The sequence below is a fragment of the Tinamus guttatus genome, unplaced genomic scaffold, assembly GCF_059628265.1.
Source record: "Tinamus guttatus ecotype Peru unplaced genomic scaffold, ASM5962826v1 Tinamus_guttatus_pri_ptg000503l, whole genome shotgun sequence".
NCBI classification, from domain to species: Eukaryota; Metazoa; Chordata; class Aves; order Tinamiformes; family Tinamidae; genus Tinamus; species Tinamus guttatus.
The window spans coordinates 5,649,768-5,753,769 of NW_028289037.1; the positions used below are offsets into that span (position 1 = coordinate 5,649,768).

The following is a 104,002-nucleotide window of genomic DNA, read 5'->3' on the forward strand; positions in this document are numbered from 1 at the left end:
AAAACAGGAAAAGCAGGCGGGCATTCAGGGTGGTGAATGAGGACGCAGGGGACTTCCCGCAGGTTAACGGCGTTTCCACAGCCCGAGGCGGCGGGGGGCGCGGTGTCCCCGCGTGCGGCCCTGACACCGCGCCCCCCGCCGCCGCTCCGCCCACAGCGACCAGCCCGGTCCTATAGCCCCCCGGATCGGTTCGGTTCGGTTCGGTTCGGTTCCGTTCGGTTCGGTTCGGTTCGGTTCGGTTCGGTTCGGACTTCCCCCCTCCTCCCACCATGCCGCGAGCGCCGCGGTCGCCTAGGACGCGGCCTCTAAAATGGCGGCCGCTGCGCGGGGCGGCGGCGCGCAGGTGAGCGGGATAGGGGGCTGCGCGCTGCCCCCGGCTGGCCGGGAAGGGGCGCGAGGCGCCTCGCCGGGAGCCTGGGGAGTGGAAAAACGTGGGAGAGGGTGATCTGGGCGATGCTAGGTGATCCGGTACAGGCTACACCTTTTGTTAGGCGGCACTGATTGGTATCTGCAATTCTTCTTTTGCCAGGAACTTGCCGCTTTTACAAATGGCAGCACGTGCAGTGGTGATCTGAAAATCCCATCTGTGTCTCCATGTTTTGAAGTTAATATACAAGCACAGTTTTATGGTGCTTATTTAGTTATTTATTAAAGTCATGTGCGTTAAGTTTAAGATAAGTGGTTTTCCCAGTTGATCCTTGGGATGGCTATCATGGGAGAGAAGCTGGTCCCTACCGTCAGCATATGTTGCTTTTTTCCCTTCATATCTTACAAACCATGATTCTCACATGTAAAGAAAAGTGGAATAAGTCTAACACAAATGCTGTAGTTTTTTCATCAAAATAGAAGTTATTAGTTTGGTATCTCTGTCTTAGATCATACTTTGCTTGAAAGGTGCTGTGATGAATATAATGATTTTGACACGTGTGTAAATTTAACTGTGTGTTGATTGTGCATGTTCAATTACAATGTAATGAATATGTGACTGCAGTATATTATGCTGACAAATATACCATATGCTGTCAGGCAATAGAAAACCAACTGAAGATCTGTGGCTTTAAGAGGAATGTGGATGTCTTAGTATTGTATCTGGCTGGACAGTAAGTAAAATGTGTTTCTCCATTTGACCTTTACTAAAAACAGAGCATTCAGTAGATAGTAACCTCTTTTAGTGCTGTGTGTAGTCTCTGGACATCATTCATATGTTAAAATCATTCTTACATCTGGCAGGTCATATTTATACCTAGGTCAATACCTGTTGTGCAAGAGGAAATCGTGAAGATGTGCTGACATATATATCCAAGCTGTACTCACAGTTAAGTGTTTAACTGCCTCAGCTTTGGGTATGGAGCCCTCCTCTAGCAGCCCAGGATGGCTTGAGGGTCCGCAAGCGAGGAGCTGTTTCGCATGAACCTCCACTGCAGAGCATGGAGACGTCCGGCATCGCGGGCTGATCCCTGCCTGTTCTGGCTGGCTCGGAAAGAGCAGCAGGAAGGCAAACAAAAAGACACAGGACCTGCCCAGTCTGAGAAATGCCACATTTCTGATCGCCCAGAGGATGTCTCTTACTACGCTTCTGCAACGGGGGGTAAAGGCTCAAGGATGGGCAGGAGGGCAGGGCGGCGTGAGGTGGATACCGGTGCGAGAGCCCCGCTGGGGCCCGCAGTGCCGCTCCAAGCTCATCTCTGCGAGCGGGAAGTGGCTGGAGATCCAGGGCAGGCGAGAAGGAGAGGACGGGAAGAGGCCATGCTAGCTGTGGGAAGGCACGAGCCTTTCCTTCTTGGGCCTGTGGGGGATCTAGGTTAACAAACAGCGGTGCATTGCAGGATGAGCCTGCCGAGAGGCTACCTTGGAAGGATGGATACATGACAGGGCATACTTCAAAGCTGTTTAAAAGCATACTTTGAATTTCTGGCCAGGGCATAATTCCAAGTGTTGCATTCCTGTCTGCAAGCTCACAACTGCACCTAAGGTTTGTACTGCTGATACCATATGTACAGAGCAAAAGTAATTTAGTAGTTTTAGTTCAGGGACAAGATTTTCAAGGACCTATGTCCTGTGAATGCAAATAAAAGTGCTAGGATTTCATTGTCTGGCTTGTTTCTCATGAGAATTAAGTGGTCTTTTAAAATCTAAATGTACCCATTGATTACTCTAAATTTTCCATCACATTTCCTGATTTACACTAAAAAATATATTTGCTGCTTTGTAGAAAGAAAATACAAAACACATAGTTACTGGCCAATTGTCGATACATGTATTTTAAAAAGAAGAAAACATAGAGAAAATTTAAGGAAAAAATTTAATGAAAAATATTATTTAAACAATATAATAAAATGATTGTAATGCATTACAATCTGCCTCTGCAAAAGAAGCAGAGCTACATATGCAGTCTTAATAGGCACATTTTCCTTCACTGATTTTGGATTTTTTTTTTTTTTTTGGTATGGAATAAAAAGATCTGATCATATGGCAGATAATAGAAGTGATCTATCTTCCCAAGAAATTGCTTTGAGAAAGGTATGGAAGTTGGCTTCTTTGATGATTGGAGAGAACTGAATTCCTTTTATTCTATACCAATTTATATAAACCTTGAACCTCAGCCAATCTCAGTCTCAGAGCATGCCTCCTCACTGTTGATTTGACATAATTTTCTGTTGGCTAAATGAATTAAAAGACGAAAAATTAAGTCAGTTGAAAGAGTTAGAATGAAATTATGTTTTTAAACTATTGCTCTTAAAGGGACATAACAAATTTTGGTGTCCAGAAGTATTTTTTTTCCATCCTAGGGAAACTGATTAACTTAGCAGTAGGTAGGAAAAGTGCTGGAGGCCAAGAAGGATCAGTTTATACGAGACACACAATGCCTGGAAGGCATAGAGAAATGGACGGGCTCTTTTAAAATGACAGGGGAATTAATCTCTACCTGAGGCAAATTAAATGTCATAACACTGGAGGAGGAGGAGGGGAGGGGAGAAAAAAAAAAAAACGAAAACAAAAAACAGATCAAGGCTAGGAGACAGTAAAGGTAAGAATATCACTGGAGAGAGCATAAAGACAATTTAAATATAATCCTGTGAACTAAGAATAAAATAGCAATGACAAAAAATACAAGGGAAATTAGGCTTTGCAGTCTGAAAAATTGTATACAGGTAAAACTGTACAAAAGAAATGGATAATGGTCAGCAAGAGCAATGCCCTGTCAACATTTGTGTCCTTATCTTTACTAACTTGAGTAATATATTTCTTGCTACTTGTGACAATAAGAGTAAGCACATAAATACATACTTGCAGGGGTAGTTTTTAGGGATTATTTGAGGAAAGCAAGTAACTGATTCAGCAAAGAAGCAGCACTGGATAATCTGTTTTCTAGAAATACAGAATGAGACTACAGCACGTAGCCTTTTGCTGTTTGCTCTCAATAGTTTTCAAATGCAATGTGAGAAGAGGTGTCCACCCTCACCTGTCTTATGTCCAGAGGGTGTCTGGAAAGAATAACATGGGAAACTGGAGACAAGGCTTCCCAGCTGGAACACACACAGGTGAGATTAGGCTGATGATGTGACATTAATACTTACTGATCTTATTAATTCCTTCTGCAACACTAGCCTAGTCCTGCATAGGTTCAAAGCTGCAAGAAAAGTTTTACTACGTAGATTAAAAAAACCATAATTTAAAACTAATCTTTAGTTATTCTGGAGAAAACCAAGAACATTTGTTTAAAGCAATGAAAAGCTAGGAAGAACATGAGTGAAAATTTCTCAGAGCTCATATTCTCATGTTTTTAATTTATAAGACACTTGCAAGTGCAGTTTCAAGTCTTAGATGCACAGTTAGACAAACAGAAAACCTTACATGCACACTGGGATGTGCAGCTGCATTTAAACCAGAACTGCTGAGTGAGGAGGAGTGTGCACTAAACTCACGTGAGGACAGGAGAGAGGGTGAAAGAAGCTGCATGTCTTCTAGTAGGTCCTGTGCCACTGGGGCTGGGGAAGCTGCACTGGACTTTCAAAAACAATCTTCCCTTTAGACTTGTGTCCCCTGAAATGTAAAATTTTCCTTCATGTGTTCTGGGCAGTTTTCCTACAAACTGAAAAGTAAATGGGACTCATCTGGAAAAATAATGGCTGTTTCAAAATTTAAAAAAAAAAATGTATAAATGAGTCTGTTCCCATTTCTTTACAACCTGTTACGCTGTCAAGTGTTCAGAATGTTTGCACTCCCTGCCATCTTGTTCCATGTGTCTTTTTCTGCTATAATTTCTATATATTTTGTTTGCTTTTTAGTGTTTTATAATGTTATTTATCAAAAATTAAACTGTTTACCAGGTAATCACCTGCAACATTAAACAATTTGTTAATTCTTTTCTTCCACCAGAGGTCTAAGAACTATTCCGAGTCTGGCACGGTTTCATAGGTTAAGGTACCTGTGGATTAATAACAATAAGGTAATAAGACATACATTTAAAAAGCAGAGCAATGCATAAATACTCACCGATTAAACACTTCATATTTTTGCTAAGATAAAATATTGCATAACTTCCAAATTAATGGATTATTCCTAATTTCTGAGAACTATATACCATTAACTGATATAAACATGACAGTTCTGAATAAACATAGTTTTTCATTATATATTATAGAATATAAAATGATTTTTTCCTTTAGATTCAGAGCACATTTATAAATTCATGAATTTAAGAAACTGAGGTTTTTATACTCATGTTTTAGCAATAGAAAGGAAAATTGAGTACATTTGGAACTAGGCTGTTTGGAGAAATTCTCTGGTACTATAACGTGAGCTCTAGGGTCGCAGTTTGCAGCAGAGCTCACTGGAGCCCATCGCTGTGGTGGGCAGCTCGTGGAGCAGCCCGAGGGGTGATGTGACCCTCAGGTGTCCTTGTCACGGTGTCTAGTCTTGCTGATGCTTCAGGAAGAGAGCTGACTGTAAGCAATGAGCGGCCGCTTCATTTTGCCCTTTGGGAGGTACAGGGGTTGTTTCACTGCAGGCGGGTGGCCAAGGCCCCCTTGGAGCTCCTGCGCCCAGGAGTGACCTGTAACTCTGCCATGGTGGCTCCTCCCTGTGCACAGCAGCTTGCCCTGCAATGCTGGGGTTGAGCAATTGGCTCTAGAATTACCTGATTTAGGAATCTCCACAATACGCAGCCAAACACTATTTTTTTCCCTTATTAAATCCAAATCTTCACCATTAAGTACTGATAATTTTTTAAAAAAATGATGGAACACAGCAATCTCTACCCTGCTCTTAAATATCTCAATGTACAATAATTTGCATGACTTTCAAGTTCTTAGAACACCAGAAGTACTTCCTCAGATGAATATGTAGTTCTGTGAGCGGCAGCAGCAAAATTGCATTCCATATTTTAGGAGTGTATGAGTATCTGCTGCTTCAGGCTAGCATTAACTACATAGCATCTTATGTTGACTTTATTGAAAGACCTGTGGTTATCCAACTGTTCTCAAAGACAAAAATATGGATACATAAAAGGCTGCACTAAAACCACACATACAAGGCTTCCCCTGTTACTTATTAAGGAATTGAAGAGTAAGAAATGGTCTGATGATCAAGCAGAGCTGACCTTGCTGATCAGTAAAAGATAAACAAGTATGATTTTTGCATCTCACTAAGCAGTAACAAACAAAAACTATAATGGTCAGCTTGGTATCCCATTGCATAGACTTTACTTTGCATCCAAGTCAAGACAAGGTGAGAACCGAGCTCCTCAAAGTGAGAAGATAACTCTTGATTAGGAATCTGCCATACAACAAATTTTGTGATAATTATCATTTATTTCATCTTTTGAGGAAGTTTAGAGCAAATACATCCTCTCCAGTTCTGCTGGTGCAGAAATATTTTTTGAAATTTCTTGGATGTACTGCAAGCATATTCTTTGGAAATATTCTTAAAACAATATAGGGAGAACAAGGGTGTTCACGCAAAGAGAGTATGGTGAATGTGAATAGAACTAAAAATTCAAAGGCCAATAATAACAGTGAAATCTGTTTCCCAAAGCAAATGTAAAATTTGTAGTTTAAAAGATTATATAAGGCTATTTTACATGTGTTTGGCATGAGTAATTAGTATTTATAATGAAGTTTCAGCTCTGAAAGAGATGAAGAGGCATTTAGGATTAAGGCATTTAAGATATGCCTTATACCAAAAGACTCTTTCACCATAATACAAAAATCTAGCTATAATGAGATGCTTTTAAGGAGGCCATGCTTACTGTTGAAGTTAAGTCTAGATGACATATATTCTCATTTCAGATCCAAGATTTGAGTTTCTTGGTCAAAAACCATTGCTTGACAGAACTCTACCTCAATAATAATGAGATCACAGATATATCAGGTACCAACTTCCCCTTTTTGTTGAGCAAAGACCTATATGTTCTTTCTGATGTATGTGACCTAATGGTTGACAATTCCTCCCATGTATGCATAAAATACACATCAATTATTTTTTTAGAGATTTGATTAGCTCCGGTATACTTCAGGGCCAATTAGGGGATATTTATTGTCCTGGTCTAAGGGAATGAAATATAATTTCACTTGCCAATTACATATTATTATATAGTTATTATTTATTTATTTTGATCTGTATCAAGTATAGTCAACGTATCAGACACAAACACTTTCTACATCTTTAGCAGGCTGTGAGCTTTGCGTGAGTTTAGTTTTACTTCTGTTAAAACAACTGAAAAAATAAGATTTGGAAGTATTATGTGAATTTAACATCAATTGTAAAACAAAAAAAATTTGATCTAACACTACCATATTTCATATTCATAATAAATATGCAAAGCTTATCTCACATATGATTATTTGTATCTCCCTTGCTGACCAGGTACTTTTTGAGAGGCATGGATGTTTACATGGTGAAAAACTGGTAGCAGTGCTGACAGACACAATGTAAAAATAAAAGAACAGTAAATTAATAAATTGTCCCATTTGTAATATAATCATAAATATTCTGCAGTTTTTCCATGATATATTTGTATACGTCAGAAGTATTCTGCAAAGTTAACTCAAGATTTTTCTTCAAAAATTCCATCTTTGTCTTATACATCTACTTCAGTTTTGCGTGCTCTTGTGAAATGGCAGCAGCAGAACAGTGAGTGAATTTGTGAATGGAGAGGCCATAGCTTATTAAAATATGTGTGTATTTTAAACATTTTAAATGGTAGTATTTTACCTTTCTCTGTCCCTGTAAAATACTGGGATGGAGAAATGGTGCTGATGATTAGTTTCTGCAAGATTTTGGGGAAAGTTAATGATTGAAAGCAAGAAATACCCAGGTTAAAGAGACAATGAAGAAAGATCTAAAATATGGGATACAGAAGGGCAGGTATCATTGGTAGAAGAATGTGGATGAGAAGAGCTGAATAGAAACAGTGTAGACTTGATGTGGAGGGAGGAGATCACGATGTAATGTGCATCTGTCACAACAGTGTGGAGGAGTAACTTTAATGTGTTATTAATTATTTGAAATTGAGCTATTTCCTAAGGTACATAGTAATGTTGGTGAGGAGAAAAAGGTAAGGGGAGTAGACCAAAAATTATCGTGATATACTGAGGAATGAATGAAGGAAGAGGAACAAAGGAAAGAAGAGGAATGGAGAAAGGAGAAAAGGGTGATTTCTTGAGGTGAGGGAGACGGGGACAAATGGAAGGAACTGAAATTGAGAACATGAAGTTTGTGTTCAAATGATGTAAATAGAAGAGGTAAAAGGGCTGCTGAAATCTGATACATAAAACATCTTTTTAGTAATCTCATGTTATAGAAAAGGCAAGCATAGGGAGATAGCTAGGATATCCAATTCGACATGCAGCATTATAAAACATCATCTAATCAAGGCAAACAGATACGGTCAGAATAATTTTTTTTTTTTTTTTTTATTTCAGGTGCTCTGAAACACTTGTGTGCCTTACAGATTCTGTTGCTTCACAACAACCAGTTAAAACACCTGGGCAAGACAGTGGAGGAATTAAAAGGAATGAGAAGCTTGCAGACCCTAAGTAATACAATCCTTTAGTCTGGAGAACTGAGTAATAGTTTCCGAGTGTGTCTTATCAGGATGTTTTTGACTGTTTCACCATCATTTGTCTTTGAACCTAATGACCAGATTCACCCAAATTGGACAGAAGAAAGAGATCTCTAAGATAGGCAAACCCTGCAGAGAGTGCCCCCACTGAGCAACAAACCTGCCCAAAGAGCTCCACTGTTGCTGGGGTCTGGCTGCTGCCAGGCCCAGGTGCTGGTTCCGCAGCTCGGGGCAGTGGCGGCCATTTCGTGCTCCGAGTCGCTGAGGAGACAGTGAGGGCAGGCAGGTGGCAGCGGGGTGAAGGGAGCCGAGGCTGTAACTGCTCCTGGGACTGCGAGACCTGCGGTTACACGTTCATGGGAGCCAAATTCCTGCCCGCATTAATTCTGTTGCTCACAGATCTTATTTTCTGCCCCTTTTTTTGGCATACTTTATGGATTTCCACAGTACAAGAATGTATATGCTTTTAATATTAAATATTAACTGTTAGCATAATTTTTGATATACTGGGTGGAAGTGAAAGTAGAATAGGCTCTGAAATTTCAAATTAAGTTGTACAAGACAGTGCTGGCGCCATGAAGTTACCCTGTGAGAAGTAGCCTCCAGGGAAGTATGCTTATATGCTATTAACTTACTGAAAGTGAAAGTACAAGCAATCTTTTTCCATGGTTCCTAGAAAAATGTCGTCATCCATCATGACAGACTCTCAGAACCTTGAGAAAACAGGAAACTAATTTTATGTCTTAGTAACATAATTAATGGAGGTGACCATCATAGAACCATAACTTGTGCATTCAAAAAAATGAATGTCTCATGGCAGGAAAGGAAAATGTGGCTTGAAAAGTATATTTTTAATTGAACATAAAACTAGGCCAAAAATTCAAAAACAAATAAAGTATTTGGGAAGACAATATGCCAGGCAAGTTATTCTAAGTCTTTTCTTTTTTTCATTATGTGCAAGGTTTAAAAATTGGCTATTTAAGAATGCAGTTGTTTGAAGCGATTAGGGTAAGTCTGGACAGACATCCTATGTATGAATAGTGCTGTCACTTGAATTTAATGTTACAGCTTTGCCAATTAACAGGGAGCTTCAACAAGCACAGGCAGTTTGTTGTGCTTGTTGCAACTCTCTGTGGGAAATAAAGAGAAACAGAAAATAGTTTCAAAAGTGCTGCTGAGTTATTATGTATGACAATCACAAAGACATAGTGAAAATGGTGCCTATTGGACTGGCATTCTCCGTGGAAAAGTTAGCATCCAAGAGAACTATGAAAGAGAATTTACATAGAACATGCTAATCCATGTGGTCTAAAAAAAATCTTTAGGGATATGGCAGTAAATGCAAATCGGTGAAAGAAACATAATATTGTGCTTTACAGCACAATTTCTTGCTAACAGTCATGAAAAAAATGGCAATCTGTTTGTTTCAAAGAAAGTTCTTGATAAGGAGGTTTCAGTTTTTCCCTTTGGGAAATCAAGATTTTTGTCACATACTCTGAAAATTACTTCTGCTGATTTGCTCTCCATAACTGATAATACCGTGCTGCTGGGCCTTGGAAATCTCTTCTTCTTCTTTGGTGTGTTTCTACAATCGTTCCTTTCTGCCCTGCATGGGATAGGCACACTATTTCCTACATCCTGAACTAAGAAAACTGACAGAAGTGGAAGAAGAAAGCATTTTACCTCATTTGTAGAAGTAAAATTAAATGACTTTTTCTAGAAAGTAGATAATAGAGCCAGGGATTGATCCCAGATGTTTTGTAAAATAAGACCCTCTTGTTCCATAAAGTAGTTGAACTTATTTTCAGAACCACAAGTAAAAAAACAAACAAACAACAAAAGTCTAAAAACTACAAATCAGAGTGCTGCTGTGGAGGGGTGTGTTGCAGGTAATACCCACACTCAGAAGTACTTGGTAGTGACTTCTGCGCCTTGGAAAAATCTCTCTTGCATCCTCATTCCGTAGTAGTGCCGCTTGAGACGCCCACCTGAGCTGCTTTGAGACTTCTTTATGAAACATTTATCTCTCTGGAATGCGAGTGTGTGTTTTCCTGGCTCAAAAACAGCCCTATTGGTTAGAGAACTAATATTTCAGATTAACCCACTCTAGAAAAAAAAAAAAAAAAAAAAGAAGTATTGCTGTCTCATTGGAAAAAAACGAAACTTTCTTTTACTGCCACCTTGTGGGTGTCTTAATATTTCTAAATATAGTGGCCTTTTGGAAAATTCATTGAAGGAATTAAGAGATTCTGTTAAAATCCCTTCTGAATACATGTGCATTTTTTTGCACAGAAAGTGCCCATTCTGGATTTATTGCACTCTCAAAATAACTAGTCAGTAGCATCAAAGAACTGAGCCTTCTCTGATAGTTATCCTTATCTTGGAGAACAGGGAATGGCGTCTTGTAGTTTTCTAATCTGTGTAGATTATCTCCAGATCTTTTCATCTTTCAGTATCTCTTCAAAATCAGAGCCCTTATTTGCTTCTGTGATGCCATCCTTCTCCCTTTCCCTCCTTAATTGCTAAAATTATATGGAACAAAGAATTTGTTGCCTAGAGCATGTGTTAGTCACAGCCTCTCTTTGCAGAAAGAAAAGCAGATCACCTTAGATCCTAATAGAAATTGTCCAAATTATTAAATTATGCAGATATTCTTTCTGCAAACTCTAATTACAAGTAGTAGCCTCCTGATTCTTTTTACTTTACTGTACAAGAAGATTTATATAAGGAGAGAAATAGATTTATGATTCAATTAATTTAGAAAAAAATAGATGTACCTTGTCAATCTGTACCCAGAGCCAGGAACGGGCCAGTGTTTGTTTCAATCAGCCTCTGATATCATTTGCATGAACCAAACTGACCTGGCATTTAATCTGGGCAAACATTACACATTTCCTGGCAAAGAAATAGATAGGACTCACACTTCTCTCTGCTGCAAAAAAATTGGTTATTCAGATAATGTGAATTTGATATAAGCATTTCAGCCAAACTGCTAACAGGCTTCTGGAAGGCAGCACCTCAAGTCCCTCTGGAAGTTAGTAGGACTTGAGTTCAAGGAACCTTAGGCCTTTTCTGTACTTTTTTTTACTGTAACCTTCAGTTAGATAAATTTCTGGGGTCTTCAAACTCATAATTTGTCAAAATCTCAGATAACCATGCATTTAGCTTTATCTTTTGGCTAATTTAGCTTCATGTTGTGTCTACAGGATTAAAACTTTCTATCATCAGCTCTGATAAAGCCTTAGATGTCCAAAACCTCATCTGGTTTTACTGTGTTTTCCCCTACAAATTTTATGTTGTGTCTTTAAGCCATCACATCTAAAATACTGCTATTATTCCAAATAGGCATCACCTACCCATGCCAGCAGGTTGAGGGAGGTGATCCTGCCCCTCTGCTCAGCTCTGGTGAGGCTGCACCTGGAGTATTGGGTGCAGTTCTGGGCTCCTTGGTACAAGAGAGATGAGGAGCTTCTAGAGACGGTCTAGCGTAGAGTGACAAAGATAATTAAGGGACTGGAGCATCTATCATATGAGGAGAGACTGAGCGAGTTGTTAGGCCAGTTTAGCCTAGAGAAGGTTGAGAGGGGATCTGATCACACAAATACCCGAGAGGAGAATGTGAAGAGGACGGGCCAACTCTTCTCGGTGATGGCCAGTGATAGGGGTAATGGGTACAAGGTGAAACACAGGAAGTTCCACATCCATGTGAGGAAGAACTTCTTTCCTGTGAGGGTGGTCTGGGGAGCCTTGGCACAGGCTGCCCAGAGAGGTTGTGGAGTCTCCTTCTCTTCAGGAGACCTTCAAAACCCGCCTGGATGCCACCCTGTGCTCCAGGTGTCCCTGCTTGAGTGGGAGGTTGGTCTAGATGATCCCTAGAGGTCCCTTCCGACCTCAACTGTGATTCTGTGATACGTAAGGAAATCGAAGGCAAACACTTCATGGTTTTGTCTGTGTATTAAATATAAAAGCAACTTCAAAATTCAGAGTGTAAGATGGCACTTTTATTTAAGTCTTGCTTGTGGTATTTTACAAATTCTGAAATAAGCCAATTCTTGCAGTCCATGTTTAGCTGAGAAATGTTGCATATGTAAAGACACTGCTTTCTTTGCTTATATAAAAACAATTTGAACATTTTGTACGAAATCTTTCCCTACTTGTGATCTTTGATTTTTCAGTCTTGCTAATACAGCTTTTTATTACTAAACTTTGCAGACATATTCCACAACCCTCTGGCACAGGACCCAAGCTACCGCCTGTATGTGATATACTTCCTTCCTTCAGTGCAGCTCCTGGACAGGAAACGTAAGGATTGCCTTCCTCTTTTCACAAAGTGTTGACAGTTACTTACAATTGTAAATAGTTTCGAAAAATAGGTGACTTCTAATCCTGTCCTTTTGTTTGCTGATGTAGCAAATAACCTAATGAACTGATACACTTTTTTTTTTGCAATATTTGTCACGTAGGTGGAGTTTCTATGGAATAGGCAGACCCTTTTGCTTTCTCTATTTTTCTATTTAAATTGTGTGTCTTATACTTTGTCAATATAGTTTTAGGTAGAAGGGATTAAAGCCTGTGCTTAAAAACATGTTCCTACAATTTTGCATTCAAATTGGTTTATTCACATGCAGAAACCTGTTTACTTAGACCTGTTTACTTTACTTATACAGACAATATGCTTGGATGCTTAAATTGTATGTGTTTTGTACAATTTAAATAAGTATATCCACATCCCTGATAATGTCCATGCTGATCAAGTTGTGAAGTATAAAACTTCATAAATCATTAGCAAATTTTTCACAACTTCTCCACTGTAAAAAAAAAAAAAAAAAGAAAAAAAGAAAAAATCATTTTTGGAACAGCCAGGTGATGAATCAGCCTATCAATAAACATGCCCCAGCAGAGCCTGAGCATCAGCGTTGGTGATTTTGCCTTTGCTGCTTGGAGGTGGCCTGAGTGCTGCTGGGGGGCCCTGGTAGAGGTGCAGAGGTTGTTATCCCAGCTGGGCCTCATGGGAAAGGAGGGAGGAGAAACAAAGTCCTGCTGGGAAGTGGCCCCGGGCCCCGGCCGGTCAGGGCCAGGACGCGGGACAGCCCCGTGGGCCGGGAGCCGGTGCTGGCAGGGAATGGTGTGACTGTCCGGGCTGCTGTTACACCCTGGCTTAGCGCTTGGCTCTGATTGCTTCCGTAGGGATCATTTTTGTCTAGGGAGAGCTAAAAAAAAGAGAGCTGTGGGGGAAGAAAAAAGACAAAAGAACACTTGTTGCATTTAGAGATCTAGACATATTTCTATAAAACTTCCCAGACTATACAGTTGTATTAAGTTCTGGATGAAGACTCTAATTTGTATTACGGCATTAATTTGTATGAAGCTGTAGTCTTGACTGATTTCCTGAGCTATTTCTAACATGCTCCCTCCTTCTAACTCTCTCTAACGTCGCAGAACTTCTTCCCCGTGTGCAGCGCGTTGCCCCCGCGCGGTCCTGGCCGTCTGCTCCATGCAGGACATGAGCTTGCGCTTCTGCGCCCTCCAGCCAGGACTTCTTGCTGGTCCCCTTGATACCATGATTTAAGAAAACCCTGAATTCAAAATGCTACTGTCAAAGTTATTTGTTCTAACCCTTACCTGGCTTTTAGTTCATGTCTGCAGTACTAGATGAGTATGCAGGTCACATTAGTAACATTAGAATCTCTGATTTGACTTAGTCTCAAACATTGCTTAAAGTTATTTTTGAACGCAAGTGCAAAAAAAGGAAAATAGAAATTTTTTTATTGTAGTCCTACAGTTTTCACTGTAATTAAGCAATGGGAATTGAATTGACCTGAACTAAATTTACTGTGCCCACAGAAACATAGGTGCCTTTGCTCCATTCAGTAACAGATCTCCTTGAAGGGAGTGAAGAGGCTTGGTGTGTATCTTCTTCCTTTAAAACTTCTGATCCTACTGCAGCCAGAAGAAAAGGTTTTTTTATTGGACAAAACTTCATTCTTAAACCATAGGAGAGATTGCTCCATGTGTCTGTTTGGGGTGGAAACAGTGTGAAATTATGCCGATTTATCCCAATATTGTTATAAAACTGAACAACAACAACAACAAAAAAGGTGAATCACCTTCTCCAGGCACACGTTTATTAAGTTGGTGGAAAAACCAAAACGTTGATATCCCTTTTGACAGCAGTTCTTTTAACAGCAGTTACACCAAGAGAGAGGGAGTCGGCGCTGCACGTGCACAGCCACGAGCGATCCCGCGTGGAGCAGGCGCTGGCGTTCGGGAGGCGCCTCCGCACCCCGCTGGCCGCGGCCGCCGCGCGGCACCGGGGCGCCCGCCCGGCCGCGGCACCGGCCCTGCCCGCAGGTACCGGCAACCCGAGGAATAACGACCTGCATTCACCTGCTAAAATAACACACTAGGAACTCAACAAAACTCTTCACATTTACAGTAGGGGCAGCGGCTACAGCCCGCGAATGAATCCTTCTTCCTAAGAAGTGTATTAGGGCAGCTAAGCTCTAGTCATGCCCTGTAGCTACAGAGTTGTTTCTAGAGAGAACTAAACAGAATTCTTTATTTTGTAATATATGGAATGCTTTTTTGTTTAAATAAAAGTATTTCAGCAAAATTTGGAAAAGAGCCTGGTTCAGACAGATCTGCATCATAGGATTTTGGTGCCCTCTAGTGCTTTTCTAAACTCATCTCCTGAAAATAAAAAGATTTTCTTCTAAATAGTGTTGTAAATTTGTATATCTTGCCTAGTTTTATCAACAGATGCTTTTTCATGCCTTCCAAGCTGAAGAATATTTTTAATAAAGTCTCATAGCAGCATATTGCTTTCAGGTTTCTTAAAACAACAGCTTTTATAGAGTTCTTAAACCTTTCACGTCTGCAACACTGCATAGTCTTGACACAAGAAAGCAGGTGGACACCATCTATAAACTTGTGTTTATAGTACAGAAAAACCCTTATAGTCTCACCCAATCTCATCTGCTTCGTTGATTTTTTGAAAGTTTTGTGGAAGTTGTGCATAGCATGACTGAAAGGGTAGCATTTTTAAACAGGCAGTGTGGATGGAGTTTGGATATCTTAATAAAGTGTCTGAGAATACTTTTCAAAATACGTTTTGCATAAGTCCTAGGAAGAGTGTATTTAACAGTTTTGAAAAGGCTGATATAATTATAGCATGCTTTATATAATTTTTTTTCTTGATAAATGTCAAAATACACATACAGTTTACATTCATGCATACAGGAATGCTAAAAGCATCTTTTTTCTGTGAAAAAAGTGAACAATGGAAATAGAAATACTTGTCTAGAGAAAATAAATACATGAACAGTGACAAGAAAACTTTCATAATTGGTGCAATAACCTTTTCAAAAATCTTTGTTTCCACAGTAATTTAATAAAAAATAATCCTGTACCTTTCAAATCATCTACTAATTTTATCTTCATTTGAAAAAGTTAGTATCATGATCCTAAGTCTTAGCTAATCAAAAAGTTGTATGGACATTAATGTCTTAATTTGAACTTTATTACAGGTTGTGAATTTGGAGATCACACAAATAAGTAAGTGGGTTTTGGTTGCTTTTGCTTCTGGTTGTATAAAATGCTCTTTCTTCATTTCTCTCATTATTAATGTAAATACTGATGAGTAGAAAAAGGAAGTTTTTTCTAGTAGAAGTAGGAGAGTGATAGAATAATTGTTCTATATTGTGGCAGAGGCAACTTTTTCCTCGCTCTACAGAAGTACAGAGTCCCCCTGAAAATTGCACTGACTTGTAGAATGAAACTTTGCTGTGCATAGATGTTACTTTTATTCTACTACATTTTAGAATCATAAATACAAAACTTGGTTAGCTCTGTCTGGATTGAGGCACAATAAGGGTTGCATTTTAGATCAACACAACGTTTTCAGATGCTAGTTTTGTAAGACATACTTAAAAACTTAAGATCTCTGGCTTATTTTTATTTTTTTTGTGTGTGTGTGTATATATATATATATATATATCAAGATTTCTGAAAGACTTCAAGGATATATTAAAGCCTACATAGGATGATTTCTTTAACAATCTGATTTTGGTACAGCTCTTGGCAGTGGGGCACATCCATGCTGAGTTCTAGCTTACCCGCAGCGGGACTCGCTCTTCTCACTGGTGCCCAGGGGAGCAGCTTCTTCCCCATCCTTTCCGCGGGCGCTCGGGCCGCGCAAGGCAGCCGAGCGCGGGACAGGGCGCCAGGCCGGGCGGGCAGCGTTCCCGGGGTAAACGCGCACGTGGTTGGTGCTGGGTGCGCTGGCGTGCTGCGTGTTCACGGCCCTGCGTGCAGCAAGCTCTTGTGGGCGCAGCTCGCAGTGCTGCGTCCGAGCTGCAGCGCGTCAGGCCCGCCCGGACCCGCAAACAGCGGCGCAGCGGGAGGCACCAGCCGGGCGGGCGCTCCCGGCCAAGGGCGCTCTGCACGGGGACGCCCGGCGCGCCGCGCGGGGACAAGCGGGATAGTTACCTTCCCAGCCCAGGACATGGCGAACGTTCCTATGATAACCATGACACGTCTCATTGCGACACATTTACAGAAGCACGTAATCATTTCACTACATTAATAATTTTGTGAAAATAAGCAATGAAAGGTTTGCTAATGTGCCGTCTTTGTACAAAACAACGTTTTTAAGTGCAGTAAATTTTAAATGGTGTATGACATGGTTAAGGATTGTTTTTCCTTATAGTGATTCTGAGTTTTTCTGATTTTGTTCTTCCTTAAACTAGGTAAAAGTGAAACAAAGGAAAACTTAAAAAAAAAAAAAAAAAAAAAGGAAAAATAGTTCATGACCTCTAGCTCCACTTTCTACACTGAATACTTGTAGTAAATCAGCTGCACAGCAGCCTGGACATACTCGGTTAATTTACATTCGCCTTGTTTATTTTTGCAGAGTCCCATTTGAGAACCCCGCGGATGCTGTGTTTCTAAGGGCAATGACAAGATCTATAATGGAATTTTCCTCTGTTGACTGGAATAAAGTATCTACCTGCCAAGAAAGACGGCTTGAAAACAAAGCAGAAGAGCCCTATGAGATACTCACAGTCAAATTTAGATAAGGGTTTTTCTTCCTCAAGAAAAAAAAATTCCTCCCTCTGAAATGGCCAGAAACCTGTTATATTAGTTAATATCTATGTAATAGATGCCAGCTTTAGCACACACATAATTAAATTAACGTCCAGGAGAAAAAAAAAAAAAAAAAAAAAGGTGTAGCATTCCTTCCATCTTCTGATAGGCAATACACAGAGTCAAGAAATTAAGAAAACAGAAGATAAGTAGTGGCAACTATTTTAATAGAGTTGCTTGAAACATAATTCTTCCAATATTCTTATCACAAATTAGTAAAGCAGAACTGCAGGTTAATTTACAAGAAATGAAGGATAAACAGTGATATAGACAGACCTCGGGTGGGTGTCCCGCAGCCTCCTCGTCTCGAGGCTGAACAAACCCATCCCACCAAGCTCCGATCATCCCGGTGTCCCTGTCTCCCCGAACGCCCCTGCCGTTCCGGCTCTCCCTCGGATGGGGCTGACCGAAGCGGATGCCGCTCGCTGCCCCCAGGGCCCTGCCAGCCCAGCCGGCCGTGCTGCCGCCTCCCGCCCACAGCGCTGCGTCCTCCTTACTACTCACGCTTCACCTTTTGGATGCTCCAGTCCTCCTTTCTGATTTCCACTTCCCTGATTTTCTTGCTCAAACTTCCATGCATTTTGTAAATCTCCTTAAATCATTCATATCTCTGTGGTTTTATAGATCAAATCAACACTTTGCTTTTGATTAGGTTTCAAGAATCTTTCATTTCTCCAACTGATTCAGTCTACAGGAAGCTGGACCAAACTAAGCTTCACCCAACACTTTTTATGAAGTTTCTCTCTGACCATCAGAGCCCAGTAAACCCCGGCACCCCCTGCTTTGTCTGAAGCTTTTCAGCTCCGCCAGCTGCCCGTGCTCGTGGTGGGAGGCTGTGGAGCAGCAGTTCCACAGCAGCCGCCTCACAGCGCCCCGTTCTGCACGTGCGCAGGTTTCTCACGTGGTCGTGGACACGGCAGAGGCTCTAGTCAAGAGTGGTGTCTAAAAGCAGACAGAGTTTAGGCGGAGGCAAAAAGTAATGCCATTTCTGAGTAAAGTCTATTGATTTCAAAATTTTAGATCAAATTAGAAGCAGAAAGTTTTTGGCCTGGAACATTTTTCTGCCCCCATGTTCTGTGCATTAAAAAAGAAGTGAAGAATTGTTTCAAAAATTTCTGCCTAGAGAACACTAAAATGCAACATCTCATCATCAATAACAGCAGTTATTTAACAACTAATTACACTCTTTTTTTCTTGAATATAGATTTTGGAAAAAATAATGACATTTACAGGAGTCACCGAGCGAGCAGTGGCGCAGGTTGCCCAGAGCAGTTGTGGCGTCTCCTTCTCTGGAGCTACTCACATCCTGCCGTGACCATCCTGTGCCACGTGCGCTAGGTGCCGTTTGTGCAGCGGGGCTGGACTAGAGGATCTCCCGAGGTCCCTTCCAGCCTTCACCATCCTGGGTAATTCTGTGTGAATACTATTTGCTATTTATATACCAAAAAGTACTAAAGCTACAAAGGTCATTAAAACTTCTACCAAGGATTAATTTCCTTTGGTCAGATGAACAAAAACCTTGAAAATCCAACTGTGTCAGAAATCTAAAATGATTTGAACGTGCAGTGTTCAGTTCATTAGACATTACATTCAAGTGATTTAGAAGCTTCTGTATGTCCTTAATTGGCTCAAATTTCCTGAAGTCAAGAAAACAGTAGAAGAAATAGTAATCAATATTAAAAACCAAAATAAAACCAACAAACAAACAAAACCCCACAGTCTGAAAGTGAATGAAGGAGCAAGAGCTGCAGTGAAGCAGGCTGGAGATTCACAGCTGCTCTGTTCTTGTATGTAGCCAGACAGCTGGGCAGGTAGAAGTCCGACCTGCAGGTTTCCTAGAAAGTAAAGCTGGGGGACAGAGGAATTAAGAAAGCCTTGGGAATGACCCCCTTGCCTTGGAGCTGCAGGACAGCAGGCCTGGCCAGGCACTGCACAACCGCCTGCTTCGCTGCCACTTAGAAATACTTGATGGGGGAAGCAATAAGCCACATGTGAAGCTTCCCCTGCAAGTAACCTGTAGCACGACACCCTCCCTCCAGTCATTATCCCAAGTTTATCCCAACTTACCAACCACGACCTTCCAAGAGAAGCCTAAGGGGAGGAATTTATGCTGACTCCCTCCTTAAGGCGCAGGCCCCCATCTCCTGCTCCCGGGCAGCTCCAGCCCCTGCCTGCCAGGCAGCTGCGCTCGCACACGGGTCACAAGGCAGGACCCACGAGGACGGCCCGGGAGATGTGACAGATGGAACAAACGGAACTGCCACGCGGCTTCCTTATTTTGAAAACCTTCCCTTTATTCTTCACATTTTATTCTTCAAATCTTTGAAAATGAAAATGTGTTTATGAATTATACAAAAAGTAGATTTCCTGCTCAGGAGCATTTAAGTATCCTCTCTTACAATTTTCAGAATATTAAAAACTTTCAAGATATTAAATAGTAAAAAAAAACATAGCATTTTTTCCTCTGTATGGGGGGTAGTTCAGATTCCTCTATGTTAAAAGATATTTCCATGTTCTAAACAGCAGTTATTACCTCTGAATTAAATAACCTCAAATTCTGCCATCCATATTCAGAATAAAATACATTCTTGTACTTCAGCTTGTGATATTCCCATTGATTTTGTGAGAGGCAATAATAAATCTGAGTGAAAACATAATTAAGGAATGCTGTTTTCAAGATGCAGTATTTAGTTGAAAGCCTGAATAAAATCAAACACATGAATTCTGCCACTCAATTCACTGGAACCAGGTTCAGTCCGTTCGTACAATATTATACATCTATATGCGCTCACCACATAATTCTTGTACAACATCACTGTATTCTCTAAGACATCTTTACCTGAAAGCTGAAATTTAGAAGCCATCATTCTTCAGTCTGTCAAAATATTTAAAAATCCTTCAGGTCTTCTGTTCATTGGCCTTTGACAAACTTGGAATATTTTTGAGCAAGACATTCCCTTGAAAGATATATTTCACAGTCAACATGAGAGATCTGAAACAGCAGGATCATTAATAAAATTGCCACAAAATAGACACTATTGCTATGCATGGACCAGTCAAAACTATTTACAGCAAAGTCACGAAAGGTTTTGAGAATTCAGATGAGTACCTTCAAAAACTTAATCACTACTGAATTCTTTCAAATGAAGCTTCACAGGTTGGTGCAAAAGCAGCTTTACAGGTGGCTTCCCAAGACTTTCAACTGCATTTCTGTGCACTTGCAGAAGAAAACCCTTTAAATTACTATGAAAATAGATTTTAGTTTTTGAAAACAAGATTAACCTAAATTAATTGTTTCATTTTTACGAAGTGGATGATTGACCACAGACCTCAGAGATTACTATGCTTAGTGTTGGAGTAAATGCAGATGATTCTATACCACTCTAGTTTTTATCAAATAATAAATAGCTACTTTGACAGTCTACAACAGAACTTGAAGAATCTGTAGACAGTTTAGCTAGTATTTCACCTCAGGATAAACAGACACATGCTGTCTTTCACTGGGAGCCTTGCATACGCCATGCTGTGGGAAGACAGATGTGGGCAGCATTAAATATTTTGTATGATGCTTGAGGTACAAGGACTTAGCCAGAGCAGCCGGTCTCTTCCTATCCTGCTCTACTCCTCGGAATCTTGCATTTTCTGAAGGGCAATGTCAGCTAAGCCAGTCTCACTTTCCAACAGACTGTCAGGACGTGGGGCTTGTGCCTCTGACTCTTTGGTAAGCTCCGTTTCTTCCCTTCTGTCATCAGCATGATTTGGATCCGCTTCTTTGGTAACACCTGGGCCAGGATCTGGCTGTTCTTCACCCGTGGAACTAACCTCTGCTAGTTGCATTTCATCTAAACAAAAGAAAAATCCTACCATCAGTAAACACTGAATTCATGTGCAAGAAAAACATTTTTATTTTTAGGGAAAAATAAAAACTAGGAAACTATCAACTTCAAGAGTAATTAACTTAACCATGCTTCACCAAAAACACCTCAGCCACTAGAGTTCTGGACAAGAGTTCATTTTGGTTTCTTACTCCTGTGATAGCCAGTGCACAGCTGAAAGCCTGGCCGCCAGTAAGGAGCCAGAGAACTGCCAAAGCCAAAGGCCCCTCGGAGTGAGGAGCTACCACAGCCTGTGCACAGGCTTTGCCATAAACTTCCTTCCCACTCCTGCTTGTGCACTGGATACTCTTAAGACCTGGGTTTTTGTAGAGGGTATGAGCTTGTAAAGCAAAACTACCCAGCACTGGTGAGGCCCCACCTCCAACACTGGGTTCAGGTTTGGGCCCCTCACTACAGAAGGACACGGAGGTGCTGGAGCGAGCCCAGAGAAGGGCAGCGAAGCTGGTGAAGGGGCTGGAGCTCAGACCTTGTGAGGAGCGGCTGAGGGAGCTGGGTTATCTAGTCTGGAGAACAGGATGCTCAGGGGAGACCTTATCGCTCTCCACAACTACCTGAAAGGAGGTTGTAGTGAGGTGGGGGTCGGTCTTTTCTCCAGAATAACTGCCAATAGGACAAGAAAAAGTGGCCTCAACTTGTGCCAGGGGAGGTCCATGTCAGACATTAGGAAGAATTTCTACACGGAGAGAGTGGTGAAGCCTTGGAACAGGCTGCCCAAGGAAGTGGTGGAGCCACCGTCCCGGGCAGTGTTCAAGAAAACATGTAGAGGGGCACTTAGGGCCATGGTTTAGCAGGCAGGGTGTTGAAAGGTTTGCAGTTGGACTTGATGATCTTAAAGGTCTTTTCCAACCGTAATGATTCTGTGACTCTCTGATTCTACGACAAGGTGACCTGAAACTAGGAGGACTTCACTGTCCTGCCAGCAATACATAATCTGGTAACGCCTAACACGCGTGCACTACGTGCCTGAAAAAAGTTAATGCAGATTAACGCTTAGATGGTGTAGTATTAACTTCATAACAGTGCTCATTACCCTTTTACACTTTTGCAATCCTTAAAACAAAGGAAGAAGAATCCTAAGCAAAAAAGGCTTTTCCCCTCAAATGTTCGTATCATCACAGGAACATTGTATCAGAGAAGGCTAAGAGAAGGGCATATGGTGTTTCTTCTGCCACAATGCATTATTTGCTTATCAAAGGGAGGAAAACATCAGCAACACAGAAAAGAGCAGTTCCTTCTTTGCACTCACAATACACACGAAAGTTCATTTTATACAGCATATATATATATATATATGTATATATATACACTGTGTATATATATACACTGTGTATATATATACACACACACACAGTATACCTATGGCATATATAGGAGAACTAAAGTTTAACCTTTCTCACTGGAAGCAGTGGGCTGCTTTCTTATTCTCAAATTGTCCTACCTCTTTGAACACAAAGTAGAGGAGCATGAAACTTCCATGTTATGTTCAGATCTGGATTTTGAACAGTTGCAGTGTAATTCTTATAGCTCTGTTGTAGACAACTGAATAACTAGCATTAAAAACAAGTTTGGAGGAAGGACACATGGTCTGCAAATTGAAAGACTACAATTCCAGCACATGCAGGTATGTCGCTATCTTACAACAAAGCCCTTAGCATCACTTGTTAAGAGATTTCAAGACTGGTTTCCATTGCTCATGTCATACAGTTAGTGCAGCATTAGTTTCAGCAAGCAAACTGTAGGTCCTAACCTTTCTTTTGCTTTTTCTCTTGCTTCCTTTTTTCTTTGGCAGCTTCTAGTTCTTGTTTCTCATGAATTTCCTTCAGTGTCTTACAGACTTTTTTGTGGGTAAACCAGTGTATTTTCTGGCAGTCTTGGTCGCAGTACATCACCTGAAAGTTACAGCAGTTTATATATTAAATTATACATGGTAATATTTTTAGAGTACTCAGTTAAATTCCTCTATATATACTACTTCTACTATATACTCTATATATACTACTTCTACTAAAAATACTATAGTATTTTTAAGCAATGTGTAGTGTCATATGGAATGATTCCAAGCCATACATAATTCTAATAGTTTATTTTGCAACTGTCAACATACAAAAATGTTATTCTTCCTCCAGCTTTAAACATACAATCCTGAAAACCCAAATATTCTTGCTTTTGGAGTTGGGAGGTACCGCTCTCAGGAGGCACATATGCCGATACAGACATACACATCATTCCTTTACCCTATATCCTACTCTGTAAAGAGCCACACACAAAATCCTCAGCAATCCAGGGGCACTATTTTTTGCAATTCTATTGCAACAATTTATGGACTCTTACCATTTTACACACTGAACATCTCTTGTCTGCTCCTTTTTCCCCACAGGTTGTACAGAATTCAGCATCCACAAAACCCACTTGGCCAGTAATTGCTTGTGTAAGAACAGAGAAAGCAGTAGGGTCAGAACCCTGAAAGAAAAGATAAGAAGTGGTCAACGAGAACAAATGAATTCTGTAGAACAGAGGACATCCCACAATAATACAGTAAGTTTTGGACTTAAAAAAAAAATCCCTATCATCAGTAGCGAGGGCAGAAGAACAGCTTCCCAGTGACCATTTGTAGTCTCACTGAGGAAGCTGCAGCAGCAAGAATATAAATGACAGAAATTCAACTAAGATTCAGAACTTAACATTTAATTAGAAAGCTAACCCTGTAAAATGGGGTCAAGTTTGAAGGCGAGTAGCTCCCAGCACTTGAAGGGACACTGGTGCCCAGAGGAGCTGCTGCAGCCCTCGCACTGCCCGCACCGCAGTGCTGCTGCTGCCCAACACAGAGCAGGGCAGGGACAGTAAAGAAGACGGGGCTCTTGAGTAAGTACCAAATCAGCAGTTATCCAAGAAGTACATTATAAAAAACCAAATATAACCCTTATGCAACGGAATGGATATTGTTCGTTTCCAAAAGGATTTGGGGCAAACGTCTGGCTAATAGAGATGACCCTCCCTAAGTGGCTGCATACAAACTATATTAATTACAAGCAGTTCTAAATAACAATTAGTTTCATGCAGGATACAGACTGAAATTTTAACATAGCAAATGCGTATAATAGAAAATATCTGTCTAATTCCCATATATTCAAGCAACTGCTATCTTCCCTCAGAGATTCTTTTGAAGACAAGCAAGATGCTTTAAAGTGTCAATGTTCCCTGCTAATGCTGCTGCCTTTGGAGCCTGGATTCCTTTATACCTCAGTGGAGACAGGCTCTGCTTTTAGTGCTCTGGCCCATCACCTCTGAAGATGGACCAGCTCTACAGGAGGGCTGAACTTCTGGCTTAGTGACCCAAGTTACGCATTTAAAGTTAGTCACGTCAGAACAATGAGAGGAAGTTCAGACACTTTAAAAATAAATTTTGTACCTACTGAAGTTCACTAATACAATACTAAATTAATACTGCTCATTGCCCTCCTCCTTTCCACGTGAAATAACTCCAGAATCATCTTCCATGTACATCTCAGGAGGTACCACATCTGTTGTTTAGTAGCACTGCACACAGAATATCCCGCAGCTTATGTTGCTGTATCGTGGTTTAAGTGCCCCTTCGATGCACCTTTTGGGTGAGTTCATGACCTATACTTTCTTCAGCGCTTTTTTTAACACTGTCATCAGCTTGTAAATAACACACAGTAGGTTTTTGCACATTAGTCTCAGTGCTGGCACCTAGAAAAACATTTTCCTTGGCACTGACATACTAGTAGGCTCAGCATACTCAGGTACTGCAGACAAGCAGTCAGAACTTGAAATCCTCAAAATAATTTGCTGATATTCTTCCCATACAGTACAAACAGTAATATTTAGTGCATTTTAGTGGTAAGCATAAATAAATAATTCTTATGTGTAATATTGTAAACATGGTAGGAAAAAAAAAGTCATTTTGCTGCAGCCCTGAGTAGATCCTTAACCTGTTAGACCACCGTGAGACATGCAGGATCATAACTACTACTACTACTAAGCTGAGATGCTCTGACTGAGCTCAAGCAACTGAACACACCGAAGGGCAAAAGTTTCCATGCAATTAAAAACGACAGCACTGCCTCCTTGCCGGTTGTGTATCCTGGACAGTCAAACCCCATGCAACGAAACATATTACTTAGAAGAGAGAAGGAGAAAAGGCTGTAAGCTCTTGTCAGGAAAAAAACAACCAAAAAAAAACAACAGGAAGGAAAGTGTTTACTCTATAGGAAGCCCTAATGCAGTAAGATGACTCAAGTTTTCACATAGTGTTTATTTTTCCGGCCTAGACAAACAGTAGGGATTGCTGTTGTAGGCATTAAGCCTCAAGACATTTTAGTTCACTGGAGCCATTTAAGACAGAGGCTATTTTTAATTTACTAAGCACACTGCAAATACGTCACAGAAATTGTTCAATTCCCCCAACGTTAGTATATATAGCATCTAGCTCCAGAGACTAGGAAGAAATTTTCTGTTTTTTAAAGCAGAAAAATAGTAATGAATCTTACCAAGAATAAAGTAATTAAAAGCACTCTAGCAGGAATGTGCTAGCAAAAAAGCATTGGGAAAGATAAAGCTAGATTTTCTACTTGTAATTTTGAGTTCCTAATTTAGACACATGTTGTGTTGTATACTGCATTATCTTGCCTCTCCCACTAGAACAGGAAGCATCACAGAACATTCCAATATTACCAACTTTCCATGCACTCTGAAAACAACAGCTGTATTAAGCCTAGGAAATGCCTTGATTTTAGTGCACCTTGGGAAGAAAAAGTGCACAATGAGTTTCATCTATGTCTGAAGCTACAAATTTGTGAAACTGAATTTGAAAGAAAAGCTGACTAGACCTCCTGCAGTAGGACCAAAAAAAGCTCTGATAAGGAAAGAAACTACTCCAGTTTTCTTCAACGGCTAAGGTATCCAACAATTCATTTTTTTGGGCACAGAAAAAAATATAGTAGATGCTCAATGTTTTATAAAGGACAAAAGTATTACTACAAATATAATAAAACAAGTATTTGCTTGACAAGGGCAGCTTACTAGTTCAACAGGAGCAATACTTCTCACGAGCTGCTGGAGCAACGTGGCCTCACAGTAAGGGAACTTCCGAATGCTTTCCCGGATAAGCTTCTCTTGATAGACAGGAAAACCATCTTTCTCTCTCCCTTTCAAGAGGCTGTTTTTTTTAAAACCAAAGTCAAATAAGAGATCATATGATAAATATTCAGAAACAAGTACACAGCAGGTAGAGCTAAGTTTTTAGAGAAGAATTATCATTCAAAATGATTTCTGCAACTTTGAACACAAAAGAGTCTTCAAAGTGCAAATTAAATTATTTGCATGCCACCTGGAGAAAAATAATCATTTATAGCTGGACTACTATCAGCAATATCAGACTGAAGTAGAAAGTAAAAGTGCTTACGTTTTAAAAAAAGGGCACTGTAAAAATAAACATTGAAAAGAATGCACAACAGCACTTTAAAATACAAATTCTAGTTTACTTATTTTTCATAACATAGTACAGTCCTGATGTCACTATATTTAATTGTTTGGCTCCTACTTTTTTATTTGGATCACTGATGAGCTCTTCGATTTCAGTAGGTGAAAGTTGTTTGACTTCATAATTTACTTTCAATATCACCAAGAAATCCACAGAGGCCTAGAGGGGCCCTAGGCACGAGGTCCTTCTGGAAGCTGGGCCACTTAATTCAATATTTAAGATTAGGCAACTTGTTTTGCAACTCTGAGTAGGTTCTGCAGATCTGTCTGAATGATTTAAGAGCCCAAGTCTCATTTAAACCAGTGGGATTTGCAGTTCTCAGTTGCTTAAATGGTTTTGAAAAAAAAAAAAATCTCACCTTTTATGACTGCTGGAGAGTAAGGTGACAAGAGAAATGTTTCCAGATGATCCACACTGGACATTTAGAAACTCGTTTTTTGCTCATTTCCCCATTTTCTTTACCACACAGAGCTCTCTGCTGCTTTGTTGTGTATACATGATTTCCAAGCTCTAACAGTTTCAGAAGAGCTGAAACTTTAGGAATATTTCCTTTGTGCTTCAGGAATGGTCAGCACCACTTCAGAGAAACTAGGGCTCACTCCCACCCTGAACTCATTATAATTGGGATTATTTCAAAATTTACTTGGTACCGTCTTTATTCAAGACAATGCAGTTAAACTTGTACCGTTTTAGTTAGTATGAGTGGACACATTACTATTACTACAGTCATCTGGTATCTGTAAGGCTGGTCCATACCCTCAGAATCCCCTGTAGCAGAAATACAGACCTTTTGATAAAGCCATCTAGTTTGTCTTCTCGCTCTTTTAAGAACGTAATACATTTCTGGAAGATGCAACTGATGTAGTGCATTTTCATAGCCAGCACTTCATTCATATCTCTCTGCTTCATACATTTCTCACATATCAGATCCAGTACCCTGTAACATTTCTGCAGTGCTTCTACTTCTGCCAACAGAGGGTTCTCTTTTACCAGCAACACAATCTACAAGAAAGATTGAAGAAAATGTAAGCCAATTAGGAATTAGTATTTTCAAACTCACGCAGTAGCATAAAGCTTCCATCGCCCTTTGTAGCTAATTTCAGTGGGGTTTCTAATATTCCTCCATCTCCTCCTTATGCTGTCTTCCCCTTCTTTTGTTGGTGTTATTTTCTAACTATTTAGTTAGAAATTCTGCCATTCACAGCTTCCATACAAGAAACATTCAGTAGGTTCATACTAAAAAATAAAATAAAAAAAATACAGTTGCCTGTTGAATTAACCATTTTACAAGAAACAGTTGTAGAAACTACCATACCTTTTCCCAAACTCTCTTTTATTCCAAACACCTAAAATAAGCTGGACTTGCACAATTTAAGCAACTTCACAGAACTGGTTAAGCTCACATAAATTTGGCGTCTCTTGGGGAGACTACTCAAACCCTGCATGGACCATTTTGGGAGGTACTTGTATACTCTGCTCCCTAAATTAGCTGCCACTGCAGATGCATCCATGTTTGTATGTGCAACACACACCTTGCTCAGCCACTGCTGCAAAATGCTGACTTTGAGTGGCAAACCCAAGGAACCTGTTTTTGAATTTAGATGCATTCATTTCTCTGAGCTACACCAGGGGAGCAAACCCTGAGAGGCAGATTATTTTCAGCAAACATGCTGGGAAGCAAAAACAAAGATCCCTTGCACATAGCTTCAGAAACAGCAGCAGATGTTACTACGGTGAACGAGTGATTAAGGTAGAAAGACGCATGCTGAGGCAAGTACTGAGAGAACAATGAGATTTTGTTGAGACAGGAAATTATTTTTGTTTCCACTTCAAGTGAGGCAAAAAAAAAGCAGCCAAAAAATAGCTTCTTGTCTTCTTTCTTTCTTTCTTTCTTTCCTTCTTTCTTTCTTTCTTTAAATTCGAAAATACAAATCTCATGGCTTAAAGGTGTTAGCTAAAGATTCTGGCTTATTGCACCATGCTAAGCATGTCACAAGGATGTGCACAAGCATGAAAACTAAAATAGCTTCATTTTGAATCATGTTTAAATGATGGGCCAGATTCTGTAATTCCTTCTCATTTCCAGAAGCACATGAATAATGCCTTTGATCTCAACAGGACTTTCTGAGGAGCTGCATGCTTTTGGCAAAAAGAAACTGCTCCCATGCTAGCAAACATACAATTTACATATTACTCTACCTTAACAGGGTGCATGTTAGTAGTAGTGATTATTTTATGTAGAGGCCCAGCTAACTTTACTGGCAGCTTTGGTTCTTTATCCAGGCCTTGTGGTTTAGTATAGTAGTCTAGTCTTTCACGTGGAAAGAAGTTGTTGATGACCGTGACACAGTCATGTTGACCTAAAAGCACACAAGACAAAAAAAAAAAAAAAAAAAAAAAAAAAAAACCACCAGTAAGAACAAAACCATAGCTAGAAACCAAAATGAAACATAATATCCGACAGGGATAATGGTTGCCCACAGAGTTGCTAAGTGTAAGATGCTTTCCACCTCTAGCTGTAACTCTTGCCATATGTTCTAAAATTATAACCTGACATCCAGCAGGAAATGACTTCATGAAATTTCATTTTGAGAACCACACCCCCATCACCAACCCTTTTTTTTTTTCCCCCTGATAAGAGTCGAAAGAATAGGTATTTACTCAAAGTTCTTTAATATATTCAGAATTAAGCTGTATGGAAAATCAGTATTTTGATTCTCATACACAACTACGCTAGTAGTATCATGTTAGTGTTGAGAATTTCTCAAGAGAAGTTCTCCCAACTTTGTCCCTTCAAAGATTAATGACATTTTCACTGGGATTTCAGACCTGAAACAGACAGTGTATTTAATTTGAAGTGGGAGAAATTATAAGAACAGAACATGCCCAAAATTTACCCCCAAAAAAGAGTAATGATCAAAGTAACAAGATGAGAGAAGTTACACCCCCTTCTTGTTTTCTACATCTGACAAAATGATGGATTATCTGGCTAAAGGGAAAGTAAAATTTAGCTTCTCTAGTTCAAGGCCACATTCTTTAAACTGATTGATTTATCTTGGCACTGACCCCATTAATCAGGAGAAGAAGACAGAGCCAACCAAATTCCAGCATTTAAAATAATCCACCATTTCAGAAGAGACTGTTCTAAGCTAATAGAGCACAGTGTAAGACAAATGACAAGGGAATAAGTATCCTCACTTCCCACACACAGATGAATTCCTAGTCATTGGACAGATAACAAAAAAGAGGAGGAATAGATTCCAATATTCAGACTTTTACAGACTTATGCCTGAAGATATTGATTCTGTCTTGGTAACATAATCTTATTTAAACAAGAATTCTGCAATATCCTACTCAAGATACCACTCCGCATGCAGTATGAAAGTCAGCATCGCATGCAGAAACATCCCCCAAATCCACAAATTTGATTAATAAGGCTGTGCTTTTCAATGTATTTAGTTCCTAGCTGGGTTTGCAGCTTGAATCTCAAGTTAGAAATGTTGTATTTGTCTTTTTTAAAAGAACAGCGTGAGATGATGGAATTGAAATGGCACTATCTCACTGTTTAAGAAAGCAAATATATGGCAAGGTAGACTTTGGATCCAGAACTTATAACGTGTTTTGACATATCTGTTATCTCACAGATAACAGATCTTAAATCCAGCATTCATAAGCACTCAAGAAGCCTGCACAACAGACTTCCTTAGACATATTTAAACAATACAAGAAGGCTGGATTGAAAAGAGAAAAGGTGTCCTTGTTTATGTTTGTTGGCCATCTGAACAGTATGAGTTGATTCATGAAAAAGATTCCTCTTTTTCTGGAAACACATCTTTGCTGGAAAAATAAAAAGTATATTTGGTTTTGTTGGGAATGTTATTCCAGGAATCTGTCAAAGTAGTAAGGGAAGTAAAAAAAAGGTTTAAAACAAACAACACATCTGTGCTATCCAGGGTCACACAGCACATTTGAGCAAGCAATACATCTTGTAAAAACCTTGTTCTAGTCAAATTTAGCTGAGTAGGGACTGACGTATCTCGCACGGGGCTGGGAGAGCTCTCCCTGCGGGCGGAAGGGCAGGGGGTGACTCACTGCTCATGCGCAGCCAGGCAGAGGCAAAGCTCCCAGGCCGCTTCCTGACTCCGGGCGCTGTGCTCATTCCTTCCTAGTTCATTCCTTGCTACGGAGGAAGCTCCGAACAGGCACTTTGTGTCTACCAGTGCACTCCAGGCACCAGTGAGGCTACCAGATTGCTCTTACTGGTTAAGGAAGAGAATATGGAAATAAAATACAATTTGACAGTGTTATTGGATGAGATATGGAAAAGAGCTCAACTTCTGTATCATTTCAGAACTGGTCATGAAATAATGTCTTTCCAGTAAGCAGGCACCAGAATCCAACATTTCACATTCATTAGAAATTTAGGAAGTGATAAGAGACTTCCACCTTACCCACAAAAGCCGCCATCTGAGCTGCTGTCCTTCCCACAGAGTTGACAACATCAGTTTCTGCTCCAGCCTCTAACATCATCCAGGTGATTTCTTTGTTTCCTGAATTCAGATGAAGATGTGGGGAGACAAGAAAGAAAACACAATAAAACTTTATTTTGTTGAAAAACAAGCAGAAAACTTATTAAAAAAAAAACATAGAACAACACTGACAAAAAGAAACATTCTCAATGTCCCTACTTTAGCAACAATTAAAAAAAAAGACACAATGCTGCCTCCTTAACTTTGATGGTTCAAGAGGAACAAACCAAAGGGAAAAAAAATCATTCAGGATCAAACTGCCCTCTGTAATACACACCGAACTGTATATTACAGAATATTGAAACTTCCCCCTTATGGGAGCTGCATGTATATAACTATAGCAGAACTTGGTCCCCTTGGATAGCAGCAGAGAAGCAAATTGTGCTAATCTAGGTTGACAGTTCAGCTACAACATCTGCTATTCTAAGAAGAAAAACAAATTCAGTACTATTATGTAGCAGGAGCATAGAGAAGAGAACAGATTGTTCTTTTCTCCCCAGCGGGAACTGGGCGTTCAGACTGGGCTAAGTACCAAATAAAACGAAGCTAAAATTTGATGGGAAGATTAAATGACTTAATTGGTGCCCTTCAGAGGCTAATAAGGACATTTGTCACCAATCGTGCTAGTTCTATATTCAAAAGTATTCTTACTTCACCAGTTTTTGTGCATATGTTATCTAAAGGGAGGTGAATATAAACCAAGAAGTGGGTGGTGGATGGAAATTATCGTTTCCCATTTAAAAACAAAAGCTTCAGTAGTGTTCACATCCCACTTGTACTCACAGACAACACATCTTAAAGCCAATATGCAGAAGCATTCACACCCAAAATAGCAGGTCAGAATCTCAGCTGGTAGAAAATGGTAAAACTGCAGCAATTTCGGTGAAGCTCCAGCTTAACAACTTGTAGAAGTTTGTTCCCATCTATTGCGGCAGCTCAAATACCACTCAGAGCCACAGAATGCTGACATTGCCCAAAAGTCATTGCAGAAAAGCAAGGGGTTGAACTGAGCCAGTTAAAGTTCATGTGCACACACAGGCCTTTCTTTTTTAATGATAGTTATCAAAGAAAGCAGAATTTAACATTCTACCTGTTAAGAAATCCTAAGCAAACTTCCTCAGAACCTCTTTTCTCTGGGAAAGACAAAAGTGGACTAATAAAGATATTTAAAACAAGCTAGTATTCTCAAAACTAATATATCCCAAATTCTTTCTTTTTCCAGAAAGGATAGTGTTTTTAGGGAATGCCATTTCTTCACTGAGGAAATACTGTTCCTTTTAGCACAGAAAAATAACAGCACCAGGGCAGCTGCAACTATCCATCTAAGCCCCAAGTTCCATAGGATATATACAACTATAAAAAGTCTCATTAAAAAAAAAAGGAGCAGAATAAGAGAGGGAAAATTAATGTAAGGAAACACGTTTTTAAAACTTGCTAAATAATTTTATAAAAGCTACAATATAGTTTCAGAAATAATGTAAGAGAGGATTGAATCAGTAAACCACAAATATTACTAAGAGCTATTGATGTAAAGCGTTAAAAAGGCACTACAGTAAAGTATATTTTTTCAACAGAACTTACCTGTACATTGCACAAGGAAAGCATCACCAGGGACTGCATTTTCAGATCTGTGACTAATCAGGTCAGGAAAAGTATGGATAGACTGTGTGCCTCAAACAGCCAAAGCCAAACCTTATTGGAGAAAAAAGACCCCAACCCTCAGCAGCAGCTACCCTCTTCTACTGTCCTGACACTTCTACGGGCCTGGTCGTATTAACATGATTCAAAGCCTGAATGATACAGGAGCGTCAATACTTTCCTTTTGGTTATTAACTTTTAGCAAGCTGTCCGCATCGACATAACAAAACCCAGCAACCTAATTTTAGTGAAACGTTACCCGAAAGTCCGGCAAACATGAGGGCAGTGTATCCATGCTCGTGTTCATTGCAGTTCACGTCAGCTCCGTGCCGCAAGAGCAACTTGCACATGTCTCCCTTCCCTTTGTACGCCGCGTGCATGAGAGGGGTCATGCCATGCTGAGCAGAGAAAGAGCAAGGAACAAGGGTTGAGACGAGCGTTAGTTACACTTCTCCATCTTCGTACCACAGATAGTTTTCATTTGTACACACAGCACCCAATTTTAGCAGCCAACATCTTACATGACATGTAGGTTTTGGAGCAAATAAGCTCACAAAATCTTGATGAATAAATGTGGCTTCTAATGTATAGGAGACTGAGTCACTGCTTTCTAAATACACTGTGCTATTTATTTGAAGCAGACCAGCTTTGAATAAATCAAAAACATTTATCTTCAATCAATCAATGCTCTTTTCTAAAAGATATCCATGTTGAAGTAATGATTCTGATAAAGAACTTTGTTTTAAAGTTCCTAAGTTATTATTTTTCCAATATATTATATTGTATGAAACAAGAAAAATAGGAATGGAGGGCTCTTGCTTTTTTTCTCCACTGTAAGGATCTGCAGTTTCTGAAAACCCTCTTGTTCATTTTCAGCTGTGATTCCTGGTGTTGTGCCGATGACGTTACATCAGTACAAATGCTCTTCTGAGGCTGCACTGCTCTATCTAGACCTCAAAGCTACCCAGCCTCGACCCTGGCCTTTCCATGGAGCACCGAGGCACCGTGCGCTGGACTCGGCGCCATGTGTGAACGCAGACCTAGGCAAACCCTCGAGGAACTGTTCAGAGCGAGGGTGACTTGTTAACAGCTCCTTTCTCTCTCTCAAAGGCCAGGGAGAAGCACATTTCTCCTTTAGAAATTTGCACAACGTTCCGTTTTTAGAACTCGATACACTTTTTCCAGCACGCTGTTTATTTTCATTGAACATCAAGCCAGGATTTGTGTCAACAGCCAAGATACAGCGATTGCCTAGTAACGTTCCCCATTCAAATCAAAACGGCAATTTCTTCCCTTGTTTTGCAGGTTAAGGCCATGTGCAAACACTCTCTCACATCATTACTACACTGCAGGATATATATGGTGATATGATCTCCTGAAATAACTGTCAGATTGAGCCTTGGTACATCTTTTGTTTCCAACTATGATAGAACGAAACTAAAACATATTAGTATAATTTTCAAAAAAATCCTTTAAAGATGAGGGAAGACAGTGAAGTTGAAATTAGGATAACCTCATTGAAGTACTACTGTTCTATTATTCCCCACCCTAAATGGAAACATTAAAAAATAATTTTTGGCACAGTATATATAGGTAGCCTGAAATATTTTGGTATAATGCAGTATGTACTGCCATTAAAGAAAGATAAAACCTAAACAAAGCAGTTTGCAAACATGAAACAAATTTGTAATTGGCTTTGCCAGGTTTTATTTGCAGTTCTACAAAGGAAAGTAAACATATTATATCCTAGAAACCAATCTTTCCAGGACAACCCCAGTTTGGAGCAATAATATAGGTTCTCTTTAGCAGCACAGAGAAGTACTGCTGTAACACACTAAGAACACAGTGAGGTTTTGATCAGAGAATGAACATTAAGGACACAGTGACCTTAGGTGTGATTATACCCTGCATGCCTGCTGTTTTCCTTAAAAATCTGACAGAAGATTATATGACAAGGGAAGGATATTCTCTTCTGTCCTCCCTCTTTCCAGGAAGCTTCTAAGAAAGTCTGATTAAATCTGGAAAGTGTGAAGCTATAATGTTGATCATAAAACCCATCAAGCAGAAAGCATGTGGACGGATGTTAGAAAATTGGATTTAAAGCTGTTCTAATATCAACCCTTCATATTCACAGCAAAGAAACAGAGGGAAGAGAGTGGGGCTGTTTACCAGCATGCCTGGAGAAGCCAAAGACGTTTTGCACCCTGTATTACGTTTCAGTGCCAAATCATTGCACACATTCTCCCCTGGTTGAGTACAGAGAAAGGTCCAGGCACAGTGTGGGTTCTGACACATGACATTTGGGTCATCCACCAAAAGAACATACTTAACAGATTAAGTTGGCAGAGGGTTTATTAAGCATACAGATGAAACAAATTGCTTTATTCTTCCAGTATGGAACCTAGGACAAAGAATTAGTTTTCCAGCAGGAACCATATAACATTCTTTTGCCCAAAAATCACCTTCCCTACAATAAAAATGAATCTTTCCTAGTTTCCTGTTTTCTTCAAAGGAACATTACATGGGCTATACTGACCACTATTAACATTTCCCATCTTCTGCAAGGCCACAGCCATTCCCTACAAGTCTGATGGCCCATTGGGAACAGCTGTGGTGCCCCTGGGATTGCCAGGCACCTCCCTTGGCTGGGTTTTTTTTTTTTTTTTTTTGCTAATCAATCAGCAAGGACCTGCTGGCACAGAGCTCTGCCCAGGGCCAGCCTGGCTCTACCACCCACCAGCTGCCTGTCGCTGATGCTGAGAACACACCAGCAACCACTGAACAGAGCCATTTCACGAGGTGAGGGATGAGCTGACCTTACACTGCCGGCGCAGGAGCAAACTGAAGAACAAATTGGGCAGGTTTGGGGGCTGACTCAGCTCACAAAGAGGGAAAAGAGCAAGGGTTTGCACTCAGGGGGCCCAGGGCTTCAGGCCCAGGATGGGGGAAAGAATAACACCAAACAGCACATCTCCTTACAGCACCAGGGGAGTATTATACCCAGGGACGCTTCCTCAGGAGGAATAAAAACAAGTTCTTACAGGCAGCGGGCTGGAAAAACAACCTGTTGCCTTCCTCCACAGTGTTAAACAACAATGTTTCTCGAGAGTCTTTGACTGGAGGAATGGGGGTAAGGGAAAGGGAACCAAAAGTTGGCAAACCAACCAAACACATACACAGATTATATGTTGCTGTATGCCAGCAACTGGGCCTACGTTTGGTAGAAAAGCTGATTATGTGACCAGCAGTTAAACATGCGCAATGACTGTGAGAATATACACAATACATATGTATGCGTATACATATTTAAGTTAATATTGCATATGTAATTATAAATCTGTGCCTATATGTATATTTACCTAAAAGCCATTGCATTGTGCACAACATCGCAAGGTGGTAAACCAGCATCACCCAGGAAAACCTAGGGAACTGAACACGATTCCCCGCGTCCTGGAGAACAGCCCCCTCTCACTCCATGCTTCTTGCTGGTCGCCCACGTGCAGCTGGGCAGGCGGTGGGGCCCGCGGGCTGGGTCGCACTGCAGAGGTTCCCTCAGCAGCGCCCAGCTCTGCCCTCACCCCGCGGGCAGGCAGGGGAGCTACTAGCTAGGGGCTAAGGGGGCCGTGGTGGAGGAGATACTGGTAAGTAGGAGCAGGAGAGAAAAAAAACCAAAAACCCTTAGCTGAATAACTGCTACAGACACTGACACTGCTAAGACATCTGCCATTCGCAGATTACTTTGCAATGAGGAACCCAAGCCCACATAACATGGAAGAAGTGCCTTGCTTTCTTCCTCAGATTCTGGCAACTGCTCCAGTTCCATTCATTCAAGGAATTATAAGATAGATGCACAGACTGGCAGTGTGGCTTTTCTTTGAGACAGTACTTGGGAAGTTACCAAAAGGGATACAATAACGCAGAAAATAGCAGATGCCACAAGGAATCACAGAGGGGTCACTATGCGAGGAACATCTTCAAATTCACCTCTCCTTAAATAAGCGAGCATTATTTGAAATTAGACCACCTCATTAGATGAAGCCTAATTCAGCTAGATGTTATTTGGAAGTTGATTATAAAAAATGTCGCTAACTGACGTATAACAGAAATGCTACTGAACACTGCTAGTCTAGAAACGCAGAACTTCATTCTTCATCACATAAAAGCCTTTAGAAATTTCAGCCTTAAAGTTCCTGAATAAGATCACCTCTACCTCTCTTTAACAGTTAGATTTGGAAGGGATATCTATGAATAAATTTATCTATTCATAAGTATGAACTAATTATAATCTGAACTGCTGTTCAGTGCATGCTGATATGTCTATTTTAATTATAGTCCTCCTTTATAGTCTTCCTGCTGAGCTGATGATTCACATATGTATCACATCAGATTTCTCCATAATATTTCTATTTATATGCAGTGATGAAAAGTTAAATTCTACATCCACCAGAGACCTGAATTGAGACCTGAAGGAGATTTTTAACAGCTGTTGAATTTTCTCCAGCTAGTGTATTTTGAAATACTAGGTAAATAACGTCAAGAAGACAGAACTCTGTCTCCTCAGTAAAGGTCAAGGCTGCGGGCATTTCCTGCTAACAGAAAGTTTATCCTGGAACAACAAGGTAGACTGAGTGCAAAATCCTCCACTGGAGACAATCAGTATGAATACAATTACACAGACCTCACACACTAATAAGCAGGTTGTTGCAGTAACTTCCAGAAATTATTCAGTTCTGTAACCAGCACATAAAAGCAGGTTGTTTCCAAAAGGATTATTTTATATTATAGAAATGAAAAGCTGAATGAGCAAGCTAGAAGGAAACTGTGAAGTTGAAAACACCAAATGATGGTTCTGTACATAATAAGGTTATAAAGTACCTTGAAATATTTTAAGTATAAACAAATAAGAACCCTTTTCAGATCAAGCCTCTCTGCTTGATCCACTGAAGTGAATTGTCAAGAAAACACAGGACTGTGGTACTATAGTGCCTCTGGGCAACATTAACTAGCAGCACAACCGGAGGAAACTTCCATGGTAGAAACCCAATGTGCTTCCTCCAGACCACGTTTTGGTAATAAACAAAGATCTTAGTCACGTCCTGCATATGGATGGAGTTAAAGTCTACAAACTGCCAACTTTAAGTCACAACAATATTTACAAGCGCTGTACTCTCAGGAGGAAGAAAGTTCCAGAACACTTTCTTCCACAGTACATTTCTAAACTAACAATCTTCCCAACTACTGCTGACTCTCAACACTTTTTAATCTAGCAGAAAGGGGGCGTAAGCCTGCACAGCTAGACAAAAATCAACCTAATCATTAATGGGACATCTCTTCATGTATTTAGGTATGTTCAATCTGGAGACACAGCATGGAAGAGCCTGCTTCTTGCATGCTGCAGATTCTCCAGCATGTGCAATTATTAAAATGTGACTCATGATTACCACAAATAGAAGGGGCAGGCCACAAAATAAGCAAAATTACATTTAAAACATCTCGTATTGAAAAAAGTCTTTGAGAATGAAGGAGGAAAAAAAATATATCCTAGTTCTCACATCAGTCAAACTCTGATATCAATACCTAAGCATTTCACTATCAGAATTCTGTTTCCTCATTTCTTAACATTAACAAAAATGTGCCATAGTAGCAATATAAATAACAATGTGAATTCCAGGACAAACAGCTAAGGCAAAGAAAGAAAATAAGACTCGATGTATTCAACGTAGGCTCTGGTTGTGTCTAACTTGGATAACAGATGAAACTAGTGTTTAATTGAGGTCTCTATATTGTGTGCATATAACAAAATAGCATATTCGAGGAAAATTAGATTATAACAAAGAAAGTTTAAAAGATGTCATGTGATGATCTGTAGATTAGGAATCCTAAATAAATCTGAATCTTATCCTGTCACATGTAATCACCAAGCACCAGTCTTGGGGGTAAAAAAAAAAAAAATGAGACTGTAAGAAGTTCTTTGTGTAAATTGTTTAAACCTTATGTGCTTTGGATATATTTACTCAGACATGAACATTAGGCCAGTATAGTTATTCTTTAGCCTGACACGTCACTCAGTTACGGTTTCTATTAATAAAGCATATCCTATCAGTAGTAATCTTACCTGATGCACTAATACTGCACAGGATTCCCACTACCCTAGTCCAGCTTTTAAACAAAATAGATGCTTTTAAAGCTCAAATAACAACACGCTCAAAAGCATACTTGCAATGAAAGTTGCATTCCTAAAGATTATAGTAAGGGTTTGATTAGTTTGTCCAAAGTTTGCTGAGATTTATGTGCAAGAAATTGTTCTTAAATAAAATTAGGTATTTAAAACAGATACACAGTAAGGCAAGGAGGAGGAGGAAAAAAAAAAAAGAAAAAAAAAATCTAATGCTATCCCAGGCAGGCATATGCCAGTAGATTGAGGGAGGTGATTATATCCCCCCGATTAGCACTTGCGAGACGGCCAGTCTCACCTTCCAGTACTAGAAGGAAATAAGCTGCAGTGAGTTCAACAGAGGACAACCCAGACACACAGGAGCTCCTGCACTGGGGGCTGTGGCACTTGCCCAAAGAAATTTTTTTTTTTTGGGGGGGGGGGGGGGGGAGAAAGATAGGCTTAGCCTGGGGAAGGAGCAGCTTTAAGGGACAGAAAGCAGATGGGCAGTGCCTATGGAGAGGTTATCAAGAAGATGGAGGCAAGACAGTTACTTGTGGCAGAAGGACAAGAGGACACTGGGCATAAATCAAAAGACAGGTTCAGCCTGGACATGGGCGAAACCTTTTACACCACGAGCACAATAAGGCAGTGGAACAGGTTACCCAGAGGTTGTGCAGTCACCATCCTTGGAGATTTACAGGACCTAAAGGCTTGAAGATACGAGCACCCTGGTCTGACCTCATTGACAACCCTGTTTAGAACAGGAGGTTCCTCTAGAGGCCTCTTGAGGTCCCTTTTAGCCCGAATGTCTTGGGGTTCACAAGTATTGATAAATTTGGGGAAAACAAACAAACAAACACACACATATTAAAATGAAGTATTTAATGACACACAGACACATGCAACTGGACACTTAACTTGATAAATTACCTACTGATCTCAAATGTGCTGGGCTGTTACAGTATTTGCACAGCATATTAATGTTTCATTCTTTTAGAAAACACTATAATAAGAAAAACATAATGAAACAGATATCCCACACTATCCAACATCTCACATCCCCTTTATCCAAGAAATTACTTCCACCTGCAGGTAACACTTAAGGTATAAGTCTTCTACACCTGCTTTTAGATAAGAAAATGTTTACCATTAAACGTTTACCATTTCTGACCTAGCTGCTCTCTATGCTTACTGTGCTGCAGAGGCTTTGGCTGACACGCTACAAGTGTGGGACAGATGAATAACTGGGACACATATTCCTTTTCCCTTCTGCTACAGTTCAGGCCCTGCAGTTCAGTGCAGGCAACAGGAAGCAAGGAGGGAGCCTTCCCACATACCCTGCTGCAGTGTTCCTTTTCTGTACCCATCAGAAAGTTCATGCAGGGCCTTTAGAGACAACACAAACTCTGTAATACATTCAGTAATGTTGATCCTTATTTTTTCTTAAAAAATAAGAACTCTTCAAAGGCTTATTACTCAGCTGCAGGCTGGAAAGTTCTTCAGAAGAATTCTGATTTCCTACAGTCTCTATAGCAACATAATTTAATAACAAGAAGCCCTTCAGACCTAGTATTTTCCATGCTAAATTCACCACTGTACTTGCACAGTTTTGTCATACCTCATCCAAGCAATTGACACGGACATTCTTGCTGCCCAGTAGCCTTCCAGCCTCTTCAGTGTTCCCTTTAATTGATGGAAGGAAGAAAAAAAAAAAAAAGAGAGAGAAGAAGAAAAAAAAAAGAAAAGAAAGAAAGAAAGAGAATGGAAAAAAAAATCAAGAGAAAAATTAGTCAATTAAAACCAAAACCTTTCTAGGTAAACCACTGGTTGTAATTACCAATAAATCGATCCCATCTAAGTAAGAAGCTTAGGAGAGTGTTCTGTTCTAGGAGCTAAAAGCCAAAAATTCGTAACAAGAAACAGTAGCTGATAGCATGCATTAAGAGCAAACATTCATTTCTCTGACATACACACACAAGGATAGAATACCAATGTCCCTCCATAAACTCCATCAGAATGTGAGACTCATGAACTTAAAAATACTAAATATTTTAACACGTCTATACTTTAGAGAAGTTTATGTCCAAAGAGCTATATAAATGCCTGCAAGAGGAAGTTATCACACATTAAAGACTTCTGGGCTGAATGAAACCTTTTATCATTTACTCCCCTTTGTTTTCCTGCTTACATATAAAACAGGCAACATTCCACCAGCCAGGCAAAAACACAGCTCCACAGGAGGGGAACATAAAGACTGGGACTGATACAGCTGGTCACCAGCACTTCTGAAAACTACCCAATCCATAAGGATGCTCCAGTCTTTGAGAGCTCTGCAGTGACACAAATAGGCCATATTTTTTTTAAAAAAAAAAGGGGGGGGGGGGAACCTTCTAGGCAAGCCACAGATGTAAGGATTTGGCACAAAGACCACTCTAGTTAGTGCAAAAGCCTTTGATACAACTTCTCTTTCCTTCTTTCCTTCAGACCTAACACACAGAAATAAAAGCACACTGCAAGAGTGTGCTTCATGTGGGGAATTTTCTTTAGTCTGTCACCAGGAAACATAGACTTCTGATCCTCAAGTCAGCCGTAGCCAAGCTCAGTTCAGATGGAGTTCGGAATATAGCTGCTTACAGAGTGCCACGAAATACGTGTTAAACACAGCTGACGAGGCAGTACGGCAGAAAGCCCGAGAGGCACAGGCACCACGACCGGGTGAAACTGCACCTCCCGCACGAGACGCGAAACAGAAGAGCAGGAAAGGTAAAAGCTGCACAACGCTCCGCACAGGCCCAAGCTCCGCTTACGTAAAGACAACCCGGCTCGCAAGGACACCCAGGCCCGCCACACATGCAAGAAAATAAAGCCCAAGGAGATGGATTATCCTGACACCCGCGCGGGGCGGCGCCGCGGCCGCGCTCCGCCGCCAACGCCAACGGCCGCGCTCCGCCGCCAACGGCCGACTGGCTGCGCGGCCCGCGGCGGCCCCGCGGCGCGCTCACCTTGCGCGATCACGGCCAGCAAGTCCCTCTCCTCGGCGCTCAGGTCGCCCCGCCTGGGAGGCGCCATGGCTGCCCCGTGCCGCCCGGCGGGCCGCGCTCCGCGCCGCAGCCCCAGGCCGCTCGGCCCGCCCTGCCCGGCATGGCCGCTTCCTCCCGCCGCTCCGCCCCGCCGCCGGCCCCGACCATTCGCCCTGCAGCGTAGGGGGATCCGCGTCTGCCCCTTCCCTCTGCCGCCCCTGCAGCTCGGCGCCGTCGCGCAGACGGAGTCTGAACTCTCTCGAGCTTCCCTAGAAATTTAAGCGCCCGGTATTGCTAAAGTCTCCGCTCCGCTTTGCTGCTTTCGTGGCGCTCTTCCCGCTGGGCGTCCCCCCAGGGGTGCCGCGAGTGGTGCGCGCGGGCGGAGGGGGCGGCCGCGGCGGCGCCCCAGTGTCAATGTGTCCGTCCTTCAGCCCTCCATTGTGTGAAGCAGCTGCTGCCGCCGCCGACGCCGCGACCGCCGCCCGCCCGGACAGCGCAACCACCCGACAGGTGCGGCCGGCCGCGGCTCCCGGGGGCCCGGCGCCTTCCAGCGGCGGCGGGTGCGGGCGGCGGGGAGGCGGCCGCGGCGCTGGGCGCTCTCCGGAGCCGCGCGGTGCGCTGCGAGGGCGGCCGTTAGGAGAGCCGTTAGAGCCGTTGGCTGCGCCCCGACACATCCCCCTGCCCGGCCAGGCCACGCCGGTAGCGGGTGCTGCGGGCGGGACTGCAGCTGGTGCCGGTGCCTCGGACACGCCGGGAAGTCTCCCGGGGCGGCGCGGGGGAAGACGGTTCTTGCCTGCCGTATTTTTTTTTCCTCATGTGACGCCGTTTTTATGCTTTTCTCAACAGGAGAAAAGCTGTTTATTCCACTAAAGTGGCTCCGTGAAGGTTTAGTAGTGTCGTGACATCCTATATCCACGGGGAAGCGGGGTTTGATCAATGGGGAAGGGAAGCGGCGTGTGCGGGGGCTTTAAAGCCGCGTCTTTTGTTAGCACCTTTCTAAAATTAAACCGCCAAAATGATCTTTGTGGCAGGTCCAACTTTCCGCTCCTCCAGCTGGAGCCTGGCGGGTCCTGCGGGTCTGCGGCGAGAAACGAGACTCTGAGCCCTTAGTGTGTCCCTAATTTCTGAGGGAGGGTGTTTGTGAGAGAGAGGGGAAAGCAGAACCCAGCACATGGTGGCGGCATTTTTTTTTTCTCTCGTCCTTCTCGTTCTGATATCACTTTTGCACCATTAGAAAAGACACCTAACTACTTATTTCTCTGTAATTCCTCGCTGAAAGCGTAACCTTATCAGCAAACTGTTTTTTCTTCACCTGGTGTTTCATCTCATAGTTATTTATTGAAAAGTATTTCTTAAATATGAATCTCCTATATTTTTTCTATATTTGATTTTAACACTTGGTTCAACAATCAGTTGAATTCTGAGTTTTGTAAAAAATAGGAAGTACATAAATGTATGCTTCTTTGAATCAACAAGTATAACTAAGAGGGAATTCTATGAGACTTGTGCTGAAATTGAGACTTCAGGTTATCACAATTTCCCTTGACTTTTCTTTGTGGCATCCCCAAAGTGCATTAAAAATGTAGCGCTCTCAAGACAGAGAAATCCTTTCTGTACCTTAGTCCAGAAAGAAATTCCTGTATTTTGTGAGCAGAAGTCAGTTTCAGGAGCTACCGTGATGCCTTGCATAAAGGTTTAAGTGGCTTGTTGTTGGTTGACTGTGGGTTGTGGCTTTTACCTGTTGAGAACAATTTTTTTGTTGTTATGGTTTGCTGATGATCTATCAGCATTAGGTTAAAAAAAAAGATGAAAAAAGCCTAGAAACTTCTTCTCATACTCGAACATAACCTGCCATGACCTGTACATAAGTGTAGGCATATTGCATTTCTTTGTATATATTTTTCTGTGAGAGTCGTAAGTGCTCTCGTTGCACCCTTGTTCACAGAGTAACCAGGCAAACAACATTGTTTTTGGTCACACTGGAGCTAGTTGGTGAATAAGGCTACAGCAGCACTCTGCAAGATTAATAAAATATTTTAATGCTATTATAAAATATTTCTTGTGTTTACCTATATGTTTACCTGTATGTGTTTACCTGTATGCACTGTTGTCCTGTATGTGGGCGTTTCACAATCTTTTGCTTATTCTTGTGAAATCCTTATGAAGTACTGAAATTCTGTTGTTTCCATCTTATGTGTTAGATTTGAAGCAGGGAGGCAGTAAATGCTTTTCCAGGAATATGTAGGAACTCTGTGTCAGAGCAGAGAACTGGAATCTGAACAATGTAGCTTCTAAACATTGTCTTAGCTCTTACAGTACTTTCTTTTATTCACTCTCTCTGTTTTTTACATGTATTTAAGTTGTGTGTATTGCTGTAGATAATTAATAATTTAAGTTTGAGGTCTTGCAGAGGAAGAAGGAAATGTTAGCTTTGCCGCACCTCAGTGTAGTTTAGATTTCAAAAGGTAAGTATTGCATATAGGGAGTTTCCTATTTCATCCTCAAGCTTATTTATGCATGTGATAGATCTTATTTATGAAGCTGGTACAAGTGGCAGCATTTTTCCCCTCCATTTAGCTGGTCCTAATGTGTAGGATTCTGGCAGTGAGAACGCATAATGGCTCTGGTATTCAAAATAATTATGAACACGATGCATTTTGCAGCTGTGGAGAGCAATATCCTTGCAAATATTATTTCACTGAATATTAGTAACACTTACATTCATCGTGCCGTGAGCGAAAGAGAAAGTGTTGGTGTTACACCTTGAAGACCACAAAGCTCTCAGTCTCTGGTTGTGGAAGAGAGGGAAGGGAAAGGCTGAATGAGTTTCAGTGGTTTCAAGCTGTCCCCTTCCCATTACAGTTAAGTGGCTCATGTTTGTGTCTCGGAGGCTTGCTTGGATTACAGCAGTGTACTGTGTAGCTCTGCCAACAGAACATGGGTCAGGGTTCCTATAACCTGTCCATGTGCCAGGGCTTCACACAGTCAGAAACTGTGTCTGACCCTGTATGCGTAGCCTAGAGAAGAATATAAGAGCAGGTCACACAAGAAGTGATATGTCTTGAGTTATTCTTCCTGCTTCCAGTGGCCAATCACTTTCTGAACCAAGAGCAGTATCCTGGAATTTACCTTTGCATTTGACAGCATGAAAGGGTGTTTTTTTTGTTTGTTTTTTAACTTGAGTATGCTTTGCATCTGTAGCTTCCTGTGGTTTTAAGTTCCACAGCTGTGTGAAGAACTGTCTCCTTTTTTTTATTATTATTATTTTTTTTTAACTTCTAACTTTGTGGTTTCATTTAATTCTTTCTGGTTCCTGTTTTTGAAGACAATGAAAACCTGTTCCCTGTTCACCTTTGATGTGCAGTTCATGGCATGATAGAGAAATGTAATCCGCCCTTTGTTTCTTTGCCAGACTGAAGTCTTAAATCCATTTTGTCCTTCCTATATAAAAACAATTCAATACAGCTCTCAAGTACATTTCTGTTATATGGTTCTCTTCTGCAGAACATGGGCTGTGGAAAATAGCCCATGAAGTGGAGCTGAACCTTTCAGACAGAACCTCTCTTGGTTTTAGCTCTCCAGACCTAATAGCCATATCCTGGTGTGGCGGGGGGGGAAAGAAGGGAAGCATCTAATATGATTGTTCATTTGGATCAATCCAAGTTCAGACAAATTCAAGGCTTTTTTTATTGATAGAAAGATCTTTGTATGCTTCCTGATTTTTCTTTTTATTATCTGTGGATAGATGGTTATTTTAGTTGACTGGCATCACTTTAAATCATGACTTTCTTTAAGAATTTTTATTTTACTGTATTTTTAAGATTTCATTTTTATTTGGATCTCAGTACAGCTGCTGGGTCTGTGATATGATCTGTCAATGTTGCTAAGTCTTGTTTTGGATTACTAAAATACCTCAAAGGAGTAACTGAAGATAGCTAGGGGCAGAATTGCCTGTTACATGTTTGAACACATTTGGAGAAATTAAGCTGATCAGTTGTGTTGCCCAGTTGGAAATACACCCTAGTAGTGTGAAAAAGCCAGTTTAGGACCTGAAGATTCACATACAGTGTTACCCTCTTGTGAGGGTTTATGAGTGTGATTTAGGAAGAATGGTGCTGGTTTGTTACTGGGCCCGTGCTGCTTGTGTGGATCTAGCCTCTGTGAATGTTTTTGCACCTAGGATATGGCACTGCCAGCTCAGCAGCCATCTATACAGAAAACTGCTATGGGTGCATTTGTATTGGCTGTGTGGTACACTTTTGAGGAAATGCTTTTACTTTTGGGCATAGCTTTAACTCCTAATTGTGTGAGGGTGATCCTCACACAGCCTTCCCACAGGTAGGTGAGGTTTTATTGTGCAAAGACTCAATTTTGAGGCATTTGGATATTATGATTTACTGTGTTTTCATTCCTCTTGTTCAAATGTAAGAATTCTTACATGTATGAAGAAACTTTCATCTATCACTATCTCACTGCTCGAGCCTACAAATAGAAATAATCCTGTATATCAGTCATACACAATGAACTACCCCTGTGAACCGCCATGGTTGTCCATTGAACTGGACTTGGTTACTAGTACTATTTCTTTTTCCACATCACCAGTCACTGATTATATACCACTTCTCCCCTCAGCTGTAGCAATTCATCATAGTCAACATTTTTGTTAATTTAAAGTAACTAGAATACTCAAGGATCATTAAGAGGTAACATTGTTATGTGAGAGGAAAATTGACAAATGGAAAAATCTACTGCTTCTCCATAGAGAGAGAAAATGTGGAGTGCAGTAATGTCCTGCAGAGCCTGAAAACCCTTTTGAGTATGGTGCAACATACTTGTTAAATGTAATTGCTGATTATGTAAGAAACCACAAAAGTAAAAATAAAAAGCCCATCCAAATAAAGAGAAAGTCCATCGGAAAGAGAAGAGTCCACTGACCTTGGTAAGTACAGGCTATGGCAGTCATGGTAGCACACCTCAAAATCCTCTCATTTACTGTAACATTGAGAGCAGAATGAAACACTTGAGTTTCAGGGTAAAAATATTCATTGACTTTAAGTGTTTTTACTAGCGTTGGTGTTTTATGAGGTATTGTGTTACCAAGCAAGCATGACGAAGGGAAATCACATTTATGATGTACTGCTCTTAAAGGACAGTCTGACTTGGCCCACCACTTTGCAGTAATGTTGGATAGCTGCAAGTGTTTGTTCACAGGAATCAGGTTGTGAGAAGGGGCTTTTTGGTGTGCCCTTGGCAAGGGCAAAGCGATTCTGAGGTGAGCTAAGCAGGCCCAGGTCAACAGAGAAGCAGGAGCCAGGATGTTTGTTGATACACGTGGTAACAGTGTCTTCCTGTTGCTCAGTGTTGTTCCCACTCTGCCTTCAGTTGTGCTTTTATCAGCAAGCATGTTTTAATATAGTACAAAAGAAATCCCTGAAGTGCTCCATAGAATGACTAATTAATCTTTTATTGACTTGTGTATTTTTCAAGTAAATTCCTAGAAGGCAGGAAAATATTGCCAGAAAGTAGATCAATAGCAATTCTTACCAAAGTAGAGACTTCATCTATAAGTACTTGTTTGTTTCTATGCTTCATAGAGCATTTGAAATTAGAAGTGTGGTTTAGCAGAAATGTTCACCTAAATCTTTGCAAGACTTGTAAAATTTATTGAGTACGTCATATGTAGATGTGTTTTGCGGTCCTCTTTAAGCCATGCTTTGTTGCACCGAATTCTGTCAGCTGTGGGAGTTTAGAGTAGGGACTGTTTGCAGTTACTGCAGATTCCTAATGGCAAACAAAGGTGGTTGTCTTCAACCTGCCTGTAAGAAGGAAGGATTATCCCTGGTGAGAATTAGGATTGAGAATAGGCAGGTCATGCAAGGAAAATGCGAGAGACAGTCTGGGACAGAAGGGTCAGCCAAGGAAACAGGAAGTGTCTCCTGGGTGTCTTGAATGGCGCCGAGTTACACCCTTGTCCCCCTCCTTCAACTGCTGCAGACAGACCAGCCACGCAGGGCTGGGGTTGTACTGCTTTGTAACAACCACTGCTTGCATCCATTTTTACTCATGCAGAAAAGAAGGTTTAAACAGTTCAACAGTTTGCAACATGCAAGTGTAAGTCATCCTTTCTTGCCAAGTTTTATTTTCATGAATAAAATACTGTACTTTTCTAGAAATGTTTTTGGATAGAAAAGTCATTCAGCCCAGTCAATTTATACATAAATCTTTTTTTTTATATACATATATATACAATAAGACACAGGGTGTGAGATCTTAGCAACGTGTTTCCAAGCATTAGCAGATAGAAAGCTCCTCCCTTGTTTTGAGAACAGTTTCATACCTCAAAGGAGAGCTAAAAAATTAGATAAACAAGGCTTGAATTTTCATCTACACAGCAGTGTCTCGTGCCTGCTTTGTGATCATGGAGCACCAATAAGGCACACTCATAACCTGCACATCCTTTTTTGCCTCTGAGGCAGCAATAGTGAATACTCGCGTCCACTCCTTCCTGAAGCCAAACATTTGCAGACATTTCAGGGATGGCCTGTTCCATGCTGGGGTTAGTTTAATAGCTTAATGTCTCCCCCCCACCCCTCACACACACAATAGTTTTTGTTTCTTGCATGTGGGAAGATCCAATTCTTTCCAATTTCCCTTTGTCTTGCACTGTCAGTTTAAGCAGTTGTTGACAAGAGCTCCTTTGATCACATTTTTTTTTCTGTTTGACCTGGTACGAAGCGATATTTATGGTATGAGGAGACAAGACAATTTTTTTTTAAAGCTAAGAGAGATCAAAAAGTGTTTGTGAAAGAGGACATTGTGTCCCTAGTGTAGACCAGGATGTTAGTCAATTTATTCTTTTCAATGTCTTTGTTACATATATAAACATATTATATTTTTATATAAATTTATATTTAATAAATATAAAATTATATATATAAATATAAAATACTCAGTTCCTGTTATGACTAGGTTGGTAGTTTATTGAATAACTAGCTTAATCTTTACTGTTCTCAGCAAAGGTTTGTAGCAACATATAGTGTGAATTATCAACCCTCTTTTTTCTCTTCAGAAAAGTGAAATAGCCTTACAGTGCTGTCAAGAACAGAAGGGAAAAGCTATTCGGAACTCCCCAATTTGAAATCATGTTGTATATCTATTTTATTTTAGGTTCTTACAATATTTTTAGCACTTAGTGGTGCTGCCACCTTGGCATTTTACCCTCCATTAGCAAAGAGCACGTGCCAGCCTTCTCGTTTCCCAGCCCTGCAGAGCGTATCGAGCCGGGCAGAGCTGCGCGCAAGACGGGAAGCGGATGCGCCGGCGCTGGGTTGCGTGGGCTGGAACAGTCAGCTCAATGACTATGAGGGTTTGACTGAACACCGCTGCGTTTTAGGGTTGTAGCTTCTGTTCCCGTCTCTAAATTAGAAACAATGTATCTTTTTCCTGTACTAGGATAGATACGATAACTGATAGAAGTTCTAGTATTTGACTTTTGAAAAGCTTCTGTTTCTTCCAAGAACACAGGAGATGTAGCTGAGATGTAGCACTGAAAGGTGTATGTCCCTTTTCCACTTAAGGTTAATATTCTTCCATAAGAGCTGTTGCTAGAAGCCTACGTTCAAGAGTCCTGGGTTAAGAGAGATATCTTTCTGAAATGTCAAAGAAACCTTTTCTTGTATTTTCTCAATTAAGGGGGAAAAGATCTTGGGTTAGCTGTCTCATTAATAAACTTTTTAATTTCTTAATATTGTATTTTCTTTTAGGAAATGAAAATTGTAAAAATCAAAGGTAGCTTTTATTTGAGTTCTTACTCTCTTTGTATGTGTGTGTGTGTGTATATATATATGTATTTACACATACATGCTGTGGAAACTTTATTATGTTATCTACAGAAACTAGTGAACTTTTTATTGCATGAACAATGATGCTGTAAATAATAAAGTGTGTTTCTTGATGAATAGTGTCAAATATCATTGCATTAAACTGACACTACTCAGGCCAAACAACTGCAAACCAGGTGTATGCCTTTTCTGTTAAAGGAAGCAAGGCTTGCTAGCAAAGTGGTGCTCTGTGCCTACTTCAAAAGATATTAAAACCGCTTTAGTCACTGTGCTGCCGGAGTTAGAAATGAGTAACTCTTGCACTAACTCTTGCCTCGGGGCGCTGGGCTGGATGAGGGGGGGTTCTTGTGGTTTCACGCTGGGCCTATTCTGTGAACACGGTTGTGGGAAACTGGATTTTGAAACTTCTCCGTGAACAATGAGGACTGCGCAAATGATTTAGGAAAGATAAACAGTGAAGTCTGCTGGATTAGCTATAGAATTGAATAGCATCCCCTTAGTGATTGTGCTGTTGTCAGTTTTGACTGTATAATTAGAGTCTTACTCTGCCTGAAGTGTTTTTATCTGTCACTGAAGCAGAATGTAAATTTATCGTTGTGAATTTCTCTGTAACGTTGTAGAAACTGTTGGGGAGGCTGGAGATCAAACATAAGGTATGTTTGGTCTAGTTCAATTTTTTTAAAAGTGTGTAAAGCTGAAGCTGTTCACCAAAGACTCCTTTAAGACTCCTTTATGTGCCCTAAAGTGGGCACATAAAATATTTCTGATAAACTGCTTTCTGGAAATGCCTTTCTATGACACGTGAGAGTCAAGGATCACAAGGTCTGATTTGCACATCTCTTGTCAGTCACTGTTAAAGCTGGATGAAAATAGGTCAGTCTTTGGGTCTGCAAGTTGTCTGTTCAGATTAAAAAAAAAAAAAAAAGTAGATATGTAGTTTTGGCTTACCTGATTGTGTGCTAAACTGATCAACAGTGAAATAGGCAGTGGTCTAGTGTCAATTAAACTGCCAGGTTTTGCACCAAACTGAGTTGACCTGCAGCTCTTCTGGCTTCACCGTTTCAGGGTAGACACAGCTGTAGTACAAATGTTAGTGCCCTGAAGTGGAAGTTTCTGTCTCTGTGGTTGAGAGGGGTAAGATACTACACATGTGCTCCTGACTGCCTCAGCAGGAAGCGATGGGCTCAACTGAAGTAGTCTTCTCAGCTTGGCAGTTTGAACATAGGGTGTAGCTGCATACTGTCAGTTAAGGCAGTGTAAAGGTTAGCTGTGCTCAGTGGCTTTGTATTTTTTTGCCTTTCTTTGCACTGGTACAGGTCCTTATCCGAGCTGCTCCTCGGTTAGCTCGGGAAGCTAAGGAGTGCCCATGGAGCGAGCAGGTAGATGATCTGGGAGTATGGCAGCACTGGAGTGGAACTGCATGGCTGGCAGTGAATGCCCTTTTCCTCAGTGATGACCTTGGTTTCAGGGTGTTTTGGCATGGTACTTGTGTGATGCCATCTTTAGTATAGCAGGATTGATCTACAGAGTTGGATTTGGTAGAGCAGGACTAAATGATTTGTTTCTTTCCAACATAATGAATGGCCTCTGCTTGGGAAGTCAACACGTGGTCAGAGCCCTCAACCTCCTGTGTGTTGTCATGATTTATAATGGATGTCGCAGCCACTGCTTCACAGGACTGGAGACCTCTGTAAGGGCAGACATGACAATTGATTAGCTGACACCAAATTTATTGATAAGCAGCATTGATGATCCCAAGCTCCACTGGAAGATGGCAGCAAGTGTCTCCTTGCTTAAAGGGACTTTAATATGGTTCATCTCCACAGCCTCTCTCTAGAGGATTTCTTGGGCCTTGTAATACTGAATTTCTGCTATAGCTTTTGCTCTCGCTTGGCCACCACTTCTCGTCTCCATGTCCTCCCAGAGCCTGTTATTTTGGTAGCTCTAATTACTGGCTATCCACAGAGTGAAAACAAACCATTTAGCTGCTGTAGAAAAGGTTGGTCATCCTCCTGTCCTTCCGCCTGCTCTGACTACCTCCCTCCCACAGCTGCAGACCTGGCTCCCAAGGCAAGGATGGGTCCCTCACATTGAGGGGATAATACAGAAAGTTCAAGTAATCCAGGCCTGCTGCAGGAAAAAACCCATCAGTTTTGAATTGTCTGGTGTGTCTGGGACTTAGCTCTTGTGTGGTGGCTTGTAACTTTGATGGGACCAATTTCAACACCCAAATCATCCTTTGTGCTCCATAATGGTAGTACAATCAGGAGGTAGAGGGAATCCAGGTGTCCTAAATTATGTGTATATGTATCTCAATCTGTAACTTCTACCAGCTTGGTATAATGTTGTTGCGTTGTTAGCACATGACACTTGGTGAAACTAGACACAAATTAGTGAAGGAATAGCCTAATTACTCTGGCTTCCAACGCTATTGCTTTATATTGCTGCTGTCTTTGACTTCATTGTGTGAAAATATGAATGCTGAAATTCCAGCCATCTGTAAATAAAAGTGCATTTTTGAGAACTGAATTTTTATCTGATGTTAATTATGATCACAATTGTTAATAAATGCATATTTTTGAGGAGCGAAGGAATCGAGATGCACGTACAGCGAAACAGAGGTGCAAGCCAAAATTATGCTCACCCTCCTTTTACCTTTTTATCCTTTGTCCCCATTGTTTCTTCCTCTTACTTGTGATATGTTGCAAGAATTTGCAGCCTATGTGTTTACTCGTAGGCTGTGAATTCTTTGGCAAAGTGTGAAGAACATTTAAAGAGCCCTGCGTGTTGTGGGGGCCTGGGAGGGGAAGGTGGGTGTGGGTTACCATCACGGTTTTAGGTTCTGGGTTTTATGCATTTATCTTTTCAGACAAGTGTTGCATTTGATTCGATTTGTGTCCACACACAACTTGAAATAAGATTAAGAAAAGGTAGCTGAGCTGCTGAAATGTAGCAAAGATGTGGTGTTTTGAGCACTTCTGTGTCTGCCGTTGAATGATATCAAAAGAGAGACTTGGCCACACGTGATAATTTAGCACTCGAGGCAGTAGGGCTGTGTGTGCATGTTTGTGTTACAGCACGGACAGGAACATAGCTGAGTCATTAGGATATTTTCATTATACATTTTCTTTTTTCTCCTTGGTTTTGAAGAAAACCAAACTTGTGTCATTAATCCTCTTTGCTTTAACTCCTGGGAGTGAAGGCCCTCTGGAAAAATATATCTGAAATGCGGGCAGGATGTGTAACTATGACTGTATGTGCTGTACTTTCCTCTCTATTTTAGAAGGCTAGGTGTACGCATTAGTTTGGTTTTTTCTTAAGCCATCTATTTTTCACTTTTAAATCTTTACCTGGAATTGTAGCACTGTCCGACATCAGTTGTGAGAATTCTGATGTCACAAATCCTGACACCGAGGGCTTCGTATAAGAACACACAGTAGAAAGGGAGTAACTGGAATAGAGCAGCTGCCTTTATGTAAGTACTCAATATTAAAAGTGTAGTGAAATACAGGGGATACAGTCATGGAAATCACAATAGTGTACACTGACTAGCTCACTGGTAGCACGGAGAAAGTCTCTCACACTATTGATGTGGTTAAGTTATTTTCGTAACTAAGGAGACTAGGTTTAATGTTTTCCCTCATCCTAGAAAATACCCGAACAAAAAAAAAATCTTCTTACAAAAATGATGATATAATATGCTGACCTGTGACAGATCTCTTGTTATGCTGATCTTTTCTGACTGCTTTTCCTTCCTGAATTGCCACACAACTCTGTTCTTGTCATACTACTCAAGTGGAATACACTGGCACAGATGATTAATGCTCATCCTGGGACATGTGGCTTCGAGAGCTGGCCTTGGAGCGCAGAGAAAGAGTCACTTGGAATCCATGATGCCTACGAGTTATCTGACCCAGAGCTAGGTGGGACAAATTGGCCTTGGGTGCAGAAGCTACTCTCTGAAAGTGCCTTGAAGTAGATGGGTAGGGTGGCTTTTTTTTTTTTTTTTTTTTTTTTTTTTTAAAGGTGGGAGGGAAGAGTCGGATGGGAGAGCTGCATTTTTTTTTTTCCCAATCGCTTGCCCTGGTTCCTGAAGTATTCAGTTTAAGTGATTATATAACCTTGTATTTAATAGCCCTTGACAGACTTTTCTTCCATGAATTCGTCCAAGGGCTTGTTTGGCTTCCATGCAGAGGTGTAGCTATTTCTGAACTAAGGCAGGGAGCCCGGGTTCCCTGTTAGGTGCCCCGGGGTGGGTAGGTAGCAAGTGCTGAGCCCCTGCTTGCTCTGGGCTGCCTCGCTCCTCCGGCCAAGGAGAGGTGCCCGGGGAGCAGCCTGTGCCCGCACCGCGTGGCTGGCGTTGTGCAGGCGCACGTCCCCCGGTCGGCGAGTTCTGTAGCATTATTACAGCTCGGGCTGAGAGGTTGTCACTGCCTAGACGACGCCCCAAAACTACTGCAGTCTGTCAAAATACGTAGCCAGCCGTGAGAAAGGGGCAGCAGCCACAGGAAACCTGAGACCGCTGTTGTGACAGACGGGTACAGGTCACTTGGACTCTCTTCTGTCCAAGTGAATACTGCTAACAGCATAATCAGCATTAGCTGATATGTTTTGAATAGCTGGCGTTGTGCAAAGCATTCCACACAACTCCTGCTTGCTCTTTTCACCACCCCTAACACGGTGAACTGCTTCCCCGTGCGCGTGTGCTCAGGAAGCAGCTGGGGGATTCTGACCTAAACCTGCCCTCCTGCTTGTGGTGGCTGGTGTTTATTACAGCTGACACCTTCCCCACGTGCAAACCTAAGAGGTGCTGTCCCTCCTCCAGTTACTGTCTTTAGCTCATGAAGAAAAAAAACCAAAATCTGTTAGTAACCGGAAGGGATTGTTTTTTGGAAAACCTGCACTTTGCTTGTGTAATTTTGAAGACAACTTATAGGTTGCCAAATACAGCACTGCTGTGTCTTGGAGATACTGGTGATCTGCAGTGCTTTTGCCACTGCTCAGAGCTTTAAGGTAGCAAGAAAAATGGAATTGTCCCTCTTCAGATTTTATGGCTGTGATATATGAATTGCATGAGTAGAACTGACATCATAAAAAATAAATCTTTAAGTGTACTTATACAGTACAAAAGAGAAAAAGGGAGGACTGAAGCCGAAGAGTGATACTGTACATGAGAGATCCACTCTTCCCATTCTAGCCAGCAGCCTTGCAGATTCCACTGTGGTTACAATTAGTAGAGAAAATGGGAGAAAAAGGATGAGCATCCTGGCTCCTGAAGGCCTGCTATCAGGCATTCCAGACTTTATCAGCCACATCCCCAGGTTGCTACTGAGGATGGGAGGTTGTGGTCAAAGATCCAGGTCAGCACTAAATGGAAAGCTCACCCTGCTTCTCTGTTAGGTGATTACTGAGGTGCTCTAATGTTGTATTGTGTCTAACAAACTTCATTGCTAGGAATGAAGCTGATCTGGTAATTCTTTTTCTTCCTACTGCTTCGATTTTTTTTTTGTTTGTTTGTTCCTCACACAACTGAGGGGGGAAAAAAACCCCTTTCAAGTAATTTTGGTAAAGGAATTCTTACCAGTGTATTATGAAAACTCTCTAGTACCGCCCCCTCTGCTATACATTATTTAGTGAAGAACTGAACTAAGTTGTGACAGTACCTTTATATTCATGCTTTCCAGAATTTCAGCTAAAATGTTATTCCTTTAACTTGGTCATTTTTTACAGTGGTTGCTGAGATGTTTGCATTTTTGGCATACATTGTACAGTTCATGTCCCTCTGAATTAAAGAATCCTGGTTTAATACCTGCACAGTCTTCAGCAAGCGGTGTCTTGCATAAGAAGAAACACCTTGGCAATTAAGTTGGGAGAAATACTATTTTCTACTTGTTTTCTAAGTTAACCTGGTCCTGATCTCTGCCAATCTTTTTTATCCTGTTCTTTTTCTAAGAGGTTTTGTTTCTGGCAAGACATGCAAGCTTTGAGTTGGATGCCTAGCCATTACCTTAAAATTATTATTAATTGCGTATGAAGCAATGTGCAGCACGGTGTCTGTATCTTGAGGTACCTCAGCTGGGAGCAAAGCGGGGTTGAGAGAAGAACGGGCAGGTGAGAAGCTCCCAGTGATACACTGCCCTGAAAAACTGTCTCATTCCTCCTCATGGTTGCTAAAAGAATTCTCAGTACTAGAAGTCAACTTTGGGTGTCAACCTGTGTGCTTGACTTGATTTTTCTGACCTGTATTTCACTTGTTAACGACAAAGATTTTTCGTCTCTGTTTTGCCTCTGCATATTTGATATTGTCACTGAATATTAGACATAGAAGTTCACTAACTGGTGATTCAGTTTGCAGTCATCCTGCCTTTGTCTGGGGCAGGCTTCTTGACTGGACGCTGTCGTTCAGGAGAGCATCTTCAGAAACTCTTTGGCAGTGACCGCAGAAATGTCCTGCTCTCCTGCAATAAGCCCACTCGCACGGATCTTGTTTGGGCATTACCTGATGGTAGTGATTTCTTGACTGTTTCTCAAGAAACACAGGCAATGTTAGGCAATGTGATTTACAGCACAAGTTATAATGAGCCTAATGAGTTATAATGAGTATAATGAGTCTGTTTTCTCACTTATGTCTAGTTCTAAATTGGATAAATAATCACAGATTACTTGGAAATCTCGAATAGATAATCTTGCATGAGTGAAATGTTTGGGGGGTTTTTATTTGCTTAGTGTGTGGTAAATTCCCTTCTATTCTGGCATTTGCTCCCTGCTGGTTGAGTGTTTGCTACAGTATGAAACAAATTCCAGTTGTTTCATCCCTCTTTTCTCTATCCCACCAGCCGTGTTAGTAAATGACAAGTGCTTTTATTGCAGCACACACATGTACTGGTTAGTGCGCAAAGCACTATCCTGAGATTAGAGAGAAAAAAAAAATGCCTTCGGAGCTTCTGGAAAATTCTCTGGGGAAAGGGCTGGTATTCAGGGCTGGTCAAAACCTGCTACCACACTATCTTCAGATGCTCTTAAACATGATATCCAGGGTAACTGAAGCTCCCTTCCAAATATGAAATTAAAGGTCGGTATCAAGTTGCTTCATGTACTGTAATGTCACAAACAAAATTAATCCATAAGAGAAGATGTGTTTTTTCAGCAGTAAAGAGAGGAATTAAGAGTAATATTTAATTGCATGTAAATGTTGAAATGCAAGCTTTATTATATTTAATCTATATACAGTGATGTAACTATTTAATCCCTAAACATTACTATCGAGATCATTTATGGAATATAAATTTGTAGGAGGGAACTTTACCCTGGTGAAAACCCAAATCTTATTTTAATGGATCTCTGTGGTGGGTGAGGCCTTTGGCATAAAGGTGTCACCAGCATTGTTGCTCTAGTGGCTTCTGGACAAAGCAGCAAGATAAACCTTGTGGCTTCCATGGTTAAAATTACAGCCCCTTAGATTATTGGTCTATCTTTGAAAGAACAGTATTTTAGGGATAGAGGGCAAGAGTAGGAAAGTGGTGAGGAGATGGTTTAAGTTGGGCTGTATAAAGAAAATTGGACTTGTTTCATGGCAGCTCAACCTGAAGTGAAGGTTTTTGGCCACCCAGCTGTCCTTAGTCGCTCTGAAGTCTGGTGTTATCCCGAGGAAAAGGAGATGGAGGGCAGGATGGGATGTTTTTTTCACTGCTGCTCCTCTCCCTTATTTAACACTCAAAATGCTCAGAAACAGCAAAAGCGCAAAGCTTTTTATTTGCCCCCTTTTTTTTTTTTTTTCAATAGTATGAAAGTAACCCTAGAAGGCCGCCAGGAGTATCAGTGCCACTCTTCACAATACTGGCCAGCAGACACGGCGGCTCACAAGGGTAAATAAAGAACTTTTCCTTCCCAGAGACAGAGTGTGGGAAATGCCAGCAGCCAAGGTGAGCTTCCCAGCACGGGGAACGCGTGAGGCCTCGAGCTGGGCTATAGCAGGAAACGTTCCATGTCTCTGGCTGTTGCCAGTGCTCCGAGGTGGCCGTAACGGCCGTGCGGGTTGCCTAACAGATGTCTCTTGCTGTTGCTCTGCTCTCATCGTGCTAATCTGTTGTGAAATTGCTTGTGGAAAAAGAGGAGAAGAGAATTGCACTGACAGAACATCGTAGTGGAAAGTGGGAAGCTTTTCAAGAATCTGGCAAGAACCTGTGGCTACCTCATATCTGCTCCCCCCGGCATCCCCTGGACGTGCTTTGTTCTTCTGCACTGAAAATGATATACGAGTTTTCCACATACAGATTTCGTTTGCTCATAATCTAGATGTCTGCTGCCTTCCCGGACAACCTCGGCAGCTGCTCCCTGATGTTGACATATTTCCTTCCTGGTAAACTTGTAAGGGCAGCTCTTCTCTGTGTCATGGGCCTCCTGCAGGCGGCTTTTAATATAAGCCCTTGGAGTGTCACTTTTTTTTTTTAAAGTCTGAAACTGAAATGATGAGAGGATAAAAACACCCAGGAACAACTATGATTGGAAAGGACCCAGTAAAACTTTTTAATGCCCTGGATATTGCAGTTCTGGAGAAAGAAAGATTGGCCTTGACGCATATTTTTCATAGAAAATCTCACTATCTCTATTTCAATTTCATTTGGTGTCCGCCTTATATCACCTTATATAATGTGTGCTGATGCCTTTTAGGCTGTTGGAGCAAAAGAAGGAAGGTGGAAGTTGTTTTTGCCAGCGCGTGTGCTTTGCGGTGCCCTCTTGGTGCTGGTCTCTGTCAGCTCCTCAGCGCGGTGCCCGGCAAACGTGGCCGGCACGAGGCACCGCAACCCAGCGCAGAGCCAGAGCTTCCGCTTTGGGCCACTGCGGGCGTTTTTGTTGTTAAAATGCCCAATTTACATAGAGGCATAAAAGCTCAGTGGTGAGTTTTATTAAATAGCTCTTTTTTTTTTTTTTTTTTTTTTTTTTTTGATTTCTGGCATTGGTTTCCCTCTTTTTTGCAACTAGGGCAGCAAAGTTTTGCTGCTGTGGGGCAGCAGTTCCTGAATTCATTGTTAACGTCCTGATGTCTGGAGAATCACAGACGATTCAGAGATTTTTGTTCAAATAAATATGGTCAAGTCATAATAAAAATGATTTGCATATAGGTTTACAGTATTTATTTCAATTTGAGCCTTGTGTTTCCAAGAACAAACACTTTCAGTATTTCAGCTTGGCAGAAACATCAGCCTTATCGAAGATTTAAATAATTTAGGAATTAGCATTATGGGAATTTCTCTCTGGTATGGGGGGGAAAAAAACAGCACTTTTAATTCAAACTTGCTGAAGTTCTGAAGTAACTTTAAAAAAAAATCTGTTGCTGTTTTTATTAATTCAAGAGTTGTTTGAGAATGACTAGCCAATTATAGAAACTGCTAAATAGCTATCATTTGATAGCTGGAGATGTCCTTCAATCTCATTTTAACTGGTCACACTATCATGTAAATGAGAAACAACTGCAAAAAGAGCTGAACTCATTAACCTTGGATAGTTTCAGGAGAAAGTAGCAACTCAATAATTTGTGTATTTCTAAATATGGATCTAGTTTGTAGAAACCTCTTAACTAGAGTGGGAGAAGAATTTGGGAAGTTGTTCAAGTCATATGTTAAGGTTTCGACTATGTGATGAATTTTTCAGGTTATTTACCAGCAGGTTCATATGCATCTGTTCTGCAGCATGTGGTGTGTTGTTCTGTCACGTGCTGGACCTTTCCCGCTTGAGTCAGCCCAGCTTTGCTTAAGAAATCAGTGTAGAATTTGAAATCATGAGTTTTCTACAGGAACTTTTCTAGTTCCTAAAAAGAGAGCCAAGAGCCAAGTGCTGCTGCTGACCTTGTCCCATCTTTGACAGAGCAGTGACAAAGGTATGCGCAGGAGCTGTTGTTTTCACATCTTTTTGCCCTGTTTTATGCTGGCAACTCGTACAAATACTGGACAACGTTGGGCTCTAAGATAAAAGGATGGGTTTTGTGTTAGAAGGTGTTTCCTGTTTTTACCCATCACTTTTACCTTAAGTTCTCTGAAACCATTACTACTTATCTAGCTGGCATTTCATATTTGTCTTTAGCTTTGAGCTACTCAGACCGTGTAACTCAGGATGGAGAAGATGTGTTTGGGTTTCTGTGATTTAGTGATGGTCAGCCGCATTACAGTGCAATCGAATGTTCCTTGCAACTTTGAACACTGCCGTGCTGAACTGAGCAGGACAGAAGTGATGACTGGAGGGTGCATATTCTGTATTAAAAATAAAATACCTACTTTTCACATTGGATTCATTTTTGTCATTTCTAATACTCATTCAGGCACCTGATAGGGTGGCAACAGCTCTATAAAATCTCATTGTAATATCAGGCATCATTCGTGGTACTGATAGCTTGTAGGCTTGGCCTGCAGATCACGGGGTCAGTTTTGCCAGGCTCAGTGTCCTGCCGTTTCCGATGAAAGAGCCTGTTCTCTTCCTGGGCCCACACGTCAGGGAGCGCCTTATAAAGCCTGTCGCTTGCTGGAGCAGATTAGAGCGCAACGCGCGTAAGGCTAAATATAGATTAAGGCAGATCCTGTGCGCAGTAACGAACTGTTCAGGAGACTTCTGTTGCACTGAACTGATAGTCCTTAAATCTGCTACCAGTGGTGAGTTTAACTTTGTTGTTGCTATTCCCAGCTGTCCTAAGGCATGTTTTTTATATGTACAGAAAGCAGTTTTAAAATCCAGTAGCTGAGTTTCAAGTGTATGCAAAGCTTCTAAGCAGTGGAAAAAGACATTGCACCAAAGGAGGGGGAAAGAAGCCCAGTTCTAGAAACTTGTGTGTGTCTATCTTCATAGCAACTGGCAAACCAGGCTGGTATCGCTGGGTTGCAGGTCAGTCATTGCCCCCAAGGCTTCTGGTTCTTCATGAAGACGTAAAGCAGTGTTGTGGGTAGTCAGTAACGTGTCTGTGCTGTGAAAGAGCAGTTACTGTGGAACTAATTTGTGTGTGTTGGGTGGCTTGCTTGATGCTTCCTTTCCAAGTGCCATGGCCACCCTCTGGAGGTGATTAAAGCTGACATTTTTATTCTCAGTAAAAGGGATAAGGTGTGAGCACCAGCAAAGCATATGAAGACTGAAAAATACCTGGGTGAATATTATACTTTACAAATCAGTCTTTTACAAATGATTCATGGGCACAGAAAAAGAGCAGGTAAGTTTGCCAGATCTAGCTGGTCTGGAAGCTTTCTCAGCTGACTCTTAAGAGTATCTGCCTATTTCAAAAAAAGCGGCTCCTGTTTCGCTGTCGCTGAGGCAGGTAGGTGGAGGGAAAGGCAGCTGGTGTCGTGTGAGGCTCCTGATGGCAGAGGAAAGACTTTGATCTCTGAGGAGAAGCTTGGATCCTGCAGCACTTGGAGTGCTCCCATGCCAAAGGCGTTTCCAGAAGGCTCTTAGTGTTGCACCCTTTTCAAAATCAACTTCATCTGTTAAAACTGTAGCTCTCTTTGCTCTGTTTAAACAAAGGCATATAATAGCAATCCCAGTTATGAGTATTAACCCCTCAGTTTAACTTCTAGTCATCCCATTTATTGATTTATTTATGACCGGCAGGCATAGCAAACCAACCTTTAATCTGGAATTTGCTGGCTCTTTCCTTGCTTGCCGGCGCATTCTGACCCTAGAAAAACCATAGGGCTACGCAGGGAAGCACTCATTTGTTGAGTTGCACATTTGAAACACTGCTGAAGTGGTCAGCTAGTGGAGTAGTAAGTGGAAAGATAGTCTGGTGAATGGAAGGATGTTGTGTAATACAAATTCAGGTAGAATCAAAGTTATTAGCACATACTGCATGTACAAGGTCTCGTGCATGGTAAGGCTTAGTTGCAGGTGAGGTTGTCCATAATGCTAACAGGATGTCGTGCAGGACATGAAATGGGCTGGTGGCCTTCACGCTGTGGGCTGAGGCAGAGGAGGCCACGGCATGAGCCTGTCGCGAGCAGGGCCCTCACCGTTTGGCTGCACAGCTCGCGTGGTTTAACTCGCTCTGTCCTTGGAGGAACAGGCTTTCACAGAAACCCTTTCGGGTTTCTAGTCGCAAGCTGAGGTACGCAGTTAAGATCTGAGGTAACGTAAGCCTCGCGTTTGTTGCTGTTGTATGCTGTGCTGTACACACCCTTAACTAGGCGTCTCTACGGGAAAGGAATGAGCGAGGAGAAGTGTGCTGTCTTCCATGGCGCTTAGAACACAGCGTGGTAGGAGCTAACAGTTTCTAAAATGTGCTACTGCTTGGAAAAAAAAATACATGTATTTGAGAGGTTTTGATCCTTAAAGCTTGCCCTTGTGGCCCTTTGTGGGGAGCTTCCTGCTCGGGCTCGAGCTCCGTGTGGGGAGGGGAGATCGGGTGTCTGTGTGGAGTCCCCGCAGCGGTGGGCGCTGCGCGGGGGCCGGCAGCGCGGGGGCAGCAGCCTCCTGCGCTTGCTGCGCCGCAGCCTCCCGCGCTGCGCGTCTGCCCGTGCGTGCCGAGCCGCGGGGCCTCTGCCGCGAGCACGGAGCGGGCCCTGGGCTGGGGTCTCCGCTGGAAGCGCTCGGAGCCGCGTTTGGAGGGCCAGGCTTTGCGAGCGGCACCCTCGCTAACGTACCCGTCTACTGGAGCGCTCGAGCTTCAATGGTAAATGCTGCGATTATTCTGTCAATGAGCACTGAGAACTTTCTTTCCCTTTCACGTAGCAGGACTTTACTATGCTGGATCTCTGCTTTGCTTTTGGGTATTCCTGTTGTGTGTAAACATTTTAGTAAAAATATCTCTTTTTTCTCTTTTTCTCCAGAAATTTTATGAATAAGAATCAGAAGCCGGTGCTAACAGGCCAGCGGTTCAAAACTAGGAAGAGGGGTAAGTTAAATTATATATTTGTTTACTTATTTCTTTTTGATTTTCCTCTATGTAAAATGATTAAAAACTATACAGATGGAATGTCTGCAAATTTAATAGGATTAAAGTTTTCTCTCCTTCAGTCATATTAAGAATACAATTATAAAGCTTTTCTTATTTTTCTCTTTATTTTAAGACTTTCTATAAAAGCTTCAACCTTGAGTTTAATTGCTGTTAGTCTTGTTGAAGGCTTGGATAAGTAACTGAACTGTAATTGGGTTTTTAATGTATTTATGTATTAGGGAAAATGTTTATTAAATGCTTTTTTCAGCTATTTCCTACAATGTCACTTTTTAATTAAAGAAGCAAACTGTACACTTTTTTGAAATATTGGATCTGGATTTTTTTGCAGTTGTTTTTTTTGTTTTCCTTGAGTCAAACTAATGTCATATTTGTAAATGAAGCTTTTGTTGCTATTTCAAAGGAGTTTGCTTACCTTCCTGTGTGCCCCTTTCCCATGAGGCAGTCAGATGATCTCATTGCCCAGCTTTCTTCAACAACAGAGGCTAGAAAACTTTCAAAACACAAACACTTATTTCTGCTCCATATGTGAGTGTAGTTTCCAATTATTCACATACCTACTTACCATTAGATTATGCCCATATTTTAGTAATTTTAATATTGAGTTTTTGTAAATATGGTATTTCCCCTTTTTATATACAGTATTTCATAATTTTTAAAGAAAGCTACGTAGTGCTAATTATCCTGCTTATTAAAGTATTCATTCAGTGCTGTTCTACTGTGCTTGCTAGTGTGGTAGAGCATACCCAGCTTAAAATTCATTCATCATGGCTCAGGTGTCCGGAACAATAAATATGTGCCCAACACTTTGAAGCAGAGAGCAGATATGTGTTTAAGAAATTAAATATTTTCAGGACAGTGCCTACTTGGTGAAAAGAAAGCCTAGAGTTTTCTGTTGAAGTGGTAGATTATTTTGGCAAGCACAGTTGGGATACCTGTCTGTCATATAATAGACTTTCCCCATCTTGTCTTTCCTGTTTGTGATTAAAAGCTAACACCTGCCCTTAGCTATTCCTGGTGTTGATGTAAACGAAATATTTTCTCAACATAAATGAGAGAAACAAAAAGTGTTTAGCCTTTCTCAGAAAATTACTATGTCTGTTATGAATCTGAGATGCTGAGTGAATGTCTTAAGATATAGAAAGGTTTTGAAACATGGCTGAGAGTTGTGAAGTAGTTTAACTGCCGCCCTATTAAAATGTGTTGTCAAAATTATCTCATCTTTCTTCCTTTACACAAGTAATTTTCTCTGTTATTTTGACTTGCAAGGTTCATATAGGTGGAATTTCTTATACTATAAATGCCCTTACTCAAACAGTGTTTGCAAGCGTGCTTAATATTAAAAAAACTTTTAATGTATGTAAGTAAATGTTACAATGCTCCTGTGATTAGTGGGATTAACCTTCTGTCAGTATCGTCCACAACATTGCACGATACGTAGCTGTATGCTGATAATTTTCCCCTGGAAGTTACCCAGTAAAAAGGCAATGTTAACACCTTTACGGTAAGAGGAGGCGAGAGGGGGACCAAACAGAGCATCTTGCTGCTTTGTTCCACAGCAATCTGTGGATGTGCTGTTGAAGAGTCAAGATTAATTCTTAAGGAGAAAAATATGAGTGTATTTTGTGACTTCCTTAGAAGCAAAAGAAAGGAAATAAAGATTTGGGAACACGATGAGAATGAAAAGCTTGTGCAGCCCTGCTGCGCTGGATGTCGTTCCATCTGCAAGCTCCCCCTGCCTCCGCTAGCCATGCTTGAAAGTGAGCTTGTTCAGTAGTTACGTACTTGCCAGCTCCACACAGCAGCACTGCTTCTTCACGGTGGCTTCCTACCCAGCCTGTTGCTGGGGCTCTTCACATGGCTCTTCACTATGTTAGGAAGAAGTTTTGGTACTGTTATAAAACACTCTTCATGCAGATAAGTACACCTGCTCTTTCTGTGTGTGCTTTTAGATTATAATAGAAGAGAAAATAGGAGGGTACTTCAGATAAGAAGAGGCAGAAGATCCTATTTTTTAAAGAGCTAAGCAAATATAAGTCATGGTGCTTATGTTTCTGCTGAGGTCCGTGTATCGATGATACAAAGTGTATATCTTTCAGCTTAAACACTAGAACATCCTAAACCTTCTGACAAAAAATAAAATTGAAAAACTATAGTAATTCTTTCTTCCTCTCATCTCTCAAGACAGAAGACTGTCTTTCTGCAGCTTGATGAATCGGCAAGCATGCTTTTTTACCATGCAAATATTACATCCTTACGTGGTAACCACAAAGAGGATAGTGACAGTCAGATGCTTGTTTGTGGGTGGAGCTGCGCCCATATGGAAGTGCTCGTACTTGGGTAAAGCCTTGTTTGCTCCTGGGTTGCTCGGTCTGGTGCTTGTTCCGTGTTGTTCTAATAGGTCAAGTTGGGAGAGAGCTGTACGTGAGTAGGTGGTTACTGAGCAGTCTGATGGCGCCTATGGGGTTCCACAGTGTGTTTCGCTCTGGGCATTTCCCAGAGCAGAGGCAAGTCCTTCAGCTTCCCAGCCAGCCCTCTGGGGCTGGTCCACCGCGCGCGTGCCCCACAGATTGCCACGATAGTTACTCACATGGCAGGCTCTAGATCTTGATTGAGGCGGCGGGTCAAAATAAGACATAGAGCATGACTCTCTCCAAGGTCAGGGGTGAGGTTAAAACCTGGGAAAGAGTTACTGGTAGCCTAGAAAAGGGGCTTGTTGTGTGGCTGTTGGATGGTGGAATCAGATGTTGGCACCATGATTGTGCACATCCATTTAGGAAGAACTGGCACTGGGAACAGATGGATTCCTGGGTGTATGTGGGTGTCCATGTAATCCTGACACTGCCTCATGGGCATAGGTGATAAAAGCACCAAGCCACTTAAAGCCAGGTGTAGCTGTAAGTTGCAGGAGAATAAGGTCTGAGGAAGATTTTTTCATGTAGGAAATGTTTATGAGCATTTGACAGGCAGCACTGGAGCTGCTGTAGGCAACAGCCTGCCAGTTTCCTTGGAATGATACATTGATTAATCCCTGAGCTTCCAAATGGTCTGTGACCAGCAGGGAACAACCCTGCTTTGTATTTTCCAAATATTGATATTGCAGGGCAGAGGGAGGCATTGAAAGAGAGAGAGAATGTGCCAGTGATGCACTGAAGATGTACTGGAAGAGATATTTGCACTGCAGGCAGGTGCAGAGAAATGAAAACAGATGCAAATGTTTCTGTTTAAAATTTATTAAAGCTGGTAAAAGTATTCATAGCAAGGTAGTTATTTAATTGTTTGAAATAGTAGGTAATAGTAGGAAGAATATAGGGAGGAGAAATATCGGACTTGAAGGTATTTTGTGTGTTTGTTTGGGTTAATATTTAGGATTAAAAAAGCTGCACCGTGAGTTGCAAAGAAATCCTGCAGCCAGAGGATGTGTAATGTCTAGAACTTATTCTCCAACACCAAAAAAAAAATGTTAAGAGTTGCATCTGGCAAGTTTCAGACCACATTAGCACATGTTTAGACAGGATTTTTTAAAAACAATTTGCATTCATCTCAGTAACTAAAACCTCTGGATTTGTGTTCAGGATGTAATGTATTTAGTTTTCCTAGGAGCTTGTATCAACATTTCTGTTTTCTAAAATGTCACAAAGCACCCTGCAGTTACGTGGTTGCAGCCTGTGGTTGTTTCGAGGGTAGTGCACACTGCTCCCGTGCGTGGGTGCCAGGCCAGGCCGCGGCTCTGCTGAGGAGCCGCAGCAGGACCGGGGCGGCCGGGGGCCTCCATGTGCCCCCCGCTGCCTCCCGAGGGGCAGGGAGAGCTGCCGGGGCCAACGCCTGCCCCTCCGGCCCGTGTCCAGGGGCAGGGAGAGCTGCCGGGGCCAACGCCTGCCGCTCCGGCCCGTGTCCCACCGCTCGTGTGAGCGGAGCTCGGCCGGGGCAGCCGCGGAAACGGCAGCGCCTGCCTGTGCTCCTGCTCGCCTCCGTGAAGGGGAAGAAGAAATTTTTGGTTACAGGGTCCTGAACGTTTACAGAAATAGTGTTTTGATGGATGATTTGATCTCCTCTCTTCCTGAGGGCTTTTCTTTTTGAAAACATTTTAGCTATGCCGCTGTAGTTAATTAAAGAAAAAATATCAAGAAATGAGAAACAGAGTGTTCCTAGAGTGGGGTTATTTAGACAAAGTTGACATATCTTTTATTCTGCTATCGAATCTAACAATATCTGAAGGTATGCACATGGAATAAAATCTTCAACGAGAGCAGTAAAGAGAATGAAATCTGAAAATAATTCCAATAGGTGCATTCCCTCCTCCTCCTGTTCATTTATCCCTGTTTATTTATATGTTTTGGAGTTTTTTGAGGGTGAGGATTTTTTTTTTTAATGGAAAACTTAAGCTGACTGCCTGTCCTTTTTCTTCTCATTAATCTCTGTTTCAGATGAAAAGGAGAAATTTGAACCAACAGTCTTCAGGGATACCATTGTCCAAGGTCTCAATGAAGCTGGGAATGACCTGGAGGCTATAGCCAAGTTTCTGGATTCCGCAGGCTCTCGGCTCGACTATCGCCGCTATGCTGACACGCTCTTTGATATTTTGGTAGCTGGCAGCATGCTAGGTAAAATTCAGTGTACCAGTGCAGAATTTAGAGGGCCACCCTTGCTTTGCTTAAAATATTATCCTCCTGAACCAAGTAGAAATTATAAACTGTATTATACTTCAGTTATTTAGATGCTTTTTAGATCTAATGTCATAGAGTTGTTTGTTATTTGTTACAGCAGGAAAATGTAGGGACTCGGTTGTGCAACACATTCTACAAATATAACAGAAAGTGGATAGTGCTGTGTGAATCCTCCAGTCTAAGCTGAAACAGCCTAGAAATGCACCAGAAAAGAGAATGGGAGACTGACAAGAGGCAATGAGAGAATGTGTTGGCATTGGGATGTGTAATACAGCACTGCAGGTTCCCTGCGGTTGCAAAGATTTCTTTGCAGATGTTGCAAGAAAGGGAAGAAGGCTGAGGAGGAGGCGTTGTGGCTGCTTCTGGGAAATCCCACGTGACAGTGGCAATAGAGGGGGAAAACTTTCCCATCCCTTGCTTTCCTCTGGATTTAGAATCAGCTGGCATTGATCAATGGCATTGTGATTCCTGCTTCCAATTCACTGGTACTGAAGAAGCAAATATTTTTATTTCTGAAGATTTGAAGAAATGCAGAAGAGGAGAGCCAGTGGAAAAATAAAGTTGTCAAGAAAATAGTTCAGGAGAAATGTTTTTGCGGCAGTGTTTTCAGTGTTTACATGGGGCTATTAACAATTGGAGAGGTCAGGAGCACATTTCAGGCCCTCAAATTAGTAACAGAGCTACTTTTCCCTTTGGAAAAGACTTACATTATTCTAGTGCTTAAAGCAGCACTTACTTTAAGTGCAAGGGTATGAGTGATGCCCTAACCAATTCCTGTTTGATCACACACTCTCAAAAACTGCTAAGATTTCTTAGTGTTACCTATTTTTTTTCTGTCCATAAAGGTCTATGTGATCTAATATGCTGCATGTTGGCTCCTGATGTGACAGTGCCACTACAGCTTAATTAAGCTCTGGCTTTGTCTTTTTGCCCTCTACTCTTTTTTTCTCCCCTGTGCATTCTCACTCTATCTTTTACCTCAGTGTTACTAATAGAAGACTTGTTAAATCTTGTATTTCTGGGACACTTTCTAGTAGAGATTTCTTTTTTCACTGTATGTTTTCTTTTTTTCTTCCTTTCCTTTAGCTCCTGGAGGCACACGCATAGATGACAATGACAAGACCAAGATGACCAATCACTGTGTATTTTTTGCAGATGAAGATCATGATGCCATCCGCAACTATGCTCAGGTGAGGGTTGTTAAGGGAATTGTTCATTGCTATTTTCCATTTATGAATGAAAAGGGATTATAGTGGGACAGACTGGAGTAGCCTGCAATGCCTGCTGTAGAGTAAGTGAAAATTCAGCTACGCAGTAACCTGCCCTGTTTCTATCTAACCTCTATTTTTTAGGAAGGAAAAAAAAGATTTCTAAGAAATGGTTGCCAACTGTGACTAGATCTGTTACAGAAAGCTATCTTACTTATTTCAGTCTCCTGTGAGGATAGTAATTTGTTAATTTACTGTGTCTCTCCCATCTGAGAGTATCCTCTGCCTCTCCTGCTTTCACGATCATTTGGTCACATGATGGGATTAAAAAAGGTTTAAAAAATCATTTTCGAGAGAATAGTTTTTTTGTAGCTCTGTAAAATGATTTTCCATTTTTTGTAGGCATTTGTGTAAGCAAATGTTTTGAAGCATTTGTGTTTAGTGTATTTGATACAGAATCTCTATCAAGTGAAGGTAATGAGCTGTGCTACTTGTCTGCCTTGCTGTGTTCTTTTGCACCTGACAGCTTCCTCAGAAAGCTGCATTATCAGATGAAAGGGTGTAAAGAGGAAATTTCCTATATTCGTTAACCTCCTCTTACGTTTTTCTATTTCCTGCCCCATCTCTAAATCTGTGGATGAGAAAGAGAGCAGAACAAAATTCTGAGAGTCAGAAACAAAAAAAATCTCAAACAGTAGTAAATGCTCTTTGATTCAAACATTGCTGGTATAAAGCAAGAATTGCAAAGCTTATTTTCTAATTTTGCGGTTCTGAACAGCCTAACAAAGGAGGATGTTTCATGGGAACTCAACAGACAGTGCAACAGAGGATTACACAAGTGCTACACTTCTGACTGCTGATTTCCTGAGAACTGTGAAACTCTCTCTTTATTAACATCTAAAAGAACACTGCATAGCAGAATCTGAAAGTGGGAGAAATCACCAGTGCTGGTTATTTTTTCCTATTGTGGACACACACACACAAAAGAAAAAGACTAATGAGTTAGCCAAAGACATACTTTAAAAGAGTTTCCCTTTCTCTTTTTTTGTAGCTAAAAGAGCGGCTACTATGTTTACCTATTTAACATTAATCTACATTTATCTTTAGGTCTTCAATAAGCTTATCAGGAGATACAAGTATTTGGAGAAGGCTTTTGAAGAGGAAATCAAAAAGGTAATGTTGGTAGCAGTCTTCTCTTGCCCCCCCCCCCTTTTTTTTTTTTGTGTGTGTGTGTGTGTGATACTAAGGAAACGGATAGAAATTTTTGAGAAGAATAAATATCTATTTCAAGTATTTCAGGTTCCTAGTAACATGTGGATATCATCCTTCTCTTTCTTGTTTTTAATGGTTTGAATAAATAATAACATAGTGCTATGCCATAAGTTAAAAGTATATTTACATATTATTTTAAAATTAAAAACATCTGTAGAAGGGTTAAATGAGGGAAAGTCTGGAGTGATGCCTCACCATCTTCTGTGTCTGAATGAATTTGGCTCTTATTTATACATTCTTGCTCACATAGGAAATTACTTTGCACTTGCGATCAGAATGCCTATTAACTGATGCTGATTGCACAATGCATCACTCTAAAGACCTAAATTTACCTCTGTCCCTGCACGGATCTAATGTTCCTGCTGCTAATTACTGTAATCAGTGACATGAGAAGAGCTGACTCACAGCATTCAAGCTGCAGTGTTCAGCACGTTAGGCAAACGCCATGCCAGTTCAAACTGCCTCCTCTTTTCTGTAACTTGCCTGGTTTTGAATCCTTTATAAGAATTCACTTTGCACACAAGTGGCAAGGTGAGGCTATGGTCAATATGGAATAATTTGACTCTTGAGTTGAGGTGTTCCTCAGCTTGGATCAGATCCATCCTCAAATCAGAGGCATCTGATTTGAAGATTAACCATACATTAGCTGGGAGAAAGCACAAATTTGATGTCTAATTGAATTGGAGCCTGGAGTTCTCATACCTGAAATCTCACTTAAAGCTTCTGGAAGCACCCTAAGCCATGGCAGCATGGAGCTCAGTGGGTTTGTCCACCCTGAAGACTACAATATTTAGCTTTATGTAGATAATTTCTGCGTAATATTCAGCAGTGCTAGGATTTTTCTGTAGCTATGATTTTTTTTCCCTGGTGTCTCTCTGATGAGCTAGAGTTCTTCTGAGTCAGATGTCAGCTTGCAAGAGAGATCACCCAGTCACACTTGCATGTTGGACCAAGGCAGAGAGTTAATTTGTGATTTTGCCCCTCTGTCACTCTGTGCTCTTGAGAGAATCCTAGTGGCTTCCAAAGACCTGGCCTTTTGACATGAGCCCTGTGCACATTCCCTTTCTCACCCAGTGCAGTCCTCTGCCAGGCTGAGGCAGGAGGGAGAGTCCTGTGCTCCCAGCATCAGAGAAGGAGAAACTAGGAAGGTGGCAACTGCAGCACTGCAGTTAGTCTAAAACTCTTGAGAACTATTTTTAGTTTCTCTTCCCTTTTTCCTCCCACTGTTCTTGTGAAAACAGACTTACAGCTGCTCTCTTCTGACTAGTAAGGCTACTCTTTGTTTGACTCTATTGTTTTTATCAGCGTGCACAGTAATGTGTGTGAGAGTAGCTGCTGGTGCAGGACAGGTTGTTAACATGTCCCATAGGTGCCCCTGCAAGGTTGAGCAGTTCAACTGGCAGCAAACACAGACTGAGGTTAGAAAAGCGGGAATGTGGCTCTTGCACAGTATTTCCCTGGTTGCTGTCACAGCCATGGAAGAGTTTTTTCTAGCAGATTCATTAGGCTGTTCAGAGCACTGAGGAGAAATTAGCTGTTCCCGCAGAAAGAGGCATGCTGAAAACCCAAGCGAGACCAGCAGGAACCAGATGGTGTCAGTGGGACTTCTCTTTAAAGACAGACTGTCTCAGATGCCACTGTGCATGCGAGTATTTGCATTATGTCTTCATAATTCTATCTTTAAGGACATTATTATTTCTGGGCACTTTTCCCTTTGATACTTCTGACTTACAGATTTTTTTTCTTAACTTTTACTTCCCCAAATTGCAAAGTTTTGGTTTTTTTTTCCCCCTCTATCGATGTAAGCAAACTGTACATTGAAATCCCCTGCACAATATTAAAAATTCAGATGTGAAAATTTAAATGTAAGACAAAATGTTTACGTGCTTTTCTCACCAACTAGTTTTTAAATATAGTCAGTTGAAGTTTGTATAGTGACTGCTTAGCGTAATTGCATAGACGAGGGGAAAGTTTTTGCAGTAATCTAAGTGTTCCAAACTTATGTTCATCTTCCTGTGTGTGTTTTGTCTGTTCAGGTCGGTGGACAAAGCATGCAGTATCAACTGTCTGTATAGTGTATATGTATATGCATGTTTAAGTTGGTGTTTTTTAGTAGGTGTCTGTTCCATCAGACTTGTTTAGCTAGTAAAATGTTCTGTGTCATTTCCGTTTTCAGTGTGATAAAGTACAGGTAAGTATATTTTTAGTTTTGAGTTTGTATAAGTTACTGAGTTATATGAGAGTATATGAAGTACTGGGGGAACTTATGAAGTCCTTGGATTGTGTTCCTAATGAAAGAACCCTAAATCAAGCTGGGAATTATGAGGTACAAAGGTAGTAGCATTTGGAGATTAAATATAGAGCCAACAGAGATGCTCCAAACGAGCGAGATAGACGTAAGAATCAGTCCTCAGGTATCTGTTACATTAGCTGCCCTCTCCATCGCCAACAGCTCAGTACTGTCTGCAAATGTTACAAACTGCCAGACAGTAAAGCAAGAGACCACTTTAGTTGATGAAGATATTAAAAGAAACCTTATTCTCTGCACGGATAGATTTTCTTGGTTTTCACTGTCAAGTTTTCCAGATTGCAAAAGAACAGACACACTGGTGTTTCTGTAGACTTTTAAATGTTGTATATCCACTTTTTGTTTAGTCATGTATATCTTTTATACACAGAACTTGCATGACTTAAAGATATATATAATAGGCAAAAATAGCATGTTACAGCACATTAAGTCTGATCTTGTGCTTATTAGGCATTCTAAACTCCCACTGAAATAGGTGGGAGTTATTTTAGACTTGTTGGAAATATAACACTGTGAGCCAGAACTGCGCATTTTATGCCTGGAAACAGTCTATATTCATAACAAATGCAGTAATACCAGTGCTTGTCTAACAGCAGGTAGAAATCAGGCTTGAACGTGGTGAGTGATTTGGTGCTATTCTGAAGTAATTTGGACACTGTGACTTCCTGGAAAGGTTTGTAATAAATGATGGCAAAAGAAGAACTCCTAAGGAAATGGCAATAAAAATCTCAAAGAAAAGCTTTGAACTGAACATCTTGTTCTTTTTGATGGCTTGTTCCTCAGTAGTTTATTAAAGGCTTTGATTCCTCTCAGCACTCGCGTTTCCTCTAAGTTAGGCCATGTTTTGCAGTTGTATCTCTGAACAGAAGGATTTGACGCATAACGTGTAAGGTAGAGGTACTTTTCAAAATATTAATAAAACAAATTGTACTAGTAGCACCAACGGTACTTTAGGCAGTGGGAGACATGCAGAAGGGCAGGCCCCTGCTCCAAAGATACTGCATGGGATACAGGTCATGAGCATCATAATTAAAATTCATTCTAAAACACTTGCAAGAAGCATGATGAAAAGGAAGGGGAAGAGGATGAGGCTGTGAGCTTCATAGATATGTGATTTTAGGCCCTCCCAAACATTTGAACAAATACAAATTTCTCAGCTGATAAATGTTTGAATGTTCTTTTATTTTCCTGCTAGAATTAATACTGCTTAGAAAAAGAAGTTTTCTTGCATCATCGTCATGTGCACACAGAGCATTTCTTAATAGTGGCATGTGCCCATGTAAGTGCTGTTGTCCTTGGGTAGGTAGCAGTGTTTGTTGCTCTTGGAATCCTCCCCGCCGTGGGCCGCTCGGCGCAGCGCCGCAGTCACTGGTGTTGTTGCTTTCCTGGCGCCAGCCGGGCATGAGTGGATGCGGCAAAGGCCAGGGTGGGCAACACCCCAGGAATTAATCCCAAAGTGCTGAAAGAGGGAGGGAGTGCGGCCACCTTCTCGACAAAACCTTTGTTGCTTACGCAGATACAGGAAGAGTAGGCATGAAGCAGGCTAGCTGCAAATCTGTGCTGCTGAGCTAAAGCTGACCTGTCTTTGCTAACAGTTCCAGTCTCAGTATTTGCATTAAAAGAGCAGAAGTTGCAGAAGAAAAAAGCTAAATTGCATATTGTGTTTTGATAGAATATTCTTGATCAAGCTTGCATAAAAAAATTGAAATATCCTGGCTACCAGTCAAATATTTTACACTAGTTTGTAATGAAATTCTGTACAAATGATTCCAGTCTTCCTATTAAAGGAGCCCCTTCCATTATTTTTTTTTTATCTTGTACCATTATATACCAGTAAAAGTACTGCATTTGAAAATAGAGAGGTGTTTCCCATCCATGTATTTAGAAATAATAATTCCATTAATTTGCATCCCAGATTTTCTTACATTTTCCAGTTTGGAGAAATGTTCGGTTGAAATTTGGGGAAAAAAAATCTCATTCATACTATGCTTATATAACTGTTAAGTAACAGTTTATATAGAGCTCAATGATTAAACCATGGAAAAAAAAGTAATATGGCTTTTATTGGGCTTCTGCCAAATACCTGTAAAACACGCATTTAGCTTTAAGAATAGAAAAACAATGAAAGGTGTAATTTTTTTTCTCCTCTTTGTATGTTCACAGATAGAGAGGTATCAATAAAACATTGTGTGTGTTTTAATAACATATTTGATTTATTACCTGGATTTGTAAAATGTCACTCAATTCACAGTGAATTCACAGAGGTTCAGAAATATTCCTGCATTCCTGACTTTTTTTTCTTGCTGATGAATTTGTGTGTTAACTTTTGGTAGAGTCAGTGACTTTTTGCAATGAATAGAATTGCCCTTTGCTGTCTAGCATTCTTTTTTCTCAGCACTTACGTTATGATTCTTAACATGGTAAGAACAAGTTTTTGTTAACAGAAATGCTATGGACAAAATCATGTTTTGTACAATTTTGTTCCTGGTGTAAAGGAAAGGAGATTTAATGTGCTGCATCAGTGTACTTTTGAAAGTAATTGATTTTATTTCAATTAATGAAATTTAAATAATTAAAATGAGTAAATCATCTATGTAATTAGTTATTTTTAGACTTTACGGGATGAATGTTTAGTCCAGAATTTGTAGCACTTCAAACATCAGTGAGATTTTTACTCTTCCTTGGACTAAACTTCTCCTGTTGTAAGTAGTGATGGGAATTATGAGGTATTCCTATTTTTCCCATCAGCTTTGTGAAGACTGCAGAGTGGCTGAATTTGAAAATTATTTCTGATTTTGGCCAATAGAAAAATCTCTTTAACTGTGCTCTGTGCTCCCTTTCTCGGAAGAAATACAGGAAGCTTTACAGCGGCATTTGGGGAGAAAAAAATAACCTGCTCATCAGTATTCTTCTCTACCTGTTATTGTTGCCTGTGGTTCTAATGTATCTGTGCTTTTTTTTTCTTTTTTTTTTCTCTGATCCACAGCTTCTGCTGTTTCTTAAAGCCTTTACTGAAACAGAGCAGAAAAAGTTGGCAATGCTCAGTGGGATCCTGTTAGCCAATGGGATTCTTCCTGCTACGATTTTAACAAGCCTTTTCACTGACAATATAGTCAAAGAAGGTAATTTCTTTCTTGATTTTTCTTCTTTATTTTAACTTTAGTAAGGAGGTGTCTTTTATACAAGATCTCTTTTAAATTTGGAAGACTGTAACTGATAAACTAAAGCAGTATTTTAAATTACATACCAACAGCAAAAGCCAACATACTTGAGAAAATCCGACAAGAAGGCTGTCAAAAGTCAGAAAATGGCACCAAAAGTCCCATTAAAAGGGTGTAGGTTTTAGGTTACACATTTGTGTACACACGCATACAATTTAATTCCTTTCCCGAATTACTGTAAGGCTGAAAAGTATAGCTGAGATGTACTTGTTACCGATTTGTTCAAGAGTCCCTAGTATTTTGTGGGACAGAGAGCACGTACAGCCCGAGGGGTATTTCAGAAGAAAAACAAAAAACCCACAAACCCTCTGTTTTGCCTTCTTCCCAGTAACATTCAGGGTTAATCAGTGGTGCTATGGACTCACATCTACCATGCAGTAGCTAATCATTCTTTCAAACTTGGGACATGGTGTCTTTTTGTGAATCTTGCTTTTCCAAATGTTTGCTTGGCAGTATCTTTTCTCTGCTAGTAACTGATTACCTGATTAATAATTGCAAATTCACTGCCAATGCCGAGAGCTTTTATGGATATATATTTTGAAAGAGCTGTATAATAACTAAACCACATTTTTAAAGTGAGAGTTATTATATATTCTACCACAAATTCTTCTTTCAGAAACAAAGCGTTCTCATTTGCAGCATGCTGTTACATTTGTTTTCTAAATGCTGTAGAAAGAAAAGCCACAGCTGCAGCCTTGTTCTGTCATCACCCACAGCTTTCACAATCAGAACTAAAATAGGAGAAAATCCAAACAAAAGCACTAATCTGTGTCTTAGGATAATGGCCTGTAATGAAATGAAAGACTGATTTTAGTTATGGGAACACAAGAGGCATCTGAAAATTCCTGTTTAAAATACATAAATAAAAAAGTAACTTGTTATATTTTAAATTAAATATTGTAAGAATACAAATGGTAGGTAAAAATCTTGCAAAAATTATCAATTCTATTGTGAATTTGTCAAAAGCTCCTTTAAACCTTTGGCTCTTAGTTCATATTTACCAAAAATGTATTTGTGTCAACTTCTGAGAAAATGGTTGTTCAATCAGTGTTTCTGAATAGTTTTATTTTTAGAGGAAAAAAATACTAAAGATACAATGATAAATGAAAAACAGAGAAGAGATCAAGGTATAAACCTAAATTGTGTAAAATAAATGAGGTATGTTCCTCTAGTTTATTAAAAAAAAAAAAAAGGGGGGGGGGAAGCAAAAAGCATGGGCAGGTGGGCTGACAATCTGTGCAACGTAGGCACTGCAGTCAGGTGAGCTCAGGGAATTGTTGATCCCCACGGGAATATTGTAATGCTCACAAAGAATTGGCTGAAAGGGAGGCCGGGGTGGACTCTGCTGGCAGGAGATCCCTCATGTTTGAGGGATGTTACCAATAACTGAACTCAATTTAGGATTGCCCTTTTCAGTGTTGTCTACCTTTAGTGGGACGTGTATATGGAAAAAGCATCCTCTGTGGGGACAACTAATATCTTGCAGAGGCAGAGAAGTGTCAGGGCACTCCTGAGACCTCATGGGGGTTCAGTGTACCCTTATTGTCACCCCTGCTCAAAAACTAGAGCCAATGCAAAGAACAGCTAATGGGGTTAATCAATAACATGGGTGATTGAAATTGCTTGCTGCAAGGAAAAAGCAGAAAAGGGAAAGAGCCATTTACAAGAAAGGGCAGCGGCTGTACACAAATACACGATTGCCCAGTTCCTGTATTCTGTTTGAACTGGAATTATATAACTAGGAATTATAAGTTTGAAAACATATTAGTGACAACCTTTCTCTAATAAGGCTTGTGGCACCTAATTTATCTCATTTAAAGATAAAACTTGAGAAAAGATTTATGGACAGGGTTGTTGGGACAATATTTGTTGACCCAGACAATACTATTTTGTTCTGGTAACCATTCTAAAGAGCTCGGCATATTTCTTGTTGCTGCTGTGCTTTTCTGCAACTGGTCAGCTTTTTTGCTTTTTATGTTTTGTTTCATAAAGAAGTAGCATGTGACCTAACAAGCTACTGTGTGGATTTCACTGTTTATTATTATTTTTACTAAAAGACATATTTCATGCCAAACTGACACATGTGCTAGCAGGCACTGCTGTTCTAGAGGTTATGATGATGACACGGTGGAAGGATTTTGTTTGCATTTCCCCTGCCCTCTCATGGGAACAGTTTATATTGTCACATCTCACTTATTGCACAGAACATATGGACTGTGGATAGGTAGCTATAAATGGTTCTAACATCTTTGTGTAGTGCTGCCAAAGCTCTGGAATGTGTATGAACATGTGTATCCGTTCATAAACTGTGTTTTTATATTCAGAGTTATAGGTGTACATTGTTATTAAGTCCCCCTGAGCCGAAAAAGGTTATTACTTGGTCACTACTGAGTAGTCTGGTCATGTTTGTTTATGATCTCTGCATCATGCTGATTTTATTTGGAACCTGAAACATAAAACGAGCACAAAGTAGTATTTTTAGGCCTCTCTTCTATGGCATCATGCATTCCTAGGTTAGTATAGTACTTGTCTAGGAATCATGCCTTGCAGCTACATTCTTGAAATCAGGTTGGCACAACTGCCGTAATAATCAAGATCTGTACGGAATATTATAAAGTCTACACTGCTTGGGGAACGGCCTCTTCCCTTTTTTGTTTGGTGACTCATTTAATCAATGTGCCCTAGAAACAGGAAGAATGGATCCCTATAAAGTGGCTAAGGACAACTAAACTGCTTCCTACCATGAGTCCCATCAAGCTCTTCGAGCTTTAGGGCTGTTTGGAGGTGAGATAGAAAACTGTGGTGAATGGAAGATCCTTGAATAGTTGAATGTAGAGGGGTAAAACAGAAGATAATTTTCTGAAGTACGTTAGGCTGTTTGAAAATCAATACTGCGTTAAGGAAAAATATGCACAGTTCAGCTCTGTGTTTGTTCTTCTGATCATAAAATGTGTTTGCATTCTATATTAAATTCTTGCAACCATTTCAAAAATAGCTGAAGCATCTTTTCTGTTTTTCTCAAACAGGGATCGCAGCTTCTTTTGCTGTGAAGCTTTTTAAGGCATGGATGGCAGAGAAAGATGCCAATTCTGTTACCTCTGCTTTAAGAAAAGCCAACCTAGATAAAAGATTGCTTGTAAGTACTGAATATTTTCAAAAAGTCTTTTTTTTCCTTGAGCAAAGGAAGAAAATAAAATTCAGATGGTTGTTTCCTGTAAGCATGTTAGCTCCCTCCCAGCCTTTCTTTAGCATTTTCAAACTATATTGAATCATGACAATATTATTATGGCCGTAGCATTGATAGAGGTTTGGGAGAATTAAGTAGCACATTTTCCCATTCTGCCTCTGTATTTCTATAGTTAAATGCCTTCTGAAAGGGGCTCAGGAATTAATCAATTTTTATCTAAGAGCTGCTAATAAATCACATACATCAGTACAGTGTGTGGAGAATTTTTTTTTGAAATATTTTACCTTTGTATGTAATTAAAGGGTTTGTATAATCACAAGTGATCACAAATAATCCCAAATGAATGTAGCTTTCTGATGCAAAAGTGTTTAAATTTTATAGAGATAGCACAAAAAGCTAATTTTCACACAGCAGTGGCCATCTCAGTAGGGTGCATGGTCGTATGGTGATGGCAGCAGAGCTCCTAGGAGCAGTGCAGGAAACTTTCAGCCTTTTTAGTTAAGCCTGGGTCCTGGTTTTGTAGCAATGGCCTGTGGCATTTAATGTATATTTGAATATGCAATAAGGTTTTGTGCCTTTCATTGCTAGTGTTTTTCTGAAGGTCTGAATATCAGTGTAACTTTTTTTTTTATTCTTAAAAAGATGGCCGTGGTAACCCATGGCCACACGCTACATCCTGTGTAGCACCACACAGTTTCACTAGTATTTCCCGTTTCTGCCTCAATTTATATTTAGACAAGAATCTTTCAAAAACAAAACATCCTCTGCACCACTTCATCTCTTCAATTGGTATGATTTTAAGGGTCCAAATGATAAAAAAAAAAATTGCCACATAACTGGAAAACTGTCTAATTACACTGGTTATTAGAAAGGAAAAATAAAAGCCAACTGTATCTTATTTCTATTTCAAATCATACTGACTGCAGCTTTCAGCTGTTTACTCTCATTATGCTGCTATATTAAAAAGCCATCAAGCAGCAGATGATGTTTCCTAGCATAAATGCCTTGGTGAAAGTTTCCTCTTAATCTGCTTTTCAGAAAGCAAACAGATTGAAGGACTGCAGTTTTTGTTACATGTTTTTCAAAAGTCTATCTAGGCCACAGATCATTCTTTTAGACACAGAGAATTGGATTGCAAGCAAATACCACTGAATCCTTGCCAAGCTGGGGCATTAGTTGCAGCGAGTTTTAAGAATCATTTAACTTTTCTCAGTAGCCAGATTTTTTTTGTAAGTCATAGATTTACAGCGTCTTTGAGTAAGAAGGTATAAGCAGTCTCATATGCTTAAATGAGGTAATGCCAACAGTCTGCATAACAAGTCTGGTCTAAAGAGACGTTTAAAAATTTTTGTGAGAAAGGCTCAAGCTTTAATTGAATTGTGATATTAGGCCAGGGTGCCCCAGTGGCCAATATTTTAAGAGGTAAGTGTCTAGAAGCCCGTAGTGAATGTGGTGAGCATATAATGACTTTACTATCTTCTCGAAGACTCATGCAATTTGGAAAAGGTGTGGTGCCTCTAAGAGCTGTTTTGAGTGACAACTTAGTTTCACAACTATTCATATAAATGTAGAGAGAATGTTTTTTTTTGTGTGTGTGTGTGTATTATTCATTTTCCCCCTTCTTCAGTGAAATATAACAATGTGAATGAGGTGTTGACTTGTTCTGCTTTAATGCAAATATTGACCTTTTTGTAAAGTGCAGTAAAAGGTGACTCATGGATTTCATTCTTAAAAAATAGACATTCTGCTCTATCAAGAAAGAATAATTAGGTATTTATTTAACAGAGAACATTGCTGTCTTTTAGGAACTATTTCCAGCCAACCGGCAGAATGTGGATCATTTTGCCAAGTATTTTACTGATGCAGGTCTAAAAGAGCTCTCAGATTTCCTTAGAGTTCAGCAGTCACTGGGGACTCGTAAAGAGCTTCAAAAAGAACTACAAGAACGTCTCTCTCAGGAATGCCCAATTAAAGAGGTAAAGTTTGGAGATTTTTTTTTTGTTTATTTTTGTTTGCATCGTAGTCAAAGACTTAAACAGTAGGTAGAGAGGATCAGGTGTAGGTGCCAAATAGGCTTCCTCTGATTTTAAGTTATTTGAATTTATTATTCAGTGTGCTTTCAAATGACTAAAGCAGCAAAACACCTTCTAGATTTTAAAGTACAGCTCATTACAATTTTATATCCTGTCCTCAGTGAGAAAACATTTTATTCAACTACTTTAACTGCTGGGATGGATGGGATGGGGAAAACTTGTAGCCAAGTAACAGTAGTGTTGCTAGATATAAAAAACATTAAATGATCATTTTCATAATTCTAATCTTGTTTCTTATTATCTCTATACTGTGGTGGTACTTGTAAATAACTGCAAATATTTGGTAAGTCAGAGTTGACTGGAAATATTGCTCAAGACAGTGGTTTATTTCCTGCTCCAGGTAGTGCTTTATGTAAAAGAAGAAATGAAAAGAAATGAGCTGCCAGAGCCAGCAGTGATTGGTCTCCTCTGGACTTGTGTAATGAATGCTGTGGAGTGGAACAAGAAGGAAGAGCTGGTCGCAGAGCAAGCCCTTAAACATCTAAAGGTGTGTGCAGGGGTGAAGAGGAGAAGGGCTGAATAACAGAATAAATTCAAGTTGTTACATATTTAAATCCAGAAGGTTTAGAGTCTTGGGGACTAACACAGAATCTCAAAATGATCGAGGTTGGAAGGGACGTCTAGAAATCATCTAGCCCAACCCTCCTGCACAAGTAGGATCACCTAAAGGTGAACTGACACATGCACTAGCAGGCACTGCTGATTAGGATCACCTAGAGCATGTTGCACAGGATCACATCCAGGTAGGCATTGAATATTTCCAGAGAAGGAGACTCCACAACCTCTCTGGGCAGCTCTGTCATCCTCAGTCATTTTTTTCCTCAAATTCAGGTAGAACTCCCTGTGCTTCGGTTTGTGGCCATTGCCTCTTGTCCTATCACTGGCCACCACTGAAAAGAGTCAGGTCCCATCCTCATGACACCTTCCTTAAGATATTTGTACACATTGATAAGATCTCCTTCAGCCTTAGTTCTTTAGGCTCAGTTCTCAGTTCTTTAGGCTGAAAAGGCCCAGCTCCCTCAGCCCCTCCTCACAGGACAGACATTTCAGTCCCGTGATGATCTTTGTAGCTCTGCATTGGACTTGTACTGGAGAGCCCATTTGTACTGGAGAGCCCAGAACTAGACACAGGACTCCAGGTGTGACCTCACCAGGCCTGATGCCACTAAGTATTTGAATATATCCTGTGTAGGGAACATCTCGTTCCTCTTTGGAGAAGGTGATGCAAGAGTTCAGTCCTAAATACTGTAGGATCCCCTGAGCATGCAGTGCAGAAAACTATGTCAAAGCAAGGTGGTCATAGCTTGTGTGTCTCCACATCATTCTTTCTAGGACAGTGGACTCTTCTGGGCTTCCTGCCTTGGCCACAGTGCTGAGCAAATGTTGAGAACCAGCTCTGCTCATACCTGACTAGTAACCCTGCTGGAACTGTTTTTGCAGTGTCTTTGCCAGGGGCAAAGCAGGTTTGGGGCATGGTGAGGCGGCACCTGTGCTGCCTTGTGCAGAGCTGGTTTAACTTGCATGGCTTCTTAGCTCAGTCCGTATGAAAATGTTTCCTGCATAAGTTGACTGTGGGAGCTGGGTAGCTGCTTCTCCAGCAGTGAGTCAAGAGCTGGTTCTGTGTGGAGCTGGCCCGAGGTCTTGCACACTGTATGCGTGCTCTGCTCTCCAGTAGCGAGTAACAGGGATTCTTTGGGATTCTGGGGTTCCTGTGGGGCGGCCGTGGCCTGGGCCTACAGGGCCACTGCTCTGGGATGGCCAGTCCTTGGGTCCCCGGAGGCTACAGCCTCCCCACAGGGAGGCAGCACCGGCTGTGACGCACCCGGGCTCCGTACGGTTACCCGTGTGGAGCCTGTCAGTACATGGGGGAAAGGAAAAAGTGTTTGCTAATGTTAGCTGCTTTCTAGTTATTTTTCATAGCTGCTTTGTAAAAGAGTTTCCTCCAAAAGTAATGATGTTTGCCTGTCTGCCTAGCTGGCTGTTAAAACTACGTAACTCTTTTCTTTCCCTTTTTGTAAATTTGTAGCTGATAATTAGTTTGCAAAAAGATATTCTGGACCACGCTTTCAAGTTTAACTTTAATGTCATCCATATTAATAGATTTTTTTTTTTTTTTAGTGGATATGGTAAGTAAAAACTTCAGGGGTTAATTCCTCATTAAAAAGTCCTAACATGTTAAGCATGAGTGCCCCCATCCTGCTGGTCAGTATCTTGCTATTGCTGCGTCAGTTAGCAGCCCTAGTCACGGACTGGAACCTTGTTAAAAACCCTAACTGACAATGTCAGTGAATTATCATGAAGAAGGCTGAACTGCTCAATGCATGAACAATGTAGTTAATATTAAAGTACAACTGGCCAGTGTCTTTGAAGACCGATGGTAATTTCTCTTCTCTTTGGCTCTGTAAAAAGCTTTAACACTGGGTTAATTTTAAGACTGCAGACTTAGCTGGACTCATTATAGGCTAAAGCTACTAATAAGAGGAAAAGAAATAGGAAAGATGAATAAAACATGGTAGCTTTTCAGACAAGAGTGCATTAACTTAGGTCCTTCATTTTCTTTTGAGGGATTTTAATAATATAAGGAAAGATAAGAAGGTGGCTGCTCAGGGGTGGGGGAGGGGGGAAGCTTATTTTCGTTAAGCATTTTTTCTCATATTGAAGCCTCTTAAAATTAAAACTTATACTCACATCCTGTAAAAGGCAGTGAAGTGTACTGCCACTGTCTTGTCAGAATATCATTAGGATTTAATACCATACTTTGAAAATACAGTCCTTTATCAAAGCAAGGTCGTCATGAAAGTCTCACAGTGATAATGAGAAAAACTAATGACATTTGATCAGAGGTAACCTGGAATAATTGAATTTTATTCTCTTCCTTTAAGACTTCTGAAACCCTCATGAAAATTGAGATTTGTACTTTCAGGAGCTTCATACTTTAATTTCTTACATTGTGAACAGGAAAAAACTGTTACACCTGCATCAGCAGCATGGTGACGTTGTAAAACGTCCAGGTAGCAGTATTCCAACTTACTAACTTTATAAATTCCTTTTACAAAATGCGGTATTTAAAAGTAGCACTGAAATCTAATTCACAGTGTGCTGCAAATCTTAAAACAGCTCATGGATCTTTTTGTGCATGTGCATTTTAAGTATTTAGTAAATGTTGCTGGCAAGCAAATCCTAGGTTTCAGTGGAACATTTTTTTCAGGGATGAAATTTATGCTACCATACATTAGGAAAGGTTTTCTTTTTTTTTTCAGTATCCTGACATGCGTTTTGCTTTTTGCCCTGTCCCTCTTTCAGCAATATGCCCCCCTGCTTGCTGTCTTCAGCACTCAAGGCCAGTCGGAGTTGATCCTTCTCCAGAAGGTTCAGGAGTACTGCTATGACAACATCCACTTCATGAAAGCCTTCCAGAAGATAGTGGTGCTCTTTTACAAAGGTAACGCTCTATATCCAGTACTGTGTGCTGTACACAAACAGTGTACCTGGCACTAACTTGCACATGTTTTGCTAGGCTATTAGGCATGTATTAGCATGTACTGCACACAGGGCTAAGCTCTTGGTATGCTGGAATAGTTGACTGGCAAGGGATTCCTTGCAGAGGAACTGCTCTGAGCACAAGTGATTCTCCTGTGGCAGTTACTCTCTGTGCCAACCACTTACCTCCCATATCAGAGGAAATAGAAGTTCTCTGGGTTTTGCACAGGGGAAAGGTTGTGGATACAGAAAGGCTACTGGGCTCGGAAGTGTCTTGCAAAGGTACTTCCTGTGCCAACGTGCCACCAGGGAGAGTCAAAACAAACCCCTTTTTCTGTCACATTTTTCTTGTAGTCAAGAAGTGTGAGCGGGATCCCAGCAACATCCACTGTCTGTTCAAGCACAGTGTAGCCCTCGTATAAAAGCAGGACTAGGAAGATTTTCCTGTAAATCTGTGTCGTTCTGTGGCAGTGGGAGAAGATTTTTAAGGAGGATTAAAAGTGTAAACCTTCCTTGTTCATGGTTTTCTTGTTGTTGTGCCCTGACAGAATGAAGCTTTTTCCTTCTCAAAAGATTCTGATTTTTTCCTGTTGAAGTGGATTGCACTTTTTGCTTTGCCCTTAATGGAAGAAAGAGCAGGTCCTTCTTTTTCTCCCCCTTCCTCTTTTCTTTGTCCTATCGGTTTCCTGCAGATGCGATAATTTGAGGGATTTCATTTATATTGTGAAGCTGACTCCTTAGCAAGTTTAGTCAGATCAGGTTGTCATAGAGACTAATAGTCTTGCTCTGTATGTGATGGGTGGGTGCCAAAAGGTTTGTTCTGAGATTCCTGCTATAAATAGCTGAAGGAGAAGCAGCAGCAGGAGTAGAAACCCAGCATTGATCCTTGTTCACACAGTTGCATCCAGGGACACTTTCAAGGCAAACAGGTTCAGATTGCTGGAACAGTTGCCTGGCTTCAGAAGGCAGAGCTAAGTGAATCAAGTGGATTTATTTCCCCTCATTGCGTCAATATGGGGCCTCAATGATTAAATGAGAAGATAATAAACCTTGTTTTCCGTCTGACCTCAAATTCTAAAATGTGTAAAGACTGTTAATGAGTGAGGAAAAACTTGAAACTGCAACCTGCAGCAAGAACTTCTTTTAAATTTCACTTTGGGCAGCTTAATGAGCAGTATGATGACTGTGCATTCAAACCATAACATATGGCAGTGTTCTCATTCTAAAGTTTTGGGTTTTTTGGGTGTTTGTTTGTTTGTTTTTCACTAGAGTGTACATTAAACTTAATCAGCTGCTCCAAACACCCAGCTCCCACGTCCTCCACTCGCACTACCTGCCCTCATTATGGCTCTGAGAATATCCTTGTGGGAAGGCTTGTTGGGAAAGAGGGAAGATTTTCGCCTCGGCTCCCCCCAGGGCACGGTGCGAGCCGGGATGGCCACGGCAGCGTGTTCGGCCTGGCTGCGTGGCCCGTCCTGGCGTCGCTCCGCAGCGGTTCAGGCTGTGCAGGGGCGCCCGTGCCTCGCTCGGCCGAGGCTCTCTGGGGCAGCCAGAGGCTGCCGAAGCACCCGCTTCCCTATCTGTTCCCTGTGCAGCTGCCCCTGCCCCACTTCCCCGTTTCCCTGAGCCTGGATCTGCCGGTTCGCGGGACGCCCCGGTGCTGGCCGTGCACGGGGCCCCTCCGCGTGCTGCGCCTGGGAGGTCGTTGGCTCCGCTCGTGTACAGCAGCTTTGGAGTCGGACGGTGCCTGTGGCCGAGGACGCACCACTGGATTAACCAGGAAAGGCTTTGGGAGCATTAGCCCTCCTGCTTCTCCTATAGGGTGTTATGGGGTTTTAGCTGCTCAGGGCCTGTTCAGAGCGGTAAGAAAGATACCAGCCTCAGCTGGGGAGCAGGCAGAGCCCGGAGCCTCCGCTTGGTTTCAGGGCTTGTGGGTCCCCCTGCTCCCCAGAGCACACGTGCCACCAGAAACAAAGCAGGTGCTTTGACATACTCAAGCAATTAAGCTTTAACAAAGCACTAAATAGAGACTGTCTTTGCTTTCCTAAGAGTCAAAGACAGCACCCCTGAAAGCTCTTCCTGGCCACGGTGCGGGGGTGGAACAGAAGCCGCCTTCCCCTTTCTGTTATGTTTCAGCCATAAGCTCAGCAGCAGTTGGGAAGTTTTCAGAGGACCCCATGAACTTTTTCTAGTGTCAAATAAAGGCACTTGGAGTTTCTGGGGGTGGGCAGACACTCATGCAGCTTTGCACAAGGATACGTGTGGACATTTTATTGCTTATTACTCATTAGGCAGGAGTATTTCCTGAGCATGAAGAGAGTCATCAGCGATGATGGGCACCAAGTGCCCCCATGCTTTGATGAATTTGATTGTATGACTGATCTCCCATGGGTGTATGCAGCATCTTGCATTTAAGACCTCCCTATTTCCTTCATAAAATAGCTCTTGGATTACTTTTTATTCAATATATTTGTAATGTGTAGAAGTGTACTGGTCCTTCATACTGTTTTATACACTGCTGGACCTATACTTCTTCATTAAAAAATAAATTACTGCCAACCTCATGTTGGCCATACACTCGTAAAGATAATTGTAGAATAAGAAAATCACGGCATTTTCCTGAGTGACATCTACTGAGTTTTCAGCGTCCTTGCTGGTTGTAGGATATTTGTTAGTTTTTAGAGCATTCCTAAGAGATGTACTTGCCCTACATCTCTTAACTGCACACAGTGTGCTGCAATGTATGTACAAATAACCCTGGTTAGCATGGGATTACAGGCTGTGTGCCATAATCACTTGCTAAGTCTCCTGTCTTTTTGTTTGTGTCCAGCATGGAGATTCCAGGTGTGAAATTTTGGTACTGCTGAAGTTAATAACCACTTTTTTTCATGAGGATCAGAATTGTTCACTCCTTTTTCACCCTTAGCAGGCACTCTACCCTCTGTATCGTTACATTAGATGACAAGTCAACATCTATGAAATGCTGAAAGAATCAGTAGAACCTCAATTTGCTACAGCATAATTAGGCCTCAGAGAAACTATTCCGCAGTCATCGTGTAACTGGAAGATGCAAACTGTCCCCTCAAAGGGATGCAGGGTGAACCCTGCGCTTGCATGAAGCTGGTCTTTGAGCTCCACTTGGCCAAGGGCTTTTGTTTCCTTTCGACAGAACACAACTATCTCTAGACTTCCATTATTCAGTTACCTTCTTTGCATGCAGATGCCAGCCTTTCCCAGCAGCAGCCTGCACCACACGGCTGCATCCTGCCGCGGCGACGCCACCGAAGGAGGCTCCTGCCTAGGGCTGTGCCCTCCCGGCAGGGCGGGCGGGAGTTTTGCTGAGGGACTGACCGTGTTCGGGGCGAGCGGGGCCCTGTGGGGGAGCAAAAGCCCCTTCCCGGCGAGGGGAGCGGAGCCCGCGGCGCGGGCGCCTTGGGGAGCCCCCCTTGGAGGACGGTGCCGCCCGGGGCTGCGGCGCTGGGTGCTGAGGGGCAGCTGCACCTGCAGGAAAGCAGCTCTGGGGCTGGCAGCACCTGGGGCTGCCCTGAAAGCGCCCTGCCCGCAGCGCTCAGCCTTTGAAGCGGCTCTATAATGGAGTTTAATGAGAAATAACTATATATATAAAATGAATCATTCCCTCCCCGCTCTGTGTTCCCATTGCTTCAAAGCAACCTGGGGGGATGATTAACTACACCCTGTCCTGCTTGATTGCTTAATTGAGCATCTCTGTGCTGACAGGAGACTCATCTCTTGTGAGCACTGGAGGCATGAGTGTATTACAGATAATGCTGCTCACAAGTGAGAGGAGAGGTGCAGCTGTCCTTGCTGTAGCTGAATGCATTTGTATTTTTTCCCTACTGGTGTAGGAAGCTTATTGCTGTGAAGTTAAATGCAGGCAAATTTCTCATCCATTTAACCTGAACATGGTTTAACCTTCCAGGCACATAGTGGGATCCGTACCAGTTTTAGTTGTATGTTTTGTTTTTATTTTCTCCTTGGTATTCTGGAATTAGAGCACGTCTCCGTTGTAATGCTGGCCAGAAACATGGGCTCTGCTTCTGTGACAAGCCTATTGCTCCCATAAACTGCAAATCAAGAGCCCGGGCTTAGATTGCTCCCACTTGCAGGCTGAGGTAGGTGCCTGCCTGTGCACCTTTGCTTTTGCAGTAGCCTAAATACGCAGCCATTTCTGCTGCATTGCAGCTTCTGCTCTTTCTTCCATATGGCAACTTTGCCCTTTTAAATCTCCACAGCACCCAGCATTTAGCTGGGGATCAGGGCTACGCATTTATTTCTGAAGTTCTTCTGATTTTTCTGCTTGTTCCCTAAGGATGACAGTGTGGCACAGCTTAAGCAATGCTGGGATGTAGTAGTGATTTTTTTTCTGTAGTGCAGCTTTTTATGTACAGGGATTAAATTCCAGTTTCATGAGAGTCTATGTGAAATATTTTTGAAGCATGCTAAGTGAAAATCATGATGTGTTAAACGCTGAAATGTCCATGAGATGTTGTTAAGGATTAGCAGCCAGTATTTAATGCAGGAGGTTTGAAAGCTGTTTCTTTGCTCCAGTGTTTCTGTTACTTGGCAAGTTCAGTGTTGTGGGTGGTGATTTCAGAAAGCCAGTTCTGCATGTCCCTCGCACTGTTCTCTAACACAACTTACCTGGACTGGCAGACACACTCGGGCAGTGCAGTTTTCCATTATTTTCTCAGTTTTCCACTTTGTCATTTGCTGTAAACTTCAGCACATGTTATTTTGAAGAAAAGTAGCTGAGACGCAAGGTAACTTCCAGGCACCTTTTCACTAAATTCCCAATTTCAGCGGGGGGACTTTGTGTCTTCAGTCCCTATGGGGTGTCTCGGGAGAGCTTGGGTAACGTTCAGCCCGTGCCAGGCAGCTGCCTCCCCATCGGCAGCAGCACGTGCGAGATGTTCCAGCGCGCGCGGGGTCGGCCGCTCTCCTGTCACGGGTGCGGGTTGCCCCATCTGCCGTGGGCACCTCCGAGGTGCTGGTGGCCCCTGAGGGGGCAGCAGGCAGGTGCCACGTGGGTGAGATGGTACCGAGGGGTGCGGGGAAGCGCTCAGTGTGAACCTGCTGACTGCTGCAGTGCGGGAGAAGGTAGTCTGCTTAATTTCCACTCTTTTTTTTTTTTTTTTTTTTGATATTATTGAATGGGATGTAGGAAGCTGGTTTCAGCCTTTTTATAGAACAAAAAAAGTTTTGATTCTCACCTTCTGTGTTATGTAACTGCCAAAATGCCATTGCGGATTCCAGATTTTGTCTGCAACTGACAGTTACTGAGATACATGGCTTGGCTGGATCACAGAAGCTCTGTTCCTAAGGCTAGAGGTCTGTTGCTAGACCTAATTTTGTATCTGTTGGACATATTAAGCATCCTCACTGTTTGTTAGGATGGCGTTTTCTGATTCTTCCTCACCCTTCCATTTCCTGACAGTTGCTTTGTTCTTGTTATTGAATAGAAAAATGTCACTGCAGTATCTATCAGTTCCCTGAGGATGGCCTTAACTTATTAGCTAAAACAATATAATTGTTTTCTCCTTTAGGGAGAAAAGATGCCCAAAATAATCCCTATCTGTCTGTATCCTAGCAGTTTAATCAGGAGGTTTCAGGCTGCAGATTTCCCTTCAGATTTCTAGAACAGTGCAGAGTTCTGTGATTCAAAAGCATGAAACAGCACAGTATTTCTTACTGTGGCAACTTCGAACACGTGCAGACTGATTTGTAGCCTTATACATGGCTTATTTAAAGTAGATAAATAGCGAATTATCCTTCACAGAAGTAGGATATTAGAAGTTTTGTCTTAAGCCTAACACGACACATTTGTTGCATCCTGAATATACATCAGATATTCTGTAGTTAGAGCCTAATATTCTTGATACACTAAAGAACACATACAATAAGTATTTTATGCTGCTTTTAAAAAGCAGATGCCGTATTTAATGTATGCTTTATTTAAAAAAAGTAGATGCTGTATTTTTTCGCCTATGTTCAAAATCTTCTATTTAAAAAGTAATACTGACTTTTTACAAACACTGTGTGTTTCAGCTGATGTTCTGAGTGAAGAAGCTATCCTGAAGTGGTATAAAGAAGCGCATGTTGCTAAAGGCAAAAGTGTTTTTCTTGACCAGATGAAGAAATTTGTGGAGTGGTTGCAAAATGCTGAGGAAGGTATGAATCCATCTAAACAAAGAAATATGGTCTCCTCTTAGAAAATCACGTGTAGTTTTCAGATATTAGTCATCCCAGGCATATGAACTATGCAGTGTGAGAACAGAAAACGGCAGGCAGTAACTGCTGCAGCCTGCTTGCAGCCATGCCCAGATCAAGCACGTGCTGCTTTTCCTTACTGATGGTGTCCGTGCAAACTCCCAAAGTCACCGTTTCTGGAAGCTGCTGCAGGCAGGATCCTTGGTACACGTCCCCGCACGGACGCGTGGCGGGTGCTGGCGGCCCCGGGGCCGGGGGAGCCGGCGCGGGCGGCAGCAGCTGCTGCCAGCCGGGTGACCCCGCCGCGATCCGCGGGCAGAGCAGCCTCCTGGGCAGGGGAGTTAGGGTGTTACAAGTAGAGAAAGACGTGGAACGTATTTTTCTGCAAATGCTTGCTTGGAAAAACTGATCTAATATGCAATATTCACTGACAAGAAGCCCATTCCTTCCAGGTGAGTGGAAGGACAGAGTTGCAATATGATGCAAAGTAGCTTGAAGTGACAAAACCACTTATGTTAAAGTGCTTTTGCTCGTTTTTCTTTCATCTTATTCTATATGAATCACAAGAATTTTTTTTGTTAGAGCAGATTTCATGCCTGCTGTAGAGAAAAGCACAGCTTTTGAGATGGGCTGAATGATAATTAATATTTGCAGAGCCAAGAGTTAAGAAGGTGCCGCATCTTTAATGGCTCGCATACAGCCTATCCATGGAGACCAGAAGAACAAGCAAATAATGCTGGTTTCTCATTAAAGGAAGCTCAGATATGCCTTGGTTGATCCTACAGGTTAGGACCAGAATAATTCATAGTGATCTGGGTTTGTTCTCGTAACAGATCTCCACAGGGGAGTGTAATGGAGCAGATCTCAGTTTTCTGATGCTGTATGTTTTTCTGGCCTATTCTATTTGATCTGTCAACCTTCCCTAGGAGGTGCTAGGCATAAGGCAAACTACAGTTTGGATTTTGAAAGGATGTCTCTTGCTACTTTATGGGATTACCCAGGCCACTGTCCTTGTGCAACCTATCTGAAGTGTTTTACTCTTCTTTTCTAGAGTCGGAGTCCGAAGGGGAGGAGAACTAAGACGGTTCCATGAAGCACAGACTCGGTCTGGGTCAATGCCAAATGCGCTTGGGAATGCCGTACTGTTCAAGCAAAGAGGCTTTACTTCAGTGTCATACAGAAACTATAGGCTAGGCTTTTCTTTTGTTTAGAAGAATAAAGGTTTTTAATGGAGCCCTGAGGCATTAGATTCTTTACTTGGGACTCTACCTCTGGCTCACTGTACACTAACTTAGGCAAAGACATTCATTAAGGAGCCATATAGGAAAGGTGAAATGAAATATTTATGGACTCCTTTTTATTAACGGTCTTTTTCAGGTACTATGGTATATGAACACTCCAATTTCTGTTTATAGAACCGTTTGGTCTGTGTTTGTAGCTCAATATTGGCTTGTGTATGTGATTTGACACCACCACATTTTTTTGAATAAATGGCTTTTATATCTTAGTTTTGTAGTGCTAGTGTGTATGTCTTATAAATTTGCCACTAAGAATTTAATTCTTAAAGTAAAAATTATGCAAAATGTCATTAGACTTTGTATTTCTACTTCATGTATTTGCAAATCAACATCCTTAGTTAATTGGGATCAGCATCTAATGCTTACTGTCTTGTTTTCTGTATCATTTGGGGCAGATTATTTAGTTTATTAACTCAAAGAAAAATGCAGAAGAACAAGTCTGCAGGCTTCCAGTTTTGCATGTGCAAAATTTATGCCAATGATGAATGCTGTCTTCTGACTTTGATGCAGTTACTGGCAATGGCTGTTCTTATTTAGGTGGTTTAGCTTCAGGACACGAATGAGTAAAAGCCATGGTGCTGTGGGGGCTCCGAAGAGCCCTCTCTCCCAGCTTGCCCTTTCTCCCCGCAGCAGGAGGGCAGACAAACAACTGCTGCCAGCTCATTTTCCAGGGCAGGGTTTCTTTGCAAAAAGTCTTTTCCTGCTCCACCACCTCCCTTTGCTGTCCTCACGGGTGCCCAGAAGCAGGTATTCATTTGCTTAAAAGTCATACACTTGACAGGTGCCTGGTAATGAGTAAATAGTCTGTATGCAAAGACATTACACTTCCTGCTATACAGAGTTGTTCTAACTTCCCCGTTGCCCATCATTTTGGGTAATGTTAGAGTATTAACATTGTATTGGAGGAAAAAAGCTACTACATTTATACAATTCAGAATTTCCAAATAAAAATCCTTCCCTTTTGAAATAGGATTAAATCCACACTATAAATGAATGATTGGATTTAGTAAGGTTTAAAAAGAGGCTTGTATTCTGACAGAGGAAAATATGTGGAAGAGCATAACTAACCAATGAAGTGTATTTTGTAGTTAGAAACCAAAAAGCTCTCTATCAGATCATATGGATTTTTTTGATAGAAAAATCTACACTTGATGCCAACCAATAGATCACAGGGTTGTGAAATTCTGGTCTCAGGAGGTGTCCAGCTGTACTGGAAGCAGCACAGGGCAAGTGCTCTCGAATGCCAGTTTTCGACGTACAACAGTGGTTTTGCAGAAGATACTGATCTTTGAAAGGGGAAGGTATAATGTGGGTCTTTCCTGTAACCTATAGCAGTACAGAGGAGACAGCAACACAGTCACGTTAAGGGAGAATCGATGCACTAGCTGGATGCTTTCCATTTCAGTCTTTGTTCCTATGGCAGATTTGCCAGGCACTATTGACCTCTTCACAAATCTGCAGCTATAAATTGGTAGTATTGAGTGACTGCTGATAGAGAGCTGCCATTGACATACGCATTTCAAATTGAAATTTGTGATTTTTCTGAGGTATTAATGAATATTCAGTTGTGCTAACATAAAACAACTTTTCCAGATGTCTTAAAGAATCTGATGTAGAGCAAAGGCTGCAAGCACCAAAAGTTCCACAGGAACTTAAGGAAAAAATTCTTAACAGTGATGGTGACAGCACTGGAAAGGGTTGCCCAGAGTGATTGTGGAGTCTCCTTCTCTGGAGATCTTCCAAACCTGCCTGGATGCCGCCCTGTGCCCCGTGCTCGAGGTGACACTGCGTGTGCAGGGGGCTGGACAAGGTGATCTCCAGAGGTCCCTTCCAACCTCAACGATTCTGTGAGGAGAGCGGCGGGTGCGGTGCCCAGGGCAGGGCCATCTGCTGGAGGGAGGACAGGGCGGCTGGTGCGGCCGCGCCGTGGGGAAGGGCCGCGGTGGAGGCGGCTCTGCGGCCGTGTGTGCGGGCGGGCAGGGCGCGAGGTGGGCCCTAGCGCAGGAGGGGCCCGTGTGTGCGGGCGGGCAGGGTGCGAGGTGGGCCCTGGGCGCAGGAGGGGCCCGTGTGTGCGGGCGGGCAGGGTGCGAGGTGGGCCCTGGGCGCAGGAGGGGCCCGTGTGTGCGGGCGGGCAGGGTGCGAGGTGGGCCCTGGGCGCAGGAGGCGGCCGTGTGTGCGGGCGGGCAGGGCGCGAGGTGGGCCCTGGCGCAGGAGGGGCCCGTGTGTGCGGGCGGGCATGGCGTGAGGTGGGCCCTGGCGCAGGAGGCGGCCGTGTGTGCGGGCGGGCAGGGCGCGAGGTGGGCCCTGGCGCAGGAGGGGCCCGTGTGTGCGGGCGGGCAGGGCGCGAGGTGGGCCCTGGCGCAGGAGGGGCCCGTGTGTGCGGGCGGGCAGGGTGCGAGGTGGGCCCTGGCGCAGGAGGCGGCCGTGTGTGCGGGCGGGCAGGGCGCGAGGTGGGCCCTGGCGCAGGAGGGGCCCGTGTGTGCGGGCGGGCATGGCGTGAGGTGGGCCCTGGCGCAGGAGGCGGCCGTGTGTGCGGGCGGGCAGGGCGCAAGGTGGGGCCCGGGCACCTCGCTGGGGCTGCGGCTGCGGCTGTGCAGGCCGGCGCCGGAACTCCTCGTCCTCCCCTTCGCCGTTGCTTGAGAGAAATGGCGACTTTTAAGGCAGGGGTTGTTGCCTGTCCCCAACTTGCCTGGACCAACAGGCTTTACAGGAGACACCAGGTGCCTGACTCCCTCCTTGGGAGAAGGGAGAAAGCTTTTTTGTCACACCCCCTTCCCAGCGCCCGTGTTCTTATCGGTGCCTCATGTGTAGCTCCCGGGAGCCCCTTCGGCCCTCCTGCCCTGGTGAAGGAGCTTGTTGTTTTGTGTTAGGCCGTAAACACCCCTGATTCTAGTTTTCAGGAGTTTTCCTTGCTTAATCCTCCAGATCCGTTCATACGGGGGCTTTCCATGCAGACGTGTGCTTTTAATTGGCATTGAGAGCAACCGCCCAGATGTACCTACCAGCAGCCGAGCCAGGTGGCAGCACAAACACAGGCAGAGCTGGTTTCCCTCAGCCCCAATTTCAGTACAAACCGGTGTAATGAGGAGGCCTTGGTGGAAAAAAAATGGGATTTAAAATCTGGGCAGAATATTTGATGCAACTCTCTTGAGGCAGAATAACCCTCTTTTAAAGCTATCACAGAATTGGAATTTCAGTCCAAAAAAAAAAAAAAAAAAGATTCCAAACCCTGAGCATTTCTTTAACACAAACATTAAATTAGTATTCTCTGTTGGAGAAATGAAAATTGCAGTGAACGCTATATTGTTCAAATCTGGAGTTAGTTCTCTTTTATGAATAAAACACTATATAAAAAAAGCATTGCACATGATATACTGGATTTAATTTGGAAATATCAATGGCATCTAAACGTTAGACGTGTAAACATCCCTCCTGTTCTACAGTGGGCTGCAATGGGATGCATTTCAAAACAGGGATAATGGAATTAGAAGTTGAAGTCTCTCCCCTGGCTTCCTGTTTCTGAAACCATGCTGAAGTTCCAGTTGTGATCACCGTTTATATTGCTCTAAAGCAGTATTTCAGGGTGCAGCGTGGGGCCGTTGCCTTGCGGTTGCTGCCTCCTGAGGTGGAGAAAGGGAATTCATCCAGGCTGGAGCCTCCTGCATCCTCCCTGGCACCCCCTGCACTGAGGCGCTTAGGGGAGGGCTCCGAGGATCGGGAAGTTTTTGTTTTTGTACAAGAGTGACTCTCAGTGATTGGTTATGGTAACTGATTAACCAATTGGCAAATTAATGATTTTAACTTGTTTCTTTGTTCAGTCTTGCTGAGCTGTACTGTTTTCTAGCAAACTGACTGCGTGTTTTGCCTCTGAGTTCACCCGCTGGGTGCAGATATTAAGTGAATGGCCAGGGGAGCAGATGCTGGGTTTATGTAACAAGCAAATGAATCTTCTGCCTCATTCTGTTGCTGTGTCCTGATTAAAAAAAAAGAAAAAAGAAAAAAGAAAAAAAAAAAAGTGAACTTAAGAGCTATGCCAAAAGCCAGAGAGATGCTGGTAAATGGCAGCTTTCAGAGTGATGTTTTTTATCTTGAAAGAGAGTTTATGAAATGTGAATCCCCAGTCTTTGTGCGATGGTGCAAACAAAGCTCTCTCATCAGGTTCCTCCTTTAATACTTGAAAAGCATCTGGGAGCAGACATATATTTCTGCTCTACAAAGAACCCTGAACTCCTGCAGCAACTTCTTTCTGAATAAGACCCTGTCCTTTCATGTTTGCGTCAAAGCAGATTTGGAAATAGAAGAACTATTTTGATATACTTTAAAATATAATAAAATGTTCAAATGTTTACTATAAATAATATATTTAAAGTAGATAATATATAATTTTATTTATAAATAAGCTTGACTCATTTACATATTATGCACTATCTATACCTATTGAAAATATATTTAAATAAAATGCATACACATTAAAATATTTATTATAAGGAATATATTTAGATAATAAAATTTTATTTATAAGCAAACATGACTAACCTACATATGATTTATGCATTACCTTTACATATTTAAAATATCCTTAGATAAATAATACAGAGACATAAAATATTTTCTAAAATGCAAAGTTATTTTTGAAGAATTGATAGGAAAAATCACTGCAATGAAACAAGATCTGTGCGTAATACTTAGGAAAAGGTAGTCAGTTACAGTATGTTTTGACTACAGCTCAGTTTTAGTCCATGAATTGTTCAAATTAATTCTGAGTAAACTAGTATGTAGCATTTGGAAAACATTTAGTTTTGTTGAGAGCACTGGTAACTTCACTCAGTTACTTTATTTTGAGAACTGCACAGAAAACCAGAACACCTGAATTGTGAAGCATTGCTGGTGAGAGATGCTTTTAACTTGAGTGCGATCAAATTCCTTGGAATTTACCCTTCTCTTTCTGCTGGCAGAGATGACAAGTGATTCAGCCTTCTGCCTTATATGCCGTGGGAAATGGCTGGACATTTCTTACTTAAAAAGACTTACGCACTTGATTGTCTGGCTATTAGAACTGCTTTTGATTTCCTTTCCTGTAAGTTACCAGTGGAGCTATGCATTACTTTAGCTCTGCAGCTGTTTGACTTAAAAGATTTGAAGGCTATTAAAAATCTCTTAAAAGATCAATTCTGGTCTATAATTCAGGAAATGTTATTCATTGCTAACTATATTAGTAATATAGTATGAGTCATGGCCCAGGAACAATATGTGCTATGTGCTGTATAGCATTACGTATGTACAAGAACATACAGCCTTAAGGCTGAGGAAGCCACCTCCTCTTGGTGAGAAGATACAAGGGGGTGGGTTCTCTGAGGAACAACCTCACCTCGATCCTGGTTGACACTTCCAAGCACTGACCGTTTCATGCCTGTTGCAGAAAGGAGGAGCAGAAAGGGAGAGAAGATGTGGCCTGATCTCTTCCCTGCAGGGCTGTGCAGGGCAAGGGCTGGCTGAACTCTGCTTGCCCTGTTGAACCCCATCCTCAAAACGTGAGGGTCCAAAGTGGAGGGTCCAGCGCTGCCCGTGAGGAGGGTTGACGATTCAGCCTCCTTGGGTCTGAACTGCAAATCAGAAAGAACACAACTCATTCTCAGAATATACTTTATTGAGGTCCCAATTAAGTTATCTGGTAACTGTAAGAGTTATTTTCTGACATCTTAAGGGATTTGCTTTAAATTGCTGTCATGTTCATGGACAACAACAGCTACCTTCAAAATCACATTTATATTTAAGATGTAGCTTTTCAATATCTAAAATAAGGCTCAGGGATTGATTAAGACAAAACAGTCCTTCCCCCATATGTAGCACACATAATACTGCACAAGGTGACTGCAGCCACTCATTCAAACCTGCTTGTGCTGCACTCTTTAGTTTCTTAAGGAACCAAACAAGGAGCAATTATCCAATTGTGTCTTTTCCAGAAAAGCCACTTCTTCTCATTTTTCAGTAAATATGCCAGGGACAACATGGAAACCAAAAGGAAGCATCAGCTTCTCCCACTTTTCCAGAGTTGCCTCTTCCTTCTTACCTCAGAGATGGGCTGCGGTAGCTACACAGTGGTGGAAAAAAAAATGAGAAGAAAAACATTCAGTTCTGCCCCTCTGGGAGCTGAGGCGGACCCTGGGGAAGCTGCTGTGAGGGGTTTGGGTGGACAGAAGCCGGGAGCCGGGAGCGCGGCCTGGGGCAGGCCCAGGGACCAGGCAGTGCTGGGCTCGTGAGGCGCTCCGAGACGGGGTGTTTCCGAGCGCCGTTGCTCTCAGTCCCTCTCCCAGAGGGCTCCCACATGTAGCGCTGGTTTCGCTACATGCGGTGTTGAACGGCATGGCTAAAAGCAGAACATGCTGCTCATCCTCAGCAGCCGGGCACAGGAGCACGGGGACTGCCGTGCTTCCCACCGCCCCCGTGTCCGCCGCCACCTCCAGGCAGCAGCTGACAGGGGCCCATGCGGGGACGTCCCACACGAGGCGGCTCCGCACCGAGAGGCCGCGCGTGCTCCTGGCCCCCCAGCTCAGCTCCCTCAGCTCCAAGCAGCTCATCCAACACTTCAGCAGCCTGAGCTCATCGCCAGTGCGGACAGACCCGAGGGGGCTGCCCGGCTCCCATTCCCCTAACAGCTTCCACCCTACGGGACTGCAAAGGCTTTGCAAAGACATGAGGCACCGCTACAGAATTCAGCTCTTTGGGAGATACTTACCTGTGAACATCGTATTCCCCTCATTTATGAACACACAGAGATTATATAAAAAAGGGCAGATTCAACCCAGAATGAAAAAAATGACTGTACATACCATGGCAACTTCATTTCAACGAGATGAATTTGTGTTGGAGTCACTCCGAATATGTCAGTTGCCCAAGAGATTTTTCTGCTTTTCCCCATGCAGTTTATGACCAGCCATGGCAGATCAGCGTGATTCTCCCCATACCATTCCTGTTTGCTGCTGGGATGAGTGACATTTGAATAACGCTGGCAGCCAGAAGAAGCACCAGAACAGAACTGTGAATGTAGCCAGGGATATGACCAAAGCAACGTTTACAGGCGGACATGTATTATTAGCCCAACCAGTTGTACTAGGAAAAATCAATAAGCTTCCAAGCGTATCAGCCTTTCTCCAAGTCAAAAATAAAAAGAGAAACCTTAAAAAAATGCATACACATTGAGAACAACTGCTTTAAAATTGAGATTTGCATCAGTAAGATCACCTGAAAGAAAATACTGATGGTACCTATGAAACAGAAGGATATTGTGGGGAGGACTAGGAGGGCAGAAAGAAATTATAAGGAGACTCTCTGTATGGAGAGGCAGGTAATTTATAGCCTGTGAAATATGAAGGATGTGAGATATTAAAAAATGCCCCCCAAATCTCTCCCTCCTACTATGCTGAAAATCTAAAGAAACTCAAATATGAAGTTATGGTTCTATAAAAACTAATTTTCTGTGATTTACAGACAGTGGGATTCTGGGGTTGACAGCAGTAGAGTTGCACTTCTTTTTGCTATCACACGTTTCATGCCTTCGGCCTTTTGCTTTAAGCTTCAGACATTGGTGAACCCAGAAACTCCCGAATCTGGAAAGCTGTTTGGAGGAAAAAAAATAGGTCTAGTTTCATAACCAGAAGCATCTCATTGGTGCTCCCCTTGGAGACGGGAGATCCCGGCAGGGCCCAGCGAGAGCAGCGGGCAGCGACCGCGTCCCCTGGCAAACCTGCTCCGAGGCTCCGGGGAATCTGCACCAAACCCCAGCGCTATCCCGCAGCCCGTCCCGGCAGCCGCCTCTCCGGAGATGCTTTTCTCCACGTTCACCTTCCCGGTTTTTATTGTATATGCTCTCTCAGTTTTGTTTGTGCTGGTAGTTTTTATTACTTTTACAACAGCTAGTTATAGTTTATTGATTTGTCACATATATGTTACTAGGTTTATGTTATGATTTAATGGCTGTTTCACTATCCAAAAGGACACCTTTTTTCTTCAGGCAACCTCCCTAGAGCAACAGCTAATGGTGCTCCCTCAGCCACAGGATTCTGAGGTCAAAAAGCAACTGGAACGATGCAGACACACACTTGGATGATTTATGTGAACGTAAAGAACATGATACTCCCTTCAAGGACAGAAAAAGCTGATGGTTGAGGACATAAAAACCATGGGCTCAGCATGATCCAATGTGGATCAAGCTGAAAGACCCGTTTATTGAAACAAAGCCGACCCTTATATCCCATTTCTTTTCCCGCGCGCTCCCGTTTTGTCCGATTGGCCAAAGCCTTTCTTCTCTCTGGTTGGTTGTTGTCAGGCTCCGTGGATCTTCCCTCAGGTCGCAGGTTCAAGGTGACCTTTTGGTCTGCACCACGTGCTTACTCCAACGTCTCGTATGGCTGGTTCATTGGGTGGCCATGTTCCTCCAAGAACGGCTCCCAGATGGTTGTTCATGTGTGCTCTGCCTGTACGCAAACACACCTTCAAAAATTACATAAATTGCCTAGGATAGATAAAATGCAAGAATTAGATGAAGGTAGGAAAAGTCAGCATGGATAAATTACAAAGGTACAAGCTGCTGAAATCCTGCAGCAGTGGGAGAGTCTGAACCAAGCTGCCTAGGTGACATTTAAGCTGAAATTCTGTTTCTGTGAGGAAATTGTGCTAGCTGTTCTCACAAAATGTCACCTAAAATGACAGAAATCCGGAGATATTCTGGAATTGCCAAAGGTTCTTGTTCTACTCCATGAAATGGAATTGTTGCAAAACCAGGTATTTCCCCAAGATGCAGGAGTCAGAAGCTGCTTCCAGGTTTGCAGAGGGTGTTAAACCCATTATTATAATCCTAACTTACCTCCCACCAGCTGTTCTTTATGGCCGTGCTAGCCAGCAATGTGCAGCAATACATCCTTCTCTGCAGGTAAAATAACAATCTGAATGACCCAGTTCAGCAGTAAAAAAAAAAAAAAAAAAAAAGGAGCCCTGATAAACCACCACTGTGACAAACACAAAACCAAGACCACACTATTGCCTGAAGACTGACAAATAAATGTGCAGTCCAAATGCAGAGGTATCTAAATCATTGATGACTGCAGAGCACATGCTTTTCACACCAATATGGCAAATAAAGCAAATGTACATTTTTTAATGAATATTTGTTTTAGCAGCTTCTTTAATTAAGGATTTTCACAGTGTTTGGAGTAAAACTGAATTTTAAGGGCTCTTCTGTCTCATTCTCTCAGACCTACAACCTTCCCATGCTTTGGCTCAGAGCTGGAGAGGACACCCGGGGCAGACGTCGGGATACTTGGAAGGGCAGCATGAATGTCGATGGCGGAGATGCCTGGGGATGAGGTGCCTGGGTTTCAACCCAACACAGAGGACGCAATGAGAACTGCAGGGGGAAACACGATGCCCCCTCATGCTACCTACCGCAGAGACAAACCTCTTGGCACCAACAGTCAGAATTAAGTCTGAAGACAGACCTGGTTTGCTCATGACAGGGAGACGGCCCTAAAGTCTACCTGATTTTCCTGGCCTGCTTCTATCACAGTATGACTCGTAGTAGACCTAAACAGGTTTAAGGAGCGATTTCTTCTAAGCCCATCATTCATCGAAGAGCAGGTCCTTTAAAAGGCACTTAAAAAGCCCTGCTGCTGCTGGAAGGGCTTTGGTTCTCGGCAGCTTGGTGGCCACTGCAGCTTTGCCAGCAGCCTGTGTTTCCGGGGGGCATCGTGAAGGCCAGCGGCGACGCTCCCCGCGGCTCCGGCTGCTCCAAGGGGGCTATTCCCTGTCCCCGGGCTCCGACACTCTCCTAGGGAAGAGCTGCTCCTGTGGCAACAGGCCGGCAGTTCCCAGAGCTGACCTCTCTCCCTCGTGCACGGAACGGGGAAGCAAAATGAAAGATGGTATCGGAAAATGCTTTCTAGCTCGGGTTGAGACGTAACCTAATTATTTTTAACTTGAAAATCCATCCATCACTTAAGACTCTCTCAAGCGTAGCTTTGCATTGAGCATTGTTTGGAATTTAGAGTCCTTTCTGTAAAGCACAGTCCCTGGAGGTTTTGCTCTCATGTGGGGATTCTTCACCCATTCATGTTCTTAAAAAGGAAAGGAAAAAACACAATGGCACAAACCCCTCTGTGTGTCCTTCCTTCATCCCTTTCTGCTTGTTTCTCTATTCCCTCTCTCAAGTCCCTCACATATATGAGAACACATAGTTAAATGAAGGCTGTGTTACTACACTAAGGGGATCCCCTACTTTTTGACTGCAAACTGCATAGAAGCAGATGAACAAACAGGAGTTAACACCTGGATGACCCACATGATCCCACTTCAGACTGGTGGCATTGACTCAGGAAGCTGCAGCTCTGAGGGGAGCCCCAGTGTGGGGATGCAGCTCACGCCAGCTGGCAAGTCAGGCAGCAGCAGCGGGTGCAGAGAGAAACTTCCTTCCGTGACAGGTAAGTGATGTTCCACCATCTCCATCTTCCTTTAAGGGAAATTGCAACCAGACAGTTTAACTGACAGAAAATTCCTGTACACCAAGGGATTAATTAATTATTGCAAATATCTGTATCTGCCTGTCAGCTTACATAAACATCTCCTCTGGTCAGTCTTTATGCCAGGCTACATTGTGCAGGACCTCTGTCTCCTTAGCCTCCAGTACATGGAGAGAGAATAGATGTCTGGAGGTTGTGTTTTTGCCCTTCTGTGCACCTAAGGGTGATGGTTGGTGCCTCTGTGCAGGTTGTTTCTCCTGCCACACTCAATCATGACAGGAAATGTGCCTGCAAACCACGGCCACAGGCGCTGGCAGAGTATCCAGTGTCTACCCTGGTGGTGGCAGCAGCTCGTGCAGCCAGGACCACTGCTGCCCCTGCAGCTGCCACAGCAGGAATCTCCTCCTCGCTGCATCTGCTCAGTCTCAACTGCTCTCAGCCTGAGGATTTGGTGTGTCCTGTGCATCTCCAGCAGCAAGACTTGCCTCTGCAGCAAGACAGCTCCACGAGCCCCTCTCCATCCTGCCTAGCCCTTTGGCAGGAGGTGGCGGAGGCGGCTGAGCCAATGTAAGAGCTCAGTTCTCCGGGAAGGGGCAAGCCCTGCTCCCGCTCCGGCTCCTTGCAGCTCCCTACAGGATGACCTGGCAGCTGGTGGCAGCACCTGGTGGGTGCTTGAGCCCACGGGCGCTGGTGGCCCCAGGGAGCTGGAAGAGCAGCAGGTGGTTGGGGTCCTGGGAGACAGGCAAACCCTGTCCTGCTTGGCAGCTTGCAGAAAGACCTCTGGAAAATTGAGAGCTGTGCTAGTAGATAAGCATATCCCAGAACATCCACATTGCTTTGCATTCTAGGTGAGGGCTAGAGAATCATCCAGTGCTTTCAAGGGAAAAGACCAAAGGACAAAATCGCTTCCCAGCTTGTGCACAGATGATGGTGGTGGTTAGGCAGAGGAGCCAGTTGACACTGGCAGACTGATTCTCCAGCTAGAGGAAATCCAGCCATAGCCACAGCTCCTCAGCACTGCACACTGCCTCAGTACGAGCCGTGACTATAGGTCTCCTCACTGCAAGAAATGAAGCCAGGGTATTCTAATAAGGAGATATTTTGAAGAAGGATAAATTGCTGGGGCACGGAGCATTATTACTGAACCAGTTGCTTCCAACTGGTCTCAGTATGGTATGATATTTAGAGATCTGGTATGTCAGGTCTCTAAATTGCTTCTGAAACTAGGCTAAGATAACAGGACTGAAGAGAAAAATGGGTTCTTTTAATTTGCCTTCTGAATTCTGAGCCACTTTTAACCCTCATATTTTCAAAGACTTTGCTCACAACAAGTGTTCCTTTTCTATTTCTGAAAGAGTTGCACATTATCACAAGACTGCAGCAGCTAACTTTGCTGCAGATAAGGCATACTAATGGAGCAGGATGAACATTGACTGTGAACTATAGGAAATACATAAAGAAACAATAAGTACACTAACATTTGGCATTCCATCCTTCTCCCTTTCATCTGGTGACTGCTGGTTTGAACCAAACCTCTCTATTCTCTCAGCAGTGAAGCAGGAGGACAAAGAAAATATCAGCACAGTCTTCCTGTGTACCCTGTCTGCTTTGCTCTTTTCTAATATTTCTGAGCTTTTCTGGTAGGATACTGTGTTTTTATTTTGTTTTTTTTATCCCAAGAAGTCCAATTAGTCAACCATTAAACACACCACACAAAACTTATTTGCATCTCACTGAAGACCAAGTTCTGCCCCAGAACTCCATCTAGACTACCTGACTTTCACTTGCACACAAGTTAGAATACACCT

At 42.0% G+C, this 104,002-nt stretch overlaps 3 protein-coding genes across 3 annotated transcripts; 2 read left to right on the top strand and 1 right to left on the bottom strand.

Moving 5' to 3' along the window:
* The first annotated feature begins 310 nt into the window (after positions 1 to 310).
* LRRC72 (leucine rich repeat containing 72) lies at positions 311 to 17,206 on the top strand. Its single transcript, XM_088533445.1, has 8 exons — positions 311 to 431; positions 992 to 1,100; positions 4,381 to 4,450; positions 6,291 to 6,372; positions 7,926 to 8,039; positions 12,278 to 12,367; positions 15,592 to 15,619; positions 16,977 to 17,206. The coding sequence occupies exons 1-8, from the start codon at positions 311 to 313 to the stop codon at positions 17,140 to 17,142; spliced, it is 780 nt and encodes a 259-aa protein (XP_088389571.1). The 3' UTR covers positions 17,143 to 17,206.
* Positions 17,207 to 19,926: 2,720 nt separating this feature from the next.
* On the bottom strand, positions 19,927 to 42,025 carry ANKMY2 (ankyrin repeat and MYND domain containing 2). The gene is made up of 10 exons (XM_088533509.1): positions 41,935 to 42,025; positions 40,551 to 40,615; positions 33,035 to 33,173; positions 31,060 to 31,158; positions 28,808 to 28,968; positions 27,396 to 27,610; positions 26,149 to 26,284; positions 23,437 to 23,565; positions 22,853 to 22,994; positions 19,927 to 21,051 (listed from the first exon to the last, which is right to left on the bottom strand). The coding sequence occupies exons 1-10, from the start codon at positions 41,999 to 42,001 to the stop codon at positions 20,828 to 20,830; spliced, it is 1,377 nt and encodes a 458-aa protein (XP_088389635.1). The 5' UTR covers positions 42,002 to 42,025; the 3' UTR covers positions 19,927 to 20,827.
* A 316-nt stretch (positions 42,026 to 42,341) lies between these two features.
* On the top strand, positions 42,342 to 91,892 carry BZW2 (basic leucine zipper and W2 domains 2). Its single transcript, XM_088533510.1, has 12 exons — positions 42,342 to 42,462; positions 62,597 to 62,661; positions 67,149 to 67,325; positions 68,475 to 68,578; positions 69,704 to 69,769; positions 75,163 to 75,298; positions 78,424 to 78,533; positions 80,390 to 80,560; positions 81,018 to 81,164; positions 83,981 to 84,119; positions 90,224 to 90,346; positions 91,437 to 91,892. The coding sequence occupies exons 2-12, from the start codon at positions 62,604 to 62,606 to the stop codon at positions 91,463 to 91,465; spliced, it is 1,260 nt and encodes a 419-aa protein (XP_088389636.1). The 5' UTR covers positions 42,342 to 42,462; positions 62,597 to 62,603; the 3' UTR covers positions 91,466 to 91,892.
* The last annotated feature ends 12,110 nt before the right edge of the window (positions 91,893 to 104,002 follow it).

Bases quoted from the DNA above. Each gene is read 5' to 3' on its own strand.
- LRRC72 (XM_088533445.1), top strand. From the start codon at position 311: ATGGCGGCCGCTGCGCGGGGCGGCGGCGCGCAGGTGAGCGGGATAGGG. The intron at 1,101-4,380 runs GTAAGTAAAATG...TTCTTCCACCAG, and splicing joins GTATTGTATCTGGCTGGACA to AGGTCTAAGAACTATTCCGA. The intron at 6,373-7,925 runs GTACCAACTTCC...TTTTTATTTCAG, and splicing joins TGAGATCACAGATATATCAG to GTGCTCTGAAACACTTGTGT.
- ANKMY2 (XM_088533509.1), bottom strand. From the start codon at position 42,001: ATGGCGCCTCCCAGGCGGGGCGACCTGAGCGCCGAGGAGAGGGACTTG. The intron at 33,174-40,550 runs GTATGACAAAAC...TTCTCTGCTCAG, and splicing joins GTGTCAATTGCTTGGATGAG to CATGGCATGACCCCTCTCAT. The intron at 21,052-22,852 runs GTTAGGACCTAC...TCTTTTGTTTAG, and splicing joins AGAGAAAAAGCAAAAGAAAG to ATGAAATGCAACTAGCAGAG.
- BZW2 (XM_088533510.1), top strand. From the start codon at position 62,604: ATGAATAAGAATCAGAAGCCGGTGCTAACAGGCCAGCGGTTCAAAACT. The intron at 67,326-68,474 runs GTAAAATTCAGT...CCTTTCCTTTAG, and splicing joins GGTAGCTGGCAGCATGCTAG to CTCCTGGAGGCACACGCATA. The intron at 75,299-78,423 runs GTAATTTCTTTC...TTTCTCAAACAG, and splicing joins TGACAATATAGTCAAAGAAG to GGATCGCAGCTTCTTTTGCT.